Raw genomic sequence first — 121896 nt, 5'->3', positions numbered from 1 at the left:
TTGGGCTGGAGGGCAAGAGAAAAAGCTTGAGCAAGAGGGGAAATATACTTGGAACAATCTCGAGACGAGGCATCTCAATCCATCAAAGCGATAAGGATTAACAGGTTTACGGCCTCACCCACTTTGGTTCTAATCTAATGCTGTGTGCTTTGGAACGTGGACCACAGGATTTTGACACTGCAAACATCAACGATTTTGATGAGAGAGATGTGAAATATACGCAGTATGCAGCTCTCTGGCACTGCTTACTGAGTTGTTCATGGAGGTTTCCGGTGACTAAAAACAACATTCAAAGCCGAAAAAGAACAAAGGACAATGCAAGCTTTCTGCTTTCATACAGCCTGTGATCGCCACTTTTGCACTCCCCGAAACATTCCCTACACACTCTCAACTCGGCTCTATATATCCGTTCCAATCCCTGCGCCACTCGTCCTCGGCAGCAACCACACTCACCGCCATGGTCCGCGAGCGCCCGTGGCCCAGCCGGCGTTCGCGCCCCGGCATCCTCCCGTGCATCGTTTTCACCGGCTTTGGCATCATCGTGCTCGTCAGCCTCGTCGTCCTCATCTTTTGGCTTGTCGTCCGCCCGAAGGCGCTCGAGTACACCGTCGACGACGCCCGCGTCTACGGCTTCAACCTCACGGCCAGCCACGCGCTCAACGCCACCTTCGACCTCACGCTCCGGTCCTACAACCGCAACCACCGGGTCTCAGTGTACTACGACTTCATGGAGGTCACGGTTTGGTACGACGACCAGATGGTGGCCTTCACGGAGGTTGCACCATTCTACCAGCGGCGGCGGAACGTGACGACGCTCGACGTGATCGCGGCGGCAACGTCGACGCCGCTGCTGGGATCGGTGGAGAAGAGCCTGAAGCACGACCGGTCGGCCGGGAAGGTGGGGTTGGAGGTGAGGGTAAGGGCGAGGATAAGGTTGAAGGTGGGGGTGGTAAAGACGAAGCACTACACGCTGAGGGTTTACTGCGCGCCTGTGCTCGTGAGCTTCTCCGCGACGCCCACGTTCGACAGGGTCTATTGTGACGTCGATATCTGAGTGCCAGTGTGGGTAGGATAATGCGAGGATGGTGTGTGCGCACATGAGATTGAGTTGCAAAGCTCTGTGGGTTGTCTATTTCGATAGGGATTGAAGTGTGTTTGTGATTGTTCCTATACATGATGTTCAATTTGATGGTCTCTTGATAACCATAACTTACTAGTTCTTTTCATCAACACAATTAAAGATCAATAAGATGTCATTAAAGAACAAAAGGCATCCCACAAAAACTGATAGATGCACGTTGTATAGAACGAACAATCTTTGACAGGATAGAAAAGCTCTGTTTCTTCAACACATAGTTCAAACCTCTACCCCAAGTGTCTTTATGAGAAACCAAATAATAAACCTTGTATACAATCACATCCCAAAGAGAAAGCAATTTGAGTAGCATGGGACGTATAACGCGCTATCTTCCACCACCATCGGCTGCCTAAATGGATTGATTTGAATCTGCAAAACAAGAAGCCAGTTAGGTTCCAGATTTTTTTGGCCAGGCTTCGAAATTGAAGGGCATAAGAACAGGTTAACAGATATACTGGCAGCCTGAGAGGTAGGCTAGTGACAGTGCTTATGCAATCGGCAGCTAGATTTGCAGCTTCCTCACAGAAGTCCGTAAATATGGCTGGGATGCCCATTTCCTTAATTAGCTCCTGAAACCGAGGTTCAATCAGTTGGCTGCATCCCTAAACTAGAATGCAGAAGCTGTCCGAACAAGAAAAGGCAAGCATTCCATAGTTCAAACTACCAGTAAGTGCAATGTGCTTCTAAGTATACAATGATATACTTTGACACCGACATGAGACTCAATCCGGGTAATCAATGATAAATCTCATATTTTCTTGACACCGGTAATGGTATGATGAAACACACTTGCCAAGATCTGCCTGTCCACATTGGAAGTTTGTTTATAGTATCAGCTTCATCAAATTTTCCTATAGAGGATTGATCTAACCATCATAATATTTTCGAGAAACTAAGGAGAAACCCTATCTCATCTATATCCCAATGTAACAAATCAATGTTAATGTAATACCAAGAAGCTTATGTTATCATACTTATAACCATTCTGTAAGTTGACACTATTATTCCATCTAGGAGACTGAGCATAGAGGGCCCAGTTAAGTTTCCCCGCAATAAAATTGATTGAAATTGATCATAACCACAAGGAGGAAAAGAATGCTATGGTATGGATGACTTACAATAGTGGGTGACCAACTAGAATAAGCAGCAACACCAGCATTCGGAGCAATAATAAGGTGAGGATATGAATCCTGAAAATAGCTCATAAATAATAAGTATAGAAATCCAAGCTTGTCATAGAGATCTGAGATATTTCCTCCCTATGAGTATCAAGAAAGCAACAAACAAAGAGTTTGCACAATGCATGCTATAATTTAGAACGTATATCAAATTTAGCTTGATATCAACCTGCCAATCCATCATATCAATTCATTCAAAACTGACATGTGACGATGAAAACAAGAACATGTTAAGTACATCACATCACAATATTTAATTCAATTTTTACTATTGATACATTTTCTTAGTCTAGAGAGAATCGAAATTTTACCTTGTTTATTATCAAGATTATCTAGCATCCATATCAATATAGAACTAAATTGTTTCTTAAAGTCACTCTTGAGTGAAAGCTAGTTCATGCAGAATTTGTACTTGTACATGTATATTCCTGAAATTTTTGCACCTTCCTTGGTTTGAGGATTATAGAAGTATCCAGACAAGGTACGTTTATCATTTATTCTTTTGGTTTACCTTTCTTGATGGAAAACATTGGAGGTATGTACCACTTGGAAATTTAACATCTCTGTTCCCTTCATTCTGTCACTTTTTGCCTTCAGCAATTAAGCTTCAACATTTTGTCACTGAATGAGTGGGGGTTATTTGTATGCAGAGATTTTAATCAGCTTAACAAAATACAGATTTTTGGATTTTCTTTTAGTGTCCTTTTCATGTCACTAGAAACACTGTCCATATCAGCATTTGCTGGATAGCATTCTACACTCTATGGAGTCAAAATAGAAATGATGAAACCAAAACATGAAAAAAAATATTTTATCTTAAATACATGACACCTAAAATTCTGCAAGTGTTTGCATTATATATGCTGCCCTTCCACAAGTACAACAAAACAGCTGTCTAGACAAGCAAACATAACTTGCAAAGTTATGATCCCACATCATGTTCACTATTTAAATGCAAGTTATATCTACTTAAAAATTTTCAGTTCAAGAAACCTCTAAAACATGGATAGTAAACAAAAATTGACCTTTAATATGTTCCTACGTATGTCATGGTAGAAACCTTTGTGAAGCTTTATATGTACTGTAACACATTTTCCATTTAATCTCCTTGCACCAGAATCTGCACATGAAGACTTACATATACAGTCCTGCTCAGCGCAAGGAAGGTACTTGCAGAGGCTTACTGTTTTCCCATCCCTACAATAAACACACAAGAACATAAAGTCAATAGCAAGGGGCATAAATAAATTCTGTACAACAGAATGTTATATAAATATTTGGACCACTGTCAGTCACATGAAACATATGTACACAGAAAGAAAAGAAGGTGAACGAAAAAAATGTGAAACAACAAAAATGTCAATACAACCATTTGATAATCTTATAAGATTTATCTCACCATGATTTATCAAGCATGCCTTGGCATACACTCCCACAAATGTTTCCCCTCTCCAATCTCGCAACAGGAAAGAAATAGGAGATCTTGTTTACTGGCTAATAACAGTTGAGTTACTATAATGAGTATTTTTGTGACCTTAAAACTGAGGAGATATACAAAAATTCTGTAGGAAGCAGTACAAAAGCAAAAACCTAAAAATAAAAAAGAAAGCACTAGCACAACAAGAAGGCAGCTTCTCTATCACCCCTCCTCTCTCTATCACACACACACACACACACAGTGTATCCGACAGTAAGAAAAAACATATACGGAAAACAACAGAAACAAAGAGACAAAACACTCATGTTTGTCAAAGCTGCAAAAGGAAGCCCAAGGCGCTATGCTAACATGAGAATATCAGATGCTAGAGGGAGTTGATAAAAAGAACTGTATGCAAATGTAAAGCGAGCTTCTTTGCATCTTGAATACATGCTCAAGCATGGTCTTGAGTACTGGTCCTATACCAGTTTCGACAAGTTGTTGAACTGGTAAAATATTGGTAAACCAGGCAGTTTGCCGATCTATACCACCTCATATGCTGAAAAACATTAAAAAAAGAATACTGACAGTATGAAAATATATAATCTGGTACCAGGCCTAAACCATACTAGTATATATAGATCAAAACACACCAATACAACTGGTATTTGAAACCATGTGCTCAAAGAACAACCTAACCTGTTCCCCTTTTTCAATGGTGTGCTTACTGTGACTCAGAAAACCTCTGAATCCAAGATCACAACAGCACAACCTTGCAATGGTTTGAAGGCTTCAACACTATGTGCATACCAATATCTATAATGTTATAGAGGTTCTTATAGTTGAATAAAATGGATGAATTTCATATTCTAATTAGCATAAAAAACAACTACAAAATCTATTCGAAAATTGAGGAACCACTATTACAACTTGTGGAGGACTCAACATTTGTAATGCAGCAAACAATTATGTAATGCATAAATTCCTTGTATAATTCTTCAAGTCATTTAGTAGGCAGAATGAAGGATGAACTGTTAATCCAGATGTGTAATCATGGCAAGACAATCTCCATTACAAAATAGAAATCAATTTCATAAACAACAGAAGGACCAGCTTTAGTCATCTATGTGGCTTCATAAATCTACTCAACTTTGGACATTAATAAACTTACCAATAAAGTTGCAGGTGCTTAGCAACAAACTGAAATAACAGCAAAAATCAAACAGATGGTTCTTGTTCATACACAATAAGGTGAATTTGTTTTGAGATAAAGGATAGATGAAAAAGCCTATTACAATGAAGTCATTATTGAATACCAATTCAAGAAAATTGATGTTGCCAACAACCTCAAATTCATATTAAATTGGCGACCATAATCAACAAGAAAGAACACAATCTTAAACTTATATGAAAAAGTAAATTAGAAAACCAACCTAAATTGTGGAACTGCTGGACCAACAAGGTCCATATGTATTTGAACTCCAGAAAAAAGTGCCAGCAACTCTCCAAAGACCCCAAGTTGCAAAAGCTCTTTCTCAGGTCCTTCAAATAATAAGTTACAGCATGAATTGTGTGAACTTGTGCTACAGTATACAAGCACGTGGTCCACAATCACATGGAACAAATAGTGTAATCTAACTTTAATATGGAACTCACATGAAAACATGCAATATACAAAACAAGTCATAACAAATAATGTTCACTCAAAATCACAACAAAGATGCTTGTAGCCTAATGCTACACCTATTTTATATATTTTGATGCTAAACCATATCATTATTATTGCAATTCGATAAAAAAATAGTTCATCTTCAATCAAATGTAAAAAAACAACTATATCATCTATAAATGGACAATCAATAAAAAATTGAAGAAAGATGATATACAGTTGACATACAAGTGCTGTTATACAATTAAAGCACAGAGAAATTCAAAGTGTTTCTACAGAATGTCCAAAAAACAGAATTCTGCAATATTGAAAATCAGGCATATTGATAAATCACCAAGATACAAAAGAGATTCTTTTTACCTAAATAGTGTATATTTAATTCGTCCTTAACTTCTGAAATTGAGCCTTGGGCAGCCAAAAGTTGAAAGCAGTGATACACAGTTAGTGGCTGTAATTGAAGAAAAAAAAATTACAAAATTTTCAACTAAATTTGATATTTTTCCTAGACTGATTTACAGACTTCATTTCAAAGGGTAAGAATACTTTCCTATTTTAATGTAGAAAGATATTCAAAGTAGGCACAAAATGACAGGGTAAGAATGCACAAGTAACTAACCTTCTGGTAGAAGAATTTACATATGCACAAACTGCAGGGTTTTGACAACACTCATATAGAGATGGAATTTACTATGATATAAGAGAAATGGGAAGAATACCAAAAGATAATAGAAAAAGGATATTGTTGTGCGATAACTTTATGCTTTATGTTATGACAGGCTAAGTTATACAGCAAAGAATAACCTTTTTCATTTAAATAAGCCCTTCTACTGGTTAGACATATTTGGTTATAACATGAAGATACAATTTCAAGTCATTTCTTTCGTTAGAATCACATGTCCTTAGCAAGGAGGAGTTTACATAATAAAGTATCATGCAATACCATGCCAAAATTTAGCTTGCATATGCAACTTATGATTCAAGATAAGCTACCAATTATTATTTTTGAAATCCACATATCATCATTGCCCAGGTGTCGTACCAGATAGCCACTATCTAATTCTGTTTCATTATACTTTGCAGGATATCTTCTATAAAGTGCTAGATGTTCTGGACATGGTTATCATAACCACAAGCATCAAGGGTGTTACAATATTGTAATGGATGTGCTGATCAGTGAAGGGCTTCAAATGTTAGGGAACAGCACAAGTCAGGAAAGAAGACAAATATTGGTGAAACAAGAAGGACAAGCGAGAGGATTTTACACTTTAATTAGCCAACACAGCACCAGAATAATACTCAGTTGGCTCATGCATGTCTAAAGCACAAGACAGAAAGAATATCAAAGCAAGGATGGAAAATGAGCTTGTTGTCTAGCAGTCATTATAAGTGACAAAGTCACAGGCATCCAGATTAAAGACCAAGTTATACATAGTTGCTTTAAAAGGAAAACTTGGAGTACCCAGTGAAGTAATAATGCGACTGGCGAATCGAGTGGCAGACATCTCCACTGGTAATAATCTTCCCAGCAGCTCAAACAACTTGACAGTTGACTTTTTGGTTCTGTTGAGAGTTGTGTGGCACTAGCTAATTTAAAAACAGCAAAGAAGCCTGATTGCACTATGAGAGAAAGAGAAAATATACCAGCACATGGGCATAGGGAACTTGGCAGACTCCAATTATCATTTAACCTGCCATGTAACATGTTTTCAGTTAGATACAGTTATATTAAATGAAGATATTTTATTAAATACATATATAAATAAACATATCCACCTGGACATTTTTACATATATATGCATTGACACAGATTTTTACATGTTCACATATGTATATATAACATAATCAGTGTATGCATCTATGTATGTCAAAGGGATACGACCAGTGCTGTACTTCCTAAATGCAAACAAATATTATCTACACATATAGTTTGTGTTCATGTATATGGATGACTAAATCTTTATATAGTAGAAAAGGGGTATATGGTTGGTGAAAGGCATGGACTCCTGACCAACTATACTCCCCTTCCCATTTTTGTCTATATAACCAAATTCCAAGAAAATGAGAGACGAAAAATATACTAGTGGTTCCACACAATCCTATACCTACATTCACTGTGCAATGTCCCCTAATGAATTTGGCAACCCCTTTTAGTAAATATCAAACACTCGCATTCCTCCTAAACTGGAGAACATGCCTTCCACATAATTGTGATCCCCAGAATATTTTTACTTCCAGGCACAAATTGAGCACAAGTACCGAGTCTCAAAGTTTCCTCTTAACGGATAGCTACACTGATTTTACATTAGTAAGAGATTAAACTAGAGAGAGAAATGGTTCACTCTTTCTGAATTCAACAGGAAGTTATCTAACGGATACTAATATTAACTTGTATTCAGAAAAATGGTTGTCAGAGAACAAAAAAGCAGCAGTTGGAAATAAGTTGTCAAGGAACAGAAAAAGCAGGATTCTGAAGAAAGTAAACCACACAAACCACAACTCATTCATCGAAACAGCTAATGATCCACAGCTGCACTCAGATTTCCATAGTCCTATCTGGTGGAGACCCTTTGAAGTAAAAAAAGAACATCTACTCTCCTGCTTTTACAAGCACCAAGTAAATCATTCGAAGAGTGAAATAACAACATAAAAAAATAGACAATAAGTAAGAAAGATCATTTTTAAAGAGTAAACATGAAAGGAAATTCATGACATTGTTTAAAATAATGATATGTTTAAATAGCACTTACAAGAAATCTCTTCAGAAAAGGAGTCCTCAAACAAGGCTTGGTCATGATATGCATAAAGGTGACAAATCTATTGAAAGAGGAGCACTCCACTCATTTACTTACCTCATACAAATTCTTCATGATTTAAAATCAATAATAATATAATCTTTAAAGCATGAGCTGCCACTATGTAATTACGAACATGCCCATATACTATAATAACTTTAAGAACTTCGTAAACATTTAAATATCATGCACTTTCACACATAACCGTATAAATCCATTTGGTACAGAATTGTATTACAAAAGCAAGATGACAATGTAAATATAGATAAAGAGCATGAGATCCTTAAGATTCATACTAGCATATACATGCCATAAAATCTTAGTTTAGAACAATAAGTTGAAAGTAAAAGGAAAAATATGGGTAACCTGGTTTATGTCTTCAATAAAGAATGTAAAGGGGAAATCACTTAATATATCCACATGCCTCATCTGTTCTTCAAGCCTTGTACATTCCTTTTTATGATATGTCCAATGTGAAATCTGCAAAATGAAACGTAGAAGATTGACATGAGTTCTATGTTAGCCATTAGATGTATCATAAGAAAATAGAGATGCGTGAAGCACAATAGCATACACTTTTAAGTATATCCTCACAACAGCCAATCCTCAGGAAGCATGGACAAAGACATGATGAGGCAATTAAACATGTCATTGGATTTTTGTTTTAGAAATTTCTGGGTCTTTTGCTAATTTGTGTTTTTTCTGATTTAATTACCCAAAATAAAATTTTGAAAGGTAAGTTTGTACTTTGATAATATCATAGGAATCTTTCTTATTTGCAAAGCAATTAAGTAAGCCCACAATTATAAGGATGGGTCATGGCCAATTTTCATTAAAAAATTCCTTCATTCTTCGAATGGTTCTGTTTTTACAGCTTCTGTCCTGTATCATGTGGTATCAGAGCAAGGAGTACAAGCTACCTGGTGGCTCATGACTTGTTTTTAATATTAAAAAAATCTCCTTTTCAAGTCTTGAGTAGATGTTATATCTGCTATTTAGGTTTTCACATGATCAAAGTCCTACTTTATTGCTTCCATCAAATATATATACTAGTCAGCCCATAACCTATCAACTTAGATTTTTTGGTCAATTGGTGTCCAATTACTGTCTTGATGCCCTTGCTAGTTTGGTGCTTGGACTCCCTTAAAGAAGTTCTGAACACTCGTTTCCACCAAGTGACCATAGCCTAAGACTAGACCTAGCTGAAGAAGATGGTGACTCTAAAATAGATATAAAATTTGCATTTGTACAGAGTTAATGGAAAATGTCTTTTAACTAAAGTAACCGCGCTCATGACATATGTATTGTGCATTGCCTCATTGAAGGGAAAAACAAGTTCGACAAGGATTGCTCGCAACCAGTTCTCAGTGGCCAAAACTTCCTGGTTTTTCTAGTCATTCATTTAACCATCTTTTTGAAAATTCTTGCTCCTGACATCATCCAATTTATTCATTTTTTCCATCAATAACCTCAATAAAGGATCAAAAAAGGGGAAATCTTCTAAACCCAAGAATATTATCAGGTTACGAACAATTGAAGGAATCGGAAAGGATATTCACGAAGACGTTATACGAGTAACGGGAATTAAGACAATCAACGCGATGGTCGGAAAAAAGGAGATTATAACGCACAAGAAGAGATGAAGGAAAATTAGATAAAAGCGACGAAGAAGGGTTTTAACTGACCTGGTGGGCGGTGGAGCAGTAAGCGACAGCGCCGCAGAGCCCACAGCGGCGGGTGGGAGGGCCAGGGGCACAAGGTGTTCCACTTCCTCGCGCGGCGCATTCCGTCGCCCTCCGCCACCACCATCCTTTTCTGCGCTCCGCCGATGCGCTGCTCGCCATGGCCGTAGGAACGCTTGACAAAGTCGGGTCACGCCCGGACTCGACTTTAAGATCGCTGGGGACTTTAGTGCAAGGTTATGAAATGACATATTTGCCCTGTATATTACTTTAATATAACATGTATGCCCCACAAAATGTTACAATCTCTGTTTGTCGCCACATCCCCTCGCAAGCGGGGAATTAAAGAGTAGAAAGGTCTTTTTCTTCTAACAATTTGGATCGCATCCCCGCACAACTCTGATTTCCCAGCCCGCAGCACGTTCCCTGCAGACTGCACAGGCGTCGTCGTCCTGAGAAAGCCCGCATCACGCCGTTAACGGAGTCTCTGCTTCCCAAAACGAACGTTCGCCTTCTCCTTGCCCCTTCCTCCATCGCTGTTCATGGCGTCGAACATTCCTCCTCGAGGTCCCGAAGTAGAAGGGGACGAGCGCGAAGAGAGCGAGGACGAAGACGATGAGGACAACGAGCCCACCGTGGACGATTCCGTGGTGGTTTCCTTTCGTCCCGACGAAGCGGTCTACGTCGACCTCTCGGAAACCATAGCCGAAACAGCTGCGGCGGAACTCTCGATCTCGGAGGCTTTCGAGGAGGCGCTGGAGGCGGTGCGGCGATCGGAGGAGCCGTTTCCCGGCGCCGTGGAGGTCGTGGTGGATTCGGACGAGGAAACCGAAGGGGAAGACGCCAACGACGGGCGGGACGAGCAAGAGGAGGTAGTGGAGACGACGGAGGAGAAGGGGAAAGGTGGAGGAGGGGAGAGCGAGGGTTTGGACAAGACGGATGGGGTGGAGTTGGACCGTTCCCTTTTCCCCAGTTGCCCCGTTTGCTTCGAGACGTGGAGCGCCGATGGACCTCATCGTGTCTGGTAAGCAAAATATTAGGGTTTTCTTGTTTTTGTTGATTTATTTTGTTTTATTCTTTCTTTTTTCAGTTTCTCTAAACTTAGTATCGCACGGCACTTTGGCTCTGGTAGAGTTGGGAGTACGGCGAGATTGAGATTATATTGATATTGTGAGATATACTTCGTGTATTGTAGATTCAGTACTGTGCATAAGATGCTTATCTCTAAATTATGTCCAAACATGTTCTCCATCTTTGATAAGATATAACTGGATGTTGCTTGGTGCTTGAACCTAGTGCTCTTCATATTTGCAAAATCTTCTCATCTGGGCACCATGGGATTAGAGTTCTTCTTTACAATGCCCCTTCTGGGGCACATCCGAGACCAATTGGCCTTTGGCATCCTACATGTTTGATGATGAAATTGTAATCTCTTTGCTATAAATGTGTAGGATTAAAAATGACCTGATGCTTCAGACTGTTGATGTGTTATCGCATATTTCTCGCTGACATTTTTTTTCTTCTTAAATTATTATTGATGGAATCCAAAGGCCTACGATGCAAGATTGGGATGATCGAGTCTTCATTATTGTATTTATCATTATATGACATTGTAAAAGGAGTTCTAAAGGGATAGAATAAAAAATATTTCAGACAGAGTAGATGCAGGGAAAAGAATTCTTTAAAAGAGAAAGAAAATAGGGGTTAATGAAAACTCCCACCCATAATTTTTTATATTGCTGATTTGATGTCTAATTTTTCTTATATTTGTCCTAATCAAATCTAGTGCTTGTCTTGACAGAGTGATCAGATATTAGAATCTGCACTTTATCATCTTACAAAAAATTTAGATAATATTAAAATTGTAAATCTTATTTATCACTTTTCCGAAAGAACTATTGAAACTAAGGACAAAAATTCTGGAAAAAATGACAAAAGAATCATTGCCAACATTTACTTTACTCAAGACAGGCTCAAACACAAACTCATTTGATTATCCTATTATTGTGCTGTAGTTAATTCTAATTCGCAGTTGGTAAGCGTAAGAGCTTGGCATAGGGTATCTTGAATTCCACTCCAGGATTTCTTTGAAACCAAAAGAAATATCAGGAAACTCATGATTGCTATTGAGATTGCTTCCACTGGTTGGAAAATTGATGATCTCACAAAGATGTTGGGAAACTCATCTAATAATTTGCTATTGATCAGTATTTCCATGGAAAATATTCATGTCAGTTGAGCATCCAATTTTAGCTAAGTGGACTCAACCTGGTTTGAAAATGGGTGGCTAAGATTGTTAATTAGTAGGTAACAATGATTAAGGTGCAGAACAGAAGTATCGTGTCCAACACATCCTCTTTGGATGCAACAAGAATTCTGAATTTCCTGGGTTTCAAAGCAGTTAACTTGTATTTACCAATTCCAAACTTGAATACGGTACATGGTGGCAACCAATATGGCAAGATACGACAGAAGGATAACCTAAACATGCTATGGAAAGTGTGTTGTGATGATTTAATGAATTACTGTTAATTTCTTATTCTAGATTATATAACAATTGCTTTTATGGAGGACCTTACCTTTCTCATATTAACAATGATTGCCATGTCACTCCACATTTGTCTAGAATGATTAAAATATATCATACCAGTAAGCTATGGTTACATGTTATGTTGACTCATGCTTGAGGTGTTGATGTATAATTAGGCTAATTTTTAGCTTGCGCTGTCATGACTAGGAATTATACTTCTCCATAAAGAACTTTATGCTTTTGTTGAAACAAATATTTTGTCCTCTTCTGGTAGTTTGTGGCTTAAGCATCAAGTGATCTGCAGGCTGATATATTTGTCATTGTAATTACAGCTGTATACCCTGTGGACATGTTTATGGTAGATCATGCCTAGAGAGATGGTTTAAGCAATTTGGAAAGAATATTGGAAAGGTATTTTAATTCTTGTTGCTTGTTTGAACTGGACATTGATGTTTTAAGCAACATATGTAAGGTATGATTTGTCTGAAGTTTTGCTTGTTTAATTCTTGTTTGCATAATTTTGCAGTGTCCTCAATGTAATAGGAAATTTAGGCGGAAAGAGATGATTAATCTGTATGCACCTCTGATTGTTGTACCAAATGATGATCTAGAAAAGGTTCTTGTTTTTTTTCCAATGTAGTGCAGTTTCTATATATTCATGACATTTAAACTGTTGGGCAATTTGTTTCGTTCAGGAAGTGCATTCTCTACGGGAACAGAATGAATCTCTTAAATTGGAGGTAAGTTACTATGCATATGTTTCAGTGGAAGTCACCTAAGATGACATGCACTACTGAAATGCATTTTCTGATTTTTATTTTGGCTCTATTTACATTGTAACCTGTTTTCTTCCACCTGCAAAACTGATTTACTGTAATTTAATAATTATAAATGTTGGGTGTACTTACAGGTAGAACAACATTTATGTAGTGTGCCTTTGAATACCAGACATCATCCTCCTCTTGAATAAATTGAGTTTTGTGAAATTATTAGCTGCGTGACTTGATAACATTAGCCATCTTACGAATCAGTGATCAAATCTTTAAAATGCTGGTACTTATTTTGAATACATAACATGTAAATTTTCCTATAAATCATTGCTGGTGAGCCCTATTATGTCAAGAAGATCATAGTTGGTTATGCCCTATTTAACCTTATCGACTAATATAAGACCTATATGATCCCCAAGAAGAAAAGCATTAAATGCAACAAGCATGAGCAAAGTAGACTACCTAGTGCACAAGCAATATCTTGGGTGTAACAATGATAATAATAGAGGCTGAGCTAGTCTCCTTATTTGAGGATAAAGGAGGTGGCAAATCATGCTAAATTCATGAAGGATAAGCAGTAGGGCCAGGTCAAGCAGCCTAGGTTCTAATTTAACCACAGAAGGTTGATATTTGGTGAGTGTCTTATTCATGCTTGACCAAGGGAAGCAGTGCAGTGAATGGTCTATTGTGAGTTCTTCATGTTGTACCTCTTCCAAATACTGTTAGTGCTTGATGACTCTCTTTCTCACTGCCTGCCACTCTGTATGAGAGTCTATTTCTCCTTCGTTTCCCACCAATAGAGGCTGAGCTAGTCTCCTTATTTGAGGATAAAGGAGGTGGCAAATCATGCTAAATTCATGAAGGATAAGCAGTAGGGCCAGGTCAAGCAGCCTAGGTTCTAATTTAACCACAGAAGGTTGATATTTGGTGAGTGTCTTATTCATGCTTGACCAAGGGAAGCAGTGCAGTGAATGGTCTATTGTGAGTTCTTCATGTTGTACCTCTTCCAAATACTGTTAGTGCTTGATGACTCTCTTTCTCACTGCCTGCCACTCTGTATGAGAGTCTATTTCTCCTTCGTTTCCCACCAACCCTTTGAAACTAGGGGTTTAACAATTCTTTAGTTGTTTTATTAATATGGTTCATCCAAGTGGTTTCTGGGTTATTCTAGCATGCATCAGTACAATGCCTCATCTATTATGTTGCCTTGACCCAGCCCTAGCTTATGTAACAACAAATCCTTTTATTTCCTTTGGATACCTTTACAGCAGATCAGAATACCTTTTTCCTTTTTTTAAATGTAGATTCACTGTTAATGTTCTCACCATGGTTTATCTTGGAAATGATTTTAAATGCTAACTAGTAATTTTTCAAGTTGTAATGAATAGTTGTTTTTGCAATTAAATCAGGCTAAAATTAAATGATGGAATACTATAATTCTCATTATATTCTCTCTTCCCTGCACTATTGGAGCAATAAATTATATTCACGATGAGTATTAATGATTTTGAGAATGAGGAGGCATATTTATTAACTATATTGAAGGAACTCGCTTCAGTGCTTTATAGTAATTTTAGTGATTTTTAACTGTTTGTGCAGAAAGCTGAACTGATCATGGAGATTAACAAGCACAAGGTAATTCCACCACACAATTCATAACTCCATATCATGTAGCATATTCTCTTTCCTGATAATCTTGGCATCACACTTATATGTATTTAGTGCTTATTTGATGAAGTATGGCTTAGAATCTGATAATAAAATGTTCAGCAAGCTGTCATGTCCCATTATCTATCCTTTTGGTGATTGTGAATGGGAATTTTCCTGGACATGTAGTAGGTTATGATGCTTGCTTTTTTTTAGCTGATAAGCTGTTTGTTTTTTTTTCTGGTTTGCAGAAGCATGCAAGAGATGCAGAGAGTTCCCTAAGACAGGTGTGAAATCAATTAGATCTTTCTTACTTTAATCAATGATGATGATTAATTTCTGACTAGCTCTTGGAATTCATTTTGTGCACCAAGTTTCTAAACATTGATATTGGTACTCTGGTCTGAATCTTTTCAGACTGGCACTTACCAACTAGTATGATCCAATGTTGCCTTGATACAGCAACAAAAGTATACTAAAAATTGTTTGATATGTCGGTATTAACCAATGTGGTGGGAACACCAGTACATGATAGAAATGGCCCATAATATTTTGAATTCTTGGTGTGTGTGCAGAAGTCTAAAATTTTCTTAAATTCTGGTGATGTAGAAAATGGCTTGCTTGGAACACACTTTATCAGGGTCAAAAATGAGGAGGCATTTTAAGTCTTCTGATGGAAGGTGGATCTCTACAGCTCACCCCTTGGGTAAAACCTGGATACCTTAGCTTCATTAATGCAACATACTCTTTTGTCCGAGGTGTTGTTCAAATATTTTGAATTAGATTGTTTTATTTGTATGGTTGGCAGTATATATTATATATTCAATCACACTTCATTTGATATTGGACTACATTATAATTAATGTTGGTTGTGTACTTTCAGAAAACAACTTTGAGTCTGTAAGAGATGATGGGCTTCATCATTGCCGCTTTGTGTTGCAGGTTCTCTCTCTATTTTTTGGTGCATCATGTTAACTTTGAAGTGGTAAATATATTATTCTTCTGAAGCTGCCCTAAGTGACTTTACCCAAAATGCACATACTCTTTGTACATTATCTTTTCATATGGTGAAAACTCTGTTTGGTGACTCTTGGTCAATGATATATTCATGGGGTGAATTTCTTATGATTTCAAATGTTAAATGTTGCATTGAAGTTGTGAAGAAAAAAGAACTTGTATCAATAGAAATATAAGTATATTTGAAATGCTAGGCCATGATGACATGAATTCCAGACTTGAAAACTTGTGGCATTTCAGAAAACTTAACAAAGTAATACTTCCATCTGATTATATATCTTTCTCTTAGAAAAATTTGTAATTTGTATGTCCAGTTCTACTAAGTGGTTCCCTCACTCCTTTCAAATCCAGAGAGAACCACAAAAAGAGAAGATAAATAAGTGAATGGTCAATTTGTACCAAGTTGCATGGATGGGAATCTAAAACATGATGGTATCCTAGTGAGATTTGATTGACAAAGTAAGAAATAAGGAGAAAAGGAAAGGTAATTGAGGGTTGGAATCAAAAGAGGATGGACAAATATATTTGAGATAATCAAACAGTTAAATTGGAAAACTGCAATTTCTATACAAAATTAAGTTATGATCAAACAAGAATCCCATTGAGATGAAAAATTGAGATTTTGGATAAATGACAGAATAAGGCGATGGAAGAAAAATTGAGTGAGGTTCACAGATGAATCCCAGTCTGATAAAATTTCATCCTAGGATTAAAATTGGTTTTTTGCTTAAAATTTGATTAACACTAGATAGATTAGATTTTGTGGATATATGCAACAACTGAATAAAAATGGATTTACAGAATAATTTAATTGGTATTAAGGAACTTCAAGTTTTATGTCAGAAATGAGACTATGAATCTAAAAAAGAAAATTGAATTAGAATTATGGGACTCCTTTGAGAGTTTTCATGCAAATGGGTCGTAATGTGTATAGCAAATTTCATTATATTGCTTTTTGTCCTGTATCTTGCAACTATTTTTGCTTATAGTTGTTGCCAAATAGAATGCCAGAGTAGAAAATGGTTGTTGGTTAATGGTTGTTGTTGAATACTCATATCAATATTATAGATATGATGCAACTTGGGAAGGATGCCATCTGGATAAACTAATTCGAATTCTTAAGGGTCATACATATTATTAAAAAGAAGAGGAAAGAAGAAAGATTGAGTCACTTATGAACATTTATGTGTATGAGACTTTAAAATCTGTTGGAGAAAATATTGTTGATGCTGGTATAGCAGATGAATTGATGGATTAGACTTAGCAATTTTTTATTTGGTTGTTAGAAAATTTGCACAATGAAGCTAAGAAACATGAAGTGAAAAAAAAAAAGGTATGAATTAAATATGTCAAATACAGGGATAAGGTAACTTTGGATTTGACAAACTTTGTACCTGTCTGGTTCTTATAGGCCAGGCTTATTCTTTACTCTCAGACATGGAAATTTTGCAGAATAGTGGAATCTTGCATCTAGACCCATTCCAGATGGATCAATCTGTTTGGTAAGACTGCAGATCGTTTGTCTAATATTGAAGTAACTGCTCATTTTGGCTCATTGTGAGACGATAAGATGATCACTTTCAGATCCAGTGTACTTCTACACAAGGTTTTGATTATGGTGAACAAATAGTTGATTAAATTATACATATTTCCCCTTTTTTGCATGTACTATTGCAAACTTTACCTATGTCAGCATTTTTTTCTCCTGTTTAACTTGGAGCTGATTTTTCTAGCTTCAAACTTAAGTGATATTTATAATGGAACCTACTTTCTCCTATTTGCAGAATGAGTTGGAGCTAGATGGAGCTCGGGTTATGGGAATAGATGGATCTAGTCAAATTATAATGGTTTCAGGAAAGGCCCCTGGAATTGAGCGAGAGCATGTTCTTAGCAAGGTACTTCTTGACATCCTAGACATACATCGGAAATAGAACCACTAGCTTTTTTTTGTTTTTTTGTTTTTTGTGGCTCAGTGAAGGTTTAATACTTGTTATAGGAATGCTTTATTTCTTTCTGCAGATTAGCTTGCTAAGTCAGAATGAAGTAGAGACAATACAGCTTCCTCCTAATACTAAAGCTATAAGGGATCTTACAATCCTTCCTGATGGACTTGCACTTCTCGCATCACTGGGCAAGAAATTATTACTTTTCAGGTTCATGTGCTTTCTGTTTGGCAGTCTGTTACCAAAATGCCTAACCAACATCTCTTTAACAAAGTCAATTTACATTATTGGTTGTGTTTTGTATTCAGCATGAGGAGCAATAATCTTGTCCTCAAGTATGACTTACCGGTAATTCTTTGACCTTATGACTCATAAGTTTTTGTAATTATTTGCAATATTTAATTATCTTGACATGAAATGCCTGCTGGATATATGTCATTTTTGTGAATACAGATAGTCGAATCTACAATTCTTACAGTGCTCTGCTTGAAAGAGTGAGTGACAGTAAGAATCTAGAATTCTTACTGTCTTAGCATGTATCAACTTTATGCTAGAGTAGTGTTTGCACATCCTTAGGTTGTGCCGTTATCAGGAATCTCGTGTCTAATTTGCAAGTGCTTTCTCTTTGTATGTTAGAGGGGTAACATTTTTTTAGAGTTTGTGTACTCTTTCTTTATAGCTGCTACGGCTGTTCCTTGTGTGTTAGCTAAATCATCCACTTGTTCTGTTTCTTCCTCTGTGCTAATTGTTAACTTTTGTTAGCATATATAGATAGAGTGCATAAGTTTGTTCAATATGTGTGAGGGTTTTGATACTTATTCCCTGCTGTTATGGTTCAAATGTTTAATTGTAAATAGTCTTTGAGGTCTAGGATAAATAGAAGTTAGAAAACTACGTTGTGAAATAACTCAGGAGCGTCACTTGATTTCCAAAGGTTATGGGTGATTAGTAAATATTATATTTGTAAATGCAGACAACATACATCCAAGGGTTGGAATGTGCCTAGTTGTGGTTTCTATAACATGATCAATCATAGTTAATAGGGTATAAAACAGCTTCAGAACATCCAAGAGTCTTTCTTGTCCTACCGCAGCCTCTTAGATTGAACTTCGGGAATGCCTTCAAGTTTCCTGATTGGTTTTATTACCACTTTTACCAGGAAAATTAAATGATACTTTTTCAATAAAAAACATCTCGTTTTCTTTTTATACTTACAAAACAATATCGATATTTGTAGGCTCCTGCCTGGTCGTGCTCGGGAGACAACAGCAACACACATTATGTTTATACTGGATTGCAGGTTTAGTTAACCGATATCTTTTTCCTTTATTTTTTTCATTAAGATTCAGTGAGGTTGCTGGGAAGCTCTTATTTTATCATTGGTATGCATTAAGATGAAGTATCATAAAGTGTTTTTTCCTCATAGTGACAGAATGGCATGCTTTTAGTCTTTGATATTCGTCAAACAGCAGTACCCATGCAAGTAATGGAGGGCTTGACTGGGCACCCAGTTCATACTGTTCATTCTGTTGTGCTAAGTGATGGAGGGAGTAGAGTTCTTACTGCTTCTTCTTCAGGCCCTTGTATTTGGGAAGTTGGCTCTAGCTGTGGAAGGTTGGTTGCAAAAACACTTATTTTGTACATCTAATGATTCACTTCAGTCTCGAGAATCTTCGTGAAGGCTGACACCCAGTGTTTTAGTTTTGAAGTTTGCTGTCCCTTGTTTTGCTGATCAAACATTTAATCTTCATTGCAGGCCATTTTTTATACCAGAAATGGAAAATCGAGGAGTATGCATATCACTTGCCTGTTGTGGTTCTCTTGAAAGCATGGTGGCTTCATTTCGGCAGAAAGTTGAGCTGTTCAATGATAGCATGACTTCTCAAATTCCAATGTCACCGTCACCGTCACCCATTCTTTCTACTACAGGAAAAATAGGTTCTCATGTTCTCATCACGTGGGTGGACGGATTATCCTTTCAGAGTCAAGAGGTTGGTAAGAGCATTGTCAGTGAACTTCGAATGCCCAAATCTGCCATCTTATGCACAGAAGGGGATAACTCATTGTTTGCTTATGGGGATGAATCATCTCATGGGGTGCACATCTGGGGCCTACCCTCGTTCAGAACGTACGCGAAGCTCAAGCCACATCAGCATCCTATTCTTGATTTAAGGTATGATCGAAGATCCACAGGCCCTGGCTTCCTCGGTTGCATTAGTGAGGATAGATTACAAGTTTTTAGTTGTTTCTAGTCTGTGAATTGACCTCATACCTTTTTGCTCTTCAAATTTAGGCTTAGAAATATCGAACATGGTAGTCTGTAACGAACATGGTAGTCTGTAACGTAAGAAGGTACATTTTTTGAAACCGACGGATGATTCTGTAGAACACAATGTTGTATATCAGAGGCGCTCCAAGTATTGTGATATTGTTCATTAAATGCCTATTACAGCATCTTACTTTATGTTCACAGGCCTGTTTGGCGAATTAGTTGGCAGGGGCTCCATTAATCGAGTCTAATATTTCTATTAGAACTATGCTAACCCGGTAATCCATAGATTTTATTGCAACAAGGCAGATTGTCACCGCGAAATTCCAAACACCTTTGTTTTAATGTCGAATTATTTAGGTCATAGTTTGACGCGTCGTTTTAGTTTCCGTATCAGTCCTAATTACTATTTCAGTATTTATGACTTGGCGAGGATAAAATGCTTGGGAAAATGAAAGAAAAACCGAGAGAATGTATTTTTACTAGAATATTTTTTCAGAATTTATTAAAAACCAACTAATAACTGAAATTTCCATAGGCAATAATAGTATAATTTAAATTAGTTTTTTAATAACCATTGGGTCCCATAGCTGTCTTCGGCCATCCAGACGTGGTGGATCGGCCCACCCGAGAATCACTTCCTGGGCCAAAAGCAATATTTAGCCCACCTGTTTAGTGTTGCCGATCAAATTCTACGTGCTTTCATGATTGGAGGCTGCCTTGGTGGGCTCCGTTGGCTTTCCCCAAAAACAAGGCGGGTATCAGATGGGTAAGTACCGTCGAATTATTTGGATTGGGGCCATCTTTTTCTTTTTTGTTCTCTTTTTCTCGCGCGGTGGAAACCAAACCGGACGGATGCGCCTCGGTCTCATGGAAACGCCCAAATCGATTGCCTGTTTCCGTAGCTGGGGTTGAGGAAAGATACCGAAGAGGAGCGGCAGAGGAAGGAGATGGAGACGGTGAAGAATCTTCTGAGGCCGAAACCCAATCCCCAGCAGCAGCTCCGCGAATGGCAGCGCCGCCTCCGACAAGAGTGCCGCAACATCGAACGCCAGATCCGAGGCATCGTATCCTCCATCTCTGCACCCTTTCTTTCTCATATTGATAACTAAAATCTCGAAAGATAATTTATTCTTGTTATTTGGTCGATTGATTCTGTAGACGTGCAGAGGGAGGAGAAGAACGTGCAGAAGGCGATTAAGGATGCCGCAAAAAGGAACGACATGGCTTCGGCGAAGGTCGGATCAACTCCCGTAATCCCTCCCTTTCTCTTGATGTAGGTTCTTGGATTCTATTGAGGAATCGGTTCGTTAATGATAGTGAGAATTTTGGTACTTATGATAGCTGAGTCAATTTTCCGATCTAATGATGCTGATCATGTTTCTTATATTTTATCAAGAAACGCGGCATAATTCTGCCGAGAGATTTCTCACTACTTGTGGGAAGAATCAGCAAGATTTGAACTATTTGAGAATTTCTTATGAAACTTGTTGATTGGGCACTTGATTGTGGCTCATTTGTTTCTGACATCGTGAACATGCAATGGAAATAGTTGGTACCTGTTGTGTTCAACTTATAGGGTTCATTAGCGACTTACTCTGTTCCTTTGCTTTTTTTGTTACAGTTGTAGTAGGCTATTTTTTCATGATTATTAGAAATAGTATGCTCTGGTAAAATTAATTGATTTTTTAAGCTTTAGAGTGGATTTATTTGAAAAGAAGATATGCTCCAAATTTTCTTCATCTAGATTGGTAGATATGGGTAATCAGAATTTAACTGTTGATATCTAGAACCATGGAGATTTAATGCAACATACTTATGGATGGCCAGCAGCATATGGTACATGTAAATTGGTGTTTGTTTTTTTCTCTTTTCACCTGGTTTCTTGCTTTTCTCAGACATCCTCCTCCCACTTTGACAAGGCTATTAGATGGGACCCTAGAATATCCATATCCTAATTATTTTACAAATCTGGTTATTTAATAGCATCATTTGATTTATGTGGGAATAAATTGATGTCTAAGATCACCTTTGTCTTTTCTTCCACATGGTCTATGATCTTGTACCCAAGTATTTAAGGTGAAATGTCTATTGAACACGTGACATGATGACTTTTCATCCCAAAGACTAACTAATCTGGTTTCCTTGTAGTTATCACAGAAGAATTAGAACTTGCTTATTAAGGTTTAGCTGTTGGATATTTGTTGAAGGAGATAAAAAGGCAACAAATTATGATTGTTCATCCAAAAGACCAACTAATCAGGTTTTTCCTTGTAGTTGTCACAGAAGAATTAGAACTTGCTTATTAAGGTTTAGCTGTTGGATATTTTTTTAAGGAGATAAAAAGGCAACAAATTATGATTGTCTCATAAATTTCCAGGCTGATTCAGACTAAAGTTTTAAATTTCTTTTAACAATACAGACCACTTTCTGCAATCTAATTTGTGTGTACTAGGACATATGCTTCAGAGCTTCTATATGAACATTGACAAATGTCAATTCTGTAAGATAATTTTATAAGCATGGTTAATGTTTCACTTTATTGTTTTCTTGTCAATTGGTTATATTATTTTTTAGCAGCCAAGTTGTTCTGCCACTAATAAGCACCATTGTCGTCTTATGCAGTCTCTTGCTAAGGAAATTGTGAGATCAAAACAAGCTGTGAACCGTCTTTATGAAAATAAGGCACAATTGAATTCAGTCACGATGCACCTTGGTGAACTAGTTGGTATGGACAATGGACAACAGTAACCTCTTCGTACATTTACGTTTGAGGACTTTCATTTTAATGCTTAAGAAATATGCCAATAAAAAATGTGGCCTACTTTCAAGTTTCTATTCGAGCAACAGAATGGAGCAGTTTTTATGATCAATGACATTCCTCCTATAAAACATGGATAGGGATATGAGAGAGTGATATGACACAATACCTATATGCTGATATATCAAAACATTAGAAAATGTGATATGGCCTTGGACATGGCAATAGAAATATGACAATAATATTACATATGACAAAGTTTGACATTGATATATACTCATTAGGATACTTCATGATTCATGATAAATAAACAATTAATTAATTAATTAGCATCTGTCATGAAAGATATTTCTTTTAGTAGCATGGTATATTAAGAATATAGAGAGACAGCAAGAACTTCCAAGTTCCAATAAATAATGTTAAATTATTCTATTAGTTTATCTAGGATTGAACCATGTAAGAATTTGTTCCACAGTGAATAATTTTTTTTTTTCAAGATATTTGTCATAACTTATGGGATCATTGGAAGGCAGCTTATGGGAAATTTATTTTCTGCATTTATTTTATCACTATTTTCACATCTGACCGGCAATAATGCCCTTTTGTTTTCCTAGAAAAATAATAGATGTCTGCTGTTGGTTTCAGCAACGGCCAGGACTGTTGGCCATCTATCCAAGAGTGCTGAGGTTATGAAGCTTGTGAATAGTCTGATGAAGGCTCCTGAAGTTGCTGTTACAATGCAAGAATTTAGCAAAGAAATGACAAAGGTATTCATTTTGATGATATATCTTTTGTTGGCCCTAACTAATTTTAAGAAATATATTAATCCAAATGAATGAGATGTAGGTTTACTTTAAATGTTTGGATATTTGAACTTGGCATATGCTTGCCACATCATTATTTATTATCACAAACTGTTTAATATTTAAGTTTGATACAACACTGAACATTCTTGATCCCTTGTATATTGATCAGAACATGACTGCTTGTCACTAGAGAGCCTTTTTTCCTACATTATTATATCATTTCTGATTAGTTTATTTTCTACATTTGTTTAAGGATCTTGTTAATACTGTCTTGAAGGTGATCTGTTTTGTTGCTTTCTTACTGCCTCACCCAATATATTTTTGATAATCTTTGATGTACTGGACTGTGTGGACTTTTTTTTTTTTACTTTATATTTGCATGCCCGTCTTTCATATGAATAATACATATTATTAAATTGAAGGTAAGCTATCATGATTTACTTGCTATTATGAGGGATCTTACTTCTTTTATTTTTAGGATAAATCATAGCGGTGATCACAATGAGAATGTAACCGAGTTTGGTTTTTTTTTCTAGTTCCCCATGTGATTAAGCTTTCTTTGGATGTATGATTTCTTCCTTTACAATGTTTACCTGAAATTATGATTGTGCATGCACCAGAAGTTTGTTTCTTCTCCAAGAAGTATCAACTAGACTAATGCTGATATTGCCTATAGTTCAATGAAATGCAGAACTGTATCATTACTGAAATAACCACATTAGGAATATGGGCATTCCTTAATATAGGGTGCTTGGTTGACAGATATGTGGACTTGGGAGATAATGATAGAGATATCTGATCTCATGCAATTTTGTTTCAGATCTTAGAGCCATATTATTTACCTTAGTAGAAGTGTGAAATTAATTCAGTGTACTCCAGTATATGTGTGTTCTGTTAGGTTCATCATGTTGGCATTGCAACCAATATATGCACTTGATTCCATCAACAGATTAGATCATGCTTCACTTCTTCTTGTCGATGTCCGGCTGATCATTCTGTTTTTCATAGTAGTTGAGTGACTACTGATGTTATCCACTTGCATTGCACTCATTCTACATATTTTTGGTATTTAGGCTGGGGTGATTGAAGAAATGGTGAATGATGCTGTTGATACAGCCTTGGACTCAGAGGACATTGAAGAGGAAATAGAAGAGGAAGTGGACAAAGTGCTTGCTGCAATAGCAGGTGAAACTGTGTCACAGCTACCAGATGCTGTGAGGAAGGAGAAGATTCAACAACCTTCAGCTACTGTGGATGTTGAAGAGGTATCCATCAACCTGAGTAGTTTTCAAATGTCATTCATAAGGGCTGAAATTTCACTTTGCATAAATTTTCAGAGAGAAGCGGTTGCCGAGGGTGCAGAGGATGAAGACCTAGATGAGATAAGGGAACGACTTGCTAGGGTGAGGTCATAGGTGGCCCCATTGCCTGCTTATTTAATATGTTGGAATGCACATGCATGAGGTACCGAGTAACTATAGCAATATATCCACGACGAACATTATCATGTACCCTAAAAGTTGTACTTACCTTGTAGATACGGCTTTGACTCTCTAAGCAGTATCCAACACAATAAATTCTTGACACTCACACTTCTGACATTCAGATTAACAACTTATATGAACATTGTGTTCATCCATATTCACACTTTTTTCAAGTCGATTAATATTGTTATGATGCTGTGTCGATTCCACTTGTGCACATTGTAAAACCTTTTTGCGTGTTGGCTGCACGGAGCAATCAATTTGCCATAGATATTTGCAGGAGTTTTCATTCGACAGAGCATTGATCAGGGATCCAAATCTGCTATTCTGATGTATGGTACTCTTCCATGTATCACCTCAATCTCTTATATCTCAATATGGAATTTGGTTCATTCTTCTACAGGCTTTCGATATATTTCACCTCTCAATACAATGAATATCCTCATGATAGAAAGAACAAGTTGAATTCTACCAATGAGCACTAGACTTTTCGGGAGATCTCCTCCATATCACTGGTATGATTATTGGAATCGTGAGCATCAGCATGTAGGTTCCAGATCCAAATGGTAGCATTAGAGGAACGAATAATCATAAAATCCTCTTTCCGGACAATACATAAACAGAGACCCACCAACAGTCAAGTTTTTAGTGAACTTGTGCAAGATAATTATTTTCTTTATGTTATGTTTAGTCACTTTCTTTCCCATCCCCCATCAACTGAATCTGGTTGGCCTTAAATAGTCTGAGCAAACAAAGGGTCTACTTGATGCTGCTTCCATCTCTAATATTCAGTTTACGTGGTTGACCTTGAAGTCGTGGTATGCAATTGAGAGGCTTCTCTTTGTTTCTACGCTTCTTGAAATTTAATATTTTGGCATGCAAAGCATCTTATCACATACAAAATAAGAGCTAAAACGTGCCTCTTACTACAAGACATGTTCTCAAGCTTTGGCAGTATGTAGTACGGTTGATATTGTATTTTGGTCGTAGCTCTACGCATAGCATGATACAAATAGTCAACATCTTATTTCGTAGGACTGCTAGGGAAAGAAAAAAAAAAGGTCAAAGTCAAAGTCTGACCAATACAATCATCTGCTGTGGCCGATGGATCGTTATGGTGACACTGTCTGATCCATGAATTTTTTAGAGTATATGTGACAGTGTCAAAGCTCATCCATGTTTTACATTACTTTTTGTGCTTGTGTTTCCTCCCCGGGATTCAAAACAATAATATACTGTTGGGTGCTCGTTTACAATGTTGAATTGCTCAGCTTTTGCGGGTACGAAAACGTCCTCGTCCTCCCCATCTCGTAATCATGGAGTAAATTAGTCAAACATCTCCTGTTCTTTCTGTTGTCGTTGTCTTCCTCATTAAATACTCTGACTTCACGGGTATCTGTCTTTAGTGTCGTGCTGCTTCCAAGACAGAGTCGGGAGAGGAAATCGACAAGGGAGAAGAGAACATGGGACGTTGGATCTGAAAGAAAAAGTCAAATCCCATTTGATCAACTGTTTGCAGGCCAGGTTTGTCTTCTAGAATACCCTCCAAAAAAAAAAGAGAAATTAAACTCGTAGACTTGGTGGATAAATGACAGATTCCATCTGAAGAATTTTATGAGACTCCAATCACCGACGAAGTTTTTTTTTTATGGAAAAGAATAATGTCGTTTAAGACCATTCACTCTGGAATCCATTTTCTCATGGTCACGGGAGAAGAGACTTTGTGCACATCACGGGAGACGAGACTTCGTGCACATCGAAGGATACACATCGAAGGATACACTATTCTAGAGACTTTGTGCACATCAATCACTGTCCGTTAATTAGATACTTTCCGTTAATTGGATATTATAGAAGTGTTAACCTAAAAGAAAATGACTAAATCATCTCTCTTATCAGGCAATGATGGACTGAATTCTCTCTTAATAGGCAATGATGTGAGAGAGGCTATGGTTGATCAGCTCCGATGAATAACAATCAACTATGGTCATGTTAGTCTTCATGAATCATAATTCATGAGAGATCGTTCGAGCCTAATCCCTCTTTGTCAGTTTCTTTAGATAATAATTCATAAAAAGTTATTCAAGATTATCATCCCATAGACCAAACAGGGGGATATTGGAATCATTACAAAGAATCCACTTAACCAAAAAAGTCATTCAAGATTATCACCTCATTGACAAAACATTAAGGGGGATATTGGAATCGTTACAAAGAATTCCCTTAGCCGATCAAATATATAAATTAACTCCCGATGTTGACCCAAGGATTAAACTTTATTTCAAAAACCTTTCACACTATAAACGATGCTCCGAATTTATTTGAGCATCGAAGGGATTGGATGCAAAGTCACCTTCAAGACCATCTCAAAGTCATCTCACCCTCATCGATACCAACGTTTTTCGAAAGTCCCTCACCTTTGAGTCCAGAGGAAGAGGGCCGCATACAAAACTCACAAAGGAAAGCATCCTTAAAAAAAAAAATGAAAAAAGGTATGAGAAGATTTTGCAAAATTTATCACCCAATTGTTGGATTCTAATAGACCCAATAGATGGAACATGTCACTGACACTGTTCGATATTATTGTGGGGGCATCTTATGCACGGTGGTAGAACTGTTCCCACAAGCAAAGCTTCTCTGTAATCGAACACTTGATCTGTCGCCCATAACAGTGAAATTATATGATGTTGGAAACTCGATATTCTCATGATTCTTCAGCCGACAGCTGTAGATAATGTAAAAAGGCAAAGATAAGGAATAAAATTTGTTCTATTTCTCGTTCATAATATTTATTTTTTTGCCTGCAATCTCGTTTCCTATAGAACAGTTTCGCCTCTCACTTCACGAGGAGCGCCGCAATGCCCAACGATGGATGCGGAGATAACGGCGTTAGCGCCGACACGTCGAAAAACCCCGCCGCATCCGCCTCCACGAAGTCCCACATGCTGCTCCAGCTTGACGGCGTCAGTGGAAACGCCGATGGAACAGACTCCGGCTCGACGACCTCAGCCTCCGGCGACCTCTCCTTCTTGATCTCTCGCGGCCTCACGGCCACCTCCTCAGCCTCCCTCTTCCTTTTCCCAGTGGTTTCCGACTGCGGCGCAGGAGGGGGAGGGGCCAGGTGGCGGGAGCTTCCGACCTCGTTGGGGAAGTTGAGGATGGCCTTGCGGCCGCGCATCTGGAAGGCGGCGCGGTCGTACGCTCGCGCGGCCTCCACGGCGGTGTCGAAGGTCCCCAGCCAGATTCTGGACCCCCGGCGGTTGGGGTCGCGGATTTCCGCCGCGAACTTCCCCCACGGCCGCTGCCGGACGCCGCGGTACCGTCGTGCGTCGTCCCGAGCCACCAGCGGCCTCTCCTCCTCCACCCTGTCGAAGCCAAGCTGGGAGGAGAGGGCGACGGTGAGCGAGGACAGTCGGTCAGGGCCGGCGGGGCCGAAGCTGATCATGGGGGCGGCTGGCTCGGGGAAGCGGTATCCGTCGTGGTGGTGGTGATGGCTGCCGATGGGTAGCGGCGGGGGAAGGACAGCTGAGGGGGGCGTCGGAGGAAGGTCAGCGAGGAGGTGGTGGCGTATGAAGTCGAGGGTGAGGTTTCCGTTGCCGCGGCCGATCAATGACGCCATAAGCGCAAGAAGGAAGCAAAGAGCAGGAGAGAGAGCGAGAGAGAGGAGATGGGTGGTGGAAAGAGGGCGGTTGGTCTCCTCGATATTTATACCCGTGAGTGAAGGGAAAACGGAATAAAGGACAAGAAGTATGATGCAGACATCAAGAAACGGAGTCGGTAAAAAGGGGGAATCGGGAAAAGGCCAACTGAAAAGATACGTCGAATAAATAAGAGAAAAAGGATAAAAATGAAAAAAAAAAAAAAGCGTGTGTGGAAAGTCTCCATCCGATCGATTAATAAATTATCATATAAGTGATAAGTCTCAAATTGAATCTTATGTGTTAACAACGTTATATACGTTATATTAATATAATAATTTTGTTTTATTTTAATATAATAAAAAAAGTTGATGAGGTTACAAAGGTGATAACGAGTAAAACGTATGGAGGGATCGAGCGTAATTCGACGAGTCCGTATTAGCATCGTAACATATTTATAAAATTTTCAGAAATCATTTCAAAGCATCACAAACTAAATTAGCTAACGTTTTTTAGTTTCATATATAAATAATGGATTAAGAATGAACTTTTCTTTTTTTTAGAAAAAAAGAAGTTGTTCGTATACACTAATTATAAGGTTAAATAAGGCATACTGTAAAAAGTGAGTCATTAACGAAAATGAGCTGATGTTACCTTTATTTTAATGTGGTAAAGTATCTCGATGCACTTCGCACCGACCTATTACACGATCCAAAGATTTCATTGGAGGACATATGGTTTGATGTTTTCAATGTGGGTGTTGAGCATTCTATGTGGCATTTAATTAGTCCCCACAGACGTTAGATCTCGTCAATGCCACAATTCCTAGCTCTTCAAATATGTATGGATTAGGTGACGAGAGTGCGATAACTCGCCTTGCCAATTCCAGTCAACAGATTCGGTGTGACACACTCAAGTCAAAGGTCACTAGAGAAGACCGAAACATTCAATTATTTGGAGCCTAAAATTCGGTCAAAGCTTACTTGATCCGAAGCCGCTTCATGACCGCAACAGGGTTTGACAATTGCCGAGTCAAGCAACGAGGAGGGTTGACCTTTAACCTGGTCAGACTTACGTAAAATTGCGGCTACACCATCTCGGGTCGGCATCAATAGGAGAATCCGACCCATCATTAGGATCATGAAGGTCTCATTTTGTTTCTTATTTGCTCTTACAGGTTAATGTAATTTGTATATGTATATTGAAAGTTGATTTCATTCGCAAGAAATAAATCAAGCGTGCAAGAATGAATTATATTCAAACGAAAAGAAGAATGTGTTAAGAATATCATGTCCATCATAATCTTACGAGTTTAAACTTTTATACTCTATGACATCGAATAAATCTTTTAAGCATAACAATAGAGTATAAATCTTTTATACTATATGACATCCAATAAATCTTTTAAGAAACCATCAGTCATTTTGTACGAACAATAGGAAATAGCCACCGTATTTTCTATGAATTTTTTTATTAACAATCAACAATTACAATGATCTACAATTTATTTCGACGTTATAAAAATTAAAGATTATTCAAACCTATTGTTCTAAGAATTCTTTATTGAATTTTTGAAGATTATTCAAACCTACCGGCCAAGGCTAGACTAGTATGACAACTTGTTCTATCCCTGCAATTTTTTTTCTTTTTTGTTTCCGATGTAATGTCTAATTTGCTTTTGAGTTTTATCATCTACCTTCTTCTTAAGGTTGTGTCCACAGTAGTGACTAATTACTATGAATGCACAAAAGACATCATTTGGAAAAGGGTTCACCGTAGCAAAGCAGCTTTGTGGGCAGTTATGAATGTAGAAAACAGCAGCTCTCCTCTTTCTCGCACAACAATAATGAAAATTGCTGATGTGGGGAGTGATCACAGGAAAAGGAAAAGAAAATTAACATTTTGAGTGTGTGTTATTGGTGTGAAGTATTCGGCTCCTTCCTAATCCACTGTTTTCTAGTGGACTGCCCATGTTGTTGTACTCTTGGAGTGTGGGCTCTACCCTTTCTTCTCATGTTTGTGTTCTTCCTGTTGTTGCTCATGGTGGTTTTGTTCGTGGGGTTGCTTGCATCTGTTTCCTCAGAAGCATGGCGTGAAACAGCTTGGTCAGCATCTTTTTCACTGGTTCCTGCAGATGTAGGCGGAATCACAGACTCGCTGCTGGTTGCTGAGGATACAGTGGGCGGGTTGATGGGCTCAGGAAGAAACATTCCAGGTAGTATGGCGAGATCTTTCCTGGGTTCAATTAAGCCATTGTTGTCCTGCTGCAACTTCAAGAGGGCCTCAAAATGCTGCCTTCTGTTTTTCTCCGACTTTGAAAGTAGCAGCTCGTCATCTTCTCCCTCGTCTATTCCTGAAAGACCCTGCAAACCAAAAGTTATCTAAGTGGCTTCTTGTCAATGGCAACAGAATTACTCAAAAATGTTTTCAGTCATATACAAAAGTTCTCTTCAGATTTCACAGCAACTTTACACTAGTAACATGATAAGGAAGATCCACCGCCGCCACCCCTCTCCTACAACCTCCATCCTTAAAGAACTGCCACCAGCACATCTATGCTTCTTTCTTGTGTAGCAACCTCGCCAACTCTCTCTCTCTCTCTCTCTCTCTCTCTCTCTCACACACACACACACACACCGCCAAGTTCATTGTGATGTAAATCTCCATTACTCCTCCCTCATCAAACTAGGGCATACCATCAACAACCTGTCTGCTTTTTGCCAAGCTTCACAACCGACGCCATCATCAAAACACACATATAATATAGATTGCATGTAAAATATACTTTCTTATAACAAAAAAAGGACCTTAACCCCTATAATTTGTGCCAAGACAAATTATGACAGAAATCATTAGGTGAAGCAACGAGAGATAAATTCGAAAAGCATGAACATGCATTGACTTGTTCATGCCTGATGGTTCTTAACCGAACTCAACCAAGTATCATGTTGAGCTCATAGATGCACGCCATTTCTTTATTTGACTTCAAGTTAAGACCAAACTGATGCACTTCCCTAAGAGAGAGTGTTGTTCTGACATATCTTTCCTATAAGAAACCTGTAACTAGTAGCCATTGATTAATCAAACACCATCACTTATCGAATCCCAGGACTAAGCTAAAAGATTCGCCATATAATGGAGAAGCCTGAAAACATCTTTGCAAAATGTCTCAGTAAATAAACAAAGAAGAAGATATCTCTGCATATTTCTTTAAAAAACTTAAATGAACATATTTCCTTTCAAAATTTAACAAAGTTACATATATACTATAACTGATGGCAACAAACTAAAAGGAGATGGTATAAAGGAATGAAAATAATAGCACATGGACTATAAGTTCTTCAATTCATTCGGGAACTCATACATACCATGCAAGATGAATCTGGTTCCAGATACTCATGAGCATGCTCAATATCTTTCTCATCGAACACCTTGCGACAAACAGGACAATTTCCTTTTTGCTGATCTACACCAATACACATACCGGAACTCGTCAGCGGTTATTTGTTATTAAAAATTAATAACTAGTAGGGGAAAAAGACATAATGGTTATTTGCTTGAGTTTACATAATAGTAGCCAGATTTGTCACAGCCTCTTAGAACAAAAGCATTTTGTTTCTTGGACATAAATCCATTACCATACCCTTCATCTCTGACTCAAAATCTAACCTTATTTTTCTCGACCAACAGAATTAAGAATGTTTGAGATGGACATGTTGTAAATGTACAGGACATGATGCATTTGATAGAACCTAACAGATGACAGAAAGAATATTGAATTGTCTAGTAAAAGTTAACCTTACCCTCAAATTTTGTATTCATTACATCAGGAAAAAGTTATCTAATTTTCTTATTATTATCACAAAATCTTAGCCTTACCCTAAAATTTGGTATTCATTACATCAGGAAGAAGATATCTAGTTTTCTTATTGTTATCACAAATCAAACCATTAAATTAACATGACAAATTTGAGATGCAAATTCCTTCTATTACATCCCACAATGATCCAAATCACCAAAAGTTTAATATGTGGGCAGCAAGCACAGTTGCTGAAACTTTGAATATCTATTAGTGAGCACAGCTTTGCCATTTCTTTTTTTATGTATTTGTTTTATAAAAAGAAAGTACCTCTTGTGCTTTCAAGATTGGTAGCTGTGGCTGTCTCAGTTGCTTTGGATTCTCTCTCCTCCTGTACCCATTTCCAAAACCTGATAATGCATTCACTACCACATAAAAGAAAAAAAAAAAAATCATCAACCACTAAGTTGATAATAAAAAGATTCAATAATTGCATAAAAGGTATCAAATGTAATTTTACCTATGAAAGCAGTGATAGCAAGACATCAACTTCATAAATGGCAAAGAAGAGCCAGTCTTATCTTTGGCAACCAAAGGATACAAACACAAAGGGCAGTTTCCTTCAGGATGGTTCATATTAGAAAGAACCTCCACTGCTTCCTAGTATTCAGCAATCAGTCAGATCAAAGCACATATAAAACTATCTGCATATAATAGAAATCATTACATGAAAACACTTTGAATCTAATCCAATAAATTCAAATCAAATGTCACTGAGAAGAAACATTCAGCAATAAGATTAAGATTTTATATAAATTGACACTCTTTGGTTGAGTCGAAACCAGGTGGAACCTTCTGTATTAGGGACTGCATTAAACAGTCTATGTAGGAATTCTCCAACAAAAACACAATTAATACATCAAAAAACTACATGTAAATTAACATGGCCTTTCAAATCCAGACAAACATGGACATATTGTAAGGAGCATGTTGACACGTAAACATGATAACCAGCCTTGGTACAGCGGAAAATCCACTCTATTGCATCTAAAGCATCATCAGTTCAAAATGTGGAAACAATCTCCCTGCATATAGGATGCTTACATCTAATCATCCCCACAACATGCAGTGTGGAAAACCTTGCACTAGGCAACACCTTCCTATTGATTAATAGATATAGTAAAGGGCGCCTCAAAAGTTACATTGCTTTACATGGATTTAATGACTGAATTGACCAAAAATATAAAATGAGTTCCATCTTGCAATTCTGTTTGTGAACAAAAATACCAGAAACTAGATGGTTTTAAGCTAACAATGAAAATTGAGACCTTTAATATATCTTGAAGACCCTTATTGAGTCTACTATCTCGGATCCAATTTTCCTTACTGTATGCTATAAATTTGAAAAAATAACAACATAATATTATGATCAGCCTTATCTTCCTAGTTGACCAGTGACTGCTTTAGTTTCGACAGATTCACGTACTTTGCACTATGGGTAGAAAATGTAGCATAAGAGATTCCTGCTTAAAGCAATGCCAATTGGCACATTCCACAAACTGAGCCATGACAATGACCTAAAATTAACATCCCAAAGTACAAAAATACAGAAAGAGTATACATCCATGATCCATCTGCACATCAGAAAATTCGGTTTTTACAAGTTCAAAAACACATTGAAAAGACAGTTACAAAACTACCTCACAAAGGGCTACAAGCATCAAGCAAGAAGATAACTCCAATGCTTTACTCTGTATGGTAGTAATTAGATATGTTTGTCGACTTTCATCAAGGCCCTTCGCTTCCACAATGTACACACGAGGAGGTGTGCTTGGATACTGCACTCACAATTAAGAAGAAAAGGGGATTGAGTGCATTATATGATAAAAGAAGCAGTTAACTGATCAATCATAGTTAATACTTGCATGTGGATTAATCAAGAAGTATGTTTCATCCATTCCTTTTGGCTAAGATTAATTCTTAAAGTCTCAAGCGAATATCAAGTTTCATACTGGAAGACAAATAATTAAACCTAAAGTGAAAAAAAAAATCTTAAAAGATCACAAGTGACAAGAGGATCATCATACATGAATATTGTAATAGAAGAAAAATTATCATAACTGGAAACACAACTTTCAATCATAGCATGAATTCACTTTGTGGTGAACTTAGGTTAACAACAGGGAAACAAAGAAAAATGGAATGTGATGCAAAATTCAATCACAGCATGAATTCAATTTGTGGTGAACTTAGGTTAACAAAAGGAAGACAAAGAAAAAATGGACTGTGATGCAAAAATTCCTAGGATATAGTTCTCCCACATGATTACAAAAATCCTGGACCATATCATAAAAGTAATATGTTTGCTCCTATTGAATCGATTGGCTTTACTTTGTACAACAATCATAAAAGGACCAGACTCATTCAACAAGCAGTTTGTTTCACTGCAAAAAGACCCAAGATTGAAAAATGAAATAACTGATATCTATAATTTATCAATTCATATTTCAGTGCCATGCAGAAGGAGACAACCTTTTCTAAACTGACTAGCGACTGTATGAATATGCTACATATAGGAAATCCTATTAGTTTCACTGTACCTGATTAGATGCTTTTATACCAAGGATGACTTCCACAAACTGCAGTAAATTAGAGGCAAGAATTAGTAATAGTGACATTTAATATGAGCAAGAAAAGTTTCGATTTGAAATAAAACAGATTACAGATACTGAAACCAAAAAGGTGCTCATAAATGGGATTAATCGACTACTCAAAATGAGTGACTCATCCATTAACACAAATCTCCCATGAAAAGATCAGCAAGGCATGACTTGCATGTGATATAACAAAAAATATCGAAACACATTGACAATCCAACTCATTAAGAGGGCAAAAAGGATTTACAAGGCAAGGGAAAAAAATTGCTGTAGTCAAGAATTGTCATGATGCTATGAGAGCTTCTAGCCATCAAATAGTTAAAAGTGTACAACTGAAAAGATCTATTTCTATTATCAACATCTCAGCTGATGTTAGAATCTATGGTTGAAGAAGAGTATTTGACTACAAATTAGAAACACCTACAGTAGGTATAATACAAAAGTGAAGGGTTCCCTTCACCCTTGGAACTGAAATCCAGGCTTTTCATTTGAATTCATGATAATTTAATATTCCGATCATTATGGTATGTGATATAGAACACTAGAGTCAGGGTTCCAATCTCATCAATGTTATTTAATTCTATAAAAATAAAACAAACAACAAATAAAATCCATAGACATTCTTAGTCAAGAATCCTTCAAGAAAATCTAAAAACAACAAAACCTTAAATAGTAAACAGCTTTTAGATTCCATTACAATTTTTATAAAGTCAATTAACCATATTTTAATTACACAGTAAAGCAACATATATCATCTAATGTAATCTAGCGACTAGCAAGCAACTAAATTTTCCACTATTTACCTCAATCCAATGAAAGAGGCAACCAGTTCCACCCTCAAGTATTATGAACCAAGCTAAGCAACATACCTCATAGCCAAACTGTCTGTGTCCTAAAATGTTCCAAATTTGAGTTCTACTTAACTGTGAATTAAACTACAACATGCTATCCATCCACACTGGAAGCTTCAGTTATCAAGAAGGTTCTGCACAGTTCTCTTCCATTATAGGCATGGAGATGTATAGAATTATATAGTTTCTTTGTGTACCAAATGCTTAGCCCTTAAAACCCAAATGTCAAAGAAACATGTAATATAAAGACCACTGTAGTGAATATAAACATGACCTCCTTGCATGAGTAACAAGACCATACCTATCTAGTGGCATGCTGTTGACATGAGAAATAAATTTTGACTTGAATGGCTTTGCATCAGACTAATGTCTTTTAGTGTTGGTTCCTAGTAGGAAATTTGGAACAAGAATAAACTTAAATCTAGCTATACTGATAACAAGGCTTCCGCTATTGATCCCAAACCTTACCGCTTTGATCACACTCTCAAACTCACTAGATTGATTGCCTTAAAGTCTATCGTTCCCTTCTCTCGGGCTTACTTTACCGTCTCTCGTTCTTAAACTTACTTCTATTAGTCTGCCTTCCCCCGGTTCTTATTCTTTTACTAATGCCTTTCACTCTTCCTTCAATTGCTTGTTTTAAGTCTGCTTTTACTTACTTTTCTTCTTCAATTACAAACTAGGAGAATGGATATACTCAAAGAGGGATTCTTAAGAAATAGATGAGTTAGTTGTGCGTTAGCTTACTTTAGCGGGTGCTAATATCAGAAGTGCCTTCTCTCTCGCCAATCTGACTTATATTGCTGCCGTTGTGCTAATGTGAGTTTAGTACGGAAGTAACGGAGTGTTGCTACTAAATGCTAGAAGTTGTATTACGACTAACCCAAAAGAACTGGAATTGAGACTTCCTTGTTAACTACTTGAAAGCAGGTATGATCTAGCGCATTACCCTATGGTTCTCTTGCCCATGTTTTATACTTGCAAATGCATTCTTTCTAATCGCCAAGATGTTTTTCGAAGTATTTCCCATAAAACTCCATTAAGTTGTGATTTAGTGCATTTCTTCCTATAATCTTTATGGTTCCATTCTTTAGGATTCCCTTGCCCACCTATCCTATGGTATTGACCTATCCTCTGGTATTGAACTAAAGAATCAAATTTATTACTTTGTAATTGGCTCTACCCTACGAAAATACAGGATAAATTTGGTCAAAAAAATGAGGAAGTGTCCCTAACGATTTCGTGGCTTAAGACTTTCTGTAAGTTTAGCAATTCATGCAATTGAAACAAGAATTTGATGAGTTTATCAAGAAGTAAAACCATAAAAATTAACTAAGTTCATGCATGCATTGTCAGAGATTTGCTTCTAGTGAATTCCAGGATGCCCCTCTTTCTGTCCTTTCTTACTCATGCTTAAGAAGAGAAGCTAGCAATTTCCGTAACTCCGGAAGGATCAACAACTTTCTCCGAACCACCCATTCCTCCAGTGAGGGGGAACAGAGTCTCAATCAAAATTGAGTGAAATCGTGACAAATAACTAGTCTACGAATAGCTATCGAAGATATATGCAAGAACCACATGGAAAATTACCGACCCCATCTCAAGGAATTAGGAAGAAGGAATACTGCGTTGGTTCCCCGAACGAATATCTGAGGAATAATAACTACAGAGGAAGAAGGAGGGTTCACCTGCTGCGACGAATCTTCGGCGGTACGAGGCCTGATGTGGACGGAAACATGGGGCGGGAAGTCCCGGATCACGATGCAATCGGCGCCATAGACGGCCTGGACGGCCTCCACCTCTAGGCGGACGTCCTCCTCCGCCGCCATCGGGCCTTCCACGGACTCCGCGATGGAGGAGATTGCGTCTCCCTCCTCTATAGGATGGTTCTTGATCAGAGAGGGAAGAAAGAGGGGGGGCTGTGGAGGCTCCATTTCGGCCCTCGGCAATTTATATAGATCCATGGGCTTGCAGTTGTGGGCGCCGCCTTTGGGTTCACAATAGAAAAGACATGCTAATTACCGAAAGTAGGATGGGTATTTTTATTAGATGAATTTCCCAAAAAGCCCCTCGGCTGCAATCTTTTTTCATATTTATCAATCGATGTCGCCCTTTGTTATATTCCTTAGAATACACTTGTCGAGATACAATTGTAACTTTCGTCATCTTTGGTGGACTGATTCATAGGATAAAGTGACCTAATTTTTCGATTATAATATTTTTTATTGAGATTATAGTATTTTTCAAAACATTATAGCTCTATTCAAAGATATTATAATTGATGTAGAATTCTCTCTATTTTGATTTTTTTATTCCTAAATCAATAAAGATAATTTTTTTAGATCCTATTTTTATATATGAGTTAGTTGCTATTGAATTTTGAGTCGATTTATCTTTTTGAATATGCTCACAGTGTCTTAATGGTGGTGTGAAACACACTGTAAGTCTACAGTTCACCTTATCAATCAGTCTTAGGATATAATCGGATATTACTCGAATTGTCTTATCAAAGGGATAAGGGATCATGGCAAATAGAGGTGCTCTTTGGAAAATATAAAGATTATATAGATTTAAAATTGGTTTAAATAGAGGTGCTCTTTTGATTAAATATAAATCAAAATTTGATTTAAAATTATTATATAGATTGGTAATAAGTTACAAATAATGACCGTGTTTATCTTTTCATTGTTTCTTTTTCTGTTTTTTTATTTCTTTCCTTCTTTTGTGTTCTCGGACTAATAATTTGGAATTTTCGATATAATTCATTAATTTTCATTTCTTTTCCTTCCTTTGTCTTTTCTAATTCTCAATGACGTGACATTTTTATATTATAGATTAATATTTGACTGTTTGGATCACTATGAGTCTATCTTTAGTTATTTTTTTAACCACTAAATGATTCATATATGTTGCTACTATGATGTTGTTGCGGATCGACACAACTCAATCAGATGATCCTCGTGGCAGTTGAGTGAGGAGGTCACTGTTGAAGACGAGTCGACTGAGGTGGATTCGAGGCAGACATCATGTGCCCGATACAAACTCTGAGTTCTTCGAGATTCTGCACAAAGATTAGTGTCGAGGGGATTTGTCAACCTATCCCCTCCGATGATCAAGTTAGGTCTCCAATGAGTAGAAGTAATACGAATAAAGGAAGATTTCAAGTGTTTAGAGTATGATCCCTTTCGAGTATCGAGGACTGATTTTTATATCTGGGGAGCCAGGAGGGCACGATTGACAGTAAACTAATTTTTACATTCTTTTTCTATAACCTATTTATGTGGACGTTGATCCGTATGACTCCTGCAGTACATCATCAACAAAAAACGACAGAAAGGGCATAGCCTATCAATCTTAATGGTTGATAAGATTGAGTCGAACAACTCCCAACAAGCTATCATCCATAGGGGGCCGACCAAAGGAGGGGGACCACTATCCCTAGTAATCAGCTTGAATATCTTATTACGGGTCACAGTCTATAGTGGTCAATAGACTAATAAGTCGAACAACTAGTCTATAATGGTCGATAGACTAATAAGTCGAACGACTCATAGCTTGAATACCTGGATAACATAAGCTTTTGTCTTCCACGATTAACTAGTGAGCAATTATTAACGTCAAAATATTTTTTTATCAATATCCTTCTTATAAAAATAATTCTAACATTTTCGATCATGATACATCTTCTCAAGATCATCCCTTAGGTAGGTAAAAATTTGTCTTAGGAGTGATTACTTGTTTTATTTCTATAAAATTCTTTTTTAAAAATACATTATTATTAGATTTCGTGATTAAATTTAATCTAGTATTGGTATATGTTCTGACACTTGCTACCTTCTCTCAAAGGGAATACATAAGATTTTTTACATTATAATTGTATAGTACAGCCATATATATACATATACATATATATACATACACATACACATACACATATATACATACACATATACATATACACACACACACACACACACACACACACACATATATATATATATATATATATATATATATATATATATATATATATATATATATATATATATATATATATATTTGTGCTATCTAACAAAAAAAAAAGGCAATTAGTATACTGATTGATGAGAAGATCAAGAAATAGAAACGAAAGTATTAGCAAATACTTTAACGTATATATAAGAAATTGAGTCACCTGCAAGTCTTAAAATCCATTTATCTTAAATTATTTACTATAACGTATTCAAATGCATCTGAGTTAATTAGTCTCTCGACAATTGTCAATGCTAATCCATATTTAAAGTAAAAGCCTCTGGTTAATCCGTCACAGGTCATTATTGAACGTATAAACATTGAGATACATAAGGTGTGCTTTGTGGAAGGAAGAAAAAAAAAAAACTTCTTGGGCTAAGAAATAGTACATCCCCAGAATATATACTAAGTCAACATAAACCATTAATAAATTCCACAGCAATTTTTTGGAATAGAGTCAGGAAAGCATAAGATATCGCGGATTAAGTTTTTGTTGGAATCTAACATAAAGCATCTGAATTTGACTACCATTTTTCAACGAAGATTACCGACATCATGATACAGAAACATCTTATTAACTTCTAAAAATTTTGGCATGCATCAAAAAAGCTACTAGAATTTCACAATAGTTGGGCAGTCTTCTCAGAACATGATCAATAATAGGTGACTATATATCTTGGTCATCTGTAATATGGTAATTTAACAAAGCCACAATATTAGAAAAATTAATCAGTACTAGAGTATCTAAAATGGTAATTTAACAAAGCTTACCACGAGAAATGAAAACAAAGTGATCATGACGAAATCTAAATATATGGTACAAATGTAATGTAGGCCATGCATGGGACATACTTTGTATGCAGTTTGTGACTAGTGATGGCAATTTTGTATGCCAAATATATACAACGATAGGGCCGAAAAGTTTTCTATATTTATCGTCTGTGTGGATATGATGAGCCAACCAACATGAAGAGATGGTACCTTGTGATTGTAATCACAGCCAAAGTAGATCAGCCTGATGCCACCGGCTCCAGCATCTCGCACTCAAAATTTGTGTGTTCCAAGAACGGACCCAAACTCACAAGCTTTGGGACCATGATATTGTTCCTAAAGGCACAAACAAGAGGGTTGTCCCACTGCAACAGAGAACCCACGAGATTAGAACGTGCCGTCAATGGAAAAATACGTGCCCATCTCTCCTGGCTGTAGTCCTGCATTGCTGCATCTACCGAGTCCTGCCCACCCCCGATAGCAGCCGCTAATTTTTTGGCCAGAACCACAGAATCTTCTAGTGCACAACAAGCTCCCTGACCGAGATTGGGAGTCATGGGATGCCATGCATCACCGACCACCACCACCCCTTTTGATGAGGCTGACGGGGTAAGACCTGGCCAAAGCCATCGGTCAACCAGCGGAGTCTTGATAACTGAATCATCTGGGGTATTCTGCATGACATCCAGTAGCTCCATAGGCCAGCTTCTTACAAGATTGAGAGCTTCTTGCTTCAGAACAGCTGGGTCACTGATCCTTGGCCCTGTTTCAGAACTTATAATGTGAGAATATGTTATTAATTTAAGTCAAAGAATGCTCACCTATCACAATTCAGATGTCTCATATGAGTACGTTTCTTGTCCGTTATAGATTTTCTTCTCTTTTAATTTACTCTTCATAACTTGATTCAAGGTGTCATATTCTAATTTTTCTTGTCAAAAGAAAGTGAAAAGAAATTTAAAAAAACCAAAAGCAGTATGACACTAAGATGATGATTACATACTCAAGAATTAAACCTAATTGAACATGATAATATTCGAGATAATGCTAACTCATCCTTATTGAGAAAATACCATGTACAATCAGCAGAAACAGATCTTTTCAGAAATCCAAGACAGTCAATCAAAACATAAGAATTTTAGAACTGGAAAGTTGAAGTAAACAAAATAACATAACGAGCAAAGTTTTACATGCAGACCTGGTGATGTACTGTTGAAGCAGATGAACCAATAAACTTTAGTGGGAGAAACTGGAACAAAACCAGCACGAAGACCCCTTCCATAGATGTAGTTCACTTTTGCTTTGTATGGGTGGCCACCAGGATATATTCCGAGGCCACGGAAGGCACAATGTCCTACATACTTGGGTTCTGAAAACCCCATCCATTTTGCTACTGGTGAACGGACTCCATCACAACCAATAACTATCTGTTAACAACCAAGCACCTGACAATGTTAATATAAAGTGCATACGTCAAATAAGTCTTTGACTTCTCCAAGGAAACAAAATAAATAGACATGATATTGCTTCAAGAAATAAGGAACAGAACATTAATTATGTAAAAAAAACATGTGTTTAAAACTAAAAATTAGCTTGCTGCAATTCTGGCAATTATTTTTAAACAATTCAAGTGAAAATAATCAGGGAACCAATATTGTCAAGTGTTAACCTCATTTATATTAAATTCCAATACATTTTACTTTTACTTTATGGGCAGGATACAGAAATAGGAAATGTAATTGTATAGCTGAGAGCACCTTGTATTCATAAAAACTCGATATTGTGAGTTATTTAATATAAATGAGGTTAACACGACAATATTGGTTCCCTCCTTTTTTTCACTTGAATTGCTTAAAAATAATCGCCAGAATTCCAGCAAGCTAATCTTAATTTTTTTTAAAAAATACCTTGGAATCTGCTGCTAATGGAACTGCATCACTTTTCACTGAAATTAGCTTTCCTACTACAGGTTCTAAATTGATCTCATATCTAAACTATCTGCCACTTTTTTTTCCATTGTCTTCTGTGACTTTGGATTTAACACAAAATTCTTATTACTGTTCACAAAGTTGATTCTTTAAAAATGTTGACCCTCGGTGATAGTAAGAAAAATTGCAGCTAACCCAACTGGTTGAAAGAAATTGCTAGTTTTCTACTGTATGTTTTTAGTATACAATTACTAAGGTCGACAATGATCTACAACAAGTCTAGTATTCTGTGAACAAAAAACCAAAAGAATAGAAGAAACCACATCAATGACAAACAAAATAGCCATAACACATGAACCAAGGACAGATGGATCAGAGCAAAAGGCAAAAAGGAGTAACTGTGGTATCCAAATCTAAAAACATAATGGCAGTAGTCAACTTATACATAATTTACAAACTACAGTGATCAAGTTGGCTCTCTTGCATACTAGTGTTATTTTTGTACACCCTTATTAATTTATTACTAGTTGAAGTAATCACAAGTTACATGAACAAAAGGTACTTTAAAGAACTTGTTTTGAATACAAACAAATAAAACTTTTTCACGCTTCATTTTAGAGTTTAAAAAAGTACTAGACAAAATGTAGTCGAGAACCACAATAATACTTCGAATATATTGCATAACATTAATTGAATAACAGAACCAAAAATGTGTGCATATAAAATTCAACTGGCACTAAATATGAACATTCCAGACAAGTAGAACCAATCCAAAAGGAACATTATGTAGCCAATTAAAATTACATAAAATTATATGCATCCTTTCCACCTAATTTTGGCCACGACCAAGTATCGCCTTGCCACAGGAACAGGCTTGTAGGTCCTTAACCAAGTTGGCATAATATATTTCATTGAACATGATAAACATGCAATGGCAGCTCCACAGGATGACATGGGCAATCCTTGAGGAGAGAGAGCTATTCAAAAAGTCATAAAAAGGTTCATAAGTATAAATAAAGCTAGATGCAAAGTTTAGTGAAGCCCAACAGTGGGATAGAAGTCCTGGAACATGCATTTTCCCCAAGAATCATTCTAATGAGAAAGGAACTATATGGTCTGCACATTTGGAGGGAATCTGAACGTATCCACACATTCTGTTTCAACTAAAATATATGACTTCGCAGCTTTAAGCATTAGTGACTTTGAAGCTTCTCCAAATCAGAACAGTATGCACGAAACCAAGCACTAATCCAATGCAGAAACCTTCTAATTCGAAGGTTTTCAACTATGTACCTTTGCACGTATGCGGCCACCATCCTCAAGTTCTAGCAATGATCCCTGATTTCCTTCTTTTATAATGGATTTCAATCTGGACGAGAAGGATATCGTGTTTGGTGGCAATCGGCTAGCTAGAGTCTCGAGCAGCACTCTCCTCTCTACTGCTCGAACTTCCTGCCTGCGTCGACCATCAGACGAGCACCATCAGAGCCAAATTCCACAAATTACTGTAACTAGAACAAGAGCACAGCTGTTACCCTGGTACTTCTTCTTCAAACACGAACGACCGAAGCTCTCTTCCATCATCCGCTCTCATCACCAGCCTGTACGAAGCTGACACCATCAACGAGTTCAGACGCAACAACACATCGCAATCAAAGCAATATTTCCCCCCCAAAGAAGGCCATCCTTAGGGTTCAAATCATACCCTTGGATCTGAAGGAACTGCGCCCGAAGTTCGTCAGCGACGCCGATGGAATCCAAGACGCGCCACCCGTTCTTAAAGAGCGTCAGCGAGGTGCCTCCGGCCCGGAGCGATTCTCCTTGCTCCAGCACCACCGAACCAACCCCGAGCCTGCATTAGGATCGGACAATCTCGTGAGCCCACCACTAATCGGAAGGGGGAGGAGATAAAGTACCTATGGAGGGAGAGAGCGGTGGCGAGGCCGGCGATTCCGGCGCCAACGACGACGATCTCCTCCTTCCGGGTGTTGTCGATTGATGCGACAATCGGGGCCATGGCTCGACAACGAGATGTCGATATCGTCCGGCGGCAACGGCGGAGAGAAGAGGGGAAGGAGGATAAGGGATGAAGACGAAGGAATGAGAAAGAAGAGGGGGAGGTCGCCGCGGCCATGGAAAGTGCGGGCGCCGTTTGGGTGTGCCGAGGCAGCCGAGTGATGGAGAAGATGAAGGGAATCGAACGAGTGTCACCGGCGCCACTAAAGCAGCAACGAGAGGTGGTGAAGCGTCCGCAACTAACTTGCTCCTCCACCCGCGCTTGCGTGTTTTTACGAGTTTGGTATTTATTTCTTTAAATCTAACTTTTAGTTTTTCTTTTCTTTGAAAATGTAAAACTTATATATATATATATATAATTCTAAAAAAGAAAGAGAAAAAATCTCCATCATCCAATAACCATTTTGTTAAAACTTAAAATGATATTACTATTTTTTTTAGAACATTATAAAATACTAAAATAATATATGTATTTAACTATAATTTCAACTCAAAGTAACCAATGATAATCACAATGTAGAGTTTTCCACGTGAATATTAACAAAAGGAAAAATTATATCAAAGATTCCCGAGTGACTCATCTTCCTTCATCTTCAACAAATCCTGTGGTTGCAATAGCCTGATCAATCTTCTCCATAAGGTAATGGTCAAACGACCAAGAACATGAAGTAGAAAGATTATTACACTAAATAATACGTAGAATCCATGAACTCAGAGCACCAAAGTTGAGGAACCTCTACAGAAGCAACGCAAGTCCCCCAAGGAACGCTGTCAGTCTCATGCTGACCCCATGCACGTAAGCCCGGGAACCGCCATCGGCCGGAGTCGCAGAAGCAGAGGGACTAGGAGATGGCGGCGTCGTCGGAGACGTCGACGAAATTGGCGACGCTGCATTCGGAGCCGGTGCAGGGGACACCGTTGTTAGGGGAGCTGGAGCAACTGCTGGAGCCAGCGGTGCGGGCGGTGGCGACGACGCAATGGGAACCAAGGCCGGAGGTGGGGTGGCGAGCGGCGGGGTGGTAACCGGAGGTGGTGTGGAGGGGGATGGGATGGCCGTCGGCGGGGGGACGGTGGCGGGAGGGGGAGACGGTGTGGTTGGAGGCGCGGCGAAGGCGGTCGGGGGAGTGACCATGGTTGGCGGCGCGTTTGAGGGGGAGGAAGCCGGGGATTGGGCGAAGCAAGTGGCGAGGAGGCAGAGGGAGATGGCTAGGGCGAGCATAGGCACCTGGGAAGCCATTTCTGTCCTTTCTTCTTCTCCTCCTCTCAGTGTGATGATGGCTAAAGGAAGAGCTGATGAGATGAAAGAACGGAGTGGTCTGGTGATAATATAGTCAGAATGTTGAGAGAGAGAGAGAGAGAGAGAGAGAACACAGTAATAGAGAGCTGCAAGGATTTCTGGTGGTGACTTGAGCTTACACATTACTTCCATCCTCCGCATGTCCAAACGATTTTGTTGCAGAGGTCCATCCTCTCTGCAAATTAATCAACCCAAGAAGTCACAGAAGACCTCTGCGCTGAAAAATCTGGCATCTTCAGTTCAACTATGAAGCCAACAGGAACTGGATGGATCACGATGTCTCCGAACTAAGGACGTCATTAATGCCTCTTTCGTTTACTTGGTTTGAGATGTTAAGCCACGTTCATGTGGAAGAGAATTAATGTGGCATGCATGCTTAAGATAAGAACATTGGTAAGATGATGGTAAGGAGTGCATAGGAACTTGCGTTGCAAGAGAAGCAAAGGTCACGGATCGCCGCTGCAAGCCATTGTCGTCAACTACCGGCATCATTGGAAGAATTCCCGACACGTAAAAGATGACCACTGCAAACCTCGACGAACACCAGCTAATTAAGACTGACGGATTGTTTCCTTCAACCGAATGCTGCTTTAAAGCCTCTCACCAAAACCACCACATACGCCGGGCCGTCATTTTGGCTTGGGATGAGATGATTTGGTATCCGTAGGAAATATCACCAAATGTGTGTTGTTGCAGGACCCACACTTTAGATCAGGATCAAAATTAATGGAAATCGAACCGGTTAAAAATCAAAATCGAAACTGATCAATTGTGAAATCCGAACTGAATCGAAACCAAGGGGTCCGAGATGCTTAGGAAAAGAAAAACATAAGTTAACACACAAATGAGTTCCATGGTATAGTATGATTAGCATGCATATTCAAAATCTAGTGACTTGTATCTAATATGATTTTTTATTTTTTATTTTTCTCAGCCTCCTCTTTTGCTTTTATCAGATTTTTTTTTTCTCTTTATCGTCCTTCCCTCCTCGACGACTTTACCCCCTCTCCGTCTCTTATGCTTTTGTTGGAATTCTTTTAGATATGTGGCCACTCGATATTCTTGCTATTATCACTTTATTTTCTCTCAATTGTCGACCTCCCTTATAGCTCCTCCACTCACTCGTTTATGTTGTTATCGTAGACCTCATTGATACCCTCTTCTTCTCTTGCTTCGAAGTTCATCATCAACTCTATCACCATAAACTCTACTCACGTCATTATCATTGTTTACGACTACCTCTAGCGTCTCTTTCTTTTCCGTATGTTCATTACTTTTGTCACTCTCTTTCGTAAATTTAATCTTAGTTTTATAATTAAAATAAAAAATGATAATTTTATAATAAAATCAAAACTATATAAAATGACCTGATTACGATTTCATTTTTCATGAAACTGGAACTAGGGGTTTTAGAATTATGGTTAGGTGTGACTAGAACATCTAAGATCTGATGTATCCTCTCTGTGCACTTTCAGCTGAATCATGCTCTTTTTTCTATTTTACTATCACAACATGTAGGTCCAAATCTTGATTTACTATGAGATGGAAACTTGCAATTTGATAATTATAATCGTCCGTTGAAAATATTTATGTATTTGAGATAAAAAAAAAAATAAGATAATCTACGGATGAAAAGAGTCAAATTATATATATTATAATTTAATAGTTTAAGTTTTTCGATTGAATTGCTGACATGATGTTTGTTGACTCTTTCCGATTGAACTACAACACGTCGTTTCACATTCGCGTCTCATTTTGTGCCAAGTGGCCACAACATTACTCGATGCAAGAAGGGGAGCGTCCATTTACGATTGAGCAGGCGCAATGGTGGGAGCGGATCCGAACTCCCTCTTCGGGCACTGCCCCGGACGAGTTGGGTGGAGAAGCCAGAGCACGCGGCGCCGGGGGCAGGGCAGCGCTCGCGGCAGTTCGGCGCCGGGTGCTTCGGGGGCATCGAGCTCGCTTTCCGTCGGGCGGCCGACGTGACCCGAGTTACGAGGGCTTGTGAGCCGCGGGCGAAGAACCCCTGCGAGGTGGTCCGGGTGCAGTATGATCCCCGCAACTGCAAGTACCTAGGAGCTCTTTGATGTTTTCCGTGCGCGCTATAATCCTATTATCCTCAATCGCCAGGTGAAATTTTGGATTCCTTTGCGAATTTGTTTAGCGTGCTCCTATTTTTGAATCTTTGCTGTTGTTTTTTTGCTTATTTTTAGGTTTTTGCAGGTTATTCGTGCGTGATCATTGAGTCAATTTTCTTAGGGTCCAATAACCATTGTACAAAAGGTAAGTGCGAGTTATTATCTATTTGATATCAAAATTTCCATTTTTTTTCCTGGATTAAGGTAATTAGGAATTTTAGAATGCGTTTCAACTGCAAGAAATATGTTTTGGAACTTCGATTTTAGGATGTTTACTTATTCCTATTCTTCGCGTGCTGCATCCACAAGATCTAATCTCAATTTCTTAATACGTTGCTTTCAAAGATTAAAGAGCTTTTTGCATCATTTCAGTAGTTTTTAAGCTTTCCGACAGTTCATACAGAGATGTATCTTACTTGTTCTATTCGTTCTGGTGCTGTATCTTTAATGCTGATCTCATCTTCTACATATTACATCATTGATATGTGCTCAAGTCCAATTGGCTTTTGGGTTAATTAACTGAAAACAAATTGACCCAATGATGAATTAGGAACCACTTACTTGCAAAAGCTTAAGCTGATAGGAAAGAGTCCAACTCATATGTGAGCTCTGACATCCTTCCTCATGTGCAAGCTAGATGGACTTATGGGCTGGAAACCTGGATGCTAGTGCAAACCTAATCTGCAAGCTAAGGCCAACGGGCTCTGACCCATCTGTTGGTGAATATTGTATCAAACATTAAAGGAAAAAATAAAACAGTTAGCATTCGAACTCTCTGCTCCAATACAAGGCAAGAAAATGACTTTGGTAACCTTTTCCCAAAAATTAAGTTGATAGGAACAAGGCCAATTTATATACAAGCAATGACAAGATTCATGTCACTTTGTTGGTTTTTAAATTTAATCAACTAGCAAATATCTAAATTTAAGCATCTACATAGATATAGAGAATCAACAATAGAACCTGAGAAGTAAAGAAGAGTAGTAGAGAGAAGATGGAAAAGTTGAACCCTGTATCCAGCCAGTAAACATTCTTTACTACTGAAAGGACTCTGGGGAACTGCTTTCAGTGGTGAAACATTGGATTATGAATTTTTTAGTGTACTGTCCTATTACCATTGTGACTTTGAAAAGGAAACAAGGTCTGATAATTAGCTTCTTATGACTTTTTTGAAAGATAATGGCTAATCAATTATTTCTTTAGTGGTTCAACAGAAATTATTTGATTTAATTACTAGTAATCTTTCTGAATATTTTTTAGGTAGATAATACCAGCAAATATTTTTCTTGATTTACATAAACTTGACCTTTTCCCTTGTGCTCTAGTTTGTGTTTCTCTATGACTCCTAAAGAAACCACTAGATTAATGGAAAATTTTGGTTAAAGCTTTGTATACCAATTTTAAATTACTATGAGGTAAACCTTGACCTAACCTAATGGAAGTTTAGCCTGCATCACACTCAAAGTGACACAAGGGCCAAATTTGTATTTCCTACCAGAGAATTTTCTCAACCTTATCGAGTAAAGCAGAGTAGGAAAACCTTTTGGCCTCTCCATGGCCAGCCTTTCAGGAGATTGGCATGTAGCATGTAGGTGTTTTGAGGAAGGGTTCTTTGTTAAGGAAGATCGAGATTTCTTACAAGCAAACGTCATCGTTATCTGTTTCTTTCTGAAGAGAATCTTTGAAATCACTGAGATGATATAAGATAGTGGTTTAGTAATTCAAGACTGTAGTTTATTAAGGATGATATGTTGCTTACTTTGATCAGTGATACAGTTAAATAAATGTAACCATATATTATTAAGTTAGCTTCTGGTGAATAATAGATAGCGGTAGTAGAGTAGGAGTTTAGGTTCATGCCTGTGAAACAACTCATGGATTACATTGCAAATTCTGGCAGCCCATATTAATAACTTTACTTTCAACACATTGACAATCTGACATTTGAATCTGCATGCAGGAAAACAAAGTTGTTACGATCTTGAATACACTTCTACACGTGAGAACAGGGAAAAGCCCCTATGTAATATTTAGAAAGTAACCAGAAGGTCATGAACAGGAATATCATGAAAGTAAGTCTTTCTGCAAGAAACAAAATTTAGAAGTATCATCAGGATTCAGGAGTATGTTGAGAACAATGGATCCTTTGGTTATAAACAGTCTGCAGCTAGAGGCTGCAATGAACCTATTGGCTGTGATGGCTGAGATGAACTACTAGTCCATGAAAATCTGCAAAAACTCGTGCTTTCCTGTCGATAACCTGTACAAAGATTTACAGTTCAGGGATTCAAGTATTTTCTTGACAATCCTGACTGTGACATATGTAGCTTCTGATAATACACATTCTGCCCCATTGATGCAATACTTCTGGTTTTATATCTCTCCTTATAGTAGGAGTTTGCAGCTCAGCTGCTCCAAATTAGACAGATGTCTCATTACATCTGATATTTTGGCTATTATATATCTCCTAGTACTTTATTCTTCATGTGTCAGGAGTCCCCCAAATTGACAACGTAATGGACCTTGGCATATAGCAAACTATCATGTTCTTGATTCTCTTGTTTAACATGTTAACAGGTACTTCTCAGGTGCTCCTGAGATTTCCTCAAAGTTTATGCTGTCATGAAGACATCATTACGAGTAAGCATGCCTTTGTTTACTGGTAACTTTTAACGCATGGGCCTTGCTTTTCTTTCAGCATCTTCATGGCATCTAGCTACCTATTAGCCTTTCATATATGTCATCTTGTAAAATATAATAACCAAAGATTATTCTTAGATGAGCTAGCATTGAAATGATATTCTGGGTTCTGTTTGGCTATGATGGTGTATTGTGCTAAAGCATTTGACTTCAGACTAGCTATATGGAATTGTGTTTGGAGAAAATTCTGGTAGTTGCTCGGCAGTCAAATTTAGCAAATAATGAAAAGAAAGAAAATAAATGGTTTGCATGTCACATGGTCTAATAATTTGAAGCTGAATGGGACTCAGTAGATTGCAACATTGAAACCTATGTAGTTATGGTCTTGGGTCAAATGAATGACATCTTTCTTTTAGTCTGCTGCTTAAGTTATTTCACCAATGGAGTTACATCACTATCATGCTCACCAAAGCCTGTTTAAATCTGGACCACTGCAACAACAAATTGAAATATTTATAGTATTTGGGATTGACTAGATGAATCTTCCAGCTAGTGAGTTCTACATAGATGAGTATCTTACAGGCAAATCAAAAGCTTTGAAGTTTCTTTTTCTTATGTGTTCATAGTTTGGATTCAGACCTGCATAAAAGCATCAAATTTGACAGTATTCTCAGGAAGAACAAATCGTGGAGGTCTTCCTACCCCACAATCTCATGCATGCCAACCAAGAAAGTTGGTAGCCAATGATTACCCACCTACCAGTGAATTCCATGATTGGCCTAAGGTGAAGCTTTGCTTTCAATCTCTGCTGTTGGGTTAGCTTTTTGGCTGGGGAGCGTTAGTGTGGTCCATAAAAGAGGTCAGTCGATTCAAATCTTTTCTTGTGGAACGTTTCTTTCTGCTTTCCTCGGAATTTTTGCTTTCTCTGCTCTGATAGAAAGAAATCTTGGGTTCAACATTTACTTATGTTCTGCTGTAGATGCCTTACTGTGGTATATGAAACTTCAAAGTTGCTCTTCCTCTCAGTAAACTATGACCACTGTGATTAATACTTATCAGATGCATTGGGCTTGCATGAGATCAATTTTGCCGTACCATTTGTTGACTCTTTGCATGTTTTATCTTATCTCAATAGTTCGATCACTGTTGCATGGGACTGGGCATAGAAGAATATTTCGGGAATATATGCATGTTGGTTCCAAGTTAGATCTAGACTGGTGAGGGGTGACATTTTCCATCTCTTTGGTGCAAAACACCATAGTAACATGAGACACTCAGTCAGCCGATGATAATAATAAAAGGTACAATGATCAGTTGCATGTCAGTGGCTACATGACCATTGTCCAGAATCCGAGGAGAGGATTCGAATATTGGAAGAAAAATATATTAAATAGATTCTTACATTTCTCTCCCTTGAAAATTTGATAATAGTGCGTTTACACCAGCAGATTTTAGTATATATAAATATATGCTTTAAATGTTAATATGTTCCAAGTCATGAAATGTTGATCATAGGAGTGAGCTCCCGCAGCCAGAGTGCATGACGGGGACGGATGTCGACGTCCTTCGCAACCAACCAGTGGCCACAGGCGCTCCGGCAGCCACGAACTGCCCCTCTCATAACCGCTCTCGCAGGCGCTACGCCGCGTTGGGGGACGCTGCCTCTGGTGAGGGCAACTGCTGGCCAAGCAGCGAAGGCCCGCGCGGGGCCTGCTGCCAGCCGGGCGAGGATGGTTCTGTGTTGCTGCCAACGGTTGCTCTCCGTGGCGTCGTTAATGGGGATGGAACAGAGGGGAAGAAGAATAAGAATAAGCAGGTGGAAGGAAGACGAGTGAGGACGAGAAAAAAAAATGTGAGAAGGTGAGAAAGGAAAATGGATCCATTAATCGGTATCGGTCATTTGGATAATTATATAAAATATAGGCTATTTATCGAAAAAATAAGTACGTTTCGTGTTTTTTAGGTTATTTAAATATCAAAAGATACCCTCGACATTAATTTTTCATTTCGAATTTGTTGGATGGATTGTCCCTATATATCTCTTTAGTTTTATTCTAAAACTAAATGAACAAAACAGAGTTCTTTACAAATTTTATATCAATTATTAACATACAATAAAATTTGTGAAGTTTCTCAAAATAACCTTACATTAATAAAAAATTTATAAATAATATATTAATATTTTATATTTCTCAAATAAAGGTATAGTAAACATTTTTAATCTTGGGTAGAGCTACAATAGAAAAAATAAACAATTTAATAACCATCCATTAAAGAAAATTCTAAATGCCAAAACTAAATACCATTTTTTTCTGATAAATTATAGTAAAATTCTTAAGTTTGTAGCGACATAAATACTTCCGAAATTTAGAAGGATAAATACATAATCACTAAATTTGCCACTTGGTCACTGATATAGTTAAATGGAATCAATTTTTAATATCTTCTTTCTTCTCTCATTGATTCATTGAAGTTAGATGGAATCAAGGTGTGGTCTCCCACTCGTGCCGAGATTGTGCTCGGCGTGCCGCTTGGATTCATTATTTATGTTGACCGACCAAGTGAGGCTGTCTTTTTGTTGTTCTCTCGAGTCGTCTCCATCACCCCTTTTTTGCGTTTGTACAAGAGGTTTGGTGATGATAACGATGTGACCACTTTGGAGCCTGGATCGGCCTCAGCGAACTCAAGCTCGGGAAGACCGACGCGTATTTATACGGCCTTCTTATTTGTAGTTTTCCTTTCTTTTTTTCCCAAAAGTAAATTATACATTAATTTACAGCCTTTGAGCCCTTTTTTTTATTATGAATGGGACGCATTCTTCCCGATCGGATAGCATGCAATGAACACGGTACATCACAGTAGCCGTATCCACGATTGGCAATCCAAGAACTGGAAAGCGCGTTCACTTACGCGCTGAGGTGGAATTCATTATCCCTCTCTCTCTTGTGCGAAACCGGGCGTCGCTTAGATAAGAGACGTGGACATAAAAGGGCTTACCCTTTTTTTTTTTTTTTCTGGGGTTCAAATAACGGAGTCGTTATATATATAATTTTATTTTTTATAAAGCTAATTACACATTATCCTTTGTAATTAGACTTCTTTAAAATCCTAATCCTAATATTTAAAAAATTTATAATTATAAAAATAAAATATTTAATCTTATTTATTTTAACGTCATTGGTTTTATCAACAGAAGATATAACACGTAACAACATATATAAGAATAATACAATAATGATGGATAAAAATGATGGTAAGGCAAAGGTCCTGTATCCCGCTAATATAGATACAAAATGGAACTTAAGAAAGATGAGAGAGAGCGATGATGAGAGGTGAGATAAAGGGAGATGAGAAAATAAATGAGGGCGATAGTCGCGTCGATGCAGATGTAGAGTGTTGACGTCGATGTAAATACCGAACAACAAAAGATGAAAGAAGGATGAGGAATCAAGGAATGAGGAAGAAGGATGAGTATTACTTTGCCTCTGTATTGATGCCATTTGTATCGTCCTCTTCTTCTTCTCCTTTTGTTTTATCTCTTATCGTTGCTCTTTTTTTTCTCTTTTACTTCATATCTCTCTATCGCTCTTCCACCTCCCTCCTCTTTAAAAAAGCTACAGAAGTCCCTCAACTCCACCTTATTCATCTTCAAAGACATTCTTATGTCGTTCTCGTCCACCACTATGTCATTCTTATTAATCACAATCACAATAATCACTAGCGACCCCTAGTGATGTCAACGTCCACCATCACATATTAGTTAACTAAAAAAAATAAAGCATAATTATAAATATTAAAATTATTTTTTTACTTATCGTTTCGTGTTATTCCTAATATTTATATTGTTACATATTATATCTTCCGTCAATAGAAGTAATGGTACTAAAATAAATAAAATTAAGTTAATTATAATGATCTTAATGTAAATCTTTGAAGTATAGTCTGAAAAAATTAAAGCGGTCGAGGATAGTATGTAATTAGTTATTTTTTAAGTCCCCTCGATAAATAAAACAAAAACAACATAAATCGAATCACATTAATTAAAACCATCTCGAGAGCGAGGGGAGAGTGATGGAGAGAGAGAAGAAAACACGCCCTCTCCGCTCCGCTCCACAGGTTCATAACGGGAAGTATAAGAGCGAGCGGAGCAGCCATCGATTCGCCCCGATCTCTCCTCCCCTGCTTCTTCTTTTCCCTAATCCAAGCCTCCGAACTCCTCGATCGATTTCTCCGATCCTCCTCCGCTTTGGATGCCGAGTTCCTGACCGAAAACTAAGGAGAAATAGATTGACCTTGAACGGATGGATTCGTGGACGCACTGGCTCCATGAAGGGGGTTCCGCGTGAGCCGGGCCGTGGTCGAGATGCGAGTGGTCGACGGGAAGGGCGGGCTGTTGGTGGCGGTGAGAAGGTTGTCACAGTGGCCGGCTCGAGGGAGCGGGTGCCATTCCTCGCACGGTATGCCATCCCTCGTCTCGTCTCTGCTCGTTAATCGATGCGCTTGTACTTGTGTCGCTGTGAGTTCGGATGACACGAAGCTTGTATGCCCATTCCGTTCGTCTCTGTCTGCGCTTGCGTACTCTCTTCAATGATTTCCGACAATTTGTACGGCATTTTAAGTTGGATTTAACGACCGGACGCTTTTTGCATTGCTTTGTATGGAGACTTAGAAATTTGTCCCAAACTATATGTTGTTTTCTACGCTGAATTTTCTTTCATCGGTACTTCTTGCAGGCTAGCTAAAAATTTGGTTAAACGTGTGCAATGCTTTCGAGAAGCCTTTATTGCTTGATCTGAAACAGTATTTTTCATCTTTGGGAGATTGAAAAGGTGTATAAATTTATATTAATTACCTTGTGTTTTCTACAGCTGAGGTCGTGACAGGATCGACAGCTTGGCTTGGCAGAGGTCTGGCATGCGTTTGTGCCCAAAGAAGAGAGATCGATGGCCGTCTATTATTAAATTTGACCCCTTCTCAGGTAATCACAACTAGCATTAACAATCAATTTTCTGCATAAAAAATTTTGATGGAACAAAAAGGTGTCCTATTGTATCACAATACTTTGTCATAAAAAATAATGTCACGATTAGGAATGAGTATTATGGTCATATTCGTCATCTATTGACACAATAGTTGATAAGAAAATTTGATTATTTCTATGTGTATATGTGTGTGTGCACGCATGCACGCAAGCTATTAACAAACAGTGGGCTTTATGATCTCTTCTCCTTTTATTATTGACTATTGTCAGTAATTCTCTCCCATATTGTCTGAGATACACACCTTTGTGTGCATCCATGGCAGTGGAGAGTGATGTGTTGCCTCTTTACAGTTAAAATTGTTAGTAGCTATCAGGCCTTCTGCACTTCTCGTCATCTATTCACCTTCAACTAGCTCTTTTAACTTTTTGGTGTGTTTGCAGGAGGAATGTTTGCGAAGGTTACAAAGCCGAATTATTATTACTTATGATAGTTCAAATAAAGAGCATCAGGTACTATAATAATTATATTTTTCAATAAGCCCGGATAAAAAAAATGGAGTGTTGCGTTAAGTCACTGACAATCAACGTAAAATTATATTAGATTTTATGAACACAGATCTTAACCAATTATTTCAATGGCGATAAATGATTCATGTAGCTGACCCCTAATAGTTGAGACCTACGATTTTGTTATTATTGTTATTGTAACAAGCTATAAACACAATAATAAATTAAAAATAAAATGTTATGATATTAGATTTATCTTTTCAAATCTCGAAAAAAGTATTCCAATAACCTAAAATTTCTTCTCATAATGAATGATCTCTAAACTAGTAATAAATGATTCTTTAAACTAACTACAATTGCAGAAACTTTAACTCTAGTTGTGTACAAATAGAAACTCTCAATCCCGTAATACAAATGGTAACAGTTTGGTATATGGCTTTGGAAATTTGTACTGCAGATATTACGCCTTTTTACTTAATTTCTAGACTTGTACATAATCTGATATCAACTGCACTATTGTGTTTAACTTGTAAATGGTCAGGTGCTATGGTTTCTAATTTGCCATATTTAAACAATTGTGGCTTGCCTCGAGAGAACAGTTAGTGCCCTCATTAGCTAGCCTTAGTCAATTTCATCTAAGCTCTCAAAGAATTGTCTTTTTGTTTCCTTGACCAGATAATTGAATGACTCTTGCCGCATAGACAGAAACCCAAACTTTTTTCTTATTGCAAGTAAATATGTTAGTATTTTTTACTTATCACAAGCAAGAAATTGACATTGTTTCTGGATGTTAATATTTTAGCAACTATCTTATAGTTTATCTTTACAATAATGAGACATTGTAGGAAGCACTATGGGCCCTCTGGTATTATGCTTATCCTGGAGTGGAACTCCATGGTCTCATATCTAACCAGTGGAAGGAAATGGGATGGCAGGGAAAAGATCCATCAACTGATTTCAGGTACCGATATTTGTGTTACCTATTTAATATCTATCTTGCTTAGTTAACCACCTACATCTAATTTTATAATTTCAAGTGATTTTTGGTTTTTGTGCCACAGAGGAGGTGGTTTCATATCTTTGGAAAATCTATTATTCTTTGCCAAAAACTATCCTGTAAGTCCCATTTTGTTTGCAAAGCAAAAAAAATCACAAAGTATATTTTGCATAAGAAGAAAACCATTTTTTGTTTGCAAACAATAATTTCAGCACTTGATGTCAAATAAATAGTTCAATATATTCTAACAAAATTTTGTATATTATGTTTGTTGTTGAAGTTTAAAGGTGTCTTTTAACCCAGAGTTGTGGATAATTAACTTCTTGGCATGACAAGTTGAGGTCCACTGAAAAGACTTCTACTAGTTATCACAATAGTTTGCAGATGACTGCTTGTTGTCTTTGATACAACTTGCCATCATAGTTCTTACCTTTTCTTAATGGCTTCTCTATCTGTCATCTTTGGTTAACAAGTCTCTCTGCAGAAATCCTTCCATGCTCTTCTCCGAAAGCAAGAGGGTGTCAGAGCCATGTGGGAATATCCATTTTCTGTAGCTGGTGTAAATATTACATTCATGCTCATACAGATGTTTGATCTTCAAGCTGGTTTGTACTCTCTTGATTGCAATAAGTTAATGAAGGCCTTTTAATTAAAATTTTGTAGTTATTTCCACAAATTTAATATTTAGATTAAATGGTCTATAAGGTTTCTTGTAATCGTTTATCTATCCTGTTAGGATCATAGCTGTACCTTTCAACTAGTTAGTAACTAATATGTTGTTGACTTCAGGAAGACCAAGGTCGATGGTTGGAGCAATTTTCCTAAAGCTACTTTTAGGTATGTTTCGAGATTACCCCTGTAACAAGTTCTTTGCAGAGATGTATACAATAGATGAGATTGTATTTGCATCTTTTTCTTCTTCTGTACATATTTTTCGAAAACATGTAAAGTTGACCTATAAGCTTAAACCTGTTTCGAGTTACCCACTTAATTGTTATTATCTCATTCTGAAGAGATATTATCATCCTCAGTACGAATGGCTTTTGCATTTGACAAAATAATTTGTCACAATATGCTTCAGAAAATGAGCGAGCTTTTGACATGTTGTACTGCATAACTTTCAAGATGATGGATCAGCAATGGCTTGCCATGCATGCCTCCTACATGGATTTCAATGTACGCTGCTCTCACCATCCCTTTGAGTTCTTCTTCCTTTTTTGTGCAAACAATTTGTCCTATTAATTTTTGCTGGCCTCCTCCAGCTGGTTATGAAGTCAACGCGTCGTCAACTTGAACGAGAGCTCCTCTTGGAAGACACCCAAAGAATCGAGGACATGCCTTCCTACAGACTCCTCAAACGTTAGGAACCATCTAACTTTGTACTTCACAACGACGAATCAGTTTTTTTGCATGAATTCTCAGAATTTTCCAATTTGTCGATACTGTCCTTTGGTTTCAAGTTGTCTGAATCAAATGTCCAAGTAATTCAAGGCAATGTCAGCCATGGAGAATGAGTCTCGGGCATTCGAATGCGTTTATTTTGAACCAGAATGCCAAATACTTGCCATCCAAAAGAACATTGATTCAGAGTGACTTATTTAGTTAGATGTGTATCACTGCTGGTGGTCTCTCTCATCCTTTTCCATCACCAACTCCATGGCACAAGCGGTGAAAGCAGTGCATTTAATGGACATGTTCGAGCGTACAAGAATTATGCCATTCTTCATTTTAAACTTATTAATATTTTTTTAATGTTTAATTACTCATCTCGTTGGTAAAGTGACAGACGTTTGATAATTCGACATGAAAGAAAGTAGATGCGGTGATGGAAGCCACTGTTTTTAGGTTATTGGGCCAATCAAGAATTGGGTTTAAGTTGAGTTTGGATTAAAATATCGGCACTAAATGATGATTATAGTGGATCGAGTTTTTTGTGCATCGATGTTTAAGCTGCATTTGATATTGTTTCATTAACTTCGGAACTAGTTTGGATATCTAAATTATTAGTCAGGCTCGAATAGGTTCGACTCGGTCGTAGGCATGTACAGTTGGAGCTCGACTTATTCAGTGGACAAAGATGTCCGCGTTGACAACATGCCGCGTCGCGTTTGAATCAGTTGGTATTTGGTTCGGCGCCGACTTTGACTTTTAGTTGGCATTCGGTTCCGGTTCCTCTAAGTGGGCCCTTCCTCTTGTTTGATTGTTGATCCAACTAGCACTCTTTAGTATCGGGAAACATGAGAGATTTAATTTGCTTTTCCTCTATATATCGTTTACGTCTGTCGTTGCGATAAAATTGCTTTCCAATATATCATATGGGTTTACTTTTCTAACCTAATTGAAACAACCTGTTTGGTTTTCGAATTTAATTAAATGGGTCAAATCAGTGCATTTAGTCAACCCTCCCTCCTCCTTGGGAGTCTAACCCAAGAACTCTTTTGGTTTTAGTTGGTCGACGAAACGGTGTGGCAGTTGACTTACCCCACCATGTCTGGTTTAAATTATTTTCGTCATATAACTAGTAACATAGTATTAATTATAATGTAGCGTTTTAGTATAGTTTTGAGTAGAAATTAACCTATCAAAAACAGGACATGTTAGAATATTACATTAAGTTTAATGTTCTCAGCCTTAGTTGACAGCCGACGTGGAACGACAATTCTGTCCAAGAATCTTCCGCACCTCCACGACGACCACGGCTTCTTCGAGGTCTCGTATCATCTGCATCGTTACAGACGGCATCCAGGTAAAAACTAGTCGCCCTCCCGATATGCCGTCCTCTGATCATTGGGTATGATTCGTGTTAATGGTAAATCCTGTTTTAGATAGACAGTTAATCGTCGGAAGTTTTCTTGGCGTCCTGTTCGAAAGAGGAGTCGCCGTCTATGACTCGCGCTACCTCCTCCCTCCAAATGTCGAAAGAAAAAGCTCGCCTTTGCTTGTTGCCCCCGAAATCTCCCAAAATCCCAAGCGCCATGGCGACCTACGGCGCGGTTCTCCGGCGCTCCGCGGCCGTCGTCGAGCGCGCCCGTGCCCACGCCAGATCCACCCGCAAGGCCCTCGCCCGTTTCGCCCGCCCCCAGTCCTTCGCCGCGCCGCCCGACGCCGAGGCCGCTGCCGTTCGCGCCGTCCGCAACCTCGCCACCTTCCGCCTCTACTACACCCTCCTCCTCTGGGTCCTTCTCCTGGCGTCCCTCTTCCCCCGCCGGCGCGCTACCATGCTCTTCCTCATGGCCGCCTCCAAGGTCGCCCTCTTCTACGGCGCCCTCCTCAAGGCCTTCCCCACCTCCGCCCTCCTCCGCAGGGTCATCGACCGCAGGCTCGTGGTGGCCCTTGCGCTCGCCGTCATCCTCATCGAGCTCGCTCTGACCCGGTCCCTGCCGCAGCTGCTACTCGCCGTGGGTATCGGGTTGCCCATCATTCTGCTCCACGCGGTTTTCCGGGTGAGGGACGATCTGCTCGAGGACGGAGACGAGAAGGCAGCGGCGGTAGGCGGCGCAGGCGAATTGGCTTCCGTCTTGGAGAAAAAGGAGGATCTTGAATTGGGATCGCAATAGTTAGCAGAGTCATATACTTTTCTTTCATCAAAGCGGAGCCATTGTTGCTTCTTCTCGTCAAGAAAAATCACACCTTTACAATGTAAAGCATCCAGATGTAAACAATGCTTGTTGATGTGGATGGCTCACTGTTTCATGGCAATGTTCTCTTCCGGAAACCGAGTTGCAGAGACAGTTTCAACATGTCATGCTTCTGAACATTCAGGAACTCGAAAATTTGGGATGAAGAAGAGGATCAGATGGTGGTGGCTTGATAACATAGTTGCTCGCTTTTTGATTTCAGAATCCAACAGTGTCTAGTGATGCAATGGACAAGCTTGTAAGGGTTGAAGAACAACCAGAATCTAGCAGAGATGGCAAAGTTTGCATTGTATATGGTGGTATGGAGCAGTGGATGTGTCATGTACATGAACATGAGCTCAAAGAAAACAGATAAAACACTGCAGTCTGGTTCTTGTTCTTCATCAGCTTCTGAGTCTGGTTCTTGTTCTTCATCAGCTTCTGACTCTCTCAACTTCCCTTCTTATCTGAGGATCCTCTTCTCTTATTTGTATCTTTTTATCCAAAAATGAAAGGTGTAGAAATGACCCCTCACATCGAGGTTCAGTAAAAAGAATGAATTGAGGGGTCATTCCTCTCTCGATTCATGAGAATATTTACCCGTTGAGCAGACTGGGCTAGTCAGTGTTTGTAACCTTAATGCTTTCTTGATAAACATGAAAGTCTATAATCCAAAAATTCCTTCAATTAAATGTGGATATTTCTGATTACATTAAGGATCATCCACGGTGGTCGGTGTGGATTCCTCTTTAAAGAACCCAAAACAGCTAATGAATTAATTTTAATATGGATGTTTTTTGTTTTGACACACCACTTGTTTTTGTGGCCTTTAATCCCTCAAAAATAGAAATAACCTGTTGGTGAACCTTTACGTCATGGCCAAGGAGTAAGCACAGCTCACTCCGATCCTGAATGTGCAAGGTTGCTCGTGCGGAGACTTGGGTGACAGAACTGGGTGTCGGGTCGAGTGAAGTCGCAAGCCTTGTCTTGCCGAGCCCCTGTACACAGGTCGAAGTCGAGAGGGGGATTTCCCGACTCGACCCCTCTAAAGGCTAAGTTACGCTTGAGTGGAACAAGAAAGAGTTCCATGTTCGACATCCCCCTTCATTGGTAAGAGGCTTGGCTTTTATATCTGTGACGGGGCGATCGGTCGTACGCGGTTCTTTAATAATCATCGACTCCTCGAGAGGATGACTTGTACCCTATAGACTAGCGCCGATCGGCCTGTACGGGTCAGCGTTGTGCGGCACTGTCCTGAGTTTCATTGAACGGCCCCGGGGTGTCCGGCGCTATCTTAAGTTTTGCATAATGACTTCAGGGAGTCTGACGCCGAACAACATGGAGGTTGCATGGTCACCTTGTCTGGGTCTGAGGTGTCGCATTTTATCAACTCAAAGGTCCTTTATGTGTTGTCACGTGGATGGTGCCAAAATTTGCCATATAATAACCTTGGCCTCATAATAGAGTACGCATTTACTGTTTTCATACATACACTCAACAATCAAAATATTAATTGTATCCTTTCTTAAAATAAAATGAATCCCTGTTCCTCTTTTAAGTTACAACAATCATTGTAATTTAATTTAATCCAACTCAAATTTAGGTTTTTCCTACTTAATTTTCAATCAGCATACCTCCTTATCTCATCAAACACAAATATTTATTACTGGATTATATAAATAATAATTTTATAGAATACTTTTTTTATTATTTATTTTAAAAGTATACTACTTTAAAAATCTCTTACAAAAAGCTTCATGTTTATCGGAGCATAGTATAGACTATAGTTCTGGATGCCAATCTTATCTTCAAATAACTAAATTTTTAGAAGATTTAACCTGATTAGTTAATCGATGGATACTACTATTATCTTCCTGATATACGTGAGTGAATTTAGATGAACTTAGTAATTAAATAAAAAATATTTTACTTTCTTATCATCTTCATGTGATGCATGTAAAAAAAAATTCAAACAAATATTAGATTACGTAATCTTCTTTAATTGAATAAGATATATTTAGATTTTAATTATGATTATTCACTAATAAAAATAATCAAACTACAAAGTATATTCTACGATTCAATGATATTAAAAAGTATGCGTACCTAATTTTTAATTATGTTTATAATTGATATCAGAATCATATTTAAAATCGAAATATCTTATATCATAATTCTAGTGTGTTTGTATTTAAGTCTATTTATGAGTATCCTTCAGTTATGAAAGGATTTTTTTTTGTGTTATGTATTTCTATCACGTGGTGTGTGCAGTATTCATCCATAGTCGCCTGTTTGCGGGTAATGAAGTTTTCTTGCTCACACAGATGAAGCCGTCGATGATAGGGTGTTGCCTGGTTTTGATCGACGGGCTACCGTGGGCTATCGGTGGTAGCATTGTGGAGGGCAACGACCCACTGTGGTTGTCGGCCCTACTGTAGGCAGCGCCTGCGCAGGCAGCGGCGTGCATAATCACTGGATGTGTAGGCGTCGCAGTAGAGGGTGGCTTGCGACAGGAAAGGAGTTGTCACGGACCACGGCAGAAGGATCGCCACGAACACTGTGTCACGGCAATGAGACTTGGCCGCATGCTTGCCTGCGGTCGAGGTTGGTGGCTAGAGGCGTTGGTTTTGGCCACTTGGGTCGAGTCATCGTTGCATGGAAGGTCCTGGCGGCAAAGTACGTCGTCGGTGTGTCCTCGACCGTGTGCTTGGCCGCAATTCAGGTCTAAGGAGTCGTCGGAGGCTGTGCGATTTGGGTGGTTCCGCAGGGCTGTAGGCGCGATGGCGGAAGGCATAGCGATATAGGGTGCCGGCGAGCGACAAACGACGACGACGACATAGCAAAGGCGTCGTGGGATAGGTGTCGCGACGGCGTTTGCAGGCCACGACCGACATTGACAGGACACTGGAGGCCACGCTTGACAGCGTGCAGACGGCCGTCATGAGGAGGCCGTGCGTCGATCGTGCACTGCAGAGAAGCCGCGGGGACGAACCGACCGCGGGGAAGGGGGCAGGGGATTTTGGTCAAAATCAAGCTGGACCAAATCTTACACCGAATATGATTTTGACCGAGTTAGATTTTGACCTCGATCAAAATCCAATTTTGATCAATGCGACCTGGTCAAATATAGATTTGTCTATGATTTGGAGCCCTAATTTTGGCCGAATCTAGATTTTTGACCTTCATCAACCTTAATTTTGACTGAACCCTATTTTGACCAGCTCCGAGTTTGATTGATTGCACTGGTTGTTGGACCTAATTTGGGTGGCCTAATGCTGGGTTGTCCAATTTGTTGTGGCTGGTCCAATTAAATAAGACTAATTGACCCATTTGGATTTTTCACAGAATTAATTAAAAAAATAATAATAAGTTCTTGAAATGATAATAACTTCTTGCCTGAAATCTGAACACTCCATAGATGTGTTTCTCACCAGTCCTACATCTTTGGTCCACATTACTGTAGCTTAAATCATTTGTTTATCTTATTCCTTCATCATCTCAGAACCTAATGTTTGCACAATGAAACAAACATGTACCACAGTTCATAGCAAACTCTCACATCTCTCTTTACAAATGTGGGTGCTGATCCAGTTTTGGGATTGCTCAAGGAACATCCTGTTGATCATGGAGGCATTTATTGGGAGCTTATCAAGTGTCTGAGACAAACCATGTTGTATGTTCAGGAGCTTGTCTGAGACAACTCCTTTTTGTTGTTTTGTCACTTATGAGATCCAATCGAACATGTTTCTTCTTCCTCATCCACATTGATATTTCAGTTTTTTGAGAAGAAAATATTGTTCTTCGATCTTGATGTACCTTCACAAGAAGTTGTTGCTTGTTTCCAGCACTGTTCATGCTTTTGTGCAACTACAGCAGCCAATGGTGCAGTTTTCTTCTAACGTGTCATTCAAAATCTGCTCTTTATATTTAATAGGAAATATAAAGGCTGTGTTGCTGAGGCAATTTAGCATAATCAAGAAGATAACATGGCCGGGAAATGGCATATTTGGCATACTGAGGATATCCAGATACTGTTCATGGAAAAGCCATTAAGGTTGATATAATCTCACTAATGCTATTATTCCTTAGTATTTACTGTGCAAAACCATCAGGTTAATTGAACATGGGCTGTCTAGCTCACCTAACAATTTTTTTTGGTACAAAAGCTCACCTAATATTATAGAACACTTGAAAAGTACCTCAGGTGGTATGCTTCACAAGCCACAGGTTTCTTGAGGATGCCTTTCAGCCAATCTAATCCCACACTCCACAGATAGACTTGGATGCTTCATTCATTTGCACAAACCCACACTCCACATGCATAACAGAGTATAGAAACAATCAAAGAATAAATAAGCTGGTGGTGTACATGATTCATATGATTCATGGGACAGTGGTATCCAGTTTGCAAGACACACTGTTGCACTGATGAACATCTCAACCTAAGGGATGGCAATGAGTGGCTTGTGTGTGCATGACATTGATGGGATTCTAGCACTGCTACTTGCACTTCTTGGACCACCTCTTTGCTGTCGCTTCAGATTTGGAGGCTGGTGTTTGTTTCATTATGTGGCAGAGGGAGGACCATTTGAAGGCCTTGATGTTGTTCCAGTGTCTCATTTCATACAAACCTCTACAATAGGCTGCAAAGTCTAATATTATTAGGGATGTAATGGCTTCATGACTTAATTCTGTTCAAATCATTACAAGTAATGCCAAGACGAAGAGATGTTGCTTGTGCCCACTGATCAAATTGAGCTCTTGAAGCAAGGGAATGACTCAACACAAGCTGAGATTGAGAAATTGATGGATCACAAAAAAAAAAAAGGGATATCTACAAAGCCACAACACCAATATAGATGAGCTTCAATAGACATTATATTAGTTAGTGCACTCCTAGATAGTTGATAGGTATCATGTTCAAGTTCATGTGATAATATTTATATGCCATTTAATAGAATTAAAAATTAAATATTTTGAAAACATCACTGCAGAAACAAAGCTTGATGTCTTAGAAATATATAAGTGAACAGCTCAAGTGACCATCAATGCTATATTATCATTTCAAATTAATTATTATATATCATAAATTAATTTATCATATATATATATATATATATATATATATATATATATATATATATATATATATATATATATATATAACCCAAGTGCTTACCTAATATATGCTACTCTAATTAATCTTCCTTAAATGATTTCCTCTTGACTGTTGAAGGTATTTGAAGAGAAATATATGTTTTTTATACTTGAAATATTTTCTTTGATTCAAACTAACTACTAACAACTATGATAAGCAATGGCTAATGACATACACACAATTTTCAAAGTTGAATTTCTACCCTTCGCATTTAATCTTCATTGGTTATTGTTAATTGAAACTCTAATTGATATTAATGTATTTTAAAACTTGTTAAGATGTTAAGAATATGTTTTACAATGACTTCTACTCATATCAGTTGCATTAGTGAAATATAACCCATGGAAGATGCAAGTTTACTTGGTGGGCTCCTCAAAACATAAATATTCCATTGATTTCTCCTTAGTTTTAGTCTTTAGCTTTTTAGAAATGTGAAATTAATTTCACAGAGTAAAACTAGTTAAAATGGCTGAAGTTAGGTTAAGTGTCCTCTCCAATGATTGCATGTATTGAATAATAGTAAGAAGACAATATGATGTAAATCAAAAATATAATTGGAGAGGCTAACACATAATAATTATGTGTCAAATGCTTGTGATAATATTAATGAATCATGAATCCCTAATGTCAAAAAGAATTAGGAGGAGAGCTAGATTAAAAAAAATAAAAAAAATAAAAAAAATCAGTTTCCATGGATTAAACATGTCAATAAAGACTTGAATTAGTGCCAAGTTTAACTTTGTGGTCAACTCAGCTCAAGTTAGATACATGTCTTTTCATATTGTACACCTTCATTGCTTCTTAACATTTTGTCATGGATTTATACCTAATATTAAATAAAACCCTTTGTTTTTAGGTGAAGAAGCAATTAATAACAAGATTAGTGCATAACATACATCAACATAGATCCTATGGAGGGAATATAGACACCCAAATGCATTCTAAAGGACTTCATTCACCACTCAATATTTGTATATTTGTTGAGGGAAAAATCTTTCGAAATCAAAAAGACATATCAAACATTAATAATTAACGAACATATCAAAAAGGCAATATAATATCTAACTATAAGTTCTCTTAAGTTAAATCTGACTTTAAGTACAAATCCTCTTATACAAATTTCAAAGAATTTTTTTTATTTTTTCTCTATTTTTTTAGAATTAATTTCTCACATCTTATTTTTGTATTAAAATTTAAAAATATATAAGATATTTTTAGAATAAACAAATAATTCTAAATCACAAAAAGAAATTTCCATTTGAATTTCTAATTCGTCAAGGAAATGGAATCCTAAAAACACTTGACTTCTCCCCACCATCAACACCCCACCCTCTCTCTCTCTCTCTCTCTCTCCATATATACATATATAATGAGTTGGAGCACTCTATCTCTCCACCCATCAGCACTGCAAGGAGAGACAGCGATGGCAGAGCTGGGGGAGGAGCCCCACGCCATCCCGCGAGTGGTCGCCGTCCTGTCCACCATCCTCGAGAGGCTCGCGGAGCGCAACGACGCCGTACGCCGGCCGCTCGCGCTGCACCACTGCGCCTCGGCCTTCCACGGGCTGACGAAGCCGGCCATATCGGTGCGCAGCTACCTGGAGCGCAACTTCCGGTACGCCAACTGCAGCCCCTCCTGCTACGTCGTCGCCTACATCTACATCGACCGCTTCCTGTGGCGCCACCCCGCCGTGTTCCTCGACTCCTTCAACGTCCACCGCTTCCTCATCACCAGCGTCCTCACCGCCGTCAAGTTCATGGATGACATGTAAGTCAACTGCTACTCTATCCGCGCTTCGATTTCCTCTGAAGCTGTTAAGTTCTTGGAATTAATTCCTTCCTGTTGTTTCTTCTTCACATCATCTTTCCCCAGCTTGCTAACTTCTGAGACTCGGTCGTGAATTAGGAATAAGAGGCTTTCTTGTTCTATAATTCCTGCCTTCTTCTTGCGGGAATTACAGATTCTTTCCTTGTGATGCAAACGCAGACAGACATGTTTTTCCCTGTAATCTTGATCCAATTCTTGATTTGTTTTATCTATCTTTTTAGAGAGAGACTGTGAAATATCAGATTTCTTTGGTTGCCTCTTCTCTCTCTCTGGCCACCTCCCAGATGAGATCGAGTAGCGGAAAGGATCCATCTTTTGTTCCATGCTTTGGTCATTAATCTCCTGTTCCTAATAGAAGAGAATGTGCCACAAGATAGTTTGACATGTAGATCCAAATTCTCTGTGCTCGACAATTAAGATCACATCTGTTGATAGATTTGGACAGATGATAGATTCTTTATCATGCCAAGATGAATTGGACCGCAAATGAAATGTGAAAGTTGGCACAAATCATTTAAGTCATTCGGCAGAAAAGCATGTGCATATAATTGTGCTCTCTTACAGTTGTGCAAAGAGTCAATTAGATGGGGGTTTGGTGGGTTTAGATGGCATCGTATAACTCCAAAGAAACCATGCATCCATCTCTAAGATTACATCAAGAAGAAGATATTGCCATGTTGGTATCTGATAATTAATTTGGTGGTGTCTCGTTATTATTGGCACTCTGTCACATCTTTATTTTGATGTTAACCAGAAGGAAAAAATAATAACAGAAGTCATGTAAACCAGTTCGCAATGTTTTCCAGTGTTTTATGGTGACATCCTACCTTAATCCCCATGTTGACAGTCGTGTGAGTCCCTTTAAAGGATATTTATTTGTTGATCATTTTTCCAAGAAAATATGGTTTACATGTCATGGGTTTTGGCCACCAATTAATTTATTGCTGCTGTTGTGTTCATACAGATACTACAACAATGCATACTTTGCAAAGGTGGGGGGGATCAGCTTGATGGAGATGAACTACCTGGAAGTGGATTTCTTGTTTGGGGTGGGTTTCGAGTTGAATGTAACCCCTGTCATCTTCAGCTCCTACTGCTCGACACTTCAGAGGGAGATGTACTTGGAATCACCTGCTTCTCCTCCAAGGTTGCACTGCTGCTTGACAGAAGAAGAATCCAGCAGCTGCCAGCAGAAGCAGCAGCTTGCTGTCTGAGGGCTGTCTTTTGGTACATAAACATAGATCAGCGTGTAGTTAGATGCATGATGGACAGGTCGATACCACCGCTGCCTCTACTTTCGGGTTCCATGGATTCCAACCTCTGGGCATGTGACAGTCATTTTTATGCTTCTCTTTTTCTGTAGGTTTCTTATCTGGTAAATGGTTGTGTACAGAATGGGATTCTCAGTATGCCAGTTGAGGTCTTTCATTTGGTTACTGGTTCATGTTCAGTGAATGCTTTGTGCCAACCACTGCTACAATGGTAATAATAGTTTGAGATCTGGAATGGGTACTCTATGGTGTATATTATATTCATGGTAGGCATAGGTTCTTGGGGAAGGAACAATATGAGTGGGGTGCATCAAACTGGTGGGATCCTGGAAAAGCCACTGGCATGTTTGGCATGTTATGGAGAGGGAGAGGGAGAGAGAGAGATGGAGAGTGGCATTGTCCTGCTAATTAGTTTGTGAAGGCAGCACTTTGCTGCTACAATAACTACAACAAAAGTGCACACAGGCCATTTGGAGAGAACGTGGTATTGGAACTTTGGCTTGGCACTTGCTAAAGTAATCAAGAAAAGCAGCTGGCCATTGGAAGGCCATGTGAGCCTTCCTCTCTTCTCATGCATCCCCCACATGGACCTCACCTTGTCCTCCACAGTGCTCTCTCTCTCTCTCTCTCTCTCTCTCTCTGCATCTGGCTATTGGAATTTTATTATTTAGGCTTTTGGCACTCAACTTTGCGATTTTTCTTTGGCAAGCCGAATCACACAATCCAACACCAGAGGAAACTGTGTACAATAGAGATCAAAATTCTACAAGTTTTAGCTGAAATATGGCAAGTGAGTCGAGTTTATCAATAAGGTGTCGTTGATATATGTAATGGGAAGTGTGATGGTTTTGGAAGCAAAGAAAAAGGATGAATTGGTTGGTACTTATTGTCATTACTCAGCGAGCTGAATTATTTGGGTCCCTTTATCTATTGGACACGCTTGAATAGAGTTATTATATTGGTAAAAAGGTTTGAAATGAGTACAAATAATACGAAAATATATATCGAGTTTTGGACACTTGGGTAGATAATCTGCTTGGAGCATAAATTAAATGAAATACACAGATATACCTGTATAATCTTTCTCATGTCACACACCTGCAGGTTTCTCTTTCTTCTCTTTGCTCTCCATCAATCCAATATTCGCCCAAACTGCACACCCCAGATCATCATCCCTACGCTGCGGTACGTTCTCCGCCATGCTCCTTACCTCAATAGCAGACGTTGCACCGGCATTGCCGATCTTGGTTTCATCTCGTCTGTGTTTCGGTTTTCCAGATGATTGCTGCCGCAATCCGGTTCTTGCCGGAGGAAGGAGGCTCGACGGAGTAGGCGATATCCGACTGCATCCGTGCCAATTACGATGGCATCCCGTGGGGGCACGACACGCGCCTCCCTTACTACCTCAACAAGCTCACCGAGCGGGGAGAGTTTGTCGTCGGCACGCCAGGCCAGTACACGATGGTCAACGATGACAGGTAGACTGTTCGGGCATCGATGGCTCCTGGCCCTCGCGATGCTGAGTTAAACGTTGACGACATGTCAGGGACATCGAAGACGACACCTGCTCCCAGAGGAGGCTCCACTAGGTCACGTTAGAATTAAACTTGTCATTATATAGTGTATCAAAATAGACATGAATCAAATATTTATAGAATGATAAATCAAATTAACTATTGACTGTTGAAAGAGTCTTTGAAAAAGAATGATTTATATTAAACATAATTAATATAATATATTTATGAAAACTATATAAACCTCATAGGATCATGAAACATGCAGTGTTATTAAAATTATAAAAAACTTTGAATGAAACATAAAAGATTTTATCGTATACTATTCTTCCCTTGTGTGATAGATGTATTTCCTAATTCGACATGATGTCGATCGACGAGGACAGGCGCAAAGCAGCTAACGTTGTGGAGCGCACTCGGGAATTGCCCAGCTTCTCTTCCAAAGCAGCTAACGTTGTGGAGCAGCAAGATGATGGCGGTGGCGGTGACGGTGGAGATGGTTCCTCCGTTCGCAGACTTGGAGGAACGCTGTCCCAGAAGAGGACTAGAGTTAATCTAATGATGACCAACAGGAATCAGAGCCAACATCAACAGAAGATGGTGGTGGAGATGGTTGCCTGGTGCAGACATACCATGGAAGGCCTCACAAGAAGGCGGCGTCTCCCCGGTGCCTACGAACTCCTTGGAGACCGCAGACGCGCCCAATCTTCGTCGCAGCCAAAGCCCATCGGATATAGTAACGTCGGCGACGGCCTTTCGACGCCTCCACATGCCGAGACTCTGCCTTCTGAACCAGACAGACAATGTCGAAGGAATGGAGAACGTACTTGCATTGCCATGTCAAGGGCCACTGGGGACTGCTAACGAAGAAGAACCCCCATCGGTAGATGGGGCTCAACGTTGGCCTCAGACAGAGGCAACTGGCGACGCCAGCAATGGCAAGGGCAAGCACGACGAAGCAGAGCAAGGGATGCTGCACACCAACCGAATTGGCAACGATGGCTTCTTATTTTACAAGCGCCAGGGTCGAGGCCGACCTCCCCAACGCAAGGCAGGTGTTGGAGGAGGCAACAAGCCAAGCCATATGAGTCGGTCAACAATTTGACTTTGTTCGCATGCCGTCGACATCACTATTCCATTCCTATTTATTCCAAGAAAGAAGAATGCTGTAATTACTGAGGATAAAATCTACAAAATGGGAATGCAACATTTGTCCCATGGGATATAGTTCTGCGTCGTTTAATAGTGGCACAGGAGTGTGACTCAGTCCCATCAAACAAAATAAAATACATCACAAATATAAGCTTTCAGAACTCATTTGTAACAAGAGGTGTTTGAGTCGAAAGAAGGAGTACAAGCATCACCTTGTTGCCACATAATCAATTTTAGTAACATATAATGGAGAAACAAAATGTAAAATATTGCTCTGCATTTAAATGTTCACGCTAACTTGCAGAGGTGCTATTGAGAATGGTGTATGCATCAATGTTCCTGTAAACTAGAAAAAAAAATGGTAGTGAATTATGAGAATGGAAACCTTTCGGTTTTTTTCCGCCAAATCCATTGATTGATTGAAGTAGAATCAAAGTGCATTTCCTATGCTTCCCAGCCCCTCAGGAGAGTTGCACGAGCAACCCTATTTACGCCCAGGGTAAATGCTCCCATGCGAAGGTTGCAGTCATGGGTCTTGCACATTGCCTTGATATTGTTGAAAGCACTCCTCATGTACTTGTGAAGCTCCATGTTCACCTTCTCTTCATCCCACATGAATCCTTGGATATTCTACCAAGTTCGTAGAGACAAAGAAAATGGTGACCTCAATGTTGCATGTATTGGAAAATCGACTCGGGGTAATGTGATGGAGTACCTGAACCCACTCGAAGTAGCTGACAGTTACACCCCCAGCATTTGCATAAATGTCAGGTAGTACTGGAATGCCCTTTTTGGCAAATATCTATGATCAAAACACAAATAGGAATCAGATTAGCGTCGACCTAGTCTCCTGCCTAGCACACAGGTTCCTTAAAAATCATATTGCTATTTGGTATGTCACATAACATTAGATTTGCTTACTCCAAGAGAACTAATTAAATTATGCTGAAAATTGATAAGACACTGTACCTCATCTGCTTCAGGATCAGTTGGATGATTGGCGGCTTCAACAATGTATTTAGCCTTCACATTGGCAGCATTATCCCTAAGAATATATCAAATAATTTCTGAATGAATACCTAGTAATAGACAACTGTATTTAAACATTAAATGACAAGGACAAAGAAATGAATTTAAGAAAACCACCAGACTTCTATAATAGAAAGAACGATAAACTAGGCCCAACTGTATTCACAAATTTTGGCCCAATGACACACAACCCATGAACAAAAAATTCACTTGCTGCTGCCCTCTGGATGAGAAGATCAATGACTTGTAATATGTATCAGGAAACATAAGCGGAAAGATGAAAGTAGAAGAAGGAAAAAAAGAAATTAGCTGCCTACAAATGCTCATGAACTTGATAAAGCTTTGAGCCTCAGATAATATTTAACCAATTATGCTTGATATGCTTGCCTTAAAGCAAAAATTTATGTAGTGTGTGTATGCCTAAACTTGAAAAATCACTCGACTCAACAATGTTTCCCAAAAAAATTGTGAGCCTATTGATGAGAATTTAGGATGATAAAGGACAGATTCTGGCAGTGGTAGGGTAACTAATAAAAAAAAAAAAATAACATAAGCAGAGGAAATGTGATAAAAACCTGTTCAGTACACCACCCAAGGCACTAGGAATGAGAACATCACATTCATGCACAAGCAACTCATCCTTATCCAGTGGATCTGCCCCTTTGAAGTCCTTCACAGCACCACCCTCACTTCTATGCTTAATCAAAGCAGGAATGTCTATGCCATTAGGATTTTTGATAGCACCAGTAATATCTCCAATTGCAATCACCTTGCCCCCTTCCTCGTGAAGGATTTGTGCAGCCCATGAGCCAACATTTCCAAAACCCTGAAGATTTGAAAGTATCGAATCACCTTGACATGCTATTCAATGGCGGACACATAAATAGCATGGACATGTTTCGGTCTAGATTCATCTTAGCTACTGTTTTCCTATTCTATTAGACAAGATAATAAGAATCTGACATCAGGTTCACCTGGATAACAAAGGTCGATCCTGAAATAGATTTCCCATGTTCAGCCAATAAAGACTTAGTTGCATATATGACACCTCGTCCTGTAGCAGCTTCCCTACCTAAGGATCCACCAAGATCCTACAACGGCACATGTATAAGGACACATTAGCTGAAAGACTTGAATTTCAACAAGTATCAAAGACCAATATTAATTAGATTTACTTACTATTGGCTTTCCTGTCACAACAGCTGGCGAGTGTCCATGGAACTTGGAGTACTCGTCTAGGATCCAAGCCATCGTCTGCCCAAAAGTAACAAAGTCAAAAATATCAACATCTTGTAACAAATGTACAAACCAGATCCATTTTTCTTTGACGACGGAAAGCAGCTCTACTTGTTTACAGATAATAAACTATCAAAACATAAAATGAGTACCTGGGCATTTGTTCCCATGTCGGGTGCTGGAACATCTGTATGAATTCCAATAAGGTCATGAATCTTCTGTGTGAAGACACGAGTCAGGCGTTCCAGCTCACTCTTACTTAGTTCACTTGGGGAACATCCAATTCCACCCTTTGCTCCACCATATGGTATGTCTGCTACAGCTGTCTTCCATGTCATGAGTTGAGCCAGAGCATTTACCTCATCAGGGTCAACCTTTCAAGAGAGTCACGAAGCAAATTTGAGAATAGCAGAAGCAACCTAAGAAATGCTCCATTAGAAAGAACACTAATAAAATGACTCATGGTGAAAAAGTGGATCTAGAGTTGACTGATCATAGCAGGACTGGCTGACAGCACTAACAAACACCATCTAATGTCTGTACTCACACTTGAGTTACAAGAGGCACAGGAATCAATCATGAATTTCCTCTTGGACTAGTTGTTATCCACAAAGGTGAGAACATTTTCTTTAATTAATGTGTGGTAAAACAGAGAGGGAAAGAGAACTGAGGACTGACACATCAATATGCAACAAGGAAGGTTATAAAGTAAGGAGGAGAAACACTGAAGTTGACTAACATATTCGGCTTGGAAAAGTAACAATTGCAACTTAAATAGTGTTGCACAAAATCAAAGAACTAATTTTTCCAGCCCAACACCTAATGTTTAATTTCTAGCACGATATGACAGGGGAATAGATCTAGCTGGCACAAGCCAGATGTGGAAAGTTCCTTAAGTTCAGCAGGGATTCTCGTACCTATACCATGCCAAAATGACAGAGCAGAATTTCAAAACTCCTGCCAGACTCGAAAGCATGGTCTAAATATTACATCAACAGAAAGCTAAAATCAGGAACCTAAAAGTCAATGCAGTTGTTCTAAATTCCAGAAGCCTTCGGATCTTCATATCCTCTGCATCGTTGTGATTCATGCCAGCAAAACAAGCATTACTCGATGAAAATTAGCAGAGATAGCATGAAATTTTACTGTTGGCCTTCCTATTGCTTGTGGCTGTGGCATGTGGTGTAATGTGTTCGACTCACCCTAAATGGACTAACAGGCATAAGTATTAAGCTTATCAAGTGGAACCAAGTCAGAGAATTAGTTCACTGTAACTTCTTTGTAGAAGTCCTGGAACTCACACTTCCTAATTAGATACTCTTCTGGGAAGACTTTAAATACAACCAACTCATACCGAGTTTCCTTGCTGTCCATGATTTTCAACATTAGATGTCAATATATAGGCATGAAACTCTTCCCAATAACCAGAAATTGCTCAAAGGAAACAGCCGCACTAAGGTCTCCTCCAACTGGAGTCATCCATCACCCACAATGCCAATCAACTACCCCAAAACAAAAATTGATAGGTTATAAGACATATAATAACAGCTCATCAACCATGGGGTGCCTTTTGATATCCACCAATTTATCTAGTCTTAATAAGTTATTAAAGAACACTGACAAGTACATAATCTGCAAGTGAAGTCTACTGGAAATGCTTGGTACAGTAAGTTATTACCAAGAACCAAGTTAAGATAACCAAGCAACCTGACATACTAATTCGCCTAACCTAAAGAAGAAAAAAGATTATCCAACAGATCCCAAGATCAACCAGAAAAAAAACAAGAAAGACAGGAAGTCAAAGCAAACATCAACGATCTGTTGATCAAGCATGCATATTGAACAGGTACCAAATTCGAAGATCCTATGCAATTTTCGTCATTGGAAGCAACAGCAAGACTACGGACGTTCTTATCGTGCCTAATTCTTCCAAGAAGTAAGCAATCTAAATCGAACACGCAAAGACCAACGGAGATGATTGATTCAGGCCACAAAAACTCACCTCGTGGTGATACCGAATCCCTCCCTTCATCGGCCCACGGGCATTGTCATGCTGGACTCTAAACCCAACGTACGAAGCCAAGGTGCCATCATCCTTGGGGATCGTGCACTCCACCTGCAAAACACACCCCCCGGCACACGATCAACACCCAAGAGCTGAACCCAGCTACCAAAAGAGGGGGTCAAGACGCCGGTCCCCGCCCATACCTTGATCTCCCTGAAGGGGATCAACAGGCTCTTCTCCAGCTTGGAATCGAGGCCGAGGATCCGGGCGGCCTGCCGGAAGTTGCGGCTCGTGGCGGCGAGGGCGTTCATGGCGACCGGGGACGTCAAAAAAATCCTTCTGCCAAGGAGAGATGGAGACGGTTGTGGTAGGGGATTGGGGAGAGAAGGAGGAGGGTATTAATAGGGCGAAGAGGAGGGTGATCGATTACATTGGAATTGGGATTAGAATAGTATGACAGATTTGGTTAAATGGGAAGGAGGGGGGAATGAAGAGGGAGATGGATGGAGCGATACGGAACGACACATGTCGGAGTAAGAATATAAAAAAAAGGCCTTTATAATTAAAATTTAATGTACATTATTTTTTTGGTCAAAAGAGAGAAAAATTATAAATCAAAACTTTACATAAATTTCTTTTATTTTTATTTTCGATATTGTGGAGGGTTGGACTTGTAGTCCTTCAAAGTAAATATAACCTTTGTACTTTACGTTAATTTTAACATTAAAGCAGACCGAGTTCGCGTTTTATTTCGGATTACCGCTTTTGCTACTCGTCCGAAGCCGTCGCCTCGGGCCACACGGTGAGGTGGTCGAAACGGGTACGCAACGGATGGGGATGGGAAACGTTTCAGTTGTTTACCTGTTGGCAAAAGCGTTGAGAAACAACGGAGGTGTGTTGACGTGCAAGAGAAAAGGAAGAAGACGCAAAGAAGCCTTTTTTCACCTCTGTTATTTTGCACGCTGGTGATGACTCGAGCGACGACTAGAAGATGATCACATCGGCTCGTTCCGAATTGGAGGGTGATGCAAGCTAGGAATTGGAAGTCGTTTAAGCGATTAAAAGATAATTCCATGCGATCAAGTGATTAAAGACTAGGAAATATTATATAATGTCATGATTAAGTTGGCTCGCTTCCTAACAATTAAAAAAATCCAACATGATATTAATATTTTTATTAAAAAATAAAAAAGAAAAAAACACCAGAGGTCGGCGGAGTAGTTGGGAATCGACAGCGGATCCGCATTTGGCGTGGTTGATTCGCGGTGGTCTCGATAAGGACAGCGGCCGCCAGCGTGATAAGGAGCAGCACCACGTGGTTCCCGCTATGTTGGCGATGACGTGGGTGGATGGACGCGGCGACCGGGCTGAGCTGTTCAAGATAAGCATGGTCCGCTCTCCGCGTCCGTGCTTACGTCACGTGGAACGCCGTGGAAAGCAGAAAGATTTTGAATTCGGGAACGTCTCCTTAAATATTGGATATACTCGAGGACTTCCTATTCGAGATAATGGATGAATGAGGAATGCATGGTACTTAAAAATGATTATTTACTAAACATTTTCCAGAATATGACCAATATAGGCAACAAAAAGCAAAACGAAAAGGGAAGGAAAACAATAAACTTGTGCAAAGTAGATAGAGCTCGATTGATATGCTGCTTGTATCCGCGAATTGATGTTGCATAGTAATGCAATTTACATAGGGCTCGTGTAATGTTTGTTTAAACAAACGCGTGGAAAATGCATGTTTAATCAATTCAGCTACAACTTGATTGAGACGCTCGTTCAATGCATGTTTATGATTGGGTTGGTCGAATGATGAAGCCACAAAATGAGGACATGTGATGACACAAAGCCAAACACGAGGAAGCCACCACGAAGAAGAGGGCGGTGTGTGTTTGTTGCCAGGAATTCAGCTCCATTTCCGTGAAGTTGTTCCCTTGCTGCTTGAGTTTCTTGCAATAGGCTCCACCTTGAAGTACTGGTATTTTAATTGACCGGTCAAAATCTTGACATAGTCGAACATGAATCATAACTTCATGTTACATGTGTCATGATACTACATCATATCAAACAAACATATCAACAAAGTTGAGAAATCATTTCAAGCAAAGTGTTTATCTCAACAACCACGACAACTTGAGAATTGGATACCAATTTGGCTAACGCTACATCTACCCTCTTGTGGATTGACAACTCTGAACTTGAAATAATGAATAAGATATAAGCTTCGATACGACCATCCATGTCAGTATGCCATGAGAACCTTCTGGGTGGAAGGAAGTTTGAGAGTGAAAAACCCACAAGCCACAGACTTCGTCAGTAAAGAAAACTGAAGCAGCAACGCATCCTAGAGAGTGATTTGTAGTTTCTTCGAAGCCATCAATACCATGAAATATTGTTATGTAAGCTATGCTCCATATCAGGACATAGGCCCTGTCCACCAAAACCATAAAGGGTAAATGAACTAATATTAACCTAATCCATACAAATGGCAGGAAAAAAAATCTGAAAAAGTTTGCCCATCATGAGCAGTATGTTCCAATTTATTCAACTGAAAATGTGATCGTAGAAAATATGTTTCCCCCATTGATTGAGAAAAAAACTTAATTTTAGATGTGATTCTCAGCGGTGTCAATGCGTGATCGTATAATAAATAGATATAAAAACGATAAAACCAAGCAACAAGACAAAGTGAATGGATGGATATAAACTGCACATAAATCAAACAAGTTAACTAATCTACAGATGGATTAAAACTTAACCATATAGCACACCCAGACCCATCCCATGCCCTAATCCAATCAACTTCCACATATATATAAAGTAATCCTGGTCATCCATATCAATAACAAGCCATAAAAGAAAAAAAATTGATAGAACTATGTTTTTACAGAAAAATAGTTGACTATTAGACTAGCATTATTAAATCACAAACAACAACATATCATATTAACTTGTCTGTAAGATATTCATCTGAATCCCTGCTTTTGACATGAACTTCTAAGAATAAATCCTATGCTCTGCACACAGTTAAAATAATGCTTAGGACTTGTTCGAGAGGCAAAAAGAAACCAATCTTGTTTCTCTAAATATATGTAGGAAAGTATTCCAAAAGGATAACTTACCAACAAAATTTGAAATATATATATATATATATATATATATATATATATATGTGTGTGTGTGTGTTAAAGGCTCCAGGAGCATCAAAATGCCAATATACCTTAAAGCCTAAGCAAGAGGCACAGACAAGCAACTCTGAGTAATGCCATAGGCCATAAGCATTCATGACAAATTATTTTAGACATAGCAGAACTAAGATGTAAAAGTTATTAACTAATATCAAACAATTGAAAAAATATTTTGGCACATTAGCTCAAAAAATTAAAGTGTATTGTCTAGTTCTAGATGCAGCATGGATAAAGCAAAAGTATGACAGCAGCAAAAGACAAAATAACATCGATGAGTGGAAAAAAGAAAATGAAGAATACAAAAGATGTATGTCGAAACAAATAAAGTGAGAATGGAGATGACATGGAGGAACTCAATCTAAAGCATTGAGTATAATCGAAGAATCAAAATAAGACAGTCACATGAATGTAGCTAGAGAATGCCTACATAGAAGCAAACCTGATCATTTTCTTCTAGGAATGATTTGGCCCTTTCAATCTTCTTTCCTGCAATTTATAAAGGACTTGTGATTACTTGTTATGCATTAAATATCATATAGATGGATATATATACTTTCTATAAGCACCATAATTCTATATATCAAGGAAAAGAATCACAAAGTATTAATTAAGTACTAAAGCTAAGGCTTTTTAAGACAGTTTAAGTTAAAAAGGCAATGGGTTTAGACAAAATATAGGATACTAATGTCATGACTCAAGTGGCTTTTATAAACCTTAGCACATCACTGAAATGCTTAACCCTAAGATTTTGGTGCTCGCTATATAAAACATACCTACATCGCCACTAATTCCTACTTTTCCAACATGGTTTTCTAAAAGTGTCATAATCTCTCCACTCGAGTTCTTAAGCCAAAGATATCACTACTTAACCATGTAAGTCATTTATGCCAATCAACCTATTTGTAGTCATTTACTATGAGAATGGGGCATCACACTTAATCAAGTTTCTTTACAATGTTTTCCTTCTGAATATGGATGCAAGTTTAAACTTTAAAAAAAAGGCTGGAATAGGCGGCCTTGTAGATTTCTTAGGTCAAGTCAGACTAACCTAATTAATACATCAGAGGTCTGCAAATCAATTAACTATATAGCTTCACATTATCAAAGTTCCATCAAGGTCCAGTTGTTGGCTTATAAGAGGAGCAGTTTCATAGCTGGTTCCCTGGCAGCTCAACATATTGGATATGTCAAGTTATAAGAGAACTCATATGTCACCCTATCAAATCAAAGACATGGCAAATTTACACCAAATCTAACAGAAAAATGACATAGATAATTCATGCATTCACCTCTTGGATGCATGTTTTACTGGACCGACATTATGACTCTAAAGCCATATCACCTGTCAAATAAAAGTTAATTATTGATTACCAGGTCCCAAATATCATGTTAATCAGGAACATGAATGATAATGTTAAGAAATGTATGGTATAGGCAAACCAAATGATATAAATGAGAAAATTGCTAATATGATCAAGGCATTCTAGATACTAGTAAACATACTTTCTCTTCCTACGATCTCCCATGGTATTTCTGATGTCACTCTTTGGGATGGCAGATCCAGGTTGTCCCACAAACTGCATTGGAGAGAGTGCTGAGGCAGCAGAAGTCATAGGTGGCATTGATGGAAGTGGAGGTGGAGCTGCATTTGGAATCGGCGCTCCAGCCAGAAGAGGAGCTGGAGCTGGAGCTGAAGCTGGAACTGAAGGAGGTTCAGGAAGGGAACGCGGTAGAATGTGCTTCAATCTGTTGTTCCTGTAGTTCTTCCAGAAATAGTACTGTTGCCGATGAGCCAACTCCTATGTGAAATGTTGCAGAGAATTGTTAGTAATCTATGAAAACTAAAATCATCACATGGGATGAGAACTCAGAAAAGCATTCTTCACAAAAAAAATTTCAGATTGACTTTAAACCTCAAGAAGGTAGGTTAGGATTTGCAACAGGAAAAAACAGAGATGGCACTGAGAAGATTAGAAATTGGATCCACCACATTTTTTCTTAACAATCTCAGCAAGCTATTTTCAAGGATAAGTAAGATTTACCATTCTATATAGTCCAATATGCATGTTGAACCATGACCATTTAGATAGCAAACAAATCTGTGAAGTTGTCAAAACAGCATACACCATTTACCAAATACCCATGTTTCACTTAATTTATGTTTTATCATAAAACTCAGTAAAGTAGCTAATCACAATCATAAACAAAAAAATCGAAGACAACCATATTCATTCAGATTTAAATTCCTAGTATTAGAGGCCCTTCAGTCATTATGCATTGTTCATCTTCTTCAAATGATAATTAGCAGTTCAAGTTAATGTGACAATAGAAAGCATCAGATACTTGAAATATCACAAAACAGAAGCATTAGAAAGAACGTAACAACCAGTAATTAGTCGAAAGATTATTATCATCCTAACAAATGAATATCCAAAATACATCCAGACAAAAACCATAACTTTTCCTTCCTTGTAACAAGTCATAAAAATCATAACAGCATAAGAGCCTAATATTAAAACTAAGAAACTAAGAACCCTATATTTACCATACAGAAAAAATAAATAAAATAAGATCATTCACAATGATCACATGCTGGTAACATTACCTTGCTACCAGGATGTGCCATTGCATTCCGAAAGTTAGCATTTTGGAGAAGCTCAAGAAAGAAAAGGCAATGAGGATACCTGTGAACAAAACAAGGCATCAGTTAGTGACACCAAACAAGTAAATATTTCTTGTGTAATCATCTTTGAAGAAGATAACCATTTGCGTACAGAAAGATGAATTTATGGTGATCATCATGTCGCTTTTTAGCTTCACTCACATTATGAACTTTATGTACTCAGGCCTTTGCCAATATTTTAGATATTTTAAGTATCCGATGAAGGCCTCATCCTCAAAATAGCGATTTTGAGCAAGATCTGTTTGAAGCAAAATAAGGAAATACATCATGTGTGATAAAGTAATGGAGATAAAGTAATGGAGAACACCACATGAAGAGTAATATTAATAGATTACTCATTTCCAAATTCATCTTTTTTTTATAAACAAAAAACATCATCAAGCTAACATATCAAAGAACCTAAGGCTGAAACTTAGTGCTGTTTTTTGATAAAGAAATTATCCGTCAAGTGGCTTTTATAAGAACGAATACAATCCTGAATGCCCGTTTTAGAACGAGACAACCATTATTTAAGATAGATTGATCAGAATATGACCCTCATCAGACAGCAAATGATTAGGTTTTTCTCCCAAGTTGCACGCAACAAAAGCAGCAATGGTTTCATAAACAATATAATTTTCCATCAAAATGCGTACAAATATAAGAAACTACAACAAGCTAGACACTAATTTTAACATGCACTTAAGGAGCTGTTAAATTCTAAAGGGCTGAAACCCTCTGTCGTCTCTTGAGATTCAAATGAAAAAAAAAAAAAAAAAAAAAATTTCACCGTCAAGACTTTCCAAAGAAGAAATAAGAGGGACAAAAATCACTCAGCATACTGAATTTGGCTACAAATACACAGACCTCAAATATCAGATATTTAAGAGTTACGAACGCAAGTAATTTAGTGTATTTTCCATCATTCAATCTGGAACGACGGGAATGCCACAATCTCACAAGATCCAATTACAGTTGTACACGAGCAAACCATTTCTGCCTAAATAGTTCTCAAAAAACGAACACAAGCTTTCTAGATTCATGGGGAAGCATATAGAAATGCGACAGACTACCCTTTTTCTGTCGCACAGTAACTCACAGTGGATGTAAGTCGGGTTGGAGAGACATTGAACGAACTCCAGCTCGAGAAGAAATCGTTGGCGACCATCGTCAGGGTCCTTGTAAGGGTTCTTAGATCTGTACAGAAACACCTCATAAGGATGAAAGAACAAGGAGCAAACAGAAACCTACGATCTAACAAAATCAGCTACCGAGAAAGAGAGGGACAAGAGGTTAGGGGAAGAAGCATTTACGAAGTTTGGGATTCAGCGGGACGATCCGCGTCGTCTCTGCCGGAAGCCATCACAGCAACCCTAAGGCGCCAAGAGTTAGGGTAGAGCGAAAAAGACTTGAATGGAATCGATTAGACTGAGAGCATCGTAGAATCCAATTGGGCTGCATCGGACCGGCTTGTAATCTCTTTAAACGGGTCTGGTTGTAGAGTTCAATACGGCCTATTTGTAAGTGCAAATTCCCAATCTTAAAACGTTTTTAAGGATAAATCCTTCGTACAATTGTAAACCAACTTACTTTTTACAACCCTCTCTTTATTATTTTATTATTGATAACCCTTTTTTAGTGATAATCTCTTTTTTAATATAATATTTTTATTTTATTATTTACTGTCTTAATATTACTTTCTTTTTTTTCTTCTGCATAACCTCTAATTTCATCATCATCATTATTGTCTTAATATCCTTGCAAAGAAGAATAGAAAGAATAAGAAGAAAGAAAGAAGGATATAAATATGAGGTCGAAGAGGGGGAGACAGAAAGGAGGAGAAGGAAGATGAGAGTATACGTAAAGAGATAGTTTAAAAATATTAATTTTTAAAAATATAATTTTAAATAATAAAAAGATTATAATTTTTAATTCGCAAGGAGTTTATTTCTTATTATCAATTCAAAATTGATGACATTTTATCTTCAAATTAAGCTCAATCCATATGGTATTTTATTTAAAAAAATATTATTGAGTATTTACTCAATATAGCTCATCCAATTGATTTTTAACTGTAGGCATCTTTTTTGTGATGAAAATGACCCTTTGCCCTCCACCAATTGCCCCCAATCATTGTAGCCTCTGCTCTCATCACAAGCGATCTTGCTAGTTATCTCATATTCTCTTCCTCCTTTCACTTTCTTCTCTTCCTCCCCATCCTTTCATGTTGTTGATCATTCTTTGTCGTCTGTTGCCTTCTCGAGGATAAGAAAAATGGAGGCGAGAGGAGGGATAAGATAAGCATAACAGTAAAAGTTTATTTTGATAAAATGCTCATCTTATGGGCATGTAACTATGATAAATGATAAATGTAGAAGTTTGTTATTAACTATCCTTTTTGCTATAGATTTTTTAAAAAATAATAAAATATTATTTTATTATATAACCAACATAGTATTATTATTTTTATTTTTTATTCTCTAATATTTTTTATTTTATCCTTGTTGCTAATATTATTCTCTACCAATATCGTCATTACATACATTATTATTATCGATATCATATTCATTATATTCATTATAGAGATCGCTTTTCATCCCCTGTGATATCACTCTATTCATTGTTGATGACATTATTAATGCTTGTTTGATAATTCTTCAGTGTTTATCTTAGGTATGACTAAAGTTGACCTCGTTTGATGCCGTGTGATCCCGTTAGTTGCCCCATTGATGTTTTTATAGGGAGAAAGAGAGAAAAGGATAAGAGAAAAAAATAAAATACTGAAAAGGAGTAGGAGAGAGAAAGAATGGTATTTTCGTTTATTTAAAAATGACTTAAAAAATATTTTAAAAAAAATAAATTAAATTAAAATTATAAATTATAAAAAGGGTTGCAAATACTGTTATCTTAAATGTAAAGACGTAGAAATTGTACATGTACAATCAGCGCAAAAGCACGTACGTCTTTCCTCGGAGGGAAACGACGATATGAGAAGCGCCATAGGCGAACGTTCAAGATGCAATCAATCACGTTCAGGAATCCTTACCAATGACGTCCGCAACCTTTCTTGTCCCCTCTTTTAATCACACTCTTACGAACGGTCGAGATGCGATCTATCGGGTTCCGGAATCCTAAATGCCAACGTGTCCTATGTTTACATTTCTACCCCTCACGGGTGAACGGGCAAGATGGAATCAATCGAGTTCGCGAATCCTGACCGCCGACGAGTCCTTATAATTACATTTCTACCTCTTTGCCATCCTTCTTCCTCGCTCGCTCTTCGATCCCAAAGAAGCGAGCGCGCTCCTTCCTCTCTCTCTTCTCCCCTCGGAGGGGAATAGACCACAGTAATTTTTCTTCAGATCCTGGTTCCTACGCCGAATTCGTTGTCGTTATTCTTGAAATCGAGGTTCCTTTGGCCCCAGATTTGGCGATTATTCTGGATTTCAGGGTTTCCGTTTGGTTCCTTTGCGGAAAGGCGCGGTGAATCTGTTTCGAGCTAGGTTCGGGGGAGACGGTAGAGTGGATCGGAGAGAGGAGGGAGATATGTATAGAGAGAGGGGAGGGAGCGGGTCGAAGGTGGAGATTGGAGCCGTTGATCGGAAGCGGATCAACGATGCCCTCGACAAGCATATGGAGAAGTCTCCGCCATCGGCTTCGAGGGGTTTGAACAGCAAGGAGAAGGATAGGCTGTCGGTGCCGTCCACCTCCTCCGGGAAGCAGCCTGAGCACCGGTCCTTGTCCAAGAACAAATGCTCAGATGGTGAAATTTCATTGTCCCTTTATTCTTTATTTTTTTTTTTTGTTTCTATTTAGGGATTTGTTTTGTTGCTGTGGACGACAAATAGTGACCTAAAAGACCTTTCGTATATGGATTTCTCGTCTTGATTATGTTTTTCTTTTATCTCAAGATCTGTTTTGGTTCGTAAATTTCTTATTATAACCACGTATGCAATTCAAATATAAGGTTTGTGTTTGGGAAAGATAAATTGCACATATAGTACCATTCTCCCTCCAAAACAGAAGAAAAAGAAGGGTAACATAAAAGGTCGGTTCAGTAAATATGATAAGTGGAAACGTAATCTAGTAGTCCATTCTGATGAGCAGGTGACAATCAATTTTTGGTACATGGAGTAGATGTCCCTAAGAAGTCTGTCGTGATTTTACTTCATGAACAGGTTACATGGAACCTATCTTGAGTTTTTGAGGTAGTTCATATCCCAGGATCCCTATATTCCTGATTTAGGTTTGTTATGGAGCTCTCTCTGCAGGTTGAAAAGTCAGTCATGCATTTTTTTCATGATGAAGACATTAGTTTCTGGATTTTTCATGCATTTCACAGCTAAAATTTGATTGTAGATTTCACCTTTGCCTTCTTCGTCTATGCCATTCTCTTATGAAGGGACATTTTTTGTAGCTCACCAAGATGTTTGCCGATTATCCCTTAGTGTGAGCTTCACAGTCAATCCATTGATTGGCACAATACACATTGCTAATTATTTGTATAGATTTTACCACTGCATTTCTGGAATTAATCCCGACTGGAACATCTGGTGTGCTGAATTTTATGAGACTCTTAGGAATATTATTGGATGTTTCTTCAGCTTGTTGGGTAGCCATATTCAGCTTTACAAACTTCGTAGTCAATGGGTGTTTTCTCTTTATTTGAAAGGAAGAAGAAAAGGAGTGGATTGTGTAACCAATTGCTTCCCTAATCTTGAATTCACTAGGGAACTTGTTTGGTTCTCAAGATTAACTTTTTGTTTCTGATCTGTTATCAAATTGCATGATATTTAAATTTACCTAGGTGGCTTGAATTATTTGTACAATGTAAGATAGTTGTCATATGAGCAGGTCATTGTATTAAGGCTGAAATAGTACTATATATCTTGTCAATAATCTAACTTCTGTTTTGGTTTTGATAGGCAGTGATAGATCTGAATTTAATTTTACAATGAAGAAGACATGTAAGTACAGGAAATTGATGCTAAGTATGTCAAGATCAGTGAGCTGGAGTTGGTGCGCAGATGTGTTACTGTTCCTCAATAGCAGCACGAGTTCTGCATTCTTGGATGTCTCCATCATTTCCTTAAACATCTCGAATAGACTTAGTTGACCTCTCAATTTAGTTATGATGATTGTCTTATTGTATGTGGATGTACTGATGCTTCCATATATTCAATACTCCTCCCCTTCTTTCTCCTTGCATATACCAGTTTCATTTTATCTAATGTTAATTTAGCATGATTCTAGGTTTCATCATCTTTTTTTCTTACTAATGTTTATTATTCTTGTATGATTTTTGGCATATTGGTGCGAATAGGCCTTTTTAACTTTTGCTATATCGGGTGATACAGAAGAATCAGAAACAGATAGTGAAGAGTCAGATGTTAGTGGTTCTGACATGGAAGATACATCTTGGATTTCATGGTTCTGTAACCTAAGGGGGAACGAGTTTTTCTGCGAAGTTGATGAAGAGTACATACAAGATGATTTTAACCTATGCGGGCTAAGCAGTCAAGTCCCATATTATGATTATGCTCTCGATCTGATTCTGGATGTTGAGTCTTCTAATGGTAAGCATGATTACCTTTATGTTCACTGGGACTTGCCTAATTGGATACCATTTTATTTTACTCTTATTACAGATAGTTAATGCACAATTGATAGTTTCAATATTTTGAATCCTAATTATTTTCTGTTCTTTGGGTAGTTATGGATCACTTCTCTAGGAAATTACAGTAGTTAGGCTGGTCATCATTTTCTTTATTGTTGAGTATTATCTGCAGTGTTAAAGTTCATGTTTCCTTTTTTTTATTGGTTTATTAAGCCTCCATATCCTAAGTTCTTTAGAGTTTTAGCACACAAGTTTAGGAGAAAGTTCAGAAAGGAAACATGTACAATCATCTTAAGTATAAACATCGTTTCTATTTTTTGGAATTCTTGGATATTAACATATCCTTTTAAACATAAATTCTTGCTAACAAACAAGTAGTGAACAAGCTTGAGGAGTTCAGATAGCTTTACTAGGCTCTGCACATAGTATTATGGAACAGTATGCTAACAATATTTTTATTTCTTTTTAAGACAGCAAATATCCTTTATCGGGACACTTCTTTCTTTTTTTCAAAGAATACCATAATGTTAAGGACAAATGTGTTTGTGTACGATGATTTCTTTAAACACTAATTACCTGTACTTTAGATATCTTCTATTTCGATTGTTTCTAATAGACAACTATCTAATGCATTTTGATTAAGCGCTTTGTGTGTATGTGATTATATGGGCTAATTACAGATTACTCATATAATTAGTTACCTTTAGCATTTCTGTCCTTATACTTTCAAAAGTTATAATGAGATCTCTATATTTATGAAAGTTTTTTAATCCCGTTTTTTTTCACGCCATCGACTCTGTTGACGAAAATACCGTAGGTTTTACCACTGAGCATGTGCAGTATTTTCGTCAGTAGAGTCGACGGCACGAGGAGAAACGAGATTAAATGTTTTAGTTTTTTAGATATAGGGATCTCAATGTAATCTTTGAAAATGTAAGGATTGGGATGCTAAAGATAACTAATTACAAGGGGTAATCTGTAATTAACCCGTGATTGTCTTTTACACTGTTTATTCATCTTTAGTAACTTTTGCTGTTAGTGAATTTTGGTTTCTTGGGTTATCATGATAAAGCACTGTTGCATGTGTTTTGCCAATTCTACTCACATTTTTAGCTCCAGCTGAGACTTCATAATTTTGTGGTGCATAGACATCTCCAAGAGCTATTTTGAGGTTCATGAAATTTTGCTCTTTAGTTGAATACTTCATTTCAATCATGATATATGCTAATAATAGATAATTTCTGGCTCCTTTTTTGCAGAAGCCAAAAGAGGTAATATAATTATTTGAAGAATTAAAACTTATTTACAAAAGTAATATTTCAGAGAAGAAACAAGAGAGAATATATCATGTACAGTTGTACACGGAATTTAGCAAGACAAAATCATGCTTGTGTGGCAACTACAAAACCTCCATCATCAACATAGCTAGCCTATGATCCTGATCCTTTATTGGATTGCCATGGCACTGCATTCTTAAGAAGCATATATTTTCTTTCAAGTTAGCTGGATCCTTCCATCATGGAGCCATCTGATCCTGTCTTCAGTTCTTCACCCTATTTTCACTTGATATACTTTGGAAACTTTCAAACTGTTTCTGTTGTAGGTCTAAGAAGCAGACAATTTGGAAGATATAAAAAAGTTATAGTCACTGGTCTCCAGACTAAAGAAAGAATACAAACGACCAAAATTGGAAACAAGTTTAAGTAGTATATTATATTTGAATATTTTGAAAGTATTGAAAATTTTGATCATGTTACAAATGAGTGGTTAAGTTATTAAACCTCCATAAATTTCTGTCACATAATCTGCTTTAGAAATTTCTTACCCATTCTTTACTTGCTATCAATCAATCAGTCAAATCATATGATCAAAGATGACTACCTGTTGATGTAAACCCACTGCAGATAATTTGAGAGAGAGAGAAGTGGAGGGCTCATGAACTTCTGGTGTCTAGACTATTTAAATAATATCAAGGACTACAAATGTAAACAGGTGATGGATATATAGTTTATGATAATGAAAGTATAAACAGGTGATGAATATATAGGTTATGAAAGTATTGAGAGACTCAATTGTATTAGAAAGGAGAGGCTGTGTGTTAAAACCCTAACTAAATGATAGATGATTAGTAACTTTTTGTCATGATTACCTAGGTTAAGTTTTGAAACACTGAATGATGGATGATCAGCAAGTTATCTGACAAAACTAACCTCCCTCCTCTTCACATATTTTATGTTTTTTTTTCATTTTTTTTGTAGAAATGAAATTGAGGATATTATGTCAGTCTGTTCTTCTCCCTTTTTTTTCCTTTTATTTATGGTGAACTTTGAGATTTTTCTTGGGGTAAAAAAAAAAAACCATAGCTTACATGAACACAATTCATACAATCATGCATCAAACGTCAAAACAGAGTAGTAAGGCATAGTGGCAAAGGAGATGTATCCTGACTGCAAGAGCAGTAGGATTCTGATTCTCTCAAGTCCAAAAGAGTTGCTAGTTTTAGGTACTCGTACCCATATGGATTTAGCAGTAGAGACGATGGCTACAAAATTAACTTGTTCAGGAGTACCATATGCAAATCGACATTATATCTAGGTTAATGATGGGTTTCTTCTTTGGGAGATTGACAATGAGGTTCCACTTGTAGGAGATTGGCTGTGGGTGAGGTTGAGGGATGATGCAAGGCATGCAGTGGTCAGCCTCCAAGCCAAAAAATGACACTCATTGATCTCCAAATTTGTTGAGTAGAAGGAATTCCAGAGAAGCCTCTAATTTACTTTGCATTTGGCATTCTTTGTGCCACAAACTACTGCACTCCCGTGATAGACATATATGTGAAAGAATGGTGTAATCGATGATCTTTGGAGGCTAAAAAAAAGACAAGAAAAGAAAAGGGTGCTGAAAGTTGTATATATGAGAACAAAATCTTTTATAGCTTGCTCTTTGCATTGAACTCTATGCAATTTTTTTATTGGCTGATAAAATCAATACTTTGTATTTCTTGTGTGGGACATGGAAGTTGGGAAATCTTAATGGGTTTTTCAATTGGGCAGGAGACATGTTCACTGAGGAACAAAATGAGTTAGTTGAATCAGCAGCAGAGATGCTGTATGGTTTGATTCATGTTCGATACATATTGACCAGTCGAGGGATGGCTGCAATGGTAAAATCTTATCCTCTCTGTTTTTTTCATTTCTGAATTGCTCATCAATGACATTTTGTACTGACATGTTCTGTAGCTTGAGAAATTCAAGAACTATGACTTTGGAAGGTGTCCTCGAGTGTACTGTAGTGGCCAGCCCTGTCTTCCTGTTGGGCAATCAGATATTCCTCGATCAAGTACTGTGAAAATATATTGTCCCAAATGTGAAGATATATACTATCCACGATCAAAGTACCAAGGCAGTATCCTTTTTCCCTCTAGTTATTCTTCAATAGGATGATTGACTTATGAAAAAATTCTTAAATAGTAGATGCGTTTTGATAAGCTGCTTTTCCAACATGATTCGTGCCTGTCTGCAATCTATTATGTGTTTTTGGTCTTGGTCTTGGAACACTATTTTGCCAAAGCACTATCTAGTTTAACGACACATGAATTATATTTCTGCGGCAATGCTAATCATGTGCATCTAAGTTCTGCTCAAGCAGTTTGTGCACTGTCCCAAACCTAACAAAGTTATTTCATATTTACTTGATTAAGAAAAGGATTTACTCTTGCTGCATGGATACCTAATTTCTGTCTATCGCTATTTGCTTGACCATGCTTAGATATTGATGGAGCCTACTTTGGGACAACATTTCCTCACTTGTTTTTGATGACGTACGGGCACCTCAAGCCACAAAAGCCATCACAACAGTATGTTCCCAGGGTGTTTGGCTTTAAAGTTCACAAACCATGACAATGGAGGTTGAGCCACCGGATGAACAGAATTCTGTTGCTTCTGGAGGTGTTATCATAATGCAGCAAGTGTCAAGCTGCTTTAATTATTGAGAAAAAAGAATCTATAATGAGTTGTCCTATTTTGCAAGTTGTTTTTTATATTAATCTTATAATTACTGAGCAAGTGTAACTTTTCATGGTTGATTATTAATTTCCATGCTTCATTTTGCCAGGTTAGTGGCTTTTGCCCCTTTTTTTTTCTCTATCTTTTGGTTTTCAACAATAATTTGGTGAAAGATTTAATATCTAGATGGATTACTTACATGACATCGACAATAATGATTTTGAAGATTTCTGTGCGTCCAGATGTATGCGTTGCACCCATATCATCTGGAAATGAAGTTCTTTGCTTTTATTGATGTATGCTTAATGCATCTCTTTTCTAGAGTGCTTTACGTGGAAACAGTTCTGCAGTTATTGGTCAGCTCATATGATTTTTATACTTTGGGAAGTATATTAAGGTCATAAAGCCTTCAAACTCTTATGTTTTTCCTTCTATCATTGGATATCCAAAGGTTTTATAGTAGATCTCACCAAAAGGGGACAAAAGCATGGATTTGGGTGATGGTATATCCTAATTTCAATGTTCCTGATTGTTTGTTCTCCTTTCATTGAAGGACCTAATGGTGTAAACATGGAGGCAGGGCCAAGACATTTGGCTCACAGCAACAGAACCCTCAAAATAGGATACTGTTGTAAGAAGGGGATGATTTACAGGTCAGGCTTGTTTGGCATGATTGCCTTCGTTTTGTCAACGAGAGCATGACATTAATTTATCTGACATCCTCCATCATAATGCTTGTTTCTTTGCAATGAATGCCAGCCCTAGATATTTTTCATCTTATTGGGAAAAATTTTCTCAGTAAATACTAGATCTATATTTTCCTTACAAACAAAGAAATTACTTATGTCATAAAAGAACAGCTTTATCAAGTGAAAACAAGAGGACCATGGACGACTTTGCAAACATAGAGTGGGACAGTATTAGATCAGCTAGGTTTAAACAATATACATGCCAATAGAAAATGACAACCATCTTAGCTGTCTCATAAAATGTTTCTCAGTTTACATATGAATACCAGTGAGATCAACAATGAAATAATAAATAATAAATAATTGATGTTGGACAGAAGCTAATCAGCAACGGGTCATGGATCAGTACAGGAAGGTGAGGAGAGAAGTGCTCTTGCGTTTTCCATGGCTCTTCTTCAGTAGACTTATTCTCCCTGTTTCCTCAATTGACCACAAGGAGGGTCTTCTCATTTATACGAGAGAAGGAGAAACTTCTGTTCTCTCTCATTGACATGAGAAAGGAGAAGATTTTCTCTCCATGAAACATACCTCCTCTTGTTGAAGATTATCATCTTCAACAATTAGTTTTTGTGACTATATTAATGAAACAATACTGAATGCTAAAAGAAATGGATAGGATTGGAGTTCTTCGTATGCACAATCATGATTACTGCATCCTATTATTTCTTGAGTACTAAGGCCTCATCATATTCTTGTTGGCCTGTGGTTATCCGATCCCCCATGTCCTCCTGATGAGAAGATGCAATGGCTTTACCTGCATATGGAGCCGTGGCTTAAATCTGGACTTACCTTATTAGTTATTTATCCATGAATAACAACATAGGGTGGGCCAAGAAAAGGACATGAGCACTTGCTTGCTGCAAACTCTAAGGCCGGCCTTGCAATTGCTAATTTAGGTACTAGCAGTGATTTTACAAGCCAAGCACAAAGCACAGACTTCAATTTGGGAAGAACTCAAAGGTCTCACTACAAATCAAGTAGAATTGAAATAAAAGGAAAATAAAATAAGAAAATTAGAAAAGAGGGGAGAAAAGAGAGAGAGAGAGAGAGAGAGAGAGAGAGAGAGAGAGAGAGAGAGAGAAAATGGATGGAGAGTCGCATCATTCAATCATGAAGCTGTCTGACAAAATGCTCACATAAAAAATGCTTGGATGACCGATGACCATTCTCACGTTGACACCATCACACATCCTCGCCCTCCCTTCTCTTCCTTTCCTTCATATTTGGTTGCAATAAGGAGAAAAGTGAAGAGAGACAAGGAACTCTTTTCTCCTCTCTCTCTCTCCCTCCGTGTGATGAGGCAGCAGTCGCAGCTACCGCACCGGTCACCGCCTATCTCTCGATAAATGCATCATAAGAGATCGGAATCCGAGATCGGAAAGGAAACCCACGCTCCCTCTTCCTCTTCCGGTTTCCATCCGCGTCCTCCTCCTCTCCTCCCTCTCTTCCACCCTTCCGCCCCCAACCCTAACCCTAATCTCGATTCCCCCCATGGCCTCTCCGTCCCCCACAAGCGGCCCATTATGAACCCTCCCGGCGCCGCCGAGCCCTCGCCCTCCGCCATCGCGACCTCCCCCGCCCCAGTCCGCCGGCGCCTCGCCCCCTCCGCCGCTGCCGCCCGCTCCGCGGCCCGCCACATCCTCCGCCGGCTCCACCTCCGCCTCCGTCTCTTCCTCCTCCTCTCCTTCCCCTCCCTCTACCTCCTCATCACGTCCTCCGGCGACGCCGCCCCCGATCGCTCCTTCCTCCTCGACTTCTTCTCCGCGGTCGCCTTCTCATCCGTCCTCCTCCTCGTCCTCTGCGTCTCACTCAACGCCCTGCCCCTTCCTTCCTTCCGTCTCCTCTTCTCCCGCTCCTCCGCCCTCCTCCTGCCACGCCACCACCTCCCACGCCGCACGAGCCCCGTCCTCTGGTCCATTGGCAGCTCCTCCTCCCCCGACAAGCCCAAGGTCGACCGCCGCCCGGCCTCGGGGTCTGACGTTCAGGTCTACAGCAATGGGGATATCTTCGAGGGCGAGTTCCATCGGGGCAAGTGCTCAGGGAGCGGGGTGTACTATTACTATATGAGCGGCAGGTTCGAGGGCGATTGGGTCGACGGGAAGTACGATGGGTATGGGGTGGAGACCTGGGCCCGAGGGAGCCGATACAGGGGCCAATACAGGCAGGGACTCCGGCATGGGTTCGGGGTGTATAGGTTCTACACGGGTGATGTGTATGCAGGGGAGTGGTCGAACGGGCAGAGCCATGGATGCGGGGTGCATACATGCGAGGATGCAAGCCGATATGTTGGGGAGTTCAAGTGGGGGGTGAAGCATGGGCTTGGCCACTACCATTTCAGGTGCAAGCTTGAGGATATCTGTTCTGAGTTTTTTATTATCTATTATTTATGCTGAAATTTATTTTATCTTCATTGTGGAATTTATACTTATGTTGGATTGCATGGATTTGATGGTTTAAAGATACACATTATCTTATAGTGATTCTTCACAAATTTAGACATCATGTAGTTAAATGGTGTAATGAAATGTAAATGGATTTGCCTCTCTGCTTTACTTCACTCGGTTACTTCATATGATGCTCTATCCTTCTTCTATAACTTGGACAGAATTGGCAGTGAACCCTTAGTTTTTGTTGTTTACATGTCTTGTAATCCCTGAACTTTAGCGTGATAAATTTCATTTGGGTTTCTGTTCTTCAGACTGGTTGGTGACTATGTTCGGTTTGATTATTGCTTCATTTGTTTTTGCAAATTGCCATTTGCAGAATTGACGATTCCTTAGTTATGTTGATAATGGTCTAATCATATGACCAACCTACATGACGTTATTGGATGTGGATTTTACATTCGCAGTTATATCTGGATGCCTTTGTTTGTCACTTCCCTTTCTTGGTTGCTTCTCTGGTTGTGCAAAGTGGGGAACATGTGATGATACATTGATTTATTTTCATTAATTGGTTACTACATTGATTTGTTTCCATATATTGTTTGAATGTCTTTATGAGATCTTTCTCCTAATTTCCACAAATTGTACTCTACCTTTTTTCCTAGCACATTCAATGTCTCAAGATAATAGGAAAGTTGTTCTGGCATAGATGCGTATGATGATGAAAGACTAGGTTGGTCTCAAGTAATCTCAGTAGGATCTGATAAAATTATTTCCTATCTTTTGTATAACCTTTTGGTTACAGCTGTAATTTTTCTCTTTAATTTTTATTTCATTTACAAAAAATTACAATCATGACCCAAATTTGTTCTTTTATTTCTTGTGACCATGTAGAAGCAAAGAAATTGCATTGGAAGAGCATAATGACCCAAGTAAACTTTTAGTCTTGTGACTTGTGTAAGCACTGTTGCACCATTGTTGTCCAAAATGCTGGAGCTAAAATTAGCATTCCTACATTATTCTATTTATATATTCAAGTCAATGCTTACCAACCCTGATTTCATGATTTCCCCCATTCACACCCCTAAGGTCTTTGTTTGGATATACTTACCAATGTTTTCTAGAGTGTTACGTGACACCTAGGGTTCTTATTAGCCTTTCCTATAAGGCAGACCTCCATGGTTTAATTGGTATCTTTCGCAGTCGTATTATTTGCAGGCTGACTTAGTGTTGGCCTTTAGTTTTTATTTTACTATTTTTTGCTTGAACAAGTCTTGATGTTTCCTGGCTTCTAAAGTATACATATCTTTTACTTTCTGCCTAGCAGTAATTCATCTCAGCTGCTTGACTTGTGATTCCAGCAAGACAAACCTATTTTGCCTTATAGATATGCTGATATCACATTTGCCAATTAATATTAATTTTACTTTTGAAATTCCTACAATATAATGTAAATAAAGCATCTTTATGTAATTGCATATGTTGTATACTCTGGCATGTAAGCTTTCGACTTGTAATACTGTAATTATTATGTCTATCTTAATGATTTACAAATTTGTTATGTCCTGGCTCTTTGGAGTTGTTGAGATATTTAAAAGGTTGTTCTTGTGCTTATTTGCTTATGTAGTGATCTTCTTATTCTTGTGTTTCGATATTTATTTGTCGAATATGGGCAGCTGTAAGTTGTGGTCAAAATCAACTGGCCTCCAATTCCTTTTTATGCTTCCTTTGTTCAGTTAGTAACTGCATAAAACTATTGTCATCTTTCCTGCTGCACCCGGACAGACCATTGTAGTACAAACACATTTACAAATAATATTATCTGTGATGTGCGCCTAATCATTGTTATCTACCATCTAGTGTCTCATTCTTTACCAAATTGTGGGATTGATTTTGCACTAACCTTTTGAAGGAATGGAGACACGTATGCTGGGGAATACTTTGCAGACAAGATGCATGGATTTGGGGTGTATCGTTTTGCAAATGGGCATAGATATGAAGGTGCCTGGCATGAGGGCAGGAGACAGGGCTTGGGAATGTACACATTCCGAAATGGGGAGACACAGTCAGGTCACTGGCAAAATGGTGTCCTTGATACTTTGAGCACGCAGAGCATTAATCTCGCATCGCCAGTTGCTGTAAACCATTCAAAAGTTTTGAATGCAGTCCAGGTAAATGGGTTTTATTTCTTTCCAGCAAACAATATCTGAGCTCAATTTTCCTCTAGCAACAAAGATTGGACCTATTGTCCATCCATACAGGTAAGATTTACATGTGTTGATTCGCTTGCATCCTCAGGAAGCTCGAAGAGCAGCAGAAAAAGCCTATGATGTGCCTAGGGTTGATGACAGGGTGAACAGGGCTGTTGCTGCAGCAAATAAGTCGGCCAATGCAGCTAGGGTCGCTGCAGTAAAAGCTGTTCAAAATCGCATCCCTGACAATGGTGATGACATACGAAACCACATTGTGTGAAACACGCTTCAAATTTGGACAAATAAGTCTTTGAAGAATTACCAGTGTCTGCTTTGGACAATTAGCGGATGTCCAGAAGCGAGCATCAATAAGAAACTTCCAAGCTTCATCCATGCAGCATATTGTGTTCTTTGTCTTCCCTCTTTTCTCTTTCCACTGCTATGCTTCAACTGACCTCACTGTGAGATACTTTCAGTTGTCGAAGATAACTGATAGACGACTCAGATTTCAGATTTCTTTTGCCTTTTTGCTTGCGCTATGTAAGACGCCAATGTGATGACTGTTCATCACAATGCGGAACTGGTGGATTATGTTTCGGTCTGTGTAGAGAGTTGTTGTGTGTCCGGCTGTGCAGGCTAGAGATCAATTGGTTGTATGCGGAACCTTGTCAACTTTATGGATATCTTCAGATCACGAGATGTGCTTTGTGTTTGGCCCTTATTGCGTAAGTATGGTGATTTGTCAGGTTATGTTATGCACAATGCTAAGCTAAACGACGAACACATACATCGGAGGTGCGATGGATCAAATTCATTCTGAATGAAAGAAGCTTCTTGATCGGTTATAGGAAGGCATATTTTGGAGTTAGATGCAGAGAAGGTATAGAGCTGCGGATGATCAATGAACACATAGTGACTCGGATCATCTTTTGTATTTGAACGCTGTCTTCTTTACTTGGTTCAAGTCGAAACTAAAATCTACAACTCAATAGAATCCAGTTGATCAAATTCAAGCTGAGCTGGCCAGTAAAGGGAAGATACTTCTGGTATCCCTGATCCCTGCAGTTAGATTCTCTGTCGAAATCTGGACTTCTCAACCGCAAATCTCACCTCAGATTTCTTCGCCTAAGATCCGCATTGATATGGCATCAAATCCACTGGGAAGTGAAATGAACAGAACAAAAATTATTGAAGCCTCATATTACTTTTCCTCCCTTTGAAGGCCAAAGCATCAGATACAAGCAGTAACAACAACAACAACAACAGTAGGAAAGCAAAGAAAAACTTCCTTCAGACCCAGACAAAAATTGACGGCATAAAAACCTCAACTCATCATCCTTTACAAGCATTAGAGCTTCCTCTTCTCTTGCTCTTCCTGGACTTTAGCTTCGCACAACGACTATAGCTTCTGATGCATCGTTGTGATCACCCAGCCACCACAGTGCCGGCTCTGACGTGGATCTTCTCAGACTTGGCACCGCCGGCGGCGGCGATCTTCCGCTGCTGTTCCTTCCTCGAGCTGGAGGTCTTTATGGACAGCTTCCAGCTCTTCTCCTTGGCTTCGTCGATCTCGATCTGCTCCTTCCGGCACTCCTCGCTGCAGAACGGCATGTCCCCTCTGCAATGCACCACTATCATCAATACAACCGCAGGGTCTTCCAAGTGACTCAATGATTGGGTCAGGGGGAGCTAAACCTGTACATGAAGATATCGCGGTTGCGGGCGAGGGGCTTCCTGCAGAGGGCGCAGGAGTCCAGGAAGTGGCGGGGCTCGTCGTCTTCTTCGTCGTCCAAGCCATCGAAGAACAGACTTCTCGGCCTCAAAGACGACACGGATCCCAACATGGCGCTTCCGTAGCAAGAGGGTGGAGGTGAAGGTACGTAGGGGGAACAGCCAGAGAAACCTGCTTGGATTTCGACCGTGCTTAAAGATCCATCAGAGGAGGAGGAGGAGGAGGAAAAGGAAGAGGAGCCCATGAGCTCGAATTCTGCAAGGATGTAGTGACAGATGGGCAGAGAGGGGGGGTTAGGGGATCGGTTTCTGAAGGGAGAAGGAGAAGGTTGGTGTATAAAGAAGTGGTGGAAGGTACAACATTGATGGGGTGGGTGGTTTTGTGTTGAGAGAGAGAGAGAGGAACAGGTGGCTTCCAAACCGCGACCGGTCGCGGGATCCATGCCACCAAACCATTGGAAAAGCTTGCCTGGTCTGCCCTCTCTGAGTTGATTCGGTGTGGTTGATACGATAATATATGATGCATGTAGCGATCAAGCAGTTCAGTGTCATCACATTGTTTCCCTCCAAACCTTGAACACTTCTAATGCAAATGGGACGCAGTGACGTCGCCGTAGTTAAAGCCAGTCGATCCTCCGACATATTGGCTCTTCCTTCCTCTTTCACGGGCAACCGCCTTAGTTTCCGTGGCGTCCCTGAGATGCGGCAGCTCAGCTCCCCGAACTCGAGATCGCCGCTTCTTCCTCCAAAGTAGTAGGAAAAAGAATAGTTACGAAGAAACGAAGCGTTGTTGTTTGGGCCTGTGGAGACGCCGAGACCACGATTAAAAGTCGGGCAAAATTATTAGTATTATAATTATAAAGTATTTACTTTTTTTTTTTATAAAATATTTATTATTTTTTAAAAGATGAGATTTTCTTGTCCCACCTCCCTCCACCTCTTTCTCCTAACAATAGCTTTGTGCCTGTCTTTGTCCGTCGCCTTGCTCTTACCCTCGTCCTCACTCTTATTTTTCATTATCGTAGTACATCTAAGGTCACGTTACCTTGTCGAGGAAGCTCCATGCTCTCATCCATCTCGTTTATCATCTTCATCTTATGTTTGTCATTATTGTCAATATACACTAAGATCGCATTGCCCTTAAGACCTTTCTCTCTCAATTCCTCCGATGGAGACATGAACAAGGGAGTGGAGGTCCTAGGAGTCTCGAAAGTTATCATCAAGGGGGTCATTACTATGGAGGTGGTCATTGCAATGGGAGTTATTGTCATGACAAAGCAAAACGAAGATGGTGCAATAGTATCATCATCGTGGTGGTTATTCTCAATGAAGGCAACCCATAACGAGACCATAACAGAACAAGCTTATGGGTAAAACAACAAATATAATCTGCCATATATATGACTTAGGGGTGGATATACCCAGGTACTAATGGTAAATGGGTAGGAGAACGATATTTCATGATCTAAAGAATATATTATATTCTAATTCCCGCTGACATAGTAAAATCAGTAAATTAATTTTTAATTTTTTAATCAAATTGGTACACCTGTGTCAAAGTTTTGATTAAAGACATGTATCTTTTCCTATCAATCCCTTAATATAGCAAAATCCAAAAGCTTCAATCATTCATGACCGGTGAAATAGAGATGTAGAAACTCAATTATTAATAACTCTTCCCTGAGAATAAGAATGTTCATAGTATTTTTGCATATCTTTTCGAAATTCTAATTTAAACGTACAAGGATTCAATTAGGCAAATTTAAACCTAGAAAGGCCCATTGTATTATCAATTAAGACATTACTAATGAAGCCATTAACCAAAACAATAATCGATGGTCCAATAAACCACTTATGTATAATATACGTATATAATTGTTTAGGGTGAAGAAGACCATATGATGTTCAGTGAGTGTGCCTCCTTTAGGTAGCAATAGATACAAAGAACAATGTGTGTGTAAGGTTTGTCTAAAGCCAAACAGAATATTTCCTATTGAATTGTTTGATTGATTTGGTGTCCATGTTACTCTTGTCAATTTATAATGTGAGATAATCTGAGGTTGAGTTCTTTAGTGATGTTGTGATATTTTACATGTATTTCTGTACTTCAAGGAAAAAAAAAAACTTTTCATAACATTTTTTGTTTGCTAAAACTAATGGGATAATATCAAGAAATGTAGATTGCTTAGATCTAAGCTTTTGTCAACACCTTGCGCAATCACATGATGTCCGCCAATGTGGAACATGTCTCGATACACTTCACCCTCGAAATAATAAATCTTTATTTCTTCCTACTCTTTTATATTATGTAATATATAGATAGATAGATAGATAGATAGATAGATAGATAGATACGTATATGTATTATGATGAGCACCCTAGAATTAATGTAATGTAGCAGGAACAAAGTGGTTCTATAATTAAACATTTGTGAGGTGTCTCCATGTGGAGATGAGCTTCTTGTTTCCTCTGAGTCTACTCCAATGACCCATCTTATAATTTAATATCATGATAATGTAATTTACTTCTTGTTAGTGTCAATAATAAGTCCAATGAAACCCATGCTACGGTTTACATGGTTTTCCTGGATGCTGTCAAGCTAAAACTCTAATGATTTGTGACATAACATGCAAGCCATGAGCGTATTACATGATGCTAATATTATTACTATTGCTTAAGTTGGATGAGTCATGTCGACCCCCTCAAACAACAGAGTTAGAATTTGTTAATTAGATTATGAATCACCTTACAAGCATAGATATGAACACCATAACCACTGCTGCATGAAACAAATAACAACTCATAAACCATAGGCAGAGGACTCGTATTTTGATGACCTAAAGTTTTGACAAACAACTACGTAGACAAACATCAACATATCATATAACAGATTCAGTATAGCATGCACAACAAGGAAAAATTAAAATCATGATGGTGTGTTATGAAAAGACATGCAAACCATGAACGTGATCGATACCAATGCCAGTGCTATTGCTTCAGTAGGATGAGTCATATCGACCCCCTCTAACAACAGAGTCATCAAAGCTTCCTTTTGTATTTTGCCACGGTCACTACCATCTCCACGTATAGCTTGTCAAACATGTTATCAATGGCACGGAAGTACGCGATCCTCCATATCCGTCGTAACAAAAGGCTTCCACAAATCGCCCAAAATCCAGTAATAAATCCTAGGGTAATGCTTGTATATAACCATAGTGTTTCCATTCTGCTCTCAGAAGAATCTTCATTTTGCTCTTCTCCATCAGTCTTCGCTATATTCACCGTACAATTTTTGGGGAGAGGAGGGCCACAAAGATTTGGATTACCAGCATAGGCAGATGGATCATTTAAAGTTTGCAATTGGCTCCCAGTAGGGATTTTACCCGAGAGATTATTATATGACAAGTTCAAATCATTTAAGAAATTTAAATCTGCCAAGGTCGAAGGAATTATACCCGAGAGATTGTTTCTTGAGAGGTCGAGGATTTCTAGCTGTTGCATTCCGTCAATGTTGCTTGGTATCTCCCCTGTTAGGTAATTCCCAGATAGATTTAAGCTTCGCAGACGATGCAAATTTCCCAACTCTCTAGGGATGCAACCGGACAAACCATTGTTGGAGAGATCAATGACTGTGTCGATTGAAAGTAGCATGGTGTTGTATTCGAGTTCACTTCCTTTTGTGAAGAGCCACATGTAATCCTCATAGTCAAAATTATGAAAGTACAAACCCTTTGAAGGAGAGCCTTTCAACGCAGTAAAATTACCAAAGCTGCTTGGTAGTATTCCTGAAAGATGATTATTCGAGAGATCGACTATCTGAAGAGATGTAAGATGAGATAACTGAGGAATGCTGCCAGTAAAGGCATTCGAGCGTAAGTTGAGAGTCCTTAAGTATGGTAGGCTTTCTCCAATCCAATTTGGTATATTGCCGATGAATTTGTTGTGAGCCAGATCAAGAGTAACCAATCCGGTAAAATTTCTGAAAGAAAGAGGGATTTGTCCCATAAAATTATTGTAGTTCAGATGTAGTGACTGTAGATTTTGTAAATTGCTAAGGGAGTCGGGAAGTCCTCCTTGTAATTTGTTGATTGATAAGTCCAATATAAGTAAACTTGAGGAATTTTTCCAGCAATTAGGAAGCTCCCCTGACAAATTATTTTTAGAAAGTCGAAGCACTACCAAAGACTTGATTCGACAATAAGAGAAGGGGATGCCACCCATAATCTTATTGTCGGAGAGAAACAAATATTTCAGATTTGACATCATAATTGATATTTTTGGAGGAAGATATCCTGATAACGAGTTATTGCTGAGATCCAACACAGTTAGATTTGAAAAATAATATGGTACATCACCACCAATCATATTATTGGAGAGATCCAAATACTCGAGACTGGATGGAAGCCAATTGGGAATCGCTTCTTTCATACCTGTATTTGATAAATCTAATTCACCAAGAGTGGTTTGTGTTTGGAGCCATTTCGGAAAATGGGGTATAGGTAGTATTTGGCAGAATTGCATATAAAGTGCGTCCAGCTGAAAGGGAGGGATCCAGTCATCGCTTTTGTTCAAGTGTATAGAGTTATATGAAATGTCCAAATATTTCAAACTTGGTAGATTAGCGAGGCCGTCCTCCGATAAGCTCAACGAGTTATTGTAAAGATCCAATTGGACGAGGCCCTTCAACTGTTTGATTCCTTCCGGCAGCATCCCATTAAGGTAACTGGAACGTAGAAACAAAGATTGCAGCATAGAGAGGTTTCCAATAGATGTAGGCAATGATCCGTGGAGAGAGTTATAAGAAACATCCAAATACTCGAGACTAGAAGGAAGCCCATCGAGAATCATGTCTATTGCTCCCACTCCTGCATGTGAAAATATAATTCATGAAAAGATTTGTAAGTTTGGAGCCATTTCGGAAAATAGGCTATTTAAAAAAAATGTTATATAAAGAGCATGAAACTGAAAAGGGCGGGATCCAATCACCACTTTTTCTCGAGTCGTAGTTGTTCGAAATGTCCAAATACCTTAAACTTGATATATTACCCAATTGGACCTCCGATATGCTCAACGAGTTACGACTGAGATCCAAATAGACAAGGCTCTTCAGTTGTCCGATGCCTTCCGAAATCGTCCCATTCAAATCATTAGAATATAAAACTAAATGTTGCAGCAATGATAGATTCCCGATAGATGCAGGCACTGATCCACAGAGGGAGTTGAAAGAAAGATCAAGAGATTTGAGATTCTTGATGTTCCCTAGCCAATCCGGAAAGGAACCACTCAGCTGGGTGCCGCTGAGGTCCAATTCCTCCATGCTATGCCTGAGACATCCAGAGAAAACCATTTCTAGATTGGCAAGCACATCTTTGATAGGCACATGGCTCAGGTAGAGAATTTGGAGCTTGCAGAGGTTGGATATAGGAGCTACCTGCATGAAGCCATCTTGGAACACACTCCAAGACAAGTCGAGTGCCTTGAGAGATGTCAACTTCGTAACAGAATTAGGAAAGAATCCAGATAGGTCATTCCCACCAAGATAAAGGAACTCGAGGCTAGTAATATTGAACACCCAATCTGGTATGGTGGAGTTTATATCATTACCTCGTAAATCAAGAGTGGTGAGAGATGTGAAGTTGGCATGAGACAGCGAACGTGGAAAGGTCCATAAGTCACAACCTCTTAATTCAATCTCTTGAACATGTGGCAACACGTTCAAATCTTGTAACCAGTTGGTCGCATTTGTAAAACGGACACGAGTCATGTTAAGATGCCGAAGGGAAGTGAGCATAGAGATCCATCTCGTGTTCTCAAGGTACAAGCAGAAGAAGCCTTCACCGTCATCATCCCAATAGCAGTTATAAGAAAGGTCGAGGTGCTGCAAAGTGGATAGATTTCCGAGCTGGTCAGGTACTCTACCCACGAAGCCTGCACCTGAGAGGTTAAGATATGTTAGTCTTCTGAAAGCTCCCAAGAACTTTGGGATAGGTTTATGCATAAAATAGTTGCCGCTGAGGTCCAGGCGATTAAGTTGTTGGAGAGAACGCAGTGATGGAGTTATGTCACCACGCACTGCCCATTTGCATCCTGGATCATCATCCAATATGTCGTACACCTCCGGATGAGTGCAGTACTCAATTGGATACGTCAGACGTCTATTTCGAAGATCCAGCTTGATAACATGACCAGAGATGTTGCTGCAGCCAACTCCTTCCCACGCACAACAGTCCTCCCCGACCCAGGAAGAGAGACGATTGGAAGGATCATGAAGTCCACGCTTGAAGTCGATGAGGGCTTTCCTCTCCGTCTCTCGGCAGCCATGAGAAATCCCAAGCTCAATGCTCAGAACAGCAAGAGAAAAGGTGAGGACAACAAGAGGGGTTCTCCCGCCCATGTTTAACGGTGAGCTCTACCCCTAAAGCCGGCAGCTCTCATATGTGTATATAAGCTCATATTTGCCGTGAGTGCCCTGTTAGAGGAGAAAGTTGTCAGGAGGGAACTCCTGGATGAGGCTGAACGCTTCACACGAAGATGTGTCCAACAAAATTGTCACTAGTCAAAGTCAAGCAACGTGGAAGCAAGTCAATGTCCAAAACAAATTGGGAACTCACATATGGTGGAGGCTTTTCCATAGCTTAATTTCCACCACTGGTGTCGCATTCCTGATCATAATCCTAATCTACTACCAGTCAGTCAAACCATTGGAGATATGATGTATTTATTATACATCAGACAGTATCACTAACCGAGCTTGACCACATATATAAGCAGACATCCAAACAGTATGATTGGAGATTGGTGGTGGAAGTAAAAAGCCCTCGTCAGTGTAGCATGAAATTTATGGCAAAATAGCACTCTTTTGATCTCATCTATGTACCATGATTCTTAAATTGCAAAGTACACCAATTAATATTTTTTATTTTTGGTAGAAACTTTGGGTTCTCACAATGTTATAAGCACGAAGCCTTAGGCATACCTTTCAACCCTTCTGCTTCCTTTTTCTGATTCAATGAAAGTTATCTTTCTTTTAATAAAAAAAAGAATTCCAAAGAAATTGAGAAATTTACCACGATTTATGATAAATATTTGAAATGTCATACATATTGTTGAAAATTATGCATGGAGCGATTGTTTCGACATCTTACATCAGCATCAATCGTTAACCAGAGGAGGTAGGCTGATGAACTTATCTTCAATCACGTTCAATCCCAACAGATGTGTATAAATATATCCATTTTCCTATTACCAAACAATAGGAAAGTAATAATTGTCCATAGTTATAGAGGTGCACTTAATTACTCCTATGTGTTTTTTCATTTTTTTTATTATGAAGATGACATATACTTATCTTTTGAATGAATGGATTTCTACTAGACAATACCATGTTGGAGATGACTTATTATTTATAATAATAAGTATTAATTATTGATATACTATTGAAGATGGTATTGTTCTTGTTTAAGAGATGTATTAATTAACTCCAACTGATATAAATTATACTATTCTATATTAATTATACTTGTCTAAGATATCTTCCAGACACAATGTACATTCAAGATGGCATGTCTGGCTTCTTATTTGTATTAGCTAAAAATTATGTAGACCTTTCATCTACAATCGGTGTCATTTCAAACAATCATTTCGTCGAAGATAATGAAAGAAAGCTACTCTTAATCGATATCGTTTACTTGACTTAACGATTTGTCTAATTCTTAAATTTAGAAAATAAAAAAAAAATCACTCAAATCATTGTCATTTACTTCATGTGTTGAATTGGAGAATTTATAATCAAAATTAAGTTAGTTATTGAATCAGTGGCTAAAAGAAGTAATCAAATACTTAAGAGTGTTAATTTTGGAGCATTAATCTCTATTTCAATGTATTGAGGACATCAACTTATCTCGTGTTAATTGCTATTAAGGACATCATGTTGTGTCAAACAATCCATGAAGGCAACCAAAGAAAATTGCTTTCAATCGCTATCGTTTACTTGATGCAACGATTTGTCTAATTCATGATTGAAGGAAACAAAGAAAAGTCACTCAAATCATTGTCATTTACTTGACGCAACGATTTGTCTAATTCATGATTGAAGGAAACAAAGAAAAGTCATTCAAATCATTGTCATTTACTTGACTTCACTAATGTGTTGAATCATTCAATTGAGTCGAGAATTTATCATCAAAGGTTAGTGATAATCTCTATTGCAATGTATTCAGGATATCGTGTGGTGTCAAACAATCCATTCACCAAATGCAACCAAAGAAAACTAATACGAATCACCATCATTTACTTGACCCAGTAATTTGTCCTATTCTTAAATAAAAAAAAGAAAAGTCACTTAAATCATTATCGTTTACTTGACTTCATTAATATGTCTGAATCATTCAATTAAATCAAAATTTTATCATAAAAGATTGATGATTGAATCAGTGGCTAACAGAAGCAATCAAATACTCAATAATGTTGATTTTGGAGCATTGATCTCTATTGCAATATATTAAAGACATAACTTTTCCCAAGTTAATTGCTATTAAGGATATCATATCGTGTCAAACGATTTATTCACAATCAAAGAAAGCTACTATGAATTACCATTGTTTACTTGACCCAACCATTTATCCAATTTTTGAATGAATAAAAGAAAAAAAAGTCACTCAAATCATTGTCATTTATTTCACTTCAATCATTCAATTGTAATGATAATGTATCATCAAAGATTAGTGATTGGATTAGTATATAATAGTAGTCAAATACCTAAGAGTTATGATTTTAAAGTATTAATCTATTTTGTAATGTATTAAGAATATCATTTTATCTCTGGTTAATTTCTATTCAGTGATATAAATTTTAATTTTGTTGCTGCAATAGTCGTATCGACTTGTTTGATCCTCAATGGTTTCTCTGTATACAGCCACATGTAAGTGCATCAAGTTCTAAATGCAACAGCAAGCCCTTCCATCGATGCAACCGATTAATTGTCGAGCATTGCCATGTTCATTGTACGCTCGCATTCAACAACCAAAGGAAGCTCATTGCTATTCCAGATTATATATATATATTGTTAGAGCTAGCCCCAGGATATTTACCACAAGGTAATTTTGGCAACACAACAAAGACAATAAAGCGGAAAGAATAAAGCGACAAGAACAACAGAACACCAGAACACCAGATATACGTGGTTCGGTCAATTGACTTTGACCTACATCCACGGAAGAAAGAGGAGCAAATTACTACTATAAAAGAGGGACACTTACAAATGCCTTAGGAAATGTTCCTAGGCCATAAAACACCTTCAGCTTCCTAAACAAGAAGACTTCAAACCATAAGCGGGTTTTCTTGTGATGCCTGCTGTACTTCTTGTGGTGTCTGTGGTACTTCTCGTGGTGTGTCTAACATCAAAGCTCAGGCCCTTATTTATAGTTCCAAGACGAGACAACAAGTCTGATTTTCCCGATGTGGGACTATGGGACTTGCCAAACTAACAAATCTCCACCTTGGCATGTCCCAACAAAACTTGCTCCACCTTCTTCACAAAAGCCCCAACGGGCAATCACTAACAATGAACACCAACCAAGTCCAAGCACTGCTTGAACTTGTAAACCGGAACATGCTTCGTAAGCATATCAACTGGATTGTCCTTCGTATAAATTTTCTGAACAAGGACCTTTCCCTCAGCAATCAACCACTTAACGGAATTATCAAAAGAAACTGCATCTGAATAGGTAGTAGGCTCACCAACTTCACTTGTCTCTTTTGCAACAGACAAAGCATATGCAACCGAATTTGCATACCTTTGTGGTGGTCGAATATCTCTCATATGACCCAACCGCATATGCCATAATTTGGTGATATCAGAATCAGACAATGATGATGACGAGACTGCAACTGAATCTGTGACAGTAGTTCCCTGCAGAATATACAAGCTACCAGACCTACAAGCTTTCATAACAATAAGAGCACTTCTAGAAACTTTCATAACTCCACCTTCAGCTGTGTATTTACACCCAAGGGCCTCTAGGGTGCCTAAAGAGATGAGATTCTTTTTCAAATCAGGAACATGTCTAACATTAGTGAGCGTCCTCACAATACCATCATGCATTTTAATTCGGATTGTTCCTCTACCAACAACATCACATGCGGCATTATTGCCCATCAAAACAATTCCACCATTACAAGATTCATATGTGGAAAACAAATCCCTATTGGGACACATGTGATAAGAACAACCCGAATCTAAAATCTATTCATTTTTAGACTTTGTCCTGTCATCAATAGCAAAGAAAATATTTCCAAAATTCTCATCAGATGCTACACTAGCTTCAGCGGACTCAATAGTTTTCTCAACAAATTTTTCCTTTTGCTTTAATTTATTTTTCAATTTAAAGCAATCAGATTTAATGTGCCTCATTTTATGACAATATCTGTATTCCAAATTTCTATGTCTGGATTTAGATCTAGATTTAGATCTACTACTGTCAAATTCTCTTTTATCCATTTTATCCCTGACAACCAGACCCTCAGCCTGATTTCCTCTACTTTCCCCAGTGATATCTCTGTCTATTTGCTCCTTAGATTTTAGTGCAGATTTAATTTCCTGATACGAAACTGTTTCTTTTCCATAAATCAAAGTATCACGGAAATGCTTAAAAGATTGGGGAAGAGAACACAAGAGTAACAAAGCCTTATCCTCATCATCAATTTTTGCATCTATATTCTCCAAATCCATAACCAAAGAATCAAACTTATCAAGATGCGAGAGTATAGATGTACCTTCAACCATCCGAAGCATATACAGACTCTGCTTCAAGTAGAGACGATTCTCCACTGTCCTCTTCATGTACAAAGCTTTAAGCTTGTCCCACATGCTCTTAGCCGTAGTCTCCGTAGCTACCTCCCGTAAAACCTCGTCAGAGAGGTTTAGAATGATGCTGGATCGGGCCTTCTTATCCATACCCGCAAGATCTTCCTTTGACGTACCATCTGGAATGTTCTCAGCACCCTAAAGTGCCAAATCAACTCCGTCTTGAACCAGAATGGCCTCCATCTTGAGTTGCCACATGCCGAAGTTGACATTTCTGTTGAATTTCTCGACAACGATCTTTGATATTGTCATTGTTGCCAAAAGATCCCAGAACCAGGCTCTGATACCAGTTTGTTAGAGCTAGCCCCAGGATATTTACCACAAGGTAATTTTGGCAACACAACAAAGACAATAAAGCGGAAAGAATAAAGCGACAAGAACAACAGAACACCAGAACATCAGATATACGTGGTTCGGTCAATTGACTTTGACCTACATCCACGGAAGAAAGAGGAGCAAATTACTACTATAAAAGAGGGACACTTACAAATGCCTTAGGAAATGTTCCTAGGCCATAAAACACTTTCAGCTTCCTAAACAAGAAGACTTCAAACCATAAGCAGGTTTTCTTGTGATGCCTGCTGTACTTCTTGTGGTGTCTGTGGTACTTCTCGTGGTGTGTCTAACATCAAAGCTTAGGCCCTTATTTATAGTTCCAAGACGAGACAACAAGTCTGATTTTCCCGATGTGGGACTATGGGACTTGCCAAACTAACATATATATATATATATATATATATATATATATATATATATATATATATATATATATATATATATATATATATATATATATATATATATATATATATATATATATATATATATAATATAAATGATCAAGAAAGCAATTTAGATCTATATATAGATGGATCTTTGAACTTGCATCAGCATAAATCATTAGCTGATGAAAAGGTTTAAGCACTCTTCCAGCTCATCTATATGTTGCATTGTGCATCATCTTTGTTCCAATGCCTCCTACGTCCCCATTAAAGAAAAAGGGAATTGCCCAAGTGTTGACCAATATTTGGTGATTCAAGTGGTATCCAAAATAGTTTAGGTGAGGGATCAGCTAATGCACCAACTTGGTCAAAGCTTTGAATAGATCAGATAGTATGACAAGTTTCTTATGTATGGGTTAGGAATTGGAATGATGTCACAAGTAGTGGGGAAGAAAACTTAGCATCAAAGAGAACCTTGAGATGCTTATCATGGATTAGGAAATGTTGACCACCACCATTTTTATTTCCTGCATATCAACAGCCATACCCAAGTCAAATGTTTAGGACACTGCGCTTCCGTGTAAACTTGAGACAACTCTACGACTTTTCTATGCATGTCATGTTTCACTTCTCGCATTCTTTTTCTGTGTGGTTGAAAGCTCTGTAAGTACATCCGAAGCAAGCATTGGATTCAGCCGTGGCATCAATTTTTGTTGTTGGATATATATGAGGCGTCAGAAGAGGCTCCAAAAGAAACGAGATCACAATTCTTTAATTATGGTTCTAACCAATCTATAGTCTTCTTATCAGAAGGATTTGACATTCCTCAATTGCTCCCATGACTTCATGATTTGGGTAAATCACATAATTAAAGAATATTTGACCCTTTCATAAACAAAAGGGTGATCGGTAGTTCTAAAAGTTTAAGATGATCAATATACAGAATCCTGGTTGGAGCAGTAAAGAAGCAAATTAGGATGCAGGCAGGCATGCATGCATGCGTGGGTTTCCTAACGACATATAACTCCCCGTTAAGTATACAAAGAAAAGTTGAGGCCAATGACGGCATCCGTCATATCCGCAAACCGAGCGAGAGCATGGTTTTGCGGTCAGCTCTCTGTCATACTGTGTACATGCTTGGACAAGAAGCAGGATGCAGAAGGAAGATGGAGCAATTCAAACTGTGGCGTGTGATAACATCATGAATCTTTCAGCAGCATTCATGGCTAATGAATTCACGATACCAAGCATGCATCACTAATTTCTTGAAGCATTACGAACTTGCGAGGCTTCTTCTCTTGCTTGCTATGACTTGCCATCTCTTTATTTATAATTCTCAGTCCGGAGGCCGGCAAACAAGTCATTTTGTCTTCGTTCTTATGTGGGAGAGAGAGAGAGAGAGAGAGAGAGAGAGAGAGAGCGCCTTTGTCTTATCAGCCATGCATGGAGTTGGATTAACGCCGAAAATACGCAATAGTTTTCAGAAAAGAAACCTTAATAGCGTTAGAGAATGAGCGCTATATATATTTAGCATGAATTTGCTAGAGAAATTCATGCTTATGTAGAGATTTTTATCTTAATTCTGTTAAAATAATGAGAATAGGGATTCAAGTATGAAATATATTGGTTTCTAAGATGAAAACCTCTACATAAGGAGTATATAAGTATTACCTATTTTTTATTTAATTGATTTTGTATTAAAATGTTAATTAAAATTATATAATTTATTATTAGTTTAAAAAATAAAAAAATTACTCGTACATTGTTTCAAATATGATATCTATTAATTATACAGTAACATACTAATCAACCCGAATGTCTAAATGAAATATGATATAATATATTATTTTACGTAGCACTATAATCACATTCTCTTTGATGAATATTTAAATATTTTATTGATCAATTTCAATTTTTATTAATATATAATTAATATTATTGTGTTATGTTTTATCATATTTTAAATAATTATATATATATATATATTATTTTTTAATTAAATAACAATTATTTATTATTAAACTTATAATATATAATATTAATTTGAACCGGTTTGGATTAATAGATAAAATCGATTCAATTGGAGGAAGCAAGGGGAAATTCTCTTTAAAAATAAAAAAAAAGTGTTCAATTGATCGGTTTAATTTATCCGTTCAATAATTAAAAAAATAAATAAATTATAGTAAACCACGATGCTTACTCGAACCTATTATCTATTTCATTTCGATTTTATGAGGCCACTTGGATTTCGACCGTGCTTAATGATCCATAAGAGGAGGAGGAGGAGGAAAAGGAAGAGGAGCCCATGAGCTCGAATTCTGCAAGGATGTAGTGACAGATGGGCAGAGAGGCGGGGTTAGGGGATCGGTTTCTGAAGGGAGAAGGAGAATGTTGGTGTATAAAGAAGTGGTGGAAGGTACAACATTGATGGGGTGGGTGGTTTTGTGTTGAGAGAGAGAGAGAGGAACAGGTGGCTTCCAAACCGCGACCGGTCGCGGGATCCATGCCAACAAACCATTGGAAAAGCTTGCCTGGTCTGCCCTCTCTGAGTTGATTCGGTGTGGTTGATACGATAATATATGATGCATGTAGCGATCAAGCAGTTCAGTGTCATCACATTATTTCCCTCCAAACCCTGAACACTTCTAATGCTAACGGGACGTAGTGACGTCGTCATAGTTAAAGCCAGTCGATCCTCCGACATATTGGCTCTTCCTTCCTCTTTCATCGGCAACCGCCTTAGTTTCCGTGGCGTCCCTGAGATGCGGCAGCTCAGCTCCTCGAACTCGAGATCGCCGCTTCTTCCTCCAAAGTAGTAGGAAAAAGAATAGTTACGAAGAAACGAAGTGTTGCTGTATCGGCGGTGGAGACGCCGAGACGACGATTAAAAGTTGGGCAAAATTATTAGTATTATAATTATTATATGACCTTAAAAAAATCATTATTTTTCTATTTGTTCCTTGAGAGCTCCCTTTTTGCTTAATTTTTATAAAATATTTCTTATTTTTTTAAAAGACGAGATTATCTTGACTCCACCTTGCCCTCCACCTCTTGCTCCTAACATTAGCTTTGTGCTGTCTTTGTCCATAGTCTTAGCCTTACCCTCGCTCTTACTCTTGTTTTTCATTATCGTAGTACATCTAAAGTCACGTCTCCTCCTTGAGGAAGCTTCATGCTAGTGCTCTCGTCCATCTTGTCCACTATCTCCATCTTATGTTTGTCATTGTTCTCACAGTACACTAAGATCACGTTGCCCTTAAGGCCTCCCTCCCTCGATTCCTCAGATTGAGACATGAATCAGAGGAGGGAGGTCCTAGGAGTCTCGAAGGTTGTCATCATGGGGGTTATTATTATGGAGGTGGCCATTGTGGGAGTCATTGTCATGACAAAGCAAAATGGAGATGGTGCAACAATAACATCATTGTGGTGGTGATTCTCATAATACAGTGAAGAAAGCCGACAATGAAAACAAAACTCAAGGGTAAAACAGTAAATGTAATCTACCATATATACTATTTAGGGGTGGATATACTTGGGTACTAGTCGTAAGTGGTTAGAAGAACAATATTTCATGGTCTAGAGAATATATTATATTCTAATTCCTACTGACATAGTAAATCCAGTAAATTATTTTTTATTTTTTTAATCAAATTGGTACCGATGTGTCAAAGTTTTGATTAAAGACGTGTTTTCCTATCAATCCCTTAATATAGCAAAATCCAAAAACTTTAATCATTCACGTTTGACCGGTGGAATAGAGATGTAGAAACTCAATTATTAATAACTCTTATGTGAGAATAAGAATGTTCATAGTATTTTTGCATATCTTTTCGAAATTTTAATTTAAATGTACAAGGATTCAATTACGCAAATTTAAACAGAGAAAGGCCCATTGTATTATCAATTAAGACATTACTAATGAAGCCGTTAACCAAAACAATAATCGATGGTCCAATAAACCATATTGCTTCCTCCTTATGTATAATATACGTATATATTTGTTTAGGGTGAAGAAGACCATATGATGTTCAGTGAGTGTGCCTCCTTTAGGTAGCAATAGATACAAAGAACAATGTGTGTGTAAGGTTTGTCTAAAGCCAAACAGAATATTTCCTATTGAATTGTTTGATTGATTTGGTGTCCATGTTACTCTTGTCAATTTATAATGTGAGATAATCTGAGGTTGAGTTCTTTAGTGATATTGTGATATTTTACATGTATTTCTGTACTTCAAAGAAAAAAAAATTTCATAATATTTTTTGTTTGCTAAAACTAATGGGATAATATCAAGAAATGTAGATTGTTTAGATCTAAGCTTTTGTCAACACCTTGCGCAATCACATGATGTCCGCCAATGTGGAACATGTCTCGATACACTTCACCCTTGAAATAATAAATCTTTATTTCTTCCTACTCTTTTATATTATGTAATATATAGATAGATAGATACGTATATGTATTATGATGAGCACCCTAGAATTAATGTAATGTAGCAGGAACAAAGTTGTGCTATAATTAAACATTTGTGAGGTGTCTCCATGTGGAGATCAGCTTCTTGTTTCCTCTGAGTCTACTTCATTGACCCATCTTATAATTTAATGTCATGATAATGTAATTACTTCTTGTTAGTGTCAATAATAAGTCCAATGAAACCCATGCTACGGTTTACATGGTTTTCCTGGATGCTGTCAAGCTAAAACTCTAATGATTTGTGACATGACATGCAAGCCATGAGCGTATTACATGATACTAATGTTATTACTACTGCTTAAGTTGGATGAACCATGTCGACCCCCTCAAACAACAGAGTTAGAATTTGTTAATTAGATTATGAATCACCTTACAAGCATAGATATGAACACCATAACCACTGCTGCATGAAACAAATAACAACTCATAAACCATAGGCAGAGGACTCATATTTTGATGACCTAAAGTTTTGACAAACAACTACGTAGGCAAACATCAACGGATCATATAACAGAGTCAGTATAGCATGCACAACAAGGAAAAATTAAAATCATGTGATGGTGTATTATGAAAAGACATGCAAACCATGAACGTGATCGATACCAATGCCAGTGCTATTGCTTAAGTAGGATGAGTCATGTCGACCCCCTCTAACAACAGAGTCATCAAAGCTTCCTTTTGTATTTTGCCACGGTCACTACCATCACCACGTATAGCTTGTCAAACATGTTATCAATGGCACGGAAGTACGTGATCCTCCATGTCCGTCGTAACAAAAGGCTTCCACAAATCGCCCAAAATCCGGTAATAAATCCTAGGGTGATGCTTGTGTATAACCAAAGTGTTTCCATTCTGCTCTCAGAAGAATCTTCATTTTGCCCTTCTCCATCAGTCTTCGTTATATTCACCGTACAATTTTTGGGGAGAGGAAGGCCACAAAGATTTGGATTGCCAGCATAGATAGATGGATCGGTTAAAGTTTGCAATTGGCTTCCAGTGGGGATTTTACCCGAGAGATTATTATATGACAAGTTCAAATCATTCAAGAAATTTAAATTTGCCAAGGTCGAAGGAATTATACCTGAGAGATTGTTTCTTGAGAGGTCAAGAATTTCTAGTAGTTGCATTCCGTCAATGTTGCTTGGTATCTCCCCTGTTAGGTAATTCCCAGATAGATTTAAGCTCCGCAGACCATGCAAATTTCCCAACTCTCTAGGGATGCACCCGGACAAACCATTGTTGGAGAGATCAATAACTGTATTGATTGAAAGTAGCATGCTGTTGTATTCGAGTTCACTTCCTTTTGTGAAGAGCCACATGTAATCCTCATAGTAAATATTATGAAAGTACAAATCCTTTGAAGGAGAGCCTTTCAACGCACTAAAATTGCCAAAGCTGTTTGGTATTATTCCCGAAAGATGATTATTCGAGAGATCCACTGAAGAGATGTAAGATGAGATAACTGAGGAATGCTACCAGTAAAGGCATTCGAGCGTAAGTTGAGAGTCCTTAAGTATGGTAGGCTTTCTCCAATCCAATTTGGTATATTGCCGACGAATTTGTTGTGAGCCAGATCAAGAGTAACCAATCCGGTAAAATTTCTGAAAGAAAGAGGGATTTGTCCCATAAAATTATTGTAGTTCAGATGTAGTGACTGTAGAGTTTGTAAATTGCTGAGGGAGTCAGGAAGTCCTCCTTGTAATTTGTTGCTTGATAAGTCTAAGATAACTAAATTTGAAGAATTTTTCCAGCAATTAGGAAGCTTCCCTGACAAATTATTTTTAGAAAGCCTAAGCACTACCAAAGACTTGATTCGACAAAAAGAGAAGGGGATGCCACCACTCAGATTATTGGCAGATAGATCGAACCATCGTAAACTTGACATTGTGTTTGAGATTTTTGGAAAGAATTGTGGCATCTCACCCATAATATTATTGTCGGAGAGAGACAAATATTCCAGACTTGGCATCATGATTGATAATTTTGGAGGAAGATATCCTGATAACGAGTTATTGCTGAGATCCAACGTAGTTAGATTTGAAAAATAATATGGTACATCACCGCCAATCATATTATTGGAGAGATCCAAATACTCGAGACCGGATGGAAGCCAGTTGGGAATCGTTCCTTTCATACCTGTATTTGATAAATCTAATTCACCAAGAGTGGTTTGTGTTCGGAGCCATTTCGGAAAATGGGGCCTGGGCAATATTTGACAGAATCCCAAGCGAAGGGTGTTAAGTTGAAAGGGAGGGATCCAGTCATCGCTTTTGTTCAAGTATATAGAGTTGTATGAAATGTCCAAATATTTCAAACTTGATAGATTAGCCAATTGGACCTCCGATAAGCTCAACGAGTTATTGTAGAGATCCAAATCTGTAAGGCCCTTCAACCATTTGATGCCTTCCGGAAGCATCCCATTCAAATTGTTGGATCCTAAATCCAAAGATTGCAGCATAGAGAGGTTTCCAAGAGATACAAGTTGTGATCCATGGAGAGAGTTATAAGAAAGATCCAAATACTCAAGACTAGAAGGACGCCCATCGAGAATCATGTCTTTTACTTCTGCAAGTGAAAATATAAAACTTGAAGGGATATTTGTGTTTGGAGCCATTTTGAAAATTAGAGCATTTCAAAAACAAAAAATAAAGAGCTTGAAGTGATAGATAAATCAAACTATAGTAAGTTTGGCATTATGTTTGAGATTCTCGATTGAAAATGCCCTAAGAAGAAGTTATTTGAGAGAAATAAATATCTAGAAAGAATTCATCTCACCAGTAATCTTGTTGTTGGAGAGATCCAAATATTTGAGTCTTGGCATCATGTTTAATATTTTTGGAGGAAGATGTCCTGATAAAGAATTAATTCTGAGATCCAAATACTCAAGACTAGAAGGAAGCCTATCGAAAAACATGTCTTTGATACATGTACTTGACAATTGTAGTCGACGAAGAATGGTTTGTGTTCGGAGCCATTGTGGAAATTGGGGCGTGGGCCCTATTTGGCAGAAATCCATGGAAAGGCTTTGAAGCTGAAATGGAGGGATCCAATCATCGCTTTTGTTCAAGTGTATAGAGTTATATGAAATATCCAAATATTTCAAACTTGATAGATTAGCAAGATCGTCCTCCGACAATCTCAAAGAGTTACTGTAAAGATCCAATTGGACGAGGCCCTTCAACCGTTTGATGCCTTCCGGAAACGTCCCATTCAGATAATTGAAACGTAAAATCAAAGATTGTAGCATAGAGAGGTTTCCAAGAGATGTGGGCAATGATCCATTGAGAGAGTTGTAAGAAAGATCCAAATGCTCGAGACTAGAAGGAAGCCCATCGAGAATCATGTCTATTACTCCTACTCCTGCAAGTGAAAATATAATTTATGAAAAGATTTTTACGTCTCAAGTCATTTTGGAAAATGGGCTATTTCAAAAAAATGTTATATAAAGAACTTGAAACTGAAAATGGCAGGATCCAATCACCACTTTTTCTCGAGTCGTAGTTGTTCGAAATGACCAAATACCTTAAACTTGATAGATTAGCCAATTGGACCTCCGATAAGCTCAACGAGTTACGACTGAGATCCAAATAGATAAGGCTCTTCAGTTGTCCGATGCCTTCCGAAATCGTCCCATTCAAATCATTAGAATATAAAACTAAATGTTGCAGCAATGATAGATTCCCGATAGATGCAGGCACTGATCCATAGAGGGAGTTGAAAGAAAGATCAAGAGATTTAAGATTCTTGATGTTCCCTAGCCAATCCGGAAAGGAACCACTCAGTTGGGTGCCTCCGAGGTACAATTCCTCCATGCTATTCCTAAGACATCCAGAGAAAACCATTTTTAAATTGGCAAGCACATCGTTAATAGGCACATAGCTTAGATCGAGAATTTGGAGCTTGCAGAGGTTGGATATAGGAGCTAATCGCATGAAGCCATCTTGGAACACACTCCCAGACAAGTCGAGTGCCCTGAGAGATGTCAACTTCGTAACAGAATCAGGAAAGAATCCGTATATTTCATTCCCACCAAGACAAAGGAACTCGAGGCTAGTAATATTGAACACCCAATCTGGTACGGTGGAGTTTATATCATTGTATCGTAAATCAAGAGTGGTGAGAGATGTGAAGTTGACATGAGACGGCGAACGGGGAAAGGTCCATAAGTCACAAGAACTTAATTCAATCTCTTGTATATGTGGTAGTGCATTCAAATCTTGGAACCAGTTGGCCGCATTTGTAAAACGGACACGAGTCATGTTAAGATGCCGAAGGGAAGTGAGCATAGAGATCCATCTCGTGTTCTCAAGGTACAAGCAGAAGAAGTCATCACCTTCATCATCCCCATAGCAGTTATAAGAAAGGTCGAGGTGCTGCAAAGTGGATAGATTTCCGAGCTGGTCAGGTACTCTACCCACGAAACCTGCACCTGAGAGGTTAAGATATGTTAGTCTTCTGAAAGCTCCCAAGAACTTGGGGATAGGTTTATGTGTAAAATAGTTGCCGCTGAAGTCCAGGTGACTAAGTTGTTGGAGAGAACGCAGTGAGGGAGTTATGTCACCACGCACTGCCCAATTGCATCCTGGATCATCATCCAACAATTCGGATCTTGGATAATAATCCAAAAAGTAGTACACCTCCTGATGAGTGCAGTCCTTAGTTAGATCCGTCCGACGTTTATTTCGAAGATCCAGCTTGATAACATGACCAGAGATGTTGCTGCAGCCAACTCCTTCCCATGCACAACAGTCCTCGCCGACCCAGGAAGAGAGACGATTGGAAGGATCATGAAGTCCACGCTTGAAGTCGATGAGGGCTTTCCTCTCCGTCTCTCGGCAGCCATGAGAAATCCCAAGCTCAATGCTAAGAACAGTAAGAGAAAAGGTGAGGACAAGAAGAGTTCTCCCACCCATGTTTAATAGTGAGTTCTACCTCAGCTCTCGTGTGCGTGTCTCCAAGCTTATATAAGCTCTCATGTGTGTCCAACAAAATTGTCACTAGTCAAATTCAAGCAACATGGGAACAAGTTAAAGGAGAAAGTCGAACGTTCCACATGAAGATGTGTCCGACAAAATTGTCACTAGTCAAAGTCAATTTATAGGTAAATAAGTCAATGTCTAAAACAAATTGAAAACTCACTTATGATGGAGGCTTTTTCATTGCTTAATTTTTCACGACAGGTGTCGCATTTCGGATCATAAATATAGACATCCAACAATATGATAGAAGATTGATGGTGGAAATCAAAAGTCCTCATTCCCTTCAATTGTCAATGTAGCATGAAATTTATGGAAAAAAAAGATGAGAGAGACAGAATGACATGTTTCATGAAAGAAAACTATGATTAAGAATGGAATCAAAGAAAAATGCTATCAAAATCCTTATCATTTGCTTGACCCAATTAATAATTTGGCTACTTTTTGAAAAAGGCAATCAATCAATAAAAAAAAAGTCACTAAAAATTATTCTAGTTTAAGTAAAAATCATAATCCGTTTTAAGTAAAAATAATTACGAAAATATAAAATAAAAGTGACATAAAACATGGTTTTACATTTGCTTTAATTGATTTAGTACAAGCCTTCATCTTTTCTTTCTGAGTTTGGGATGATTATTAGTGATTTTTAATATAATATTTTTTTATAAAATCAGACATAATTTTATGTTGACTATCGATGACTTAGTGCAACCCTTCATTAAGTCATTTTCTTTCGAGCTTAAAACAAACATTAGTGGTGTTAGTACAATGTTTTTCATATTAAATTAATTATTATGATTATTATTTTCAGCTTTAGGTAAAACTGATCACCAAAATCTAAAAGAAAAGTGGCATAAAAGTAAAACTGACTCAAAATAATGTTCGAATACTTACACCATTAAAAAAGAGAAAATACCGCTAATGTCTGTTAAGTTAGAAGAAAAGGAGGACAAGCTCCATCGTAAAGGGTGCATTACCCCTTGGAATGTTCAGATCAAGAAGCTTGTGCCAATGTATATTGCTTATATTTGGTCATGTTGCCATCACAACCCTCATGATCTTCAATTGTCAAGGTAGCATGAAATTCACGGTAAAAAAATAAAAAGAGAGATAGATAACGACATGCTTCATAAAAGAAAGCCACGATTAAGAATGGAATCAAAGAAAAATGCTATCAAAATCGTTATCGTTTACTTGACCCAATTAATAATTTGGCTACTTTTTAAAAAGAATAATCAACGAATAAAAAAATCATTAAAAATCATTCTAATTGACTTGACCGCATAATAATTTGGTTACTTTTTGAAAAGAGTAACTAATGAATAAAAAATAACTAAAAATTATTATTATTTATTTTGTTGTGGAAAGTTGATGTCTAGGTAAGCCATGCCTCCATCCGTTATCATAGAAAGAAGAGTTAGTATAACATGACTTATTGTATATAGTCAAATATTAATGTAAATGGTGGTTTTTTCCATGGAGGATGTAGAGATGTATAATGGTGTTTGAAGTATTTGTAGTATAACTTTTTGAGAAAAAAAAAATAATTTTAAAGATATAATAAAAAGTGTGCGTCTGATAGAACTCATGAGATCAATTCTCTTTTCACCTAGCTATATACTTTAAAATTCTAAATAAAATTAGCTAACCAATTTGTAGCTATATCATATCATGAATCAAGTTTCTTGTGTTTCTCAACTGAATTAAAATGCAATCGTTTGGACAAGAGAAATATTATAGGATATGATTAATTTTTTATTTATGTTTTCATCAAAACAATCAAGATTTAGGCTCTCAACATCGTAACATCTTTCATGAGATTTTCGACTTAAAACATTAGGACGCTTACAAGCGATCTTAGGTAACTCTTCAATTTTCTAATTTGAGCTTGTGACATGCATTAGCACTATTAGTATAATACATTTCATTTCAAACTTAGCATCATCATCATCCATTTGAAGTTAAAAATAAAAATAAAAATCTAAAAGGAAAGTGACATAAAACAAAAATCTTCTGGTTTCTAATCTCTTGAATGTCGTTTTGTTTGAGAGGCTCTTTCACGGATCCTGATGGAATGGATACTTAGAATACCTATTTCTAAACCTCTTGATGATGACACTTGATATAACAATCCAATTCTATCGGTATATCAAATCAGATTCTAAGGAGGACGTTTGGCACGGCTAGA

General features: G+C 38.2%; 18 protein-coding genes and 1 long non-coding RNA gene across 29 annotated transcripts; 9 read left to right on the top strand and 10 right to left on the bottom strand.

The window, feature by feature from the left end:
* The first annotated feature begins 291 nt into the window (after positions 1-291).
* On the top strand, positions 292-1194 carry LOC135603820 (uncharacterized protein At1g08160-like). The gene has a single exon (XM_065094326.1). The coding sequence runs from the start codon at positions 458-460 to the stop codon at positions 1052-1054; it is 597 nt and encodes a 198-aa protein (XP_064950398.1). The 5' UTR covers positions 292-457; the 3' UTR covers positions 1055-1194.
* Positions 1195-1256: 62 nt separating this feature from the next.
* Positions 1257-10085, bottom strand: LOC103975863 (uncharacterized). Of its 2 annotated transcripts, none has more exons than XM_065094325.1 (11): positions 9880-10085; positions 8561-8674; positions 7894-8000; positions 7044-7090; positions 6862-6962; positions 5763-5850; positions 5167-5275; positions 3342-3513; positions 2257-2328; positions 1594-1707; positions 1257-1507 (listed from the first exon to the last, which is right to left on the bottom strand). In XM_065094325.1, the coding sequence occupies exons 1-11, from the start codon at positions 10036-10038 to the stop codon at positions 1415-1417; spliced, it is 1176 nt and encodes a 391-aa protein (XP_064950397.1). In that variant the 5' UTR covers positions 10039-10085; the 3' UTR covers positions 1257-1414. The 2 variants fall into 2 exon arrangements, with proteins under 2 accessions (XP_064950397.1, XP_009389251.2); XM_009390976.2 differs by having other exon boundaries at positions 7894-7997; positions 9880-10079.
* A 148-nt stretch (positions 10086-10233) lies between these two features.
* LOC103975864 (uncharacterized) lies at positions 10234-20247 on the top strand. Of its 2 annotated transcripts, XM_009390978.3 has the most exons (14): positions 10234-10900; positions 12739-12817; positions 12933-13022; positions 13102-13146; positions 14776-14811; positions 15075-15110; positions 15433-15529; positions 15707-15765; positions 17625-17735; positions 17860-17993; positions 18092-18131; positions 19021-19083; positions 19216-19397; positions 19540-20247. In XM_009390978.3, exons 1-14 carry the CDS (start codon positions 10419-10421, stop codon positions 20033-20035), a joined length of 1950 nt encoding a protein of 649 aa, XP_009389253.2. In that variant the 5' UTR covers positions 10234-10418; the 3' UTR covers positions 20036-20247. The 2 variants fall into 2 exon arrangements, with proteins under 2 accessions (XP_009389253.2, XP_009389255.2); XM_009390980.3 differs by lacking the exon at positions 19540-20247 and having other exon boundaries at positions 10236-10900; positions 19210-19352.
* Positions 20248-20877: 630 nt separating this feature from the next.
* On the top strand, positions 20878-25258 carry LOC103975865 (vacuolar protein sorting-associated protein 24 homolog 1). Its single transcript, XM_009390982.3, has 6 exons — positions 20878-21114; positions 21214-21290; positions 22678-22780; positions 23459-23580; positions 24693-24884; positions 24957-25258. The coding sequence occupies exons 1-6, from the start codon at positions 21003-21005 to the stop codon at positions 25032-25034; spliced, it is 684 nt and encodes a 227-aa protein (XP_009389257.2). The 5' UTR covers positions 20878-21002; the 3' UTR covers positions 25035-25258.
* Positions 25259-27859: 2601 nt separating this feature from the next.
* On the bottom strand, positions 27860-28816 carry LOC135612853 (ethylene-responsive transcription factor ERF105-like). Its single transcript, XM_065109601.1, has one exon. The coding sequence runs from the start codon at positions 28720-28722 to the stop codon at positions 27940-27942; it is 783 nt and encodes a 260-aa protein (XP_064965673.1). The 5' UTR covers positions 28723-28816; the 3' UTR covers positions 27860-27939.
* A 1682-nt stretch (positions 28817-30498) lies between these two features.
* LOC135603704 (uncharacterized) lies at positions 30499-38019 on the bottom strand. Its single transcript, XM_065094321.1, has 7 exons — positions 37737-38019; positions 35141-35179; positions 34241-34378; positions 33061-33200; positions 32871-32965; positions 32110-32207; positions 30499-31104 (listed from the first exon to the last, which is right to left on the bottom strand). The coding sequence occupies exons 1-7, from the start codon at positions 38010-38012 to the stop codon at positions 30655-30657; spliced, it is 1236 nt and encodes a 411-aa protein (XP_064950393.1). The 5' UTR covers positions 38013-38019; the 3' UTR covers positions 30499-30654.
* Positions 38020-40839: 2820 nt separating this feature from the next.
* On the bottom strand, positions 40840-45026 carry LOC103975868 (monooxygenase 3-like). The gene is made up of 6 exons (XM_009390986.3): positions 44675-45026; positions 44464-44610; positions 44294-44359; positions 44052-44214; positions 42029-42257; positions 40840-41593 (listed from the first exon to the last, which is right to left on the bottom strand). The coding sequence occupies exons 1-6, from the start codon at positions 44890-44892 to the stop codon at positions 41070-41072; spliced, it is 1347 nt and encodes a 448-aa protein (XP_009389261.2). The 5' UTR covers positions 44893-45026; the 3' UTR covers positions 40840-41069.
* A 484-nt stretch (positions 45027-45510) lies between these two features.
* LOC135611787 (classical arabinogalactan protein 9-like) lies at positions 45511-46011 on the bottom strand. Its single transcript, XM_065107419.1, has one exon. It carries the CDS (start codon positions 46009-46011, stop codon positions 45511-45513), a length of 501 nt encoding a protein of 166 aa, XP_064963491.1.
* A 1845-nt stretch (positions 46012-47856) lies between these two features.
* Positions 47857-52854, top strand: LOC135603658 (uncharacterized). 5 transcript variants are annotated; one of them, XR_010484146.1, is made up of 5 exons: positions 47857-48201; positions 48295-48354; positions 50787-50849; positions 51515-51708; positions 52365-52854. It is a non-coding gene; the product is annotated as an uncharacterized LOC135603658 (long non-coding RNA). The 5 variants fall into 5 exon arrangements; XR_010484143.1 differs by having other exon boundaries at positions 50787-51708; XR_010484141.1 differs by having other exon boundaries at positions 50170-51708.
* Positions 52855-54918: 2064 nt separating this feature from the next.
* On the top strand, positions 54919-58824 carry LOC135603632 (uncharacterized). 2 transcript variants are annotated; one of them, XM_065094319.1, is made up of 9 exons: positions 54919-55306; positions 55718-55827; positions 56272-56340; positions 57183-57298; positions 57399-57453; positions 57819-57939; positions 58124-58171; positions 58416-58510; positions 58597-58824. In XM_065094319.1, exons 1-9 carry the CDS (start codon positions 55213-55215, stop codon positions 58696-58698), a joined length of 810 nt encoding a protein of 269 aa, XP_064950391.1. In that variant the 5' UTR covers positions 54919-55212; the 3' UTR covers positions 58699-58824. The 2 variants fall into 2 exon arrangements, with proteins under 2 accessions (XP_064950391.1, XP_064950392.1); XM_065094320.1 differs by lacking the exon at positions 56272-56340.
* Positions 58825-60173: 1349 nt separating this feature from the next.
* LOC135612848 (PRA1 family protein D-like) lies at positions 60174-61033 on the top strand. The gene has a single exon (XM_065109592.1). The coding sequence runs from the start codon at positions 60220-60222 to the stop codon at positions 60889-60891; it is 672 nt and encodes a 223-aa protein (XP_064965664.1). The 5' UTR covers positions 60174-60219; the 3' UTR covers positions 60892-61033.
* Positions 61034-67486: 6453 nt separating this feature from the next.
* On the top strand, positions 67487-69448 carry LOC103975872 (cyclin-P4-1). The gene is made up of 2 exons (XM_009390989.3): positions 67487-67876; positions 68901-69448. Exons 1-2 carry the CDS (start codon positions 67533-67535, stop codon positions 69148-69150), a joined length of 594 nt encoding a protein of 197 aa, XP_009389264.2. The 5' UTR covers positions 67487-67532; the 3' UTR covers positions 69151-69448.
* Positions 69449-70994: 1546 nt separating this feature from the next.
* Positions 70995-76595, bottom strand: LOC135603596 (glutamate dehydrogenase 2, mitochondrial). 2 transcript variants are annotated; one of them, XR_010484133.1, is made up of 11 exons: positions 76347-76595; positions 76141-76254; positions 74291-74512; positions 74082-74156; positions 73877-73993; positions 73478-73728; positions 72843-72918; positions 72589-72675; positions 72259-72503; positions 71354-71862; positions 70995-71249 (listed from the first exon to the last, which is right to left on the bottom strand). XR_010484133.1 is itself a non-coding variant. In XM_065094318.1 (9 exons), the coding sequence occupies exons 1-9, from the start codon at positions 76452-76454 to the stop codon at positions 72318-72320; spliced, it is 1236 nt and encodes a 411-aa protein (XP_064950390.1). In that variant the 5' UTR covers positions 76455-76595; the 3' UTR covers positions 72009-72317. The 2 variants fall into 2 exon arrangements, 1 of the variants encoding a protein (XP_064950390.1); XM_065094318.1 differs by lacking the exons at positions 70995-71249; positions 71354-71862 and having other exon boundaries at positions 72009-72503.
* Positions 76596-78116: 1521 nt separating this feature from the next.
* On the bottom strand, positions 78117-83468 carry LOC135603570 (mediator of RNA polymerase II transcription subunit 31-like). Of its 2 annotated transcripts, XM_065094317.1 has the most exons (8): positions 83313-83468; positions 83099-83196; positions 82162-82258; positions 81943-82021; positions 80841-81136; positions 80627-80679; positions 79777-79823; positions 78117-78579 (listed from the first exon to the last, which is right to left on the bottom strand). In XM_065094317.1, exons 1-6 carry the CDS (start codon positions 83360-83362, stop codon positions 80676-80678), a joined length of 624 nt encoding a protein of 207 aa, XP_064950389.1. In that variant the 5' UTR covers positions 83363-83468; the 3' UTR covers positions 78117-78579; positions 79777-79823; positions 80627-80675. The 2 variants fall into 2 exon arrangements, with proteins under 2 accessions (XP_064950389.1, XP_064950388.1); XM_065094316.1 differs by lacking the exon at positions 80627-80679 and having other exon boundaries at positions 78402-78579.
* Positions 83469-85259: 1791 nt separating this feature from the next.
* On the top strand, positions 85260-91728 carry LOC135603543 (putative casein kinase II subunit beta-4). 2 transcript variants are annotated; one of them, XM_065094315.1, is made up of 5 exons: positions 85260-85762; positions 87360-87575; positions 90670-90779; positions 90856-91021; positions 91385-91728. In XM_065094315.1, the coding sequence occupies exons 1-5, from the start codon at positions 85546-85548 to the stop codon at positions 91513-91515; spliced, it is 840 nt and encodes a 279-aa protein (XP_064950387.1). In that variant the 5' UTR covers positions 85260-85545; the 3' UTR covers positions 91516-91728. The 2 variants fall into 2 exon arrangements, with proteins under 2 accessions (XP_064950387.1, XP_064950386.1); XM_065094314.1 differs by having other exon boundaries at positions 85261-85762; positions 87357-87575.
* Positions 91729-93535: 1807 nt separating this feature from the next.
* LOC103975876 (phosphatidylinositol 4-phosphate 5-kinase 5) lies at positions 93536-97644 on the top strand. Its single transcript, XM_009390996.3, has 3 exons — positions 93536-94707; positions 96666-96924; positions 97052-97644. Exons 1-3 carry the CDS (start codon positions 93716-93718, stop codon positions 97223-97225), a joined length of 1425 nt encoding a protein of 474 aa, XP_009389271.2. The 5' UTR covers positions 93536-93715; the 3' UTR covers positions 97226-97644.
* A 471-nt stretch (positions 97645-98115) lies between these two features.
* On the bottom strand, positions 98116-99027 carry LOC135612845 (FCS-Like Zinc finger 3-like). Its single transcript, XM_065109587.1, has 2 exons — positions 98641-99027; positions 98116-98563 (listed from the first exon to the last, which is right to left on the bottom strand). The coding sequence occupies exons 1-2, from the start codon at positions 98919-98921 to the stop codon at positions 98371-98373; spliced, it is 474 nt and encodes a 157-aa protein (XP_064965659.1). The 5' UTR covers positions 98922-99027; the 3' UTR covers positions 98116-98370.
* A 2410-nt stretch (positions 99028-101437) lies between these two features.
* Positions 101438-105165, bottom strand: LOC103976341 (receptor-like protein EIX2). Its single transcript, XM_065109579.1, has 2 exons — positions 103663-105165; positions 101438-103541 (listed from the first exon to the last, which is right to left on the bottom strand). Exons 1-2 carry the CDS (start codon positions 105068-105070, stop codon positions 101716-101718), a joined length of 3234 nt encoding a protein of 1077 aa, XP_064965651.1. The 5' UTR covers positions 105071-105165; the 3' UTR covers positions 101438-101715.
* Positions 105166-115397: 10232 nt separating this feature from the next.
* On the bottom strand, positions 115398-119645 carry LOC135611776 (receptor-like protein 38). The gene is made up of 4 exons (XM_065107409.1): positions 118184-119645; positions 117838-118092; positions 116869-117168; positions 115398-116170 (listed from the first exon to the last, which is right to left on the bottom strand). The coding sequence occupies exons 1-4, from the start codon at positions 119643-119645 to the stop codon at positions 115398-115400; spliced, it is 2790 nt and encodes a 929-aa protein (XP_064963481.1).
* Between the last annotated feature and the right edge of the window lie 2251 nt (positions 119646-121896).

Source organism: Musa acuminata, chromosome BXJ1-2 (assembly GCF_036884655.1).
Source record: "Musa acuminata AAA Group cultivar baxijiao chromosome BXJ1-2, Cavendish_Baxijiao_AAA, whole genome shotgun sequence".
In the NCBI taxonomy this organism is placed as follows: Eukaryota; Viridiplantae; Streptophyta; class Magnoliopsida; order Zingiberales; family Musaceae; genus Musa; species Musa acuminata.
The sequence above is the reverse complement of the archived record's forward strand: the minus strand, read 5'-3'. Positions and strand labels throughout refer to the sequence as shown.

Bases quoted from the DNA above. Each gene is read 5' to 3' on its own strand.
- LOC135603543 (XM_065094314.1), top strand. From the start codon at position 85,546: ATGTATAGAGAGAGGGGAGGGAGCGGGTCGAAGGTGGAGATTGGAGCC. The intron at 85,763-87,356 runs GTGAAATTTCAT...CGGGTGATACAG, and splicing joins CAAGAACAAATGCTCAGATG to AAGAATCAGAAACAGATAGT. The intron at 91,022-91,384 runs GTATCCTTTTTC...GACCATGCTTAG, and splicing joins ACGATCAAAGTACCAAGGCA to ATATTGATGGAGCCTACTTT.
- LOC135611776 (XM_065107409.1), bottom strand. From the start codon at position 119,645: ATGGGTGGGAGAACTCTTCTTGTCCTCACCTTTTCTCTTACTGTTCTT. The intron at 118,093-118,183 runs GTTCTTTATATA...TTTCACTTGCAG, and splicing joins CCTGCCATTTTCAGTTTCAA to GAGTAGGAGTAATAGACATG. The intron at 116,171-116,868 runs GTATGAAAGGAA...ACATCTCTTCAG, and splicing joins ATTAGATTTATCAAATACAG to TGGATCTCTCGAATAATCAT.
- LOC135612845 (XM_065109587.1), bottom strand. From the start codon at position 98,921: ATGGGCTCCTCTTCCTTTTCCTCCTCCTCCTCCTCCTCTGATGGATCT. The intron at 98,564-98,640 runs GTTTAGCTCCCC...GGTGCATTGCAG, and splicing joins CGCGATATCTTCATGTACAG to AGGGGACATGCCGTTCTGCA.
- LOC135603596 (XM_065094318.1), bottom strand. From the start codon at position 76,454: ATGAACGCCCTCGCCGCCACGAGCCGCAACTTCCGGCAGGCCGCCCGG. The intron at 74,157-74,290 runs GTACTCATTTTA...ACTTTTGGGCAG, and splicing joins ACATGGGAACAAATGCCCAG to ACGATGGCTTGGATCCTAGA. The intron at 72,919-73,477 runs GTTTTTATCACA...ATATATTCTTAG, and splicing joins TTGGGTGGTGTACTGAACAG to GGATAATGCTGCCAATGTGA.
- LOC103975868 (XM_009390986.3), bottom strand. From the start codon at position 44,892: ATGGCCGCGGCGACCTCCCCCTCTTCTTTCTCATTCCTTCGTCTTCAT. The intron at 44,611-44,674 runs GTACTTTATCTC...ATCCTAATGCAG, and splicing joins ACCGCTCTCTCCCTCCATAG to GCTCGGGGTTGGTTCGGTGG. The intron at 44,360-44,463 runs GTATGATTTGAA...AGCTTCGTACAG, and splicing joins CAGTTCCTTCAGATCCAAGG to GCTGGTGATGAGAGCGGATG.
- LOC135603820 (XM_065094326.1), top strand. From the start codon at position 458: ATGGTCCGCGAGCGCCCGTGGCCCAGCCGGCGTTCGCGCCCCGGCATC.
- LOC135612848 (XM_065109592.1), top strand. From the start codon at position 60,220: ATGACTCGCGCTACCTCCTCCCTCCAAATGTCGAAAGAAAAAGCTCGC.
- LOC135603704 (XM_065094321.1), bottom strand. From the start codon at position 38,012: ATGGATCTATATAAATTGCCGAGGGCCGAAATGGAGCCTCCACAGCCC. The intron at 34,379-35,140 runs GTACAGTGAAAC...TTGTGAGTGCAG, and splicing joins GTATAAAAGCATCTAATCAG to TATCCAAGCACACCTCCTCG. The intron at 33,201-34,240 runs GTAGTTTTGTAA...GCTGAATACTAG, and splicing joins TGCTTGTAGCCCTTTGTGAG to GAAGCAGTGGAGGTTCTTTC.
- LOC103975864 (XM_009390978.3), top strand. From the start codon at position 10,419: ATGGCGTCGAACATTCCTCCTCGAGGTCCCGAAGTAGAAGGGGACGAG. The intron at 17,994-18,091 runs GTTCATGTGCTT...TTTTGTATTCAG, and splicing joins AAGAAATTATTACTTTTCAG to CATGAGGAGCAATAATCTTG. The intron at 19,398-19,539 runs GTTGGTTGCAAA...TCTTCATTGCAG, and splicing joins GTTGGCTCTAGCTGTGGAAG to GCCATTTTTTATACCAGAAA.
- LOC135611787 (XM_065107419.1), bottom strand. From the start codon at position 46,011: ATGGCTTCCCAGGTGCCTATGCTCGCCCTAGCCATCTCCCTCTGCCTC.
- LOC135603632 (XM_065094319.1), top strand. From the start codon at position 55,213: ATGCGAGTGGTCGACGGGAAGGGCGGGCTGTTGGTGGCGGTGAGAAGG. The intron at 55,307-55,717 runs GTATGCCATCCC...TGTTTTCTACAG, and splicing joins CGGGTGCCATTCCTCGCACG to CTGAGGTCGTGACAGGATCG. The intron at 55,828-56,271 runs GTAATCACAACT...GTGTGTTTGCAG, and splicing joins TAAATTTGACCCCTTCTCAG to GAGGAATGTTTGCGAAGGTT.
- LOC135603570 (XM_065094316.1), bottom strand. From the start codon at position 83,362: ATGGCTTCCGGCAGAGACGACGCGGATCGTCCCGCTGAATCCCAAACT. The intron at 83,197-83,312 runs GTAAATGCTTCT...GTTTCTGTACAG, and splicing joins CCCGCTGAATCCCAAACTTC to ATCTAAGAACCCTTACAAGG. The intron at 82,259-83,098 runs GTGAGTTACTGT...TGCTTCAAACAG, and splicing joins CAACCCGACTTACATCCACT to ATCTTGCTCAAAATCGCTAT.
- LOC103975872 (XM_009390989.3), top strand. From the start codon at position 67,533: ATGGCAGAGCTGGGGGAGGAGCCCCACGCCATCCCGCGAGTGGTCGCC. The intron at 67,877-68,900 runs GTAAGTCAACTG...GTGTTCATACAG, and splicing joins GTCAAGTTCATGGATGACAT to ATACTACAACAATGCATACT.
- LOC103976341 (XM_065109579.1), bottom strand. From the start codon at position 105,070: ATGGGCGGGAGAACCCCTCTTGTTGTCCTCACCTTTTCTCTTGCTGTT. The intron at 103,542-103,662 runs GTGATTGGATCC...TTTCACATGCAG, and splicing joins CTACGACTCGAGAAAAAGTG to GAGTGGGAGCAATAGACATG.
- LOC135612853 (XM_065109601.1), bottom strand. From the start codon at position 28,722: ATGGCGTCATTGATCGGCCGCGGCAACGGAAACCTCACCCTCGACTTC.
- LOC103975865 (XM_009390982.3), top strand. From the start codon at position 21,003: ATGGAGACGGTGAAGAATCTTCTGAGGCCGAAACCCAATCCCCAGCAG. The intron at 21,115-21,213 runs GCATCGTATCCT...TTGATTCTGTAG, and splicing joins CATCGAACGCCAGATCCGAG to ACGTGCAGAGGGAGGAGAAG. The intron at 23,581-24,692 runs GTATTCATTTTG...TTTGGTATTTAG, and splicing joins TTAGCAAAGAAATGACAAAG to GCTGGGGTGATTGAAGAAAT.
- LOC103975863 (XM_065094325.1), bottom strand. From the start codon at position 10,038: ATGGCGAGCAGCGCATCGGCGGAGCGCAGAAAAGGATGGTGGTGGCGG. The intron at 8,001-8,560 runs GTTACCCATATT...TGCTTGTAAAAG, and splicing joins TTATTGAAGACATAAACCAG to CAGGAGAGTAGATGTTCTTT. The intron at 5,276-5,762 runs GTAAAAAGAATC...TATTATTTGAAG, and splicing joins ATTAAATATACACTATTTAG to GACCTGAGAAAGAGCTTTTG.
- LOC103975876 (XM_009390996.3), top strand. From the start codon at position 93,716: ATGCATCATAAGAGATCGGAATCCGAGATCGGAAAGGAAACCCACGCT. The intron at 94,708-96,665 runs GTGCAAGCTTGA...AACCTTTTGAAG, and splicing joins CTTGGCCACTACCATTTCAG to GAATGGAGACACGTATGCTG. The intron at 96,925-97,051 runs GTAAATGGGTTT...TTGCATCCTCAG, and splicing joins AAGTTTTGAATGCAGTCCAG to GAAGCTCGAAGAGCAGCAGA.